The sequence below is a fragment of the Melitaea cinxia genome, chromosome 27 (genome assembly GCF_905220565.1).
Source record: "Melitaea cinxia chromosome 27, ilMelCinx1.1, whole genome shotgun sequence".
NCBI lineage: Eukaryota > Metazoa > Arthropoda > Insecta > Lepidoptera > Nymphalidae > Melitaea > Melitaea cinxia.
This window is the reverse complement of record NC_059420.1, coordinates 11102152-11246330: the sequence shown is the minus strand read 5'-3', so window position 1 is coordinate 11246330 and position 144179 is coordinate 11102152. Positions and strand designations below refer to the sequence as shown.

Here is a 144179-nt window from a genome sequence, read left to right as displayed (position 1 = left end):
TAACACCTACAAGCTTGAAATTTGGCAGGTAGGCTCCTTATAAGGCTTAAGCATCCCTAAGAACGGATTTTACAAAACTCAATCCCTAAGGGGGTAAAACAGGGGTTGGTAGTTTGTATGAAAGTCCTATGTTTTTGAAGTAAGAGACTTGAAATTTGAACAAAACTAAACAGAATAAAGAACAAAATAGAATAGAACACAACAGAACAGAATAGAATAGAACAGAATAGAACAGAATAGAACAGAACAGAATAGAACAGAACAGAATAGAACAGAATAGAACAGAATAGAACAGAATAGAACAGAATAGAATAGAACAGAACAGAATAGAACAGAATAAGAACAGAACAGAATAGAACATAACAGAACGGAATAGCACAGAACAGAAAAGAACAGAATAAGAACAGAACAGAATAGAACAGAATAGAACAGAATAGAAAAAAATAGAACAGAATAGAACAGAATAGAACAGAACAGAATAGAACAGAATAAGAACAGAACAGAATAGAACAGAACAGAACAGAATAGAATAAGAAAAGAACAGAATAGAACAGAACAGAATAGTACTGAACAGAATAGAACAGAATAGAACAGCATAGAACAGAATAGAACAAAACAGAATAGAACAGAATAGAATAGAATAGAACAGAATAAGGACAGAACAGAATAGAACAGAACAGAATAGAATAGAACAGAACAGAAATCTCCGAAACTATAACACCTACGAACTTGAAATTTAGCATGTAGGCTCCTTATAGATCGTAGACATTCGCTAAGAACGGATTTTACGAAATTCGACCCCTAAGGGGGTAAAACAGGGGTTGGTAGTTTGTATGAAAGTCCTATGTTTTTGAAGTAAGAGACTTGAAATTCTCTATAGATGGTGAAATGGTGTCCAAATAATTTATTTTTAGAAAACAAATCGAAATTAAAATAAACGGGGGTTGGAAGTTTGTATGAAAATCCTATGTTTTTGAAGTAAGAGACTTGAAATTTAAAATGTATGCTCTATAGATGGTGAGAAGGTGTCCAAATAATGTATCTTTAGAAAATAAATCCATTTTGGGGTTACAACGGGGGATGGTAGGTTGACTTAGTCATCACGAAATCTCCGAAACTATAACACCTACAAGCTTGAAATTTGGCAGGTAGGCTCCTTATAAGGCTTAAGCATCCCTAAGAATGGATTTTACAAAACTCAATCCCTAAGGGGGTAAAACAGGGGTTGGTAGTTTGTATGAAAGTCCTATGTTTTTGAAGTAAGAGACTTGAAATTTGAACAAAACTAAACAGAATAAAGAACAAAATAAAATAGAACAGAACAGAACAGAATAGAATAGAACAGAATGTTTGCCGTGATCTGGGCGTTTGTGCAGTCCTCGTGGGTTCCCCACCGTGCCCCGGAGAGTACGCTAAGCCGTCGGTCCCGGTTGCTATCATGTACACCTGTCAACGATCATTACTCATAGTAGCGAATATATCCGCCAACCCGCATTGGAGCAGCGTGGTGGATTAAGCTCTTATCCTTCATTCCTTCTTTATATGGGGAAAGAGGCGCGTGCCCAGCAGTGGGATATTACAGGCTGAAGCGATACCTAATAATGTGTATTTAATTGACTGTTTTACCGACTACCTACTACGTCGTATGACTTTTCGATGTTATGTTTGTTTTGTTTCATTTTTTAATGAGTTTGCGAGTAAATACAATTACTTTTCATTTAGTAACAATATTCTACAAAGCTTTAGAAAACTTAACTGATGGCCACGAAGTTTCAACGAAGTGCTGGCACAGCAGACGCTACACTTGTTGTTGAATTCGAGGTTCACGGTTCGATTCCCGCTCAAAGTAAACATTTGTATATTAGCTATTTATATATATGACTAGTCTTACGCGTATATGGTGTTATAAAAGACATTAGCCGAATAGGTCTTAACCTGCTCTCTATTTATTTTATATAGATTATTACTAAAAAAATAGTTCTGTTATAACACATTGTAAATTGTTTTAATTTCAGGCAAACTTCCAAAATAGGAAACGTTAGAATGATTCAAAAAAAAAAAAAAAAAAAAAAAAATCGGAAAAGGACAAAATCCAAACAAGCCGATTTACCGATGTCCTTGTACTAATTGAAGGTACGATAAGTCGACAAGTAAATGGAATGACGAAGGAATGGGTACAGGACAGGAGTTAAAGACGCAAGTTACCTGAAAGTAAGTAAGATTCAAAATTCGTTCGAAGTGTTATACTGCTGAGATGTGGCAGTGAGGTGACGAGGCAAGTGAGGTGACTAACTGAGTTTTTTGTGGACTTTAATATTGCCTAAGTACTAATAAAAGAAATTGTTTTGAACTGTTATATTATCAATACCTTGTAAAGGCTAAAAATTTTATTTTCTTAGAAAATTTCTTCTTTTCTTTCCTTTCGCTTTTTGGTAGATATTTGCTGTAAAGTCATAAGTTGTATTGTAAAATACCAATTTAACAGAGTCAAATTGAAAAATTTGTAATAAAATATATTTATTTCTATATAATGATTTAATGTAAAGAGTAACAGCACAAAGATGTTCATGGAATAAATAAAATAAAATAAAAAACAAATGTTAAGTCTTGTTACGCTTTTTTTCGATCTCGTTCCTATTCGAGCGGGATGGGAACGAGATAGTGCGTGTACGCACGATAAGGAACTTTAGGTCAAAGATATTTATTTTCATAAGAATTTATACAATTCCCTTATATGCGAAATACATTAGAAAGAATACATATTAATTAGTTACAAGTATTACACTACATCTAGCCGAGTGTATCGGTAATACACAATAGATCAACACATTATACGGTATCGTCACAAAAAGCAAAAAAGTGAGGGTAGAAAAGTAATACTAATATTGATGTTTAAGAGCAGTCACTATGCAGGAAAAAGGAACTAAACGATAAGTGACGAAATACAAATATCTTTAAATGTTTAAATAGGCTGCGGCCAGACGAAATTCAAAATAAAAAACAATATTATGTTTATGTAATTTTTACATTTATATACTCGTAAGTAAGGGTTTTTTAAATTGAGATTTTGAAAGCTATTTCCTAGTTATTTTTTAACGTTATTACTTTGATTTATTATTTAAAGTGAGGGTTTTTTTTAAATATACATGTATTTATAAATAGCTTTTGTTTTGCAGAGTAAGATTATTTTGATATTTTGTAGATAATTTTTTTAAATATCATTTTCATTAAATTCGTTTAATAAAAAAAACCGACCAAGTGCGAGTCAGTCTCGCGCACCGAGGGTTCCGTACAAACAAAATTATTAATATATTTTTATTATATGATGTAACCAAAAATTTACGTTTTTCGCAATTTATCTATGTTATAACTTTATAAGACGTTGCTTTGTACTAAATTTCAAGATTCTGAGTTCACGGGAAGTATCCTGTAGGTTTTGATTCCTTCCCGAGTGTCAAAAATTTGCAGCATAAACGGCTGTATCTTTTGATTGCGTTGGCTTAGAAGCTGGATTTTTTCACAACTCCAAGGAACAGTCTTTCTTCATGTCCTATGTTCCCTGAATGGGGCAGAGGGCATCTAAAGTGTGCTGCCATCTCGCTTGGTCTTGGACTATCAGCTTAATCTCGGGCCAGGAAAGCCCGACATTCTTCATCTCCGCGGTGACGGAGCGACTCCACGTTTGCTTGGGGCGGCCACGTTTCCCTTTCCCTTGAGGAGTCCACTCTAAGGCCTGTCTCGGGATGTGAGAGGAATTCCTTCGGAGGGTATGAACGATGTGAGTGTCTGTCAGCTTCCCTGACTTCCATATGGGTCGCGACTGAAAGAAGGCTGCCCTCGCTTTTTTGCAATTCATGAAGCGGCGTCCTCTTCCGTATCTCCAGAATCCGACACGACTCTACCGAGGTATGTAAAGCGTTGAACGCGTTCTAATGGCTCTGTATCCATCAGCAGCGTTTGTGGGTTGTTTCGCCTGGTACACGCATCTTTTTTTTTGATGTTAGCTTCGAGGCCGTCCCTAGCCACCTCCTGCTGTAAATCTCTGACAGCTTGGCATGTATGTCTGCGTGTCTGTGGCTGAGTAAACATATGTCATCAGCGTAGTCTAGGTCGTCAAGCTGGTTTGTCAGACCCACTCTATTCCTCGACGCTTGCTTCTTTCGCTCTATGCATGATGCCATCCAGTACAATGAGGAACAGTAAGGGCGAAAGGAGACTACCCTGTCTGACTCCTGCGTGCACTTCAATGTCAGCGGAGATAAGGCCGTCATGAGCTGCTCTACAAGAACAATCTATGTAGATGGCTTTAAGTACATCTCTGATCTTTGGAGGAACTCCCATCTTATCAAGGCGTAACCAAACGCAAGACCATTTCACCGTATAGAAGGCTGTTTCGAAGTGGACAAAGTTTAGATATATTTTCCTTTGCCATTTTGCTACCTCTTCTGACTTCCTCTGAGGCGTGACCGAACGCTTCGCATCGGTGGCACTGTGGTGGGGCTTTGTTTCCCCGCCAGGCCTCAATGGTTAGCCCCGGCATATACAGGAGTTTCTTGACCTTGTACAGCTCTTGTAACTCCGAGGCTTTTAGATGTGCCAGCTGCACGAAGTAAGTGTAGCCGTGGCGGCCCTTCGTAGGGGGTATCGCCTTGGCACGTTCCGCAGGGAAACTCAGCGATTTAAGTGCCGCAATCACCTCTTCCGATGGTGTGTCCAGTGGTCCTCCGGGCTGTAGTAGAACTAGGTTATAGATTTGTCCTGGTGCATGGCGTCCGTCAGGTATCTCTGCACTACCCGAAACTCCTCTACTGACTTGGGTAGGAAACGTACGCCCTTCCCCAATGGACGTGCGTGTCCTAATATATTCCGTATATTATTGTCAATCACGTGTCCATTGGGGCAAGTTTTCCGCTGTTATGAGCGTATAACTAGACCTGGGGGTGTTCTCGGCCCGTTGTGCCTCCGCTCTCTGTGCCCGGCTTCGTGGTGAGGTCGGGGCAGCCGCCATTGCCGCATACGACACGGACGGTCCTGGCTGCGATGTTGCCGGGCGTGAGCCACTTTCGCCCTCTGCTAGTGAGGGCAGTGCCGCGTAACTCGTTGAGTCACGCGGCCAGTTCCCTTCGGGATTGAAAACCGGGTTAGCTATGCTCCGGTCCTCCTGTGGTAGTGATTTAGGGGGCGAACAGTTGGCAATTTGCTGCGGCTCCACCGCACTGTCATCACAATCGGTTATCATTCCGCCGCTGGTTGAAGGGTTAATTTCTTGCAGAGGGTATACAGGTTCGTATCGTGCTCGGATGCTCGATCGATGGTGTTCTCCCAGTCACACTCATCGAGAGCCACGAGCGCCCGTGACACCTCCTCTGCAAGACGGTTTAGGTCGCGCTTCACCTTCTGGCACCTGGAACGTGCCCAGAGTTTACGCAACTGCCTTTTCCTGCGTATTTTCTCGCGAAGCGAGATAGGCAGTTGATCCCTACTGATCGTTGGCGTGGCTTGCGTCGTGATAGCCTCGTCGAGGGCCGTTTTGATGGCCCCGGTAATCTTTTGTACTGCCCCTTTGACTTCGGCATCAGTCGAAGCAGGGACCGTAAACTCCAGCCCCGTGAGTGGCCTGGTAAAGCGGTCCCAGTTAGTCCGCGACCGTGGTCTTCTGGGTTCCAGGACACTTTGCTGGAGGGTGAGCGCGACCAGTATGGGGTGATGTTGCGTGTCAAGATCGTAAATGACCTCGACATCCAGGTGGTGTTTAAGCCCCTTGTGCAGCACGATGTCCAGACGTCCGGCCGACAGCTACGGGCACGTGAGTAGGCGCTCCTGGGCCCACTACGCCGTAGCCGTGCCGTTCGCTGTCCTCTAGCAGGCACCTCCCTGCCGGGTTGATCAAGCGAGAGCCCCACGCCGGATACTTCGCGTTGAGGTCCCCCACGATTATAAAAGGCGCCTGCGAGGTAAACAGCGTCTGGACATCCACGCTGCAGAAGGGTAGTCCGGGTGGCTTGTAGGCGGCATACAGGATTAGCTCCTCATCCCCTCCGGCACACACTCGAACCCCTTGTGTGCGTATGCTGACAAAGGGTGAGTGTGCCAGGTCTTCGTGCAGGATGTCTCTCCGCACCAGGGCTGCCGTACCCCTATATGGGTATCCCCGGGGAGAGACTTCGTCGCGCCGGTACACATAGAACTTGGGGACTCGGAGCTCGACGTCGTTCGAGAGCTTGGTCTCGCCCAGGAGAATCACGTGTGCGTTCTGCGACTGGGCGAGCAACGTGAGCTCCCGAACGTGCCCCCTGATGCCGCCTGGGTTCCAATAGATGATTCTCAGCTGGAATTTAACCGTGTTAGTGCGGCGATTCCAGCTGAGATTGCAGGTATAATATCGAGTCCTTGCGTATAGGCTACGAGGATATTACCTAGTGCTTCAACGAATATTTTGACCAGTTCCTTGGTGTCTGGCACTGGTACCTGGTCATCTGACCCACGCCTCTCTTTTGGTGGTCTCGGGTTCCCTACTGGGGCATTCGTCTCTTCCCCTGGAGCCTTTATTCTCGGCTGCGGAGTGGATGCCGCCGCAGGCTCAGAACGGGCCGGCCTGGCCGCCCGCCTTCTGCGTTTGGTCTTCTTCTTTCTGGCTTTCTTTTTCTCTCCGGTTTTCGTTTGTGCTCCTCCTCCTGCTCCAGCCTGGTGCTGGGCTCTGTCAGTAGGAGGGTTGGCGGGCGGAATCAGTGTAGTAGGGGCCCTGGGTTCCGTCGAGGGGGTCTCCGCAGGTCCCTCTTCCTGTGGAGCCTCTCCCGACCCCTCGGTAAGGGTAATCGGCTGCTCCAGTTTTTGTCCAACACCTGAACGCCTTGTTTGCGGCGCTGGTGCCGGCGGCGGGTTCAGGTCGACCAGTACGCCTTCCTGTTTGCGCGCAACGGGGCGAGGCGGAGCCAGCGAGATGCCTCTCTTCCTCGCTTCTCTTTTAAAGACCGTGCACCTTCGGTCTTTCGCGGTGTGCGCCTTGCTGCAGTTGGCGCAAGTCGGAGGCTGTTCGAGTGGTCTGGGGCAGTCCCTGGCCAAGTGCTCGCCGGCGCAGCGAACACACTTGATCGGCCTATGACAGTTGGCCGACGCATGGCTAAAGGCCTGGCAGCGGTGACATTGAGGGGGCGCCTTGTTGCCCCGCCACGCCTCAATCGTTAACCCGGGCATGTAAAGGAGTTCATGTACTCCGTACTGGCTCCGGCTGAGCTCTTCCACGCTCATGTGCGCCAGCTGCACGAAGTAGGTGCATCCATGCCTGCCCCTAGTAGGTGGTATACACTTGGCCCGCTCTGCCGGGAATCCCAGCTCCTGCAGGGCCGTCAGCACCTCCTCGGGCGGCGTATCATACGGCAGTCCCCTGATGGCCACCTTCGACGGCAGTTCCGAAGCCGGGCTGTAGCAGAACCAAGATATTGACCGGTCCTGCTTCATGGCCTCCTCTAAGTAGCGCTGCACCACCCTAAACTCTTCTGGAGAGCTGGGCAGGAATCGCACTCCCTTCCCCATAGGTCGTGCATTTGGGGCACGTCCAAGCCTCTTTTTAATTTCCCCGAAGTGCCGAGTCCAATTTGGTAGGCACTCTGCCGTAATCGGGGGGCAACCCGACCGGGGGGGATTTGTGGTGGCAGTGGTGCTAGCTTGCGGTGGTTGCACCGATTGGGTCCTTGGCGATGCCCGTCTAGCGGCGGCCGCCGCGTACGAGACAGCCGGTGACCCGGCTTGGGGAGATGGTGATTGAGGTGGGTCCGTGTCAACCGCCATGGAGGGCAAGGCCGCATAGCTGGTTGAGTCGCGCGGCCATGGCGGTTCGCGCGAACCCCTCGGCTGAAGCGAGCCACGCTCCAGAGAGGGTGGGGATTGCGGCGGGTCTTCGTGCGCTATAGCAAGCGCTTCGCCGGCGGCATTACTTAAGAGGGGAGAGTCGCAGTCCGGCGAGTCGAGACGCGGACGCTTGTCGTCTTCCTCTTCGGTTCCCGGCGAGGATTCCTCTGACCGAGACCGCTTCGCCCCTTCTGCGCTCGCCGTAGACTCAGCTACGGCGGCTGCGAAGTTCGCGGCAGCGTCTCCAGTGGCTCCCTCAGCCGGTCGGTCCGCGTAGGTTATCCTGATCCGGGGGCGGGGTGCGGGGGGAGGTGCGACGGGTTCGATCGTATGGTCGAAGATGTCGCGGCGAACGACGGAACGCGGTATACCGGACCGTCCGCCTCTCCTGGTCCGCTGTTCGAGGGGAGGGGGTGGTTCCCCCCCCTCAGACATGATTTAAGGGGTTATCCGAATTGCACCGACGTCCCTGACGCTTCCGGTTATTCCGGTGACCCTCAGCGCGTGCCACCCAGCCAGGTGAGACCCCTAGGGGAGGCATAGCTTAGGCGCCCGCGAGCGGGTACCAGTTTAACCCTCCGCGCCTGGTAATCACGATCTTCGGATCTTCGATGTATTCCTGTGTCCTGCAGGAATCTTTGCTCATCAAAGATGTGCAAGATCACCCAGCACCCACTTCCCCGCGGGGACGGTGCACCGCGCAACAACACCGGCCGCTTCCTCAAGTGAAGTCGGGTGACTCCACGAGTACAACTGGCACCGGGGGGCTGCGGGGGGCGGTGTTAACACAAGGGGGGGGATACTACCTATTCTCTAGGAGAAAGAACAATGAGAACTTTTTTCCTACAGAGCAAAATCGGAAGAGGATAATGTAACTTGTGTGTGGGTCTTCCTGACAGGCCCGAGGGTCTGTCTGGGTACGGGCCTCGAGGTTGCCCTCTTTACCCGGGCTTTCTTCTCCGGAGGTTCACCTCAGGGATCACATTATTTTGGCCCTATTTGGGCCAGGGTCTCATTGCCCTTGGGGTGTTCGTCTTAATCTTGGGGTGTTCGCCTTGATCTTGGGGTGCTCGCCTTAAAAATTGGGGTGTTCGTCTTAGTTAGGTAAGCGACGGGATGTCCTCCCCCGCGTCATCCGGATCGTCGCCACCACTGTCCGCGCTGGGTCGGCTCGGCGGTGGTTGCGGGATCTCGCGTGGCAGAGGACGCCCTTCTGGCGGTCTCGCGTGTAAAGGGGCGATTCCGTGGAGGTGTACGCACGCGCCTTTGTCCACGCGAGCAAACATGGCGCGCGCCAGTCGGCGCACGTACTCCTCCACGGTGGGCGTCCTGGTGTTTCGATGGAGTACGTCATTCTTGACGTACCACGGAGCTCCTGCGATCAAGCACAGGCAGCGGTTCTGCTGGACTTGCAATCTTCTGGCCTGGTGCGCCGAGCAGAGGGCGTACCAGGCCGGGGCCGCATACGTCAGGCGCGAGCGGACGTAGGCCCCGTAGACCATCAGTTTGGTTCTGAGGGGTAGTCTCGATGTCCAGACGGAGTGGAGTTTCGACCGGGTTGCCGCTGCATGGCTCACCACACGATTGACGGTGGGAACCATGCGCAGCCTCCGGTCGATGTCGACCCCCAGATACCTAACTGAGGTCCTCCACTCTACGTCCTGGCCTCGGAGTTTCAGCTGACGCAGCGGCCTGGAGCCGCCGGTGAGTAGAGCGGCCGTCTTCCCAACGTTGACGGCCATCCTCCACTTGTCCAGCCACTCCGGTAGCAAGTCCAGCAGACGCTGCATTCTGTTGGTGGCGACGATCTGGTGATACGACGATGCCAAGAACGCGCTGTCGTCCGCATACAGGGCCAACAGCACGTCCTCCTCCCCCTCACGCAAATAATTGCGGAGGGTGGGGATGTCGTCCGTGTACGCCACGTGAGCCGCGGCGACAGACAGCTACCTTGGGGTACTCCAGCTCGGATTGGGCGTGGCTGAGAGCTGGGTAGGAAGCGCACTCCCTTCCCCAGTGGTCGTGCGTTCGGGGCGCGTCCGAGCCTCTTTCTTATTTCCCCGAAGTGACGGGTCCAATTGGGGAGACACTCGGCAGTGATCGGGGGGTAGGCCGATCTGGGCGTCTTGTTAGTCACGTTGGTCGCTGCGGCGGCAGTCCTCGGAGGCTGCACCACTTGGCTCCTGGGCGATGCCGGTGCGGCGGCGACCGTAGCGTACGAAACGGTCGACGGTCCGGCCTGAGGAGACGATGGCCTCGAAGGGTCCTTGTCAACCGCCATGGAGGGCAGGGCCGCATAACTGGTCGAGTCACGCGGCCACGACGGCTCGGACTCGGACTCCCCCAACCGGAGCGTTCCGCGCTCTAGTGAGGGTGGAGATGGGGGCGGGTCCTCGTGCGCTATGGCCAGCGCTTCTCCGGCCGCTTCTCTCACCAAGGAGGAATCGCACTCCAGCGAGACGAGTCGCGGGCGCTTGTCCTCCTCGTCCTCGGTTCTCGGCGAGGATCCCACCGAACGAGCCCGCTTCACCCCTTCCGCGCTCGCCGTAGATGCAGCTACGGCGGCTGCGAAGTTCGCGTCAGCGGCTCCGGTGGTCTCCTCGGCCGGGCGATCGGCCGGGCGATCAGCCGGGCGATCAGCCGGGCGATCGGCATTGGCTATCCGTATCCGGGGGCGGGGTGCGGGGGGAGGCGTGACGGTTTCAACCGTCTGGTTGAAAATGTCGCGGCGGACGACGGTACGCAGTATACTGGACCGCCCGCCTCTCCTACTCCGCTGCTCGCGAGGAGGGGGTGGTTCTCCCCCCTCCGACATCGTGGTCCGTCCTTCACCTCAGCACCCTAGCGTTCCAGGTCACCGGCAGCCCTCGGCGCGTGCAACCCAACCGGGTGAGACCCCGAAGGGAGGCCCAGCTAGGCGCCCGCGAGCAGGTACCGGTTTCCACAAAACGCAGGCAAAGTCAGGGTACGTGGGTAGTCACGACGGGTGATCCTGCGGGGGCTTTTCCTCAGGAAAAGCGCGCGGGATCAAGTGTAGAAGTCTTGGCGAGGCGCTGTGCACTACGTAAACGGCCCGGCCGCTTCCTCAAGCAAAGCCGGGTGACTTTGCGAGTACAACTGGCACCAGGGGTTAGCGGGGGGCAGGATGAGACTCACCAAAGCAACTACACTAGAGAAACTTTTTCCCCGCAGAGCAGCAGAAAATATATGATAATGTAACTTAAAATATAACCTATGTAGTTTTTATAGTACGCGCTAGGTGGCTCTAGCTATCAAAATCAACACAGTTTTTTTTTTATTTTCATTAAAAGAAATTCAAAATATCACGGTAGTTTCCATAAATAGTTCAAATTAGAGCTTTCTATTTATATTTAAATTTACCATATTATGTGAAATGTAAGAAATTAGAAAACAAAAAGGTTTATACACGTGTCGTATTGAAAATAGTATGTATATTTCTGTCTCATTCTTTGCCGGCTTCATCCTACAAATTTTTGTATTTGTGTCTCTTACCTGTCGTTTTTTCCGTTGCATCCGGTTTGAAATCACAACGATTCTAAAGAACTTTCATTAAAAAAAAATACAATTACACAAATTGCTAATATTCTGGTCTTTTATTTTCATTTTTTTAATAACACTTTTATTAGCTTCTGTATCAACTAAAAACCCTCGGAGTGATCTTTGATAACTGTGTGCGTCTATTCTGGTCACTTCAGTTGACTATATTAATTATACGCTACTAACGGATTTCATGGCTATAACATTTTTCTCTTTGCCAAATAAAGTTGTGTTGGCACTGTCATATACAATTGTCCTGTATCTGTTAAAACCGTTTAGCTCCAGAAGCCGCATATAAAACAAATTCATTCATCCCTTGTTTCAAAAAATTGCTTGACTCTTCTAGACTCCTGGTACACTATATGTAGTTTTACAGGACTAATCATGTCGATACCGTCTGGTACTATAGTGTTCTAGGAGATCGCAAAAAAATCTAACTTGTACGAGACAATTTCCCCTTTTCTTTTTCGGCTTCCTTTTGCCCTTTTTTGGGAGTTTCCCTCTTTCCGTCGGCGGGTTAGCTGGCGGGACCAGGGTGGTTATCCTAGTTTCTACCGCTGCTGCCGGCAACGACGCAGTCTTTCTCGGTGGTGGCTGTGGTTCCACTACCTCCTGCTCCAGACCCTTCGGTAGTTTAGGGTCTGTTAGCTGTGCCGTATCGGTTGGCTTTTCCGCTGCAAGCTGCTTTTCTTGCGCCTTCGAGGGAACATTAGGCCGTTGAGGTGCCAGCTGGATTCCCTTCCGTCTGGCCTCCTTTTTGAAGACCGGACATCTACGGTCTTTAGCAGTATGCGCCTTCCCGCAATTAGCGCATGTTGGTGGTTCCTCAATTGGACGCGGGCAATCTCTACCAAGGTGCTCGCCGGCGCAGCGTACACACCTTTGCGTGCGGTGGCAGTTCGCGGAGGCGTGACCGAATGCCTGGCATCGGTGGCACTGTGGTGGAGCTTTATTTCCCCGCCAGGCCTCAATGGTTAGCCCCGGCATATACAGGAGTTCCTTAACCTTGTATAACTCCGAGGCTTTTAAATGTGCCAGCTGCACAAAGTAAATGCAGCCGTGGCGGCCTCTCGTAGGGGGTATCGCCTTGGCACGTTCCGCAGGGAACCCCAGCGAATTAAGTGCAGCGATCACTTCGTCAGATGGTGTGTCCAGAGGGAGTCCGCGGATTGCCACCTTAGATGGCAGGTCGGCCTCCGGGCTGTAGCAGAACCAGGATATGGATTTGTCCTGGTTCATCGCTTCCGTCAGGTACCTCTGCACTACCCGGAACTCCTCTGATGATTTGGGTAAGAAACGCACGCCCTTCCCCAATGGACGTGCGTTAGGGGCGTGTTCCAATATATTCCGTATATTGTTGAAATGGCGTGTCCATTGGGGCAAGTTTTCCGCTGTTATTGGCGGATAACTGGACCTAGGGTTATTCTCAGGCCGTTGTGCTACGGTTCTCTGCATCTGACTTCGAGGTGAGGCCGGGGCGGCCGCCATCGCCGCATACGAGACAGACGGTCCTGGTTGCGGCGTTGCCGGGCGTGAGCCACTTTCGCCTTCTGGTAGCGAGGGCAGTGCCGCGTAACTTGTTGAGTCGCGCGGCCAGTTCCCTTCGGGGTTGAAGACCGGGTTAGGTATACCCTGGTCCTCCTGTGGTGGTGATTTGGGTGGCGAGCAGTGGGCAATGGCAGTATGCTGCGGCTCCACCACACTGTCGTCACGATCGGCTATCATTCCGCCGCTGGATGGTGAGGGCGAATCTTCTGCGATTTTTGGACGTTTGTCCTCTTCCGTATGGTCCGGCGAATCTGGCGAGGAGTCCACTGGCCGAGATCGCTTCGCAACTTCCGCGCTCACTGTAGTATCAGTTACAGCGGCTGCGAAGTCGGGATCAGCGTCTCCGTGGCCCTCCTCGACCGCCTCGGATGACCGGGCGTATGAAACTCTTAGTCGGGGGCGGGGGGCAGGGGGGGCAGCAACACGTTCGACAGTATTGTCGAAGTTATCGCGTTTAATGAAACAACTTTTTTCGGATTTTATCGCGGTTTATTATTATCTTTTGATTCCCGACGTTTCGGATACTTTACAGCAACCATGGTCACGGGGGAAGTTATCGCGCCTCACTATTGTACGGGGTATACCCGACCTTCCTCCGCGTACTCGTGGTCGTTGTTCTAAGGGAGGGGGTGGTTCTCCCCCCTCAGACATGGTTTAAGGTCTTGTCCAAGTCGCACGACGTCCCTGACGCTTCCGGTTATTCCGGTGACCCTCAGCGCGTGCCACCCAGCCAGGTGAGACCCCTAGGGGAGGCCCAGCTTAGGCGCCCGCGAGCGGGTACCAGTTTAACCCTCCGCGCCTGGTAATCTTGGTCTTCGGATCTCCAATGTGTTGATCCTGCAGGAATCTTTGATCATCAAAGATGTGCACGATCACTCAGCATCCACTTCCCCGCGGGGACGGTGCACCGCGCAACAACACCGGCCGCTTCCTCAAATGAAGTCGGGGGACTCCACGAGTACAACTGGCACCGGGGGGCTGCGAGGGGCGGTGTAAACGCGAGGGGGGATACTACCTTCTGCAGAAAAAGTCAGAAATACACGAGGTAATGACGACTTTTTTCCTTACAGAAAGGTCCACCTGCTCATGACCACCCTTGCTGTATGAGATGGTTCAACAACATCTACAATGTCATTGACACCACGATTAATATATTAAAGTACATCTTTGTTTTTTTTTACGTTTATATTTTTTGGTTCTTTCTTTCTGATCCATGGTTGTTTGTTTACGTACTCACTTGCACAACCACATATACCTAGTTAGTTGATTGCTTTTACAATAGATTGTCTGATAGAGATTGCCAATAGTAATAACGAGGACTTTGTGTACTTAAACTTAACTTATGTATATTTTTGGTTTTTCTTTTTTCTTTAGTCTTAGCTGATTACTTTACCAGAGAATGTGCGTTATACGCTCGGAAAATTGTATTTTTTTTCTTTGTTAGCGCATAAATTTTTTAGATTTTTGCTGTAAATATTTAACTACCCATTTGTAAAATACGTAAATTTTTTTATGTATTATTCGCTACCTAATCGTTGTCTAGAAACACATCTATATGGTAGGCCAGGCCGCCCCAGGCCGCCCCAAGCCGCCTTTGTACGTTTTTATGTTTAAGCTAATTCTCAAAAGTTGTGTACAATATCACTCTATGAGCGCTCTTGATGTATTGCATTATCAATAGTTAGCCCTAGCTATAGTTTTAGATAGTTTTGTTATTTTAAATATAATATCGTGAATATTTGTTAGAAGTGAACTTGTGGTGACTAAGCACGTACTAAGTGTGTTTTTGTATAAATGATGTTTACAAATGTCAATTATTATTTGTAATTGTAATGAAATAAATGATATGAAAAAAGTTTTGTATTTTTCTTTCAATCCTCGCGTAGAATATATAGCGCTATAGGTACCGTTTTTCTTAATATCATTTTTTTATGTCACTAGGTCGGCAAACAAGCGTACGGCTCACCTGATGGTAGGCGATTACCGTAGCTTATAGACACCTGCAACACCAGAAGCATCGCAAGCGCGTTGCCGATCCAATCCCCAATCCCCCCCAGGAGCTCTGGTCACCTTACTCACCAACAAGAACACAATACTGCTTGAAAACAGTATTATTTTGCTGTGATCTTCTGTAAGGTCGAGGTACTACCCCAGTCGGGCTGCTCCATATTTTGAGCAGAAAATTCCTGCTGTGCCCTACCTCAGTTAAATCATAAAATATACTAATAATATACAAGTTTGTGGAATGGACTATTCAATTGTGTGGTATAGTTTCAACTGTTTGACACAAAATTCTACATTAAGGCTACTATTTGACGAGCCTTTAGTAGAATTAAAATATTCATTAACGCTTCCTTAAGCTATTCCTAAAATACCTTTAATAACCGCACTGATGTAGTTTTATTTATTCTTTAAAAAATATATATTTGGTTTTGTCACAGTGACCACGTCACCTCCATCGTTCTTAAGACTAATTTATAAACATTTCTAACCTCTTCAAAAGTTGGTGAAGCCAAAATACTGTTGAATACCCCCACATTATTTAAATTATATTCCGGGTACTACAAAAAAAGATAAGCTTCTTTCAGTTTTGCACTCACGTAATTCTGTGTGTAGCCGTCTAAACACCAGTGTTCGAGGGTTTGATTCTTTCCAGTGCTGATATATTTATTGGTGAAAATATTTGAATCTTGTTTGGATGTATATAATAATACTAATAAATGCCTCAGACTCAACGGCCCCCAGTAGGATTATCTCCTGTGTCGTGGGTCCGGAAACACAAAATACACAAGCACAAACGCACAGACCACGGCAAACATCTGTATGACCAATACAAATGTGCGGGGATCGAACCTGCAACCGCCAGCGCAACAGCCATAACCAGTGTTGTGACCGTTGCGCCATCGCATCGTTCATATAATTGTAGGTATCTCTTTGGAAAGCATGTAAAGCTGTCAGTGAGATAGCTTGTGATAGAGTAATTATCAGTCAATCCGCACTGGAACAACGTGATGGAATAAGCTTCAATCCTACTTCTATACTCACAGAAAAGTAGTCAAATTGACCGGAGTTACTGTCGGTTACTGTTTACTAATGATGTTTAAAAATGATAAGTGCGTTTGTTTGTAAACGAAAAAAAAAACTGATTTCAATTACATGGACCAGTAATACAACGTAGATAAACAAAAAAAATTGTCAAGTCAAATTCTTCGAAGTCGAATTATTATAGAAAACTTAAAAAGCGCTAGTTAGATCTTAATCAAAGTGAAATGATACCACACAACAAGAATCAGCTATAGATTAAAACGCGAATTATCAAAATCGGTACATTCAATAAAATGTTATGAGGTATAATATATATAACGTAGGTTACCAAAAATATTAGCGAAAACTAAAAAGTACTTTTCAGATCAGGTGTGACAGTGGTACCAGGGGTAGCGTTCCCCACCCTCTCCCCCCCCCCTTCCCCCCACGGTCCCGAAATTCGGTTTTACCTAATCTAAAGCTTTACCTTAATTTGTTAGTTTACCATGGCGTTTCCGAAGCCTTGTGTTTCTGTGTCTGAAGAGTCGAGTGAAGAGTTGAAGAGAATATTTTCGTAACCATGGGGTTTACACGATAATAGTTGTCAGGGGGGGTAGAAACCCACCCTTCCTACCCCTCCCAACCCCCCTTTTCCCCCTTAACCCCATAAATTAGTGACCGATTTAAAAATTTAACCTTAAAACTTTAACCACGATATCTCTGTAACAACGGGGTTTACACGAAAATAGTTTGCCGGAGGGGTGAAAACCCACCCTCTTCCCCTCCCCCCAACCCCCTCTTTCCCCCCAACCCCATAAATTACACTCCGCGGTTGTACATGATATCCGAGGGTAGGCCACCGTTGCGCAATTAACACCTGCTTTCATGAGCTCCGATAATTTAAAGTACAAAATAATAGTTACAAGTGCTTAAAAGACCAAATAACATCCATAATTAAAATAACTTCTCGGAAAACAACTTTGATTACAAGTGAATTGGTGAATAACAGTGGAATAACCAAAATATAAAGGCAGAAAGAGGTGACTTATCGGTCAATCTATGCTAGTGTAAAAACCACGAAAAACAGTGAGAAACGAGAAATAGTCAACAAATAAGAGAAATAGTAATAAGAAAGTTACAAAGACGACAAAACAACCTATAATAGTCCGGTCAATTTAGAAATTCGAAGTTACCTAAATTCCCACAAAGCTGAAAATCGGTAAGATTGTTTAAAATATCATTAAAAACAAAATTTGAAAGTTCCCCATCTTTCCCCTGTAAGGAAATTTTTTTATTCAAGGTCAAAGGTAAAAAACAATGAGTTTTTCGCGATTTTCAGCAAAACGGTAAGTTTTATCATAAAAATATTTCAAACAAAAATTGTAGATCATAAAATTATCTACAAAAAATTAATTAATACTTTTTTTTCTACGAGCCACCGTTTTTGAGATATAACGATTCAAAAAGTTGTAAAAGTTGTAATCGTCATAATATGCACACGTTTCCTCGCCACCTATGTGGTAGTGTACTTAGCGCGTTTTTTTTTTTGTGGTTTCTCCAGTAGGCCTATGCCACGGGTCAGCTTTGATCCTGTTTAATTTAAATCTATTGAAAAATAATGGATATTAGCAGAGATTGAAAAGATAAAAGCAATTTAAGTAAAAAAAAGTAGTGAAATTTAATCGTCCGAGTCGTAACTTCCAAAATCTTCTTCTTGTTCTTCTTCTTGATCTTCTTGTTCTTGTTCGTCTTGTTCTTGTTCTTCTTGTTCTTGTTCCTCTTCATCTTCATCCTGAGTGCATGTAAACTGCGTTAATAGCGATGTATCGCATGTTGCCTCGTTGGAATCAAACGGATCCTCTACTGTTGGTGATTCAATATTAGAGCACAACCGGCCTTGACAATGTGTACATGCCGGAGAACAGAACAGTCCGACTTTTTTGCAACCACATTTAGCACTGCATCCCTTTTTGCAGTTGCGAAAAATCGAGTTCAGCAGTTTTTCCGGCGCAGGTGAAAGTAAAGTGTGCACTGGTTCTAATAAATTGTTAACCAACTTCCAACCCCAGTCTGTAGAGTCTAGCTGATAACCAAGCCACACTTGAACCTGGTAATATACCCTAAAAAGATGTTGATGAGCAGCAACTGAGGTTGTTTGAACAGGGGACAGATGTTTTCTCAAGGTTTCAATGGCGTATAAATTAAGGGACTGGGCTTCATTTTACCTGATATTCTTATAGTTATAACTTATGTATATTTTATATTAGTAGTGTAAGTTACAATAACCGATAGAAAAATATTTTAACATATATTACAACTATAGAGATGTATATATACGTAGAGTACACATGCATATTATGACGATTACAACTTTTACAACTTTTTGAATCGTTATATCTCAAAAACGGTGGCTTGTAGAAAAAAAAGTATTAATTAATTTTTTGTAGATAATTTTATGATCTACAATTTTTGTTTGAAATATTTTTATGATAAAACTTACCGTTTTGCTGAAAATCGCGAAAAACTCATTTTTTTTACCTTTGACCTTGAATAAAAAATTTTCCTTACAGGGGAAAGATGGGGAACTTTCAAATTTTGTTTTTAATGATATTTCAAACAATCTTACCGATTTTCAGCTTGGTGGGAATTTAGGTAACTTTACTCTTATTTTTTGGTCTAATTTGACCGGACTATAAATAGTAAGTACTGCAAAAATCATACCAACATAGCCTAATTTTGGATAAAAGTTACAAGTCGATAACCCAACTCCAACTTGCACCATCTGTGGATGAGTAGTAGTAAGCACTATATGAACTAAGTTTATCAATCTCATAACAACTGATTATACAAATAGCGACATCTATCGGCGACTAGCTAAAACATGGAAGACAACTAAAATTTTAAAGTTAATTCAAATTGATCTAGCGGAACAAAAGAAAGAAATGAAAGAAATGGAAACGGATATTAGCAAAAACGTAACGAAGACTATCAACGATAATTTTAAAACAACTGAATGAAATATAACCAGTTAAATAAGAAATTACAAACTCAAGAAAATATTTTAGATCGTTTATAGTGGCACAACAGAAAGAGAAATTTGGTTTTTTTCGGCATTGAAGAAGGAGAGAAAACTTATCAAGAGCTAGAAAGTAAAATCCTATATGTAATAAGCAACATGAATATACATTGTGAACGAAATGAAATTGAATCTGTGAAGCAACTTGGAAGGAACAGCGAATAACCAAGACGAATAACAGTGACGTTTACTACATATAATATAATCACGTCTCTTTCCCGTAGGGGTAGGCAGAGACCACTTCTATCGACCACTTGCTACGATCCTCGCATACTTCTTTCGCTTCGTCCACTTTCATTATTCCCTTTATACATGCTCTTCGGTTTAGGGTATTCTTGACCTGGCCTTTTTTCAAGACGTCCCTTATTTGGTCTCGGAACGTCCCTTCCATTCACACTCGTTTTATACACTTTTTCGTCAATCGTTCTTCACTCATTCTCTCGACATGGCCAAATCATCTGAGCATATCTTTGTCAATTTTTGTCACTACATCTTCTTTCAGACTTTTACTACTATGTGGAAAAAAATTACTATACTACAAAATAAGAAAAACACGGAAAATAGCGTCATATATTTTAAATAATTTAAATCCTAATTTTTTTATGGCATTGATTTTAATGTTGAATTTATTCATAATTTTATAATTGATTGTTTTATTATTAATCTTTAGTATTAATTATAATTTTGTAGTGTTAATTTAAATTCTAGCGTATGATTATTAATTTTGTTAATTAATTTAAATTGGATTATTTTATTCTTAGATTTATTGTTATAATTTAATTTTCATTGATTTAATTAGATATGTTTTTGTAATGAAAAACTCTCATGTAAGCTGTATGTGCCTATAATTGAGGTATCACTCAATTGTTTGTACCCTGTGCTGATGATTATAGTGAATTTATTAGTGTCTACCTTGTTGGCGCATTATAATAAATAAATAAATAAATAAAAAGAAGACAGTTACGATTGTTGCTGCCGCAGATGCCAAAAAAAAGCAATTTACTTATAATAATTTATTAAATTAAATTACAATTAAACTTATAACTAAAGAGAGGTGATTCCCTACTGATGTTAAGTAAAAGAATGATTTAATAAAACGAAGTTGAAGAAAGGTTTCCACGGTGTGGCCGTCGCTGCGGTGGTCTCTGCGGTGGTCGCTTTCCGTTGCTTGCCATCTTCGTCCGAAATGATGTTGAAATCTTGCACGTGTGCCGTACACAGAAAATAAGGCTGTGGGCACACCTGGGTTTCTTATATTCAAATATATTGTTTAATTATCTTCGTATGAAGTTAAGTCGGAGGCACACTGATACCGTGGGGTTAGGCTAATGTAACAAGACTGAACACACAGAGAGAAGTTCTGGAGAAAAGGAAACAATTACAAATGGAAATATTAAAATATAACGCAGTAAGTAAAAAAAGCTATAATTAAATATGATAAACTCATAGTATTACGAGTACACACCAATACAAATCAAATGATTATCAACAACCATCGAAAAAGAGGAACCAACATTTTATTTCTTCAAACCATAATGGCAAAAATAATATGAACCTAAGTTTCGAAAAAGAACAAAACGCAAATTACAATATTTATGCAACCAAAGATAAGTTTCGAAATAAACCAAAACTCTATGAACATTAACAATCAAACTTTTACATCAAGCATTTAGCAACCAACGGGGCCCCCTCTACTATTTCAACACCTAACACGGCTTGTCACTGCGGGGGAGAAAAGCGACACTAGTTTTTCTCTTGACTACAGCCCTCCTAGAAAATACGACATAAATACTCAAAAGAAGAAAACAACAAATAAAAGAAAAATGGACGAGGCCTTTACCCTACAGAGGATTCTCATTTATTTTAATTTAATTATTTTAATTTATTGATCAATTTTTTTCAATATTTTCTATTCATTGTATTGCGCAATTATCAATCAAATTAAGTACATAATATTATATCGTCATTCCAAAAATTTAATTTTAAAAGTTTTAAACATTTTATTGCAAATATGATTTTAATTTAATTTATAGAGATTATTTTAGTGAATTTGCTTAAATGAAATATAATGAAATAAATTATATGAAAGTAATTATATACTTTGTCAAAGATAGTGTATGCTAAATGAAATGATAAATAAAAGGCTTATTTATTTATTTATATTTAGGAAGGGAAGGATTGATTACTTTTAGTTAAGAAGATACAATTTAATTAAACACGTATTTTCTGAATTATTTTAATTTAGTTTTATTATTAGCCAATCCAACAGCATCATGATACAATATTTAATAATACATATTGTGTATTGTGTAGATAGACAAGTTTACGGGCGCGCGAAAGTTTTTTAAAAAATATTACATTAATTAAACTAAAACTATTTAATTAAAAATTATTTAAAAATTATGTTGTGTCACAGGGCATCAGGTAGGAACGAAGTTCCTTCGGATAGAGTAGAAGCAACACAATTTGAAAAAAAAATGTTGAATTTTATATATATTTTCTAGTTACTGATTTTTTTTTTAAATTTTGTTGGTTGGTTTTTAATTAAGTACATAAAAGTATTTAGGAAATTTAGTATTTTAGAAAATAACAAATACCGTAAAACAAAATAAATCAAACAAAATAATAATAATAATAATAATTCAAACTATTAAGTGAAATAAAAAAAACATATGTCTTTATTTATTTTTGTGGACAGTATAAAATTACATAAATAATTTTAAAAAAAGTTTACTATATTTTAGTTTTACAAATGTCATATTACACAATCGTGTGACTGTTATTACGTCACTTCTGTTAAATATTTTTTTTACGGTTTTAGTATCACATTTTTTTCAGTTCGGTCGCCCAGTCAAATGTCAAGCCTGCCGTAAGGAACTTCGTTCCAAAAATTACAATCGACTCGTCCAAACAGAATTACATGCTCTGGATTTATCTACGATTTAATTCTAATAAACTTTCCTAAGACATATCGACGCCCCCGGGGAATAAATTGGTAATAGAGAAAGTAAATTTTACAGGACGAGCAATAAACAGTTTTTCAGTTATATCGCTTGTCCTAAACGGCTTATAATATTGTATTATTCATAATTATTTTCAGCATTTTTTACGTAACATGTAGCTATCAAAACAAATCAAACATCGTGTGTGTACTTTTAAAGCCATTGCCAAAAATGTGTAATACTGATTTTTATATTATATGTATACTAAGTAACGGCATATAACCATTTTATTCCGGTGAAGTTGTAATGTAATGAAAACTATTTGTACGACACACAAAAAAGTATTACACGAATACATAACTTAAAATTCGTAATGAAGTTTGTAAATCATGTTTACGTTAAATAGTACAGTAATACCCCGGACTTACGCGATAGGTGGGACTGAGCGCTATCCGCGTAAGTCGAATTCGCGTAAGTCGGGGTACAGTTTTGCGGGGTACTTTTCGTAATTGATCTGACTATCGATTCCCAAAAAACACAAAATCGTAACTTATGTACCTACGCGCCGATTCCGCACTACACGTCTGTGCCTGTTGTAAACTAAACGAATAATAATGCGGGTGGGGGGAGTCAAACAAAAAACGAATAAACGAGAAAATTAAATCGCGTAACTAAGAATTCGCGTAAGTCGAGGTAGCGTAAGTCGGGGTATTACTGTATCAAAAATTAAGCTAATAATAAAGCCGTCATGCACGTTTACCGACTAACACTTACCGAACACCGCGGTAACGTGTGTTACGGAAATTAACTATCCATTTTTTTTACGTGAATAAAATGGTATAAAGGCTTACCAGCTTATTAAGACAGGTGTTTATTCCATATTATATGACTACGATATTATTATGGGTTATAGTTGTGATATAATTTTCGAAGAATAAAAATATAAATTGTTATAACTTCATGGATTTTTAGAACAAAAATATAAAAAAAATCAGAAGATGTATTACGACTTATAGATGCCGAAAATACAAAAACATTAAAACAGTGGTAATAGCACTTTACGACTTGATTCCCCGGGGGCGTCGATATGATCCCAAAGCATGAGACAACGTGAATTCTCCTATTCCGCTGATTAAGCATTTACTTCTATTGTTCTCATACTTTGATCTAACATAACTAGATATTTATTTATTTATTATTTATTAATATACCATAGCATACTCCAATTTTATTTATCTATATAATAATATATAATACAAATACAAATAAATAAAATCGGAGTGTCTGTTTGTAATATTAAAATAACCGCTTTTTACTAAATTTATATGTATGCATACATGGTACATATACCAAAATAGTATTTTTTACAATTTTTGTCTGTCTGTCTGTTTGTCTGTTTGTTCCGGCTAATCTCTGAAACGGCTGGACCGATTTTGACGGGACTTTTACCGGGATATGGCTGATGTAATAAGTATTAACTTAGGCTACTTTTATTTTAGAAATTTATTAATTTTTTAAATGCGAACTGAACAATAACTTTTTGTCACGACGAAGTCGCGGGCACAGCTAGTTTGTAAGATAAGAATAGATGTTCAATGCCTTTGTTAAGACTAATACGAATATTAAAAAAAAAACAATAGTTCCAAAAAACCTTTTTTTGATGTTTCTGAAAGTTTTTTCTGTATAATACCGACTCTCTTTGAAAAGTATTTTAATATTAATATTCTGTTGTACTTATCCATTATTTGACAATTCTGTCACAAATTTATGCTAATGCCATATTTTATATTTTTCTTACATATAAAAACTTTAAAACAATTAAATAGTAAATAACTTAAAAAGTTGTAAAAATTTCGAAAATGTATAAGGATATGAAATAAAACTTATTTAACTTATTAATCGGAAAATCATAAATTTATCTGTGTTACAAAATATGCTTACGAAAATGCTACCATTGTCACAATGAACCCGAACTACAGAAATCAGAAAAAAGTTAAAAAAGTGCCTTTACCACCATACTTAGCGACACCACGGCCATGTCTTGACAGTTTACGTTTACCGATTTCTAGGCCTTGTCAGTATCATCCAGTAACAAGGCCTGCAGTGATCACTTCCTCTTGTTACCAATCTTGTACTGAAAAACTTCCAGTCTGTCACTGCGTTAACGCCTGCAGCAACTCTAACAGCTGTAAGAGGTCAAATCCATATATATGTCCTCATGGATTTAATCATCAAAATGTAAATAGAGAAAATGTTGAAGAAAACGGAAATAGCGATGAAGAGTTTTGTGATAACAATGAATTCATCGGTAATGTAGATAAAATAAATTTCGAAAAGGATTTAGGGCCATATCAAGAGAATAGAAGCGACAAAATACCTTTAAGAGACTCATTTTTAAACACTTACTCAAAACTTAATAATACCGTACCAGATAATATAGCAAATGAACTAGATCAATCGTCACGAGTTGTCATAGACAGCAAATATGAAAATAAAGATGTAAATACATGTTGCTTTAAAAATCAAGATAATATTAATTCAAATACAAATAAAACAATCTTTGTTGATCCTGAATTTTCAGGAACAAACAAGAATATGAATGTGGATACTTCAAATTTTCATATCAACAATCAAAGTGTAGCTACTCCTGAAGTACACTCGTATAAAGATGGTGATCAGGTACGTAACGACATGAGTCTAACAGGATTTCATAGGCGTTATTTACAAAGTTCTCAAGATCTTAATAAATCATCACAGCCGACCATGTTCGGATCAGCCCCACAACTATCACAAGCTGATCTAAAAAATCTTACTAACGAATCTGTACTAACTCAAAAAAATGATGCATCAAATCAATGCTGTTTTCCTCCATACATTCATGCTGCACAACCCGATACATCAAAGGATTTTAATCATACTGAAGAAGATCAAAGTTTAAAGAAACAAGGCCAGTCATCTATATATTTTAATAATTCAAACGGTCAAAGAGAACAAAACTCAAATAAAAATATGTATGAATCTACGGCTACATCTCATCTTAGAATAAATGACAATATATCGCGCGGAAATATCAATGAAACAAAAACAATAGAGAAGAATAGGTTTTCGAAAATTTCGCAGTCCACAAACATGAGTGATAAAAGACACAAGTCCCTTCAAATTAGCTCTTCCCATGATCAAATGACAACAGATCTCGCTTATGATGATCACACTTCATTCCCTGAATCGTCATACAAAGGTTTTTTATCAAAGGCTAGATGTTGTAAGGGATCTGAAAACTCCAAGCAAAATATACAAGATAAAATGCATGACGACAATTTCAGCAATAACAATCATTATCCTGGATATCTTCATAATCAAACAAAATTAATACCTGATCGTAGGACCCAATTATCAGGAGATCCGAATTATGATAATAAATGTGATTTTACAGCTGAGCAGTCGTATCGACAAGGATCAGATCATTATAATCAAGGATTATATGAATTCGATCCAAAAAATACAAATCGGAAATCTGAATATAAAAGAAATAAGAGTATCCAGAAATCTTCAGGTATAGAATGCGCTTGTTCAAAATATTACAAAAGAAAAGGTTCAAATGAAAAAGATATTCAATGCAGGAAGAATGTCTGTACTCATGATATCAACTCCTCGGCTTGCGCTTCCATGTCATGCGTTGTGAACCAGGTTCCGGCTTGTCGGTGTCGCTATCCACCTGCGTTCAAACAGTTCAATTGTGTAGGCAATATTACTGGAGGCTGTAACTGCTCCGAATATAACTATTAACGTAATTTAGCCCTGCAAATACCTCTTTATACAAATATAATAATTTATAATAAAATTAAACTATTAAAGTAGCAGTTATATTTTTATTTTAAAATTGAAAGATATATATTACTGTCTTATGCCATAACAATGACAGTAAATAAAATATATGTGTAATGAAACCCGTTGCAAATTAATAATATTGTAATATACTCTTGGAAAGTAGTGGTTTGCAAATAGATATATATCTACGAGTATTCTATTTATTTGCTTACATATACTGTATATCACTGCCTTCTTATTCTACAGGAAATTAAGCGAATGGAAATATAGTAATTTTTCTAATGTGGGATTTCATTGCTTGATACTTTAATTTCAAGACTGTTCTCTTGTCTAGAATCACATCCGTTTACAACTATGTGCATACAGATCGCGGTCATCTGGCTTACTACGTAGTTGGATTCAAAAATTCACGGCTTGACATACAAATGTATATATTTTTTAAAACGTTAGCATAATTGGGTTTATAGATTCTTTGGGTGTCCTACTATAAAATGTTGTTTTATCAATGAAGCGTGCAGATTTTTCAAAAATGAATAAAATTGAACAACGAAGAACATCCACAAATAGTGTGAGATTGAATACATTTTATATCAGCGAACTCAAAACATCATCGTTCAGGGTAACTTCGTCGTTTATGAACCGATTTTGACAATTCATTTTGTTGGAAAGGAGATATCCTAAGTATGGTAGCATGATAAGGAAATCAGGATCTGATGATGGGATCCCAGAGAAATCGAGGGACTCCCTCGAAGATCCACATAACTTTTTACTGGCTATGCTGATTTTGGCGATTTTTAATTTAATCGAAAGCCAATGTCTATCATGTGGTCACACTTTTGGAGTAATCTTTGATAATGCGATGGTTGACTATTTTTTTGTCTACCTACGTTGTATTACTTGTCGATGTAATTGAAGTCAGTTTTGTTTCGTTTGCCAGCAAATACAATTATTTTATAAATAAATCGTGGTAAGCCCAGTAAGATATAAAGGTGTTCGAAACCTGTCCCCGGTGAGCAGCAAGCTGACGTCATACCTATCACACGTGCGCGCGTGGCACGCCGACGACCGCGAGTGCGGGGACAGCTTCACGTGCAGGCATGGCCTGCTCATGCACGTCGCCAAGACGCACCGGAGCCCGCCCGAAGTACGTACTATACCACACACTACATACTAAATAACTAAACACTATACGCAAACGCTAAACACTAAACACTAAATAATAAACACTAAACAATAAACACTAAACACCAAACACCAAACACCAAATACTAAACACCAAATACCAAACACCGGACACCAAACACCAAACACCAAATACCAAACACCAAACACTAAACACTAAATACCAAACACTAAACACTACACACTAAGCATTACAAACTACACAATAAACATTACACACTAAACACTAAACACAAAACACTAAATGCTACACACTACACACTAAACACTAAATGCTACACACTACACACTATACACTAGACACAACACTAAACACTACACACTAAACACTAGACACAACACTAAACAGTACACACTAAACATTACACACTACACACTAAGCACTAAACACTAAATACTATACACTAAACACTTCACACTAAACACTACACACAAAAGACTAAACACTACACACTACACACTACGCACTACACACTAAACCCTACACACTACACACATCCCCCAATTTCTACTTTATTAACCGACTTCAAAAAGGATGAGGTTACTTTGACTATCCCGTTGGCGCAGTTTAAGTGACCCTGCTTTCTGCTGCGAGGGTTGTGGGTTCGATTCCCGCCCCAAGTCGGGGCATAGATGTGTATATTTATATTTATACATGTATATATGTCGTCGCGGACGCTAATCGGACTTCAATATTACAAGCTTTGATTGAAATTATAAAAGTATGTTTGTAATTTATTAGGTTAAGTTCTGCAGAATAAAAAATACAATGATATCAGCCGCATTGCCCCAAAGCAAAATGCCATAGGACATGATACTATGGAAGTAGCTGAAGCAAACTAATCTAGCTGTATCGACATCTGTTAATAACCTTATCCTTTTAACCGCGTACGCTGCAGAACTCAGTCTATCCGTCAATTGACAGATATGGGTTCCCCACTGCAACTTTGAATCAATGGTGATTCCTAGAAAAACGGTTGAGTTAATTAAGTTCAATTTATCACCTTTGAGTTTTGGATCCATATTAATTTGTTTAACATTTGGAGCAGAAAATTTGATACAATTAGTTTTTTTACTATTGAGAAGTAAGTTATTCACACTAAATCAGTGCACCATTTCAGAGAGAGCATTGCTTACATCGTCATAGTTGGTTTCTTGTCTACGTAATTTAAATATTAATGAAGTATCACCAGCAAATAATACAATCTCATGCTTCTTCTCTACTAAATACGGTAGGTCGTTTATGTGTATTAAAAACAAGAATGGACCCAGACGACTTAGTACCATTTACTTCAACCCTCTGAGTTCTATCACTAAGATAAGAACTCAAAAGTTTTAGTGCGGTATTTTTGATGCCATATTGACTGAGTTTCCTGATTAATGTGTTATGATGAACACAGTCAAACCTCTTAGATAAATCACAAAATACACCTAAAGTATCTCGCGACTCCTCGCAAGCATTGACTGCTGAAATAAAAAGCTCGACACCAGCATCAGTTGTTGAGCGTCCTTTAGTGAAACCGAACTGCTTGTTATGTAATAGATTATTTCTTGTGAAATGGTTTAAAAGCTGACCGAGAATCTCTTTTTCATATATTTTACTAGAGGCAGGTAGAATAGAAATGGGCCTGTAATTTGTTGGATCTGTATGATAACCGGACTTAAACAAAGGTATTACTTTACTACTTTTACCTACTAGGCTTCATAAGATCAGGAAACTCACCACTTATAATACATTTATTAAATATAATCGCTAGGTGTCTGGGGTGCTATGATATCAACAATTGTACCAATAATTTTAACAGATAACCCCAGAGATCAGCGGAGTTTTTAATTTCTAAAATTTTAAATGTCAACAATTTTATTAGCATATATGGGTTTAAAAATAAAATCACCTTTGCATGAATTTTGTTTAAGCAACGATTCAGCGACTTCAGGCGATGATATAAGCGCCTTAGTTGTCGAAATTGGTATGTCAGCAAAGTGTTTTTCCAAAGCGGTTGCCACCTGATTAATCACCTTAATAGAGTGATTGTCAATGATTAGTTCACTGACACCATTACGTTCTTTAGATTTTCCAGTTTCGGCATTTATAATATTCCAAGTCATTTTAATTTTGTTTTTACTAGACTTAATTTTATTTCTAATGAATATTGACTTAGCTGCGGCACAAACAAGTTTAAAATTTTTTGAATATTTTCTGACATAACTACCTCATTATATAGTTATCATAGTCTATCTTATTATATAGTTTGGATCGGTAACGGTAAAGGATGCAGATTCCTTTTGGTACTAGCTAGCAAAAGATAGCCTTTGATTAGTAGTGGAAGCTCTGTCCATTTTTTGCCTTATATCTTGAAATTTTGAAATAATTTGTGAAACTCTTGTTAATAGTTAAAATTTAAGGAATTGCGTTTAATTTTCATACTAATTTAGTTACTTCTTTTTAAGTGACGGTAGTTTAAAAATAAATTTATAAATCTACTATTGAAACCTATTTTTTAAATTTTCGATTAAGTGTCATATAATTTATCGTGGAATAAGCTACGGTGTAAAACCAGTCTACCTTCGGATGTCATATCAATATTTAAATATTGGTATGACAACCAGAGGAATTGCGTTAAATGGGCTGGCTCGAGGTCGGGCGAGTACGGGTTAGAATGTGGAGTGAGGCACGGGGGGTTGACCTCTCCAAAGCTTTTCAACTTGTATATGAACAAACTGATCGAGGGGCTCAGCAGCACTTACGTAGGATTTTTTTGATATTTCGGTTCGCTTAAACCGAAAATAAAATCATCATATCAAAAATTTCGATCTAGCGGGTACATCGTTCCATAGCTTAATTGGCTAGAGCGCCGACACGATCAGTCGGAGATGCAGGTTCGATCCCCACTGGAACGGTCAATTTTTGATACGATATTCAAACATTTTAGAATTCACAAGTAACACAAAAATAAAATCGTACATATTAAAAATAGCATGGTGTCGTCTCCTGTAAAAGATTTTCATTGTATTATGAAACTTTGAATAGTTACGGGTTTATGTAAAGAACTCACTATAGACGGCGCCACGGTTCGCTTAAACTGAAAATAAAATCATCATATGAAAAATTTCGATCTAGCGGGTACATCGTTCCATAGCTTAATTGGCTAGAGCGCCGACACGGTCAGTCGGAGACGCAGGTTCGATCCCCGCTGGAACGGTCAATTTTTGATATGATATTCAAAAATGTCTAAAACTCCTAATGTGTAAGTAACACAAAAATAAAATCGTATATATTTACGAAGGATGTCACATAGGCGGGGCGTGCATCAATAACATAAGCTACGCAGATGATATGGTGTTGCTGAACCCTTCGATTGGTACCCTGACTAAGTTGCTTAAATTATGTGAAGAATACGAAGTGGCTCATGGGCTCAAATATAACGCGCTTAAAAGTGAGTTCATGGTTTTTCGGGCTAAGGATACGAGGAGTTGGGGAGTTACTTATGTTACACAAGGGGGCTCTCAGCTGAAAAGAGTTGACCGATTCAAATATCTGGGTCACTGGGTCACTGAGAACTTGTTAGACATGGTTGACATTGAAAGAGAGTGTAGGGCGCTGTCTGTTCGTTGTAACATGTTGATTCACAGATTTGCACGCTGTAGTAAACAAGCCAAACTGATGCTTCTCAAAGCTTACTCTCAATCTTTCTACAGTTGCAGACTGTGGGTCGACTTCACGCAGCGAGCACATAGCGCACTGCGCGTCCAATACAATATCGTTTTCAGGATGTTGTTCGGTTTCTGTAGCGCGTCATCTATGTTCGCCGGGGCGCATACTAATTGCTTCTACACGATCATTAAAAAGCGGTGTGCCTCACTGTGGGAGCAAGTGCGCGGAACATCGAACACCGTCCTGAGTGTGTTGGCTGACCGATGGGACTCCCCATTGATTTATCACTGGATACAGCTCCATGCTCCCGCTGCGAACTATTATTTTTAGCACGGGAGTCTTACCGGAAGCCACAAATTTTAATTTAATTTAAATTAATTTAATTTATATGATATAATTGTTACCGTGACGCCGCGTTGGCGCAACGGTTACAGCCATGGATTGTATCTGTTGCGCTGGCGGTTGTGGGTTCGATCCCCGCACATGACAAACATTTGTATTGGCCATACAGGTGTTTGCCGTGGTCTGGGTGTTTGTGCAGTCCTTGTGGGTCTCCCCACCGTGCCTCGGAGAGCACGTTAAGCCGTCGGTCACGGTTGTTATCATGTACACCTGATAGCGATCGTTACTCATAGTAGGGAATATATCCGCCAACCCGCATTGGAGCAGCGCGTTGGATTAAGCTCTGACCCTTCTCCTACATGTGGAAAGAGGCCTATGCCCAGTATTGGGATATTACAGTCTGAAACGTTAATTGTTACTAACCCTCTTTTTGTTTTATTTTATTTCATTTTTTTTAAATTTAAACACATATTCGGGGATAACTTTGTCGTTTGAGAACCGATTTCGATAATTCTTGTTTTCTCTTTCTTTTGTTGGAAAGGAGAAATCCCAAGTGTGGTACCGTGATAAGGAAACCAGGATCTGATGATGGAATTCCAGAGAAATCGAGGGTAATCCCTCGAAAGTCGTAGAGACGACTAGTGTGTTTGTTATTTTTTTTCCGTTAACTTACGTTGTATTACTTGTCGATGTAATTGAAGTCGGCTGTTTTTCGTTTGCGAGCAAACACAAATTATCGTTAATATTTTCTGGTTGGAATCAGAAAAAAGTCTCGAGGCAAATTTCTTACTCTGGAGGTATTAATTTTATTATTACCTGGAAACAATTGCTCTAGGAGAGTGGGATAAGGCCATTTTTTGTTCTCTGTTTTTTGTAATTTATTTATTTGCGTGGAAAAATAGCAGTAATAGTAATATTACCCTTAATTAACTAAAACAATGTATGTGTGTCAGTTCAGCTCCAACGTACGACTTGCATGTTAACTCCTTGAGAACAATTATCTTAATTTTAAAAAATAGTTAAGATAATACGCATTTTTTAGTGATAACTTAAAAAGAACTTGTCGGAACTCGATTAATTTTTAAATTTAAATGGAACCAAATGGTAGCAATAACACCACCTTTCGATTTAAAAAAGAACTATCGAAATTGATCCACCCGGTAAAACGGTATTAGGTGAGGTACTGTAGTATAGTAGTATACGTATAAGTAAGTTGTATACGTTCTAAGTATGTAGTATAGGTATGTTGTATACCTTATAAGCCTTATATTTAAATGTCAGTAATAAACATGCAGTTTTGCTATGAACACGTCTTTTTAAATTAACACTCCTCAGTCCCATCCGTACAGTACACTTGAAAAAATGTAACATATAGATAGATATATTACCTTTTTATTATTACCTAGATATATTACCTCCTTTTTTTGAAGTTATTAAAAAAATAAAAAAATCTATTAAATGTATCAAATCATAATTAATTAAACTAATAATGCTTTAAAATGAAAACATAAAATGACGGTGGTAAGTTAAGATGCAGCCTAAGATGGCGTGCGCTTGCCTAGAAGATGCCTATTCACTCTTAATTTGAAGATACCTAAGTTATAATTAGTTGGAAAAACGGAAGTCGGAAGGGAATTCCAAATTTTAGCGGTGCGTATTAAAAATGACGAAGCAAAGCGTTTAGTGCGAGATCGTGGGATTTCAACCACGTAGCGGTGCAGACTTATGCGATGCCTTGCGGATGCCTTTGGGTCCACCATCACCTTTCTACCACCGGGTAGAAAGGTGATGGTGGACCCAAATTGTATAGCTCTTGAGCACACTTTTCGAAATATATCCTGTAAAATACCGACACACAGGCAATCTTGCGCTGATGTTCTATATTTTGAAGTCTAGAGTTAACCAGCGATTCGTCACCGATGAGTCTTCTGGTGCGTCGATCCACAGAATCCAAAGCAGCAAGCTGGTACGTGGCAGAGCCATCCCATAGGTGGCTGCAGTACTCGATGCACGATCGAACTTGTGCTTGGTACAGAGTAAAAAGCTGTTCCGGTGTGAAGTACTGCCTGAATTTATTGAGAATATCAAGTTTCTTACCAGCGGTTTTTGCCTTGGATTTTATGCATTGTCCGAAGTTCATATTAGACGAGATATTTATGCCTAGAAGATCAATATTATCGGTGATCGGTACAGCGACACCTCGGAATGTCGGAGCTAATGAGAATGGACTCCGTTTAGTAGTAAACAGACACGCTTGCATTTTGGAAGCATTAAATTTGACTAGGTTTGGTATCACCCCAATTGTATACCTATTTCGAAGCCAAATTTATGCGTTCGACCAGAGCCTCCCTACGATCAAGAGTTTCAGCCTCACTAGCTCGGTACTTACTCGGTACGTACGTATGTATTAAAATACGTTAAAAAGAATAAAATAAACTTTTTTTTTTACTATCAACATATAATACCATTGCACAATAATACGATGACAACATTGAATGTGGCCGAAGCCTGAATTATTTAGTACATAGAAAATTGTATCACAGTAAACTTTGACCATGATAGAGATTTTCTATTTGAATCCTATGGCTACGACATGCTATATTAGCCAAAAAAAAATTTTACTTTCTCTAAAAATTTTGATCTCTTAAAAGCTAGTTCACCTGTTAATGTTAAATATTTAATAACAAAAGCAATAAACAGTTTGACAAAACTTATGTGGGAGACTAGTAGAAAACATAGTATGTTTGGAAAAGGATATATATATGAAATAGAAAATTTAATAATATAACAATGTGTTAAATACAATTCGAATCTAATAAATTTAAAAATAATTAAAAAAAAAACACAACAAACACGCGGTGATCTGGATAGCGCTCTAAATTTGGATATCTAGTCTAGCGGCGGCACTTGCATTGCATCTGCATCTCTCTCATCATTTTGTCGTAAAATCAAGGACCTACCAAGAGTTTGTGCGAATAAAAAACATTTGAACTGAGTAAAATGAGTTAGCGAAAATCGTGTTACTTGAGGTTTTTATTTTTTTAACCGACTTCCAAAAAAGGAGGAGGTTCTCAATACGACTGTATTTTTTTTTTATTTTTATATATGTTACATCAGAACTTTTGACCGGGTAGACCGATTCCGACAAATTTTGTTTTAATCGAAAGGTGGTGTGTGCCAATTGGTCCCATTTAAATTTATTTGAGATCTAACAAATACTTTTCGAGTTATATCTAATAATGCGTTTTTACTTGACGCTTTTTTCGTCGACCTACGTTGTATTATACCGCATAACTTTCTACTGAATGTACCGATTTTGATAATTCTTTTTTTTGTTAGAAAGGGGATATCCCTAGTTTAGTACCGTGATAAGAAAACCAGGATCTGATGATGAGATCCCAGAGAAATCGAGGGAAACTCTCGAAAATCTGTAATAACTTTTTACTCGGTGTATCGATTTTGATAATTTTTAATTTAATCGAAAGCTGGTGTTTATCGTGTGGTCACATATAAATTTTATCGAGATCTGATAACTACTTTTTGAGTAATCTTTGATAACGCGTAGTTACTTGACTATTTTTTCGTCGATCTACGTTGTATTACTTGTCGATGTAATTGAAGTCGGTTTTTTTTTTCGTTTGCGAGCAAACACAATTATGTATACATTAGTGATGCGACTAATGCAGGTGCGACGTTTTGCTCGCAAAATTCAAAATCGCAACTTTAACTAAGCGTACATAATTGCACTTTTTGACATATATTTAGTATTTACTATATGCTTATATGTAATATATTTTATCTCTAACATAATAATTAAACGTAATATAAAAATCATATGTGCTTACCTTATTAATATACATTATCGAAATATTTTATTTATCTATATTAAAACTATATTAAAATACATCAAAACAATATTTATATACATCCAAACTAGAACTTATTATTTTTATTTTATTATACACTGGGGCAGCAACGATCAGTCAACTACGGAGATCTTCGAATGAAACTACGTAGACTAATTTTAACTACGTTTAATGTCGCGGTTTACAATATTTTAATTTTATACGAAGAGAGATGTTCGGAGCGTTTACGTTTAATTTCGAATATATTTTTCTAGTCACCGTCTAAATGAATTTATATAAAAAATAATCGATCGCTTCAGCGCCACACAGTGGACAACGGTGGCAACCATTCAAAACTTCACGTGTGCCACCATCTGCACACTAGATGGGGTTGCTTGCTAAGCCGCGACATACCCCCCGCCTTGGAAAAACCGGCTTCCAACTTCAGGCTTCATCGTTGGATGGCTGCAGCGGCAAAGGGCAAATTTTCGAAAACGCCCTCCTCGTCGTTCCGGTTGCGGTACGGATGTCGGCCACACGTGTAACACAACACCATCAGTCCCCGGGTAAATGCGAGTTATGCGTCCCAGACGCCATTTAAGTGGTGGTAAATTTTCATCTTTGATGAGGACGAGACGATCAATGGTTATATCGTCATGATGAGTTTTCCACTTGGTTCTCTGCTGAAGTTCTCCGATGTATTCTCTGGACCACCTCCGCCAGAACTGCTGCCGCAACTGCTCTATACGGCGGTACCGGTTCATCGTCAGACCTGTAGCGTCAGAAATGGTCTCGCATGGCAGCGAAGTTAACGGTCGGCCCGTGAGGAAGTGACCAGGAGTGAGGGGAGTGAAATCGGTAGGATCGGTGGATAAGGGTGACAGTGGACGAGAGTTTAAAATGGCTTCGATTTGAATTAAAACCGTATTCATTTCCTCGTATGTTAATTTGGCGTTACCAACAATACGTTTAAGGTGATGTTTGCAAGACCTTACACCACTCTCCCACAGACCTCCAAAATGCGGCGCATACGGTGGAATAAAATGAAAGTCAATACCCTCACATGAGGCGTAATCGTTTATTTGTTGTGAATTATTATGAATTAAATTTCGAATTTCTTTTTCAGCACCAACAAAATTTCTACCATTGTCGGAATAAATAGCAACTGGTTTTCCGCGTCTACCACTGAAACGTTTTAAAGCTAAAATATAGTCGTCCGTCGAAAGGCTCGTGACTAGTTCGATATGTACAGCTTTAGTTATGAAACAGACAAATAAACAAATATACGATTTTATTTCCCTAGCACCTCTTCCTTTACGATTCATAATCATAATAGGTCCAGCATAATCAACACCGGTCCGCTCAAACGGAAATCCCGCATCCAGACGTTCAGATGGTAAATTTCCCATTATAGGCTTAGGCATCTTATTGTTAAATCGAGAACATGTAACACATTGACGCACGATTTTTCTCACTAGACCTCTTGCACTTAATATCCACCATGTCTCGCGCAGGGTGTATAAAATAAGTTGAGGTCCTGCATGAAGTAGCCTCTTGTGTTCATGATTGACTAACAAATTAGACATCCAGTGTCGACTGCACATTAAAAACGGATGTTTTTTATTAAAATCGAAATTAGATGCGTTTCGAAGTCGACCACCAACACGAATTAATTTTTTATCGTCTAAAAACACGTTTAATCCAGACACACGATTCAATTCTTTATTATTACCTGTGTAACTTCTTTCATTCAGCAAATTATCATAAATCGTCGGAAAGGATTGCATTTGTGCAAAACGAATCAACGTATACTGCGCTTCCTCTAGTTCGGACACTGATAACGAGCCGGTTTGTTTTGTTTTGTATCTATTAGCCTCGCCCCCTCGTACGTTGTTTATGAATCGAAGTACGTAGGCCCATACGCGCTTAAGTTTTGTAAAAGACGAGTATTTATTAAATTGAATAAAATCTAAGTTTTCGAAACTGCTAAAATTATGTACTACATTTGATTTTAAGTCAGGCAAATTTTCTAAATTAATTATATTATTATTTAAGACACTGCAAAAAAGACGGGCCGTTCCACCAAAGCACACAATTAATCAACGAATCAAAGGCTAATCCTCTAGACAATAAATCAGCTGGGTTGTTTTCGCTCGACACATGCAACCACTCGGAGTTACCTGTCAGCTCGTTTAACTTGGTTACGCGATTTTGTACGAACGGCTTTAAGAGATGTGGTGACATCTTAACCCAACCGATGACGATGGTCGAATCAGTCCAAAAGATGACCTTTGAAAATGTTAAACGAATAACGTCGATTATTTTTTTATAAAGTTTTGCGCCTAATAAAGCACCACAAAGTTCTAACCTCGGGATACTTATAGACTTTAAGGGAGCAACTTTAGTTTTTGCGCATAATAATTTTACGACGATTTCCGAATCATGGTTATACGTACGTACATAAGCACAAGCGCCGTATGCACTTTGTGACGCGTCGGTAAATATGTGCAGTTCTTTGTATTGCGTGTAGTCGCTCATTACGTAACGAGGAATTTTTAATTCATTTAATCGTTTCAAAACTAACATAAATTTATTCCAAATAAGTTCGATATCGCGAGGTACTGGCGTATCCCAATCGAGCTTACTCAGCCATAACCTTTGAAGTAAAATTTTAGAAATAATTACGGTAGGCGATAATAAACCCAACGGATCGTAGATTTGTGATATTATTGATAACATTACTCGTTTAGTCAACTTAGGTATATTGTTATACTCGTCTATTTGGGTAGTGTAATGTAGGTTGTCACTCTCGCTATACCAACCAATACCCAAAGTTCTACTTTGCGTGTGTTCACCGTTAAACTGCTGTGCTACCTGAGTATGAGGGAGTTCCGAGTTAAATATCCATTTACGTAGTACAAAAGATCCCGAACGTAAAACCGCTGAAACGTTTTCACAAATGGATATTAGTTCGTGAAGATCATCACTGCCAGTAACCAAATCGTTAACGAATAAATCTTCAGTTATTACCCGAGCTGTGATGACGTCATCACAATCGTATGCGAGCTGACGTATACAACGCATACTTAAATACGGCGCTGATGCCGTACCATAAGTTACGGTGTTAAGCTGATATATACCTAACGGATCTGTAGGATTGTCACGCCAAACGATATACTGCAGTGACCTTTGATCCTGCTGAACAAGGACCTGACGAAACATTTTCTCTACGTCCGCACAGGCTACGTATTTATAACGCCTAAATCGTAAAAGTATAGAAAAAATGTCATTTTGAAGAGCCGGTCCCGGGTACTGAATATCGTTAAGTGACTTAGAAGAAGTAGTTGTAGCACTCGCATCGAAGACCACACGCAGCTTAGTGGTTGAACTGTGCTCTTTAAAAACACCGTGATGCGGCAAGAAAAAGTTAGGATATTCAACCTTATTCACACGTCTCATATGGCCTAACGATTCATATTCGTTTATAAAGTCACGATACATACGTTTCTATTCTGGTGTGCGCTCAAGTTTACGTTCTAATGCGAAAAACCTATTTATTGCTAAATTATACGAATCACCTAAAACATCTGGTGATTGTTTCAAAGGAATGCGTACTGAAAACCTACCATCGATGTCTCGTTTAGTCGTATTTTTAAATAGATCCTCGCATATACGCTCATCAGCAGTAAGAATGTTACTGGACTGAGATACGTTTTCTATTTCCCAGAAACGTTTTAAATTGTCGTCTAAAGTTTGATTAAAATTACAATAAACTTGATCGGTTTCACTGTCTTTTAATTGCGACGTATAAAGCGGGCCACACAATAACCATCCTAATTTAGAATTTTGGAGGTAAGGTCCCTTTTCTAATCGAATTCTAGTATCGTTTAACAATAATTCCCAGAATAAATCAGCACCGATTAGTAAATCGATAGCAGAGGAAATATTAAATGATGGATCCGCAAGACGAATATTATTAGGGATACGTATAAATTTATTATCAATGTTTGTTGTAGGCAAACTAGACGTAATGTGTTGCAAAATGTAGCACCGAATTTTTGTACTATAATCGTTTATCTTAGAACGTATAATTATTTCACACAATTTATTCGATTGCGTTTTAGACATACCAACGCCCGATATACGTATAGTGGACTGTATAGGTTTCGTATTCAAACGTTTAAATAATTTTTCTGAAATAAAACTATGTTGACTGCCGTTATCCAAAAGCGCGCGAGCTGTAAACATTTCATTATTCCGATCTATTATATCTACCAACGCAGTGCATAGCAAAACCGGTTGTAATGTACTTCGCGGCCGCGCGTGGCAAGTAGCTAAGCTATGAAGCGCGGTCGACCGGCCGGCCGCTTCACGAGTCCCGTTTAAATCAGCTGATCGGCCGCTTTGCGTATATTCGACTTTATTCAAATTATTATTAATATGTAATAAAGTATTATGTTTGTTCCGACATTGCTTGCACGGTCCGAACATACATTCCGTTGCAGAATGACCTGAACAACGTAAACAATTACTGCATAGTTTGTTATCTTCAACGAATTTTAGCCTATCTTTAACCGACAAATTTAAAAATTTATAGCACGTATAGAGTAGATGATTACCATTGCACAAGAAACAACTATTATTGTCTGGAGAAATTCGTTTATTAGAACTAAATGACTTCTTAGAATTATTTTTATTATAATTAGTAGACGTGTAAGTATGCCCTATGACATGGCCTTTTGATTGGTAATGCTTATTTTCGCTTATAACGTGAGGCTTACATTGAGGCAACTTATTTTGACTAGAACTAATCATCTCGAGGGTATTCGATTTATTTCTTAAGAATATCAGTAAATCATCTAATTTTAGTCGTTTATTCGAATCAGTTAAAATTGATCCCTTATAATTCTCCCATTCCCGCTCAGTAGATGCGTCTAATTTAGATACAACTAAGTATATAATTATTGTATCCCAATGTTCAGTAGGTTCGTTTAATGATTTTAAAGCACGCAGGTTTCTCAGTGTAGTATCTATTAACCTACGAATCTGCAAGTGGGATTCCTGCTTGAGCGGAGTGATAGAAAATAATGATTTCAAGTGGTTCTGTATAAGAAGTCGCGTATTATGAAATCTACTATGAAGTAGATCCCAGGCATGCACGTAATTATCCGCTGTAAATTCCAAAGCGCTTATAACTTGTAACGCACAACCGCTCAGCGAAGCCTTTAAATAATGAAATTTCTGAATTTCGTCTAAGTCTGAACGGTTGTGTATCATAGTAATATACGAATTCCTATATTCTAGCCACTGATCAAACGAACCATCAAAGGAGGGTAATTTTATGTCCGGCAGCTTAACATTCGATTGCACTGACGATTTACTGCTACATTTTAGACTTTCAACGGAATTTTCGACTATACTTTCAGCTGTAGCTAGGACGTTAAAATATAATGATTCGAAAGATTCTACATACTCAAAGTTTGCTGTATATTCCGACTCTGGTAAAATTAGCTCAATTTGATTTTGAATGTTGTTAAAAGTATTAAAATGATCTTGAGCTGTTTGCATTCTTAATTTAACTTCTTTAACTTGAATTTGAGATATAGAATTACAAGGCAATGAATCTAAATATTTTTTAAATTGTGTTAACCGACCTTTCAAATTACCTCGCTGTTTTTTGAGTTCGGAAATATCTTTTAATTGTTTTCCCAAGGGGGAAGCTGCCGAAGGCACTGATAATTTATCTTCAGTGGACATTTTAGAGGCCTACGTGTAAGAATAATGTAAGGTACTCACGGTTATACGAAGACTTTGAATCAGCACAAATCGCAAAGAAACGTCACTAGCCTGAAATGTAAATGATACGATTTTTAATTCAAACGTTTACGGGAAAGGAGTAGAAAGGAAATAAGACCTGACCGTTGACTGAAGAAGTAGCTGCATCGAATTTTCCTTGACGAATAGCAGTCGGCGCGAAGTCCAATTTATTAGTAAATCCGGCTCGAAGGACCAAATTATGGGGCAGCAACGATCAGTCAACTACGGAGATCTTCGAATGAAACTACGTAGACTAATTTTAACTACGTTTAATGTCGCGGTTTACAATATTTTAATTTTATACGAAGAGAGATGTTCGGAGCGTTTACGTTTAATTTCGAATATATTTTTCTAGTCACCGTCTAAATGAATTTATATAAAAAATAATCGATCGCTTCAGCGCCACACAGTGGACAACGGTGGCAACCATTCAAAACTTCACGTGTGCCACCATCTGCACACTAGATGGGGTTGCTTGCTAAGCCGCGACATACACCTACATTACATTGATTACGGAATAATGAAATTACAACAACTTACTTATAACGCAACCTTTTTTGCTGAACGTATCATGATAGTCCGGCTTGTTATATGTTTTGCACACTACCCTTCAAATTTCTTTATCGTGTTTCTGGCTTTTGTTCACGGTCGTCGACGAATTACTTTGTTTTTACATATTTCTTATGTGTTTGAATGCCTCTGTGATAGCTACGATATCCGTCATTTCAAAGTGTTTGGTCAATGTAATCTATTCAATATATTTTTACTGTTTAATATAAAATTATGGAACAACGCTGTATTAATTGAATTAAGCAATTGTTTTGAGATATATATCGGGTGTGTAAACGATTCTGATTATTTTATATGTCTTGTACTTCTATATTTAGTTTTTCTGTTATAAATGGCTACTAAAAATTTGAATATCTATTACCAGAATGTTCGAGGTCTTAGAACTAAGTGTAATGAACTGCGACTAAGTGTTCTGAATAATAATTATGACGTAATAATACTGACGGAATCGTGGCTGCATGGCGGCATTTTTGACGCCGAATTATGTGATGATAGATATGATGTTTTTAGGGCGAGCCGAGACCTTAAGGCCAGTGGTAAATGTACCGGCGGAGGAGTAGTAATATTAATACGGCGTTCACTCTGTGCTATAGCTCACAACCTCGACGTGTCGCTTGCAAATGCAGAGATATTGTGGGTTACTGTGCCGTCCTGTAGTTGCGCCTCTAAATTTGACTTGCATTTTTGCGCTGTTTACGTTCCCCCTGATTTGCGCGAAATCTCATTAAATTTAAAAATATTTACAAATATATTTAGAACATCAATTGAGCGTTGTCCTAATGATAATTATATACTAGCAGGCGATTTTAATTTGCCTTGCCTGTCGTGGAATGCTAATAGTTATTCATTATTAAAAAAGGGTGCAACTGAAGTCCAGGAGGCGGGCTTAGAACTAGTACAAAACTTAAGCTATTATGGATTTAAACAATATAACTCTCTTAAAAATCACGCTGGGAATACATTAGATCTCGTTTTTTCAAATCTACCCGTAATTGTTAAACCAGAATCGATGCCACTCCTTAAAGAGGACTGTGCACACCCTTCATTTAGTTTTACCGTTTTAGACGTAAATATTATTTCTTAACGAGAAGCTCCTACGTTAATACGTAACTTTAAAAAAGCGTATTATGAAGATATCAATAAATACTTGCTACAACATGACTGGCACGCTCTCTTGAGTACAGGTACTATTGATGAAGCGACTGAAGTAATGTACAAAATTATTAATAGGTCTGTGGATTTGTATGTACCATATAGTCGTAAGTCTGGTAATCGCTGCTATTCCAAATGGTATTCCCCTGCATTAATACGTATAATTAAAGACAAGACAAAAGCTCATTCACGATGGAAAAAATATGGAAATAGGTTGGATTACGATGAATTTTCTTTATTAAGATCAAGAGAACGGCGCGTACAAAAAGATTGCTTTAAGAACTTTACGTCGAATTGCGAAAGTAACATTAAAAATAACCCTAAAACTTTTTGAACTTTTGTAAAAGCTACGAGAGGTGGTTCAGCTTATCCTAAGAAGTTTAATTTGGAAGGTGTAGAATATACGGCTGGTCAGGACATATGTAACGCATTTAGTAGGTTTTTTCAGAATGTATTTGGTAAGCCTTCTAAAAACTATCTACTCCCATCTGAGAACCCCTTATGTATTAATAATATTGTCTCTCGTGCTCAAACATCATTAATTACTACTAAAAAATTGCTAAAATCCTTAAACATAAATAAGGGAGCTGGTAGTGATGGCTTGCCTGCGGTATTTTGGTCACGATGTGCTAAATCACTAGCTCTCCCGTTAACTATACTTTTTAATCGTTCTCTTCGTGAGGGTATTGTCCCAAACGTATGGAAATGCGCTCATATAGTACCTGTACATAAAATAGGATCGCGTATGGATATTAAAAACTATAGAGGAATTTCGATTCTGAATACTGCAGCAAAATTACTCGAAAAAATCGTGTATAATTCTATCTATGGTACGCTGTCTCAATCGATTCCCTTACAGCAACATGATTTTATGATAGGACGTTCCACTATAACTAATTTAGCATGTTTTTTAAGCTTTGTTCTAGAAAAAATGGACAGGGGGGGGGGACAGGTTGACGTGATCTACACTGATTTTGAGAAGTCTTTTGATCGTGTGGATCACGTGATCCTGTTACATAAATTACAAATTCTGGATATCCACGGGGACTTACTTCGGTGGGTAAAGTCATATTTGGCTAATCGTTCTCAGGCGGTAGTCATGGCTGGATATCGCTCAAATTACGTCAAAATTCCAACAGGTGTTCCACAGGGCTCATATTTAGGACCACTATTCTACAATGCATATTTGTTTGATATTGGTTCAAGTTTGAAGCATTGTAACTATCTTATGTACGCTGATGACAAAAAGATTTTTTATGTAATTAATACCATACAGGATTGTTTATCGTTGCAATGCGACCTTAATAATTTATATAACTTTTATACAGATAATAATATAACAGTCAATGCTGGCAAGTGTGAATGCATCTCATTTACGCGGAAACCAAAGCCTATTCTATATAGCTATCATTTTAATGGCGAACAAATTAACAGAAAACAAAGTTTGAGAGATTTGGGGGTCTACTTTGATCAAAAAATGATACTATCAGATCATATAGAAAATATACTAATAAAAGCATATAAAAACCTGGGATTTGTTCTTCGCGTGTGTAAACCGTTTACAAATATATCAGCTATTAAGTGTGTTTATTTTGCTTATGTACGGAGCATTTTTGAGTATGCTAGCCCTATATGGTCACCTCAATACCGCATTTATCAGAACCGCCTAGAACATATACAAAAAAAAAAAAATCATAAAACATTTAAACTTTCGGTGTCGTAAATTTTGTGAGAGTTATGAAGATGGTTGCGCGGAACATGGAATGTTTTCGTTGGAGCAGAGACGTATTCTTTTGGAGACGTGCTTGATTGCCCACACCTAGTATCTAAAATAGGTTTCCGAGTTCCTAAATATTGTACCCGTAATACATCTATGTTAGAAGTTCCTCAACATTATTCGAATTATTAAAAAAAACTCGCTGTTACTGAGACTCCCTCATACGTATAACACATTATTTAAAAACGTCGACATCTTCACAAAGTCTAAAAGGATATTTAAAACCAATATAATAAAAATACTATCTGAGTCACCGTAACAATGTATAAACTATAAGTATATATTATGTATCTGTATATGTATGATGTGTAGCTTTTACTATTTATTTATTTATTTATTTACATAGGAAGCCAACGTAGTATACAGTGGTTTCTATCATAATTATATAGTTAAACAGAATATCTTACACTATACACCACACTTATAGGCTAACTCAGCATGCAATACACTTTAAATAGTTGCTTCGAAACTTATACTAACAATAAATATCTATCTTATGAAAAATTAACTCATCAATAAAAGTATAAAACCAACTACCAAAAAAAAAATTACAACAATTAAAACCCGTGCTAAAACAGTAAAAAATATTTAAAAGAAAAAAGTTAAAATATGTAGGTATATGTAAAAAAAAACAACGAAATACAATATACTCTGCATTTTTTGTGTATCAGAATGTACTGATTGTGACTGTTGTTTTCTTTGTTGTCAACGATATCTCCACAATTTGTTAACTTTAGGGAAACCTGTTATTGGCTTGATTTTTTGTAGGTATATAAGAATCTGTTGGTTTTCTGAATAAATAAATAAATAATTACTATGGGGCAAGAACATCTCGATATCTGGTTCCTAAAGTATTTGATAAAATAGATTTTTGAAGATTTGGGAATTAGTATTGGCTCACTTTAAAAAAAAACTTAAACAATATATTTTGGAAAGTTAAAAAATAATGTTAAAAATCCTGTCATGGTATAAAAAAAATTATTTCGTTTTTCAAAAATTATTTTTCATTTTTTATGTTTTAAGTATAGTTTGTAGTTGGATTAAGTTAAGAGAATGCCAAATTTTGCCTATTTACAATGTCGTTATGTGTTAAATAAGAGCGTGTCTCGCCATCAAACAGCAAAGTTTGGCGAGGACAATCAAGCTGTAAGACCATTGTAATTATTTTTGAAATAAAAAAAATTCATAGCCAAGATAGAAACAATCGTGACACAAGTAAGGCAAGCAAAAGGTGAGATTGCTGAAAACATGATTGTTACAAAAACTATAAGTTCGCTGTTAAGTTAATAAAATTATAAGGTGAAAACTTTCGACACTTCGTCGCTGCATGGGACTCCGTTCCAATAGAAAAGCGAACCCTGTCTGAGTTGACAGCCAGGCTCATTGTAGAAGAGCAAAGAAACAAAATGTACCAAGAGAATGGAAGCAGTAGTTCCACAGCATTCAAGACTGACACAAAAACAAGAAAGTGCTTTATCTGCGGTAAAGTGGGCCATTATAAAAAAGACTGTAAAGCTAAAAAGGGTGAAAACAGCTACAAGTCTGAAAACAGCTCGAAGTTTGAAAACAGTTAGGCACATAAGTACATTTTTTTTAAAGGAGGGCCTTTCAAAGTCGATGAATTTTGAAAATTTTAAATTCATAGTTTAACAAATAGTCTTAATTCTAGAAAATTTGGGGCAATTATGTCATTATTTTTGACTGTGGTTCTAGAAATGTTATCTAAGGTTATGGTTCCAAAGTTTAAATGAACAAAATAATAAAAATTAACCACAATAACCGAAAAATGGTTACAGTTTGGCCAAATTTCTAGGTTTCTCTTAAATGCCCATAATTTTCAAACTGCATGGGATAGATTTTTTTTTCTGTTTTTTCCCATGATGGTTACAATCAATTCTGTCACCTCGTTTCGACTTGACGTTGAGTTCTGGGACATCCTGTATATTACTAATGGGCAACGAAGAGTTTCGACCAACACCTTAACAAACTTTTGCTTGGATCAAGGGTCGGATTCAAAAGGCAGTGTTGCTTGAAACGGCCCGAATTTTGAGGAGATTCCTCAGCTTGGAATCTTAACTACCGGTGGCCTGGGCCTCAACCTGCCACCACACTACCAGGATACACTAGGACTACTATTTTTATATTTTCAATATATTTATTTGTCTTTTTTATAAATATATTTGAAAATGTAATCATAAGGAAATATATTTAATAAAAGAAATAATAATAATAATAATAATAGTAATAACAAATACTCTTTATTGTCCATCGTAAAGTAATGTTACAAAATAAGTGATACATACAAAGAAAGATGTACAAAGGCGGTATTATCTCGGAAATAAAAATATTTTGTTTTCTTTGTACGGATGTGAACTGTTTATTCAACCTTAATATAAAATAGTATAAATTATACGTCCTACGAAAGTGAAATGCATTTTCTTTACACTAGACATCTATACTTTTGCGTCTTATTTTCTAGAACGATGATAATCTTGCTTTTAAATTACTCTTAGTTAATATTAGTAATTAAATAAAATAGTATTATAATTGATTTTTGGCTACACTGAAATGTCATTTAATATTAAAGAATTGACAGATGTCTTTGACCGAGGATTCGAAGAATACCCAACCCAAATACAAAAACTGCAAAAACATAATTGGAAAAGTAGTTTCGCTATTAAGTTGTAAATTGTAAGGTATTAAGGATTCATCATTCACACTGAGGAAGTTTTAATATGGAATTTAGTTTAATTAATAGATACATTTTATGATACAAGAAAACTTACAATAAAATTAATTTTTTAGTTTACCGTTATATTCGTTCGCAATATATTTACTTCATTTCTTGCACAGGTAATAACTAATGTAACTATGTCTACTGAAGAGATTCACGAAGCTCTTGCTCCAATTGCTTGGCTCGCTGGGCGCTGGGTCACTGAAGAGGGGAAAGGACAATATACACATTTAAAAGATTTTCAATATCATGAAGTATTAGAATTTATTTGTGTAGGTGAGCATACATAACCGTCTTAATTGCTTCAACACGTAGCTATAAGTCAAAAATTACTTTATTCAAGTAGGCTTTACCATTAATTTTGAATTGTCATTTTACAAATTAAATTATTCATCAATTCATTAATTACATTTATAAGTGAAACAACCACCGATTTGAAATGTAAATTCTCCACAGAAGAACATGCAAGAAACTGCACAGATAACCTTTGAAAAAAAGTGTTTCTTTATAAAACATATTATATGGTATTTCTATGAATTATGAAACTTTTATGCCTACCTCTAATTACTTGAGAAGTGCAGTGATGAATCAGTAAACTATTTTAAGTACAAAGATTTTACCTCCAAAGTACTTTTATATATTTCGTTTATTTTTTTTTTTTAAATAAGACCAAAATTAATTTCAGGTCAACCAATGTTCAATTACACATCAACATCGAAACACCCAGAGAGTATGAAACCAATGCATCAAGAAAGAGGTTTTCTCCGTATAAAACCTGGTACAAACGACTTGGCCTTCATCGTCAGTCATAATTTTGGTCTCACTTCACTCGAAGAAGGTTCAGTAGATTCTGTGAAAAAAGAAATCACACTTGCTACTGCAAATTTAGCTGCAATGTCATTTTCTAAGCCTCCTCATGTTAAAAAGTTTTCTAGAATAATAAGATTACTACAACCTAATGTGTTGGAGGTTGAACTTTATATGGAAACTGATAGCACTCCTTTGAGTAAACATTTGCACGCAATATATAGAAAGGATTAAAAGAAATATTTAAATACCAGCGCCAGCCATGCTTTGCAGTTTCATCTGTGTAACTTGTGATCCCGTGGGAATGTCGGGATAAAAAGTAGCCATTGTGTTATTCTAAATCTCCAGCTATCTACATACCGTTTTTTTAGTAATCAGTTTTGCAAGAAAAATGAACACATCAAAAAGGGATCCATCCCTATGAATTTTCACATTTGTACTATTAGTTGCTTAGCATTGCTATATATCAGTTAGTTAGGTTATTAAATTTTAAGATAATAGATATAAGTTCTTATGGTGTTTATTGCATCAGTTTAACCTATTGTGAATCTGCTTATTTAAATATTTGTTAAGCTTTTCTAATAAATGTATAAAGAATACAGTATTGAAATATTTGTTTTTTTTTTTCTGATATTTCTATAATTACTTTATTACAGTAATTAAAATATATGATACAACATAAGTAAATTACAATTCATATCTTTTGTTAAGTAAAAAAAAAAAATCTTTACTACATAATTACATATTTATTGTGAAAAAAGCATGATTTTTGGGGTCTGTTTTATTATTCGGTATAAGATATCATAAGCATCTATACATATCGCACCTTCGGTGGTACAAGGGCTCATTTTTAACCGACTTCCAAAAAAGGAGGAGGTTCTCAATTTGACTATTTTTTTTTAATGTATGTTACTTCAGAACTTTTGACTGGGTGGAGCGATTTCGACAAATTTTCTTTTAATCGAAAGGTGGTGTGTGTCATTTGGTCCCATTTAAATTTATTTGAGATCTAACAATAAATTAACAATAACAATAACTTTTCGAGTTATATCTAATAATGCGTTTTTACTTGATGCTTTTTTCGTCGATCTACGTTGTATTATACCGCATAACTTTCTACTGGATGTACCGATTTTGATAATTCTTTTTTTGTTGGAAAGGGGATATCTCTAGTTTGGTAACATGATAATGATAAACATTAAGCTCTGATCCTTCTCCTACATGTGGAAAGAGGCCTATGCCCAGTATTGGGATATTACAGGCTGAAACGTTAATTGTTACTAACCCTCTTTTTGTTTTATTTTATTTAATTTTTTTTTAAATTTAAACATACATATATTCGGGGCTAACTTTGTCGTTTGAGAACCGATATCGATAATTCTTGTTTTCTCTTTCTTTTGTTGGAAAGGAGAAATCCCAAGTGTACCGTGATAAGGAAACTAGGATCTGATGATGGGATACCAGAGAAATCGAGGGAAACTCCAAAAATCCGCAATAACTTTCTACTGGATGTACCGATTTTGATAATTCTTTTTTTGGTTGGAAACGGGATATCCCTAGTTTGGTACCATGATAAGGAAACTAAGATCCGATGATGGGATCCCAGAGAAATCGAGGGAAACTCTCGAAAATCCGCAATAACTTTTTACTGGGTGTACCGATTTTGATAATTTTTAATTTAATCAAAAGCTGATGTTTATCATCGGCACCAACCCGCCTGCCCAGCGTGGTGACTATGGGCAAAACACATGAGTTCACGTTATTTTTGGCGTAAACTTGTGGAGGCCTATGTCCAGCAGTGGACTATATAGGCTGTAATGATGATGTTTATCATGTGGTCACATATAAATTTTACTAATAAACTTCTGTTGAAAAATCTTAAAAAACTCTAGCGAAACTCTTTGGAATTTGCCTCTAAAATTAGCGTCAATATTACCGTTATAAAATCTTTGTCCATAGCAATCAGTCCGTTTTTACTTTACTCTAACAAATCAAACTCACTTACTCACTAACTCTACTTGAACAAATCAAAACTTACAAACCTAAAACTACAAACAATCTTCATAGTTATTGTTTTACAGACCACGTTGGCATTTTACAGTAAATCTTTACCAAAAAAAAAAAACTATGTAAAAGAAAACGTATCTAAGAAACTAAAATAATAATAGCAACAATGCTTTCATAGAAAACAAATGAATCACATAGGACGAGATCTATCCGTTAAAGAGGTATCTGTAATCTCACGCATGTCTTCACAAAGTAGACTCAGATCTAAGGGTATAAGTACTTTAGTGGTAAAAGTAACTTGCCGATACCATATTACAAACACATGCCGATGAACCAGACATCACACCTGCGAGCATGTCAAGCCTTACTTCGTTTATTCTTCTTGACACCGATGAAGAGTAAGTACACAGGGTGCTTACCGACCTAAAAACAAACAGTGCCCTTGGATGGGATTGCAGATCCTGATCCTCGCTCGATCTCATGTTGTACCCATAATCTGTGCTTTGAGAATGGTATATTTCCCTTATCACTAAAGGAATCTATTATAATGCCAGTATAAAAGGGTGGGGATGAGCACGACATTAGCAATTAAAGGCCAATATCAGTGTTAACTTCATTATCAAAAATTGTCGAAAAGATTTTAAATACTCGTATTGTAAAATACTTATAAAACATTTGATATAATCGCAAAAAATCAATACAGCTTCCAGACTTCTGACTCTTTAGTTGTAAATTCAATGGATGCCAAACACAAGTGCCTTAGCGTATTTGTCTACCTAAAAAAAGCCTTTGACACCGTCTGCATCCCTATCCTTGTGAAGAAGCTAGGTTTTAGAGATGCTCCACTTAAACTTATAAAGGACTATTTCTGCAACAGAACTCTGAGGGTTAAAGTCGGGGATTTGCTGAGTAACTCATGGGACCTACTCTGTTCCTAGTCTACATTAACGACCCCTGCTATTTAAAATTAAGAAATGCCTCTATTTTTTTCTATGCAGATGACACCGCAGTGGTATTTTCAAATACAACATGGGATCTAGTCAGAGCTGACGCGGAGGTGGGGCTTGAGGTGGTTGCCGAGTAGCTAAAAATAATCTGCTCAAATTCAATACACAAAAACAAATTATTACGTTACTTTCTTACTCAACAATAGAACGCAACCAAGTAATTTTGACATTAAGGTGCATAATTGCTCTAACATCTTGCGAGCCTTAGGATGTAACTGTTCTTCTATAAAAAACGGTTGACAATATGAAGTATTTGGGTGTCATCTTGGACTATAGGCATTCTTGGCATGCTCATATTGAGTTAGTTGCTTCTAGATTACGAAAATTGATCTGGATATCAAAAATTCTTCGACATGTTTCAACAAAAAATATTAATAAATAAAATTTATACTGCCTTGGCTCGATCTATTTCGATTTATTTTATCACAGTTTGGGGAGGTGCAGCCAAGAGCACATTAATTAAGGGGCCTACTCAAAGCACTGCCTGCAGGGCCTGCTTGCAGTTACTGCCGCAGAGGATGTTGCTCCACAAAGCACTGCAAATCATTTACGCGGCATACGCAGGGTTCGCCAAACCGATTCATAAAGGTAACCGTTTGAAACGGTTACCGTATGAATCGGATACCGATTGAAAAGGTTACCGTTTTATTTCGGTTCCAAAACCGTAATAAAACGGTTACCGATTAAACTGTAATACCGAAATATAACGTTATGTATTTCGGTTTTAAATGATTCGGAGAAGTAACAGAGGGTGACAAAATCTGTGAGCCATCGTTTAAAATGAAGAATCTGTAATGTTCCTTTGCTTTTATTGATAATGCTTGGATTTTCATAAGACTGGCTTCTTTAACTATGAAAGTAATTAAGTTTTTTGTTTTAAATTATTCGTTATATGCAATGTAAACATTAACGCGAAAAAGAGATGAAAACTTGCTCGCGCCACGCCTGGGGCCTATCGTCTATCACAAATAAATAAGTTTTAAGTAAAATCACGCAACACACGGGAGCGAATGAGATAGAGATATGGTGTACGTTCGGACCGCAATCCGAGCTAGCGCAGCGCAGCTACAAGAACGGGACTTACGACGCGAACGTTATGCCTACTACCGGTTTATTTCGATACTGTATTACCGATATGATTCGGTTACCGAATGATTCTCTTACCGTTATTTTGATTCGATAAGTACCATTTTATAAAGGTAAATAACCCATACCGGAATATCCCTGGGCATACGTTGTCGTGTTCACTTGTGTTCTTTTTGTCCTTGCCTAAATTCGTCAGTTTTTATAAATGGCTCCTACATTATTCAAACACCAAAAAATAGCATTGGGTTTGACTGTACTGAGTACTTGTAGCGTTCGAAAGAAAAAAAGGAAGCACTGGTGTAAAAAAGTTTTATATTTTTCATGTAAAAGCGACATAGCCTGCGACCGCAAATCTTTGTTATGATAATGATCGTGGTTAGTTTTCCAAAGACATGGCAAATCCATATACAATTAGATTACGTCCCTCCACACGTCTTTTTCTCGCTGGCTCATTTTTCTTGAAAAAAACAGAGCCAAACAAATCTTAATATATATAAATCTCGTGTCACAATGTTTGTCCTCAATGGACTCCTAAACTACTAAACCGATTTTAGTCAAATTTGCACACCGTGTGCAGTTTGATCCAACTTAAAAGATAGGCTATATTTTATTTTGATATATTATGTTATTATTATATTTCAGAAAAAAATAAGGTGATACGAAGTTCGCCAGGTCAGCTAGTAATATAATAAAACCAAACCAACTAACCACCAACTAACTGATTAATTGCTAAATGACAACCACTGACAAGACAAACCCCAGGTCAAGTAGAGTAGACAAACGTCGCAATGTACCCACGTAAACAAAATGGTGGTCTAAATCGGCCCGACCGAGCTACACATGTCCCTGATTGCAGTTTACGGAGTGGGGAGATCGTGTGTCGGGCTGGCAGAACGACACTGCGGCCCTGCGACAGGGTGAACAATTAAAATATCGGCCCTGCATGCATACATACAATACGATCGGCAGTGGCACTGCAAGCAGGGCCCTGCAGGCAGTGCTTTGAGTAGGCCCCTTTAAGGTAGAGAGAGCGCAGAGGTCCCTACTAAAGGTATCTTATTTCAAAAAACGTAAATTTTCAACACAGAACCTTTAGATCGTAAGTGATGCACTCTCCATTTGAAGACTTTTTATATTACATATAATAATAAAAAAACACACTGAACCAGACTTCAACCCTAAAAATATAAATAATAAGCGAACAAACACTAGTGTTGTCAGGAAAATCCAGACACATACAGGATTTGCTTAATCACAATTTCAATATCTTGCATCCCATTTGAATAATAAATGTTACAATATCTTACAAATATACCCTTTGACTATGCGCGAATGAGAGCCAAAAGTGACTGCGTGGTCTAAAACTCTAAATTATGGAGATACAGAAGTTTTACTTAAGCATATTTTGTAAATAGGTTTGGATATCTAAATAGTCTTAATACACATACAAACACGCGCGCGCATGTACGCATGCACGCACGCACGAGTAATTGTAAAATAGGGTTTAGTTAAAAAAGAAAATTATAATACGATTAATAGAAAGCATACTATAATTTTCACAACTAAGGGAAGTATAATTTACTGATAACTGTCAGCACAGATCGCTACACCCAGAAAATAATATCATTGTAGTGGGCGATTCCATCTAATTATTTCAAGTGAATCGCTAGAACTTTTATATTAAAAAATACTGGTCAGTATAATATAAAACCCTGTAATGATGGAATGGAACAGGTAAAAAAAAATCAAAACTTACATTAAAAAGTCCAATTATTTTATTTTAATATTACATATTTACAACAATGTTACAAAATTTACATAAAGTTAATTAATATTTGAAAAAAAAAAAATTTAAGCCAGTCTCACTATGGAAATAAAATAACGCAGAAAAAATTAAATCATTTCAAAACTTTAAGTGCTGAAAACATCCTTGATAGGGTTATCTTTACTACACCTTTAAAATCTTATAATTAGCTATGTTAGTATTTTATGCAATTTAATTCAGTAAATTTAACATTGTTATATTTTAAGGGAGCACAAAGGTACTTAGATTTTCTTATATTATTACGATCGTGTATAATAAAACTGCTTTGTTTTCAGTCTTCTAATTATACAGGAATTATGTATGATGAAGTCTAAAACTTGATCATAGAGTCAACAAGATTAGTGAGCGAAACTGAAAGAAACTGATTTTAAATGTGATATTGTAACTAAATCAATACAATAATTTTACTAAATCACAAGTTAAAAAAAAAAAGAATAATTATATTCATCTAGCTAGTGATATCTTGAATAATTTAAAGATCTAAAAATGATATCTGACTTATCATGAGTTTATAAATACAATTATTAAAATAAGTTCAAAGGTTTAAAACATCAGTCTTTTTTGCTTACAAACTGTTAATTTTATAAAATGTTTTTAAGTTAACAGTTTGTAAACAAAACCAATCGTATTTAAATATAGGAACCACTTTTAAGGGGGTTTGTAAAATTGTAAAAAAATCAATAATTTAAATGAAAATAACACATTCAATGTTATTGATTGATGATAAGTTTAATGGAGCATTTAAAGTTTTAGGTTATTATTTTACCATTTATTAAATTATAAGTATAAAGCAAACATTAATAATTTAATTAAAAACCTATATTTAGAAGAAATTAGTTAAAATAGAAGTTATGTGCAAAATTAATTAGTAGTAGTAATCTATTATTATCTGTATCTACCTCAGCCTGTGTGTACTATCATTGTGTAAACGTTACTTCCATCAAGATCAAATATAACAATTGAAAATATCATTGCTAAACCTTTGACCTTAAGCATTACATAACTGTTATTGTAAACTCTAGTTTCATTTTCTATGATCAAAGCCGCAAAACAGAAGAAAAGAATCATCGATCATATTCCCGAACACCCCAAAGTTTTTAACTTAATTAAACAAAATAGTGCGGTTTCTTTGCTGAGATTCCATACTCCTGAAGAGCGGGCACCAAATCCTCCATTGTCATTACATATTTCTTTTCCTTTGGTCCTTTTTGGTTCTTAGAGTTCTGGTTTATTTGACTCGATGTTCGCATCTTACAGTGTTGGAGTGCATCATTGGCTATGTCTGACAAGAACTTCTGTGACGCTAATGCTATAAGTCTAATCAACCTGAAAATAATTAAATACATGTAAAATTATTTGTAACATTATTCATAATGTATCATTTTTTTTGTATTTTTTTTTTGAAATGGTGGTGCCACAAAAGAGATAAAGAAGTAAACTATTGCCGGGGGCTGCAATCGTTTCACCTTTTAAATATTAAAGCAGTTGAAACGCCGCTAGCCGAGTTATTGGTTGCCCTGCTAAATTTTGACACATTTTACATGACTGATATTGAAATAAGTCAGCCTGTTACATCCTAATGCTAGGTAAAGGCCTCTTTCTCCATGTAGGAGAAGGTCAGCCTGATGATCAATCTGTTCGACTGTAGTATGGTTGCTAATTTCTATACACAAGCAACAATGTTTATCAGATGTCTATGATAACAATCGGGATATTTCATGTGTTCTCTGAGGCATATTGGGAAGCATCAATGCCATTCACTATATCTGCCCCTTGTACCGTCAAAAACGGATCCTGTCTCCAGACTTTAATACACTTTCAGCATTTGTCATTGGCAAAATCATCGGTGAAAAATTGATGCAGCCATAGTCTTTAAAGAAGAAGAATATCTGCCCCGACCAATAATACAAACTTCAAATATCAGTGTTAAGGCTACTACAAGCACCATTACACACAAACTGTCATAAATGGTATTAACACTATTATCAAGACGGATGACAGTATCTAACAGTAATGTTTTTGATTAATTATTCTTTTTCACCATTAAATTCTACTACATTTATGAGATATTTCTATTCACATTTATCAATCTTAAATTTGTAGTTTACTAATTGAGTAGAAACAGGTCCTACTGGCCTACACTCCCACGGTCAGTCTATTTGTATTGTCGTCCATCAAATAGCATCCACAACTGGTGAAACAGGCCCTAAATGAGATATATAGCAAATAATAATGACAAAAATTTTTTCTTTGATTGATTGTTCTAAGGTTGTGACATTTTTTGATAGTCCAATCTTATCTCCCATGACTGTATCTAGTATATTAATAGCCAATATTCCATTTTGTTACTAAATAGTAGTATTTATGTATGTATTAATATGTGTATATGTATTTACGTTTATGTCTCACTTTAAATGGTATATCACAATTTGTACACCTACACCGACACAATACCATCTCCTCTGCCCCTAGGTTGCCTGGAAGAGATCGCTTTTCAGCAATAAGGCTGCCCTTTGTACCTTATGATACTTTGTTAAAATCAATCTGATATGTGATATTTCTGTTTTGTAGTTTGTCAATGTAAAAGTTTAAAAAGTATTACCAATGTAACATTTTTTTTTTACAATAAGAATATAATAATAAAAAACAAACCCCTTATTTGAAATTATTACTTTCTATTAGTTAAAAAAAAATGTATTGTCACAATATTTATTGAACTCGTGTTCAAGCTAGAAATGACTTATGGGTAATTTACTATAATTAGTTAATTCGTGTTTAAAATGTCGTGATATTAAAAAAAGTATTTGCACTGCTTACAGTCAATATAGTGTAGTTTCGAGTTTGTGATGTTTTTTGTTTAAGAAGTATTAATTTGAATGTTTACCTCGGGTCTTGTGATTCAAAGCCTGACATGTTCAAGTAATAGGCTACAACGGAGTCAGGTATTGATGGGCTGTAGTTTTCTAGCTGGAGCAGAAAATCGCTAAGTGCATGACCAGCGCCGCTGTCTTCGTCCATTCCGATGGAGGGCGAGCCCATACGACTCATCTGCATACTATACGATTAATATAAACATCAATAAAACAACATATTTATAAATTTGTAAATTAACACTTACCTATAAAGCTATGGATTTGTAAAATTTTATATATGACAGCTTGTCTTGATATGTTGATTGAAATAAAGCGTCAAGCTTACCAGATTACAATAAATTTTTAAAAACACTGCCTAAGTATAACCTATGCCAATGTAAAAGTAGTTGAGGGACTGAGTCATAGATAATATCACATTTAATACATAATTATAAAAAAGACAGCGTTGTTGCCAGTTGTTGCTGACTATTTAAAAAACTGGCAACACTGCTTTACGTTTTGTTTCTACATAAACTATTTTAAAATTAATTATTTGATGTGAAAAGTTAAACATTTTTACCTAGCTAAAGTTACGAATTAAGTAATGATAGACGTTATTTTAGGTATAAAATTACTTTCTTTTTAAAATAAGACCTATTTTCGATGAAATATTACATAACCACCTATTATATGAATATTGAAATATAGCTTATATAGAACAATAATTGCTTATCATTTGAGTGTTGCAGTTCTGATACGTTTTCCCTATAAAATAGCTGTGTTATAAATTAGTCATTTGAAACTTTAATATCATAATTTTTTATAAATCACGGTAATATAAAAAAAAACTATTAGCTGTATCTAAAGTGAATTTTGAAGAAACATTGAGAAAAATGTAGTAGTAAAATATTGCATTTTTATGCAACTATTACAATATCTAGCAATAGAATAAGTCTATATAGGAATTATAATCAAAACACCAAAAATTAAGTTCCGATAGTGGCTCTATAATTAGCTAATTTAAATAAAAATTGATTAAAATATTGCCACTTAAAATAAAATTTAAAGGAAAATTATTCAGAATAGGGCAACAAGACTGACCTCGTGGTACTTATCGTTAAGTTGGCAACATCTACCCCTTCCTTCCTTCTTTTGCGCCGCTCCTCTAGGCAGAACTGCGAGAGAACGTGATCGATCGAATTTCAAAAAAGGCTCACACCTACCCCTGTGCTCCCGACATCACGAAATTACTTTATATCTCCTGATTAAAAATCGGGAGTTCGTGTTTCGTGATTTTGTCATTCCGCGTGTGAACTCGCATAGATTCCAACCCGACGCCGCGAGGCTACCTAGTGAAGAGCACATTTAATAAAACAAAATGTCGAACCTCGCCGATCCCGTCGCGTTCGCGAAGGACTTCCTCGCCGGTGGTATCTCCGCCGCCGTCTCAAAGACAGCAGTAGCTCCAATCGAGCGTGTGAAGCTGCTTCTCCAAGTCCAGCACGTCAGCAAACAGATCGCAGAAGACCAGCGCTACAAAGGTATCATCGACGCCTTCGTCCGCATTCCCAAAGAGCAGGGTCTGCTCTCCTTCTGGCGTGGTAACTTCGCCAACGTCATCAGGTACTTCCCTACACAGGCGCTCAACTTCGCTTTCAAGGACAAGTACAAGCAGGTCTTCCTCGGAGGCGTAGACAAAAACACACAGTTCTGGCGCTACTTTGCCGGTAACCTCGCTTCGGGAGGTGCCGCCGGAGCTACCTCGCTATGTTTCGTGTACCCACTCGACTTCGCCCGTACCCGTCTCGCCGCCGACGTCGGCAAGGGCGACGGCCAGCGTGAATTCAAAGGTCTCGGAAACTGTATCACCAAGATCTTCAAATCCGACGGCCTGACTGGTCTCTACAGGGGTTTCGGTGTGTCCGTGCAGGGTATCATTATCTACCGCGCGGCGTACTTCGGTTTCTACGACACCGCGCGCGGCATGTTGCCCGACCCCAAGAACACACCTATCGTCATCAGCTGGGCCATCGCGCAGACAGTCACAACTGTCGCCGGTATCATCTCGTATCCCTTCGACACCGTCCGTAGGCGCATGATGATGCAGTCCGGACGTGCCAAGGGCGACATCCTGTATAAGAACACCATCCACTGCTGGGCGACCATCGCCAAGACCGAGGGAGCCTCCGCCTTCTTCAAGGGTGCCTTCTCCAACGTCCTCAGAGGCACTGGTGGTGCTTTCGTTCTCGTGTTATATGATGAGATCAAGAAGCTCATCTAAATTTAATGTAAGAATTGTTACCATAACTTCAATTGTGATTTGATATCACTGATAGGCACTCCCCTGAAATCATGTATTATTTAGACGCAAAATAACATCCTAGTAACTTATTTTTAGTTAAATAAAGTGTTATACAATGATTCCAGAAAAAAATTGTTTCATTATAATAATGCTGCTTGTTACATAATTGTTTCACTTTGTAGATCAAGAAGTGGAATCATTCCTAATAAATTTTAACTGTAAATGTTCTAATTAGAAGATAATTCAATTATTGTTCTAAATTCGAATGTAAAATTATATAAAATATTCTTCTTCTATAGTTGACAGTTATGTAATAACCTCCTTTAAGATGTCGTTCATGGCATATAGGCCAAGGTTTGTCACAAGTTCACTGTGAACATCAAAATCTAGTGTAGGAAAGTGATTTAAACTATTTTAGGACTATCATAATCTTTAAACACAAAAGGGAGTGATGTGTAGTGTCTGTTCCGGTTATGTAATGCTTTGATACATTTCTCTGTGAACATATGTTGATCATATTATGGTCAGCTTTTATGTAACCACAATGTTCTTGAATGTATATGCTGTGCAAGTGATTCAAGTAACTTTGGTTTTCATTGCTAGTGGTCGGGGATTTGAAATGTAACTCAGTAGGTAACATTTTGTGTGAGTGAGCATTGATATGTTTATCGATATGTTGAACTGTTTACTCGGTTTGACTTTTTTGTCATAAAAAATTCATGCAAACGAGTGATTATAATATAAAAAATTCATTAAAATTGTGTTTTCATTTGTTACCTACTGGTTATTTGCCGGCTAGCAAATTACTAATTTTTCTGTAAATAAGCAAGCAATACATAATAAATTATTGATTAATGGAATTTGAATTCATCTTCAAACTATCACAAACCCTTGGACAATTTATTTTCAATAAAATTGGTTAGTATAGCTAATTGTATCAGTAAATTAAAAAAAAATGAATAGCAATAATTAGGAAAGTAATTTATTAGTACATTACAACTAATAAATTCGGGAATTAAAAACTTGATTGAAAACAACACAGAAAATTAAAAATTACTCATAAACATTGCTTCAATTTACAAGTAATTTTAGTCAAGACTCAATAATACAAAGTGACAGAGATAGCTATTGATTGGCGGCGGGCAAATGGAACTTCATATTCATTACGTCACCAATTCGTAAATGCGGCTGCGTGGTGCTGACGTCACTGGTAGGTATGCGTAAGTTTGACCTTTGAACTTCAAACCTAGATACACGAATTTATGAGACAAGTCCAGATATAGCTGACATACATTACTATTTAAGTCTTAACAAAGCGTCTTCTTTCAAAGATTCCTAATGTTAGTACATTACCTTGTTCACCTTTCAATTCTTTTATATGTAGTTAAAACTTAATAATTCATCCATTCAACTGTAAATACATTTTATTAAACTTGTAGTGAATTACATTTGATGCTACACAATTCTGTTCAAATTTTAATTAATTAATTGAAATAAGTAATATTTTTGCATGGGATTGACCCATTTGATGTTTAATACAGTATTTTTTAAATTTAATTTATTAATTGAACAAATTAGGTAATTTAGTAGGAATTTACTTTTTTTAAATACTTTCTTGGTACCTATTTAGTAAGTAGGTTATTTTAGGTATGTTTAAAATACATTACATAAATAAAACAGAAATGAAATATGTATTTATTTATTTTAAAGAAAAGTAATTAACAAATTACATTGGTCATTAACCGCATTAAATATTCATTCATATATGATATATCGTAAGGTTGTTCATCAAGTTATTATTTAACTATTATACTATAACTTATGTTATTTAACTTCCGAGTTCATACTGACTTGTAGAATATAAAATTGCATATCAACCTATTTGAAAAGAAGGAGCAATGGCGTCGGCGATCTTTTTCTAACCAGAAGATCTTTTTCGGTCAACATTATAGACTTGAATTCAATGTCAATGTAACATATAAAACAAATTATATAATCTTAATACCTAAGTATGTATAAATTATGCGTCACGTTGTTTGTCCGCGATGGACTCCTAAACTACTTAATCGATTTAAAACAAATTTGCACACCGTGTGCACTTAGATCCAACTTGACAAAAAGGCTATGTTTTGTTTCGATATATATAATTATATATATAATTATTATATTCAAGAAAAAAAATAAGTGGTACGAAGTTCGCCAGGTCGGCTAGTATGTAATAAGACATAAAAGACTAGATGCATACTATTTTGTTATAATAGTTGCATAAGTTACACAGACATGGTAAGACAGACAGTATAATAAGACATATAAGTAAGTCAACAATTAAGTAATTTATTACAGTTTTAGAAAAACCACTGTTTATAGTTATAAATAAATATATTAGACATTTTTCATAGTTTTGACTGCACTAATTTTAAACATCAGATCAGTTGGTGGCAGTCTTGGTATCCCTGCTGAAAATTCAAATAAAAAAAACGATGATTTGTATGGGAAGTTATTGTAAACTATTTTGTATGTAAATAGGGATTCAAAAAATTTCATGCAATTTTTATCTGTTTCTATCTGGGCTATCTGGTTTCCAGAGAGATCTATCAGGAATTATGAGTGAAGTTGTTGAAGTAAAACTTTTTTTACACACGATTCATTGGGAATTAAGCTGGTGAATGCGTGACGAGAGACTTACGTATAGTGTGATCGGGCGAGGCGAACGGAATTTGAGAGGGAGATATAAGTTAGTGAAGATGGAAAGAGAGAGAGAGTTACATTTCGTATATTACTGTGGGGAGTGTAGGGGCAACTAAAGAAGTTTTACTTCAGTCGTGTGGTCTAAATCACACTCTTTTTTTATACACTTGTTGTTTTATTTTAATATCGACTGTTAATGTGATTAATACAAATAAATAGACCAAATCCGCAAATAAAAAATCTGTCGGTGGCAAATAAAAGCTTTTCACTCCTCACTCGTGTATGCGACAAGTCGCTTCTGTATGTTACCTTTACTTCTGAAGAGTGTTGTTTTATAGCCACTTATTAGACACTATTTTCTATAAAGCCCCCTTCAAAAAACAAATTATATGATACTGAATTAGACAAACTCTTAAAAGTAACATTCATACAAACTCATGGCAAACATAGTTTTAATAGCAATTAGGTACCTTACTATGTCTAAGCATAATATAAATGAAGCATTTTTAAATTTAATTCAATTAAAAGATTATCGCTAGTAAGTACTTTATTTATTATACACTAGCGATTATCTTATAATGAATGGGGGGAATCGAGGATAGGGTCGGCAACGCGCTTGCAATGATTCTGGTTCGGTAATCGCTTATCATCAGGTGAGCCGTACGCTTGTTTGCCGATTTAGTTATATATAAAAAAAATTATATAATTTACTATCACTTTTCCTATCATATTATCGAGGATAGGTGAACACAGAGTAAATAAACTCGTGGCTGATCTGTCACGGTCGCGTGCAGTTTATTTTTATGACGCGTCTCATACGTCATTGTAAGAATAGGTACTTTATCCTAAAGTTACTTTTAACGAATAAATAAAAAAATGCGTGCGTACAAAGTACACATGTCAGAAGTGAAACTTCTTTGGCAAACTAATATATTTTGTCTCGTTTATATTTATACAAATGTAAAGCTTTAGATTTCAGTTCCAGCGCCATCTACAAAAACGTTGCCGTTTCATCACAACGTTGCCGTTTCATTCGTATAATTGTGTTTGCTCGCAAACGCAATTATACGTACATGGTACTAAACTAGGGATATCTCCTTTCCAACAAAAAAAGAATTATCAAAATCGGTACATCCAGTAGAAAGTTATGCGGTATAATACAATGTAGATCGACGAAAAAGGCATCAAGTAAAAACGCATTATTAGATATAACTCGAAAAGTTATTGTTATTGTTAAGTTATTGTTAGATCTCAAATAAATTTAAATGGGACCAATTGACACACACCACCTTTCGATTAAAAAAAAAATTGTCGAAATCGGTCCACACGGTCAAAAGTTCTGATGTAACATACATAAAAAAAAATACAGTCGAATTCAGAACCTCCTCCTTTTTTGGATGTCGGTTAAAAATATATTATTGTGGGATATCCATAAGAGATAGACATATACCATAGCGGAGTTTTCTGTAGACCTTCTCAATGTGTACAATACTTAGTACATTATTTTGATAAATCTCGTAGGGTTCAGGCTGCGTTAGCAATGTAAGCGGAAAAAATGTAATTATTTACGACATCACATTAGAAACGTATTCTCGTAGTATTTCTCTACTATTTAATGGATGTTATTATACATATAAACCTTTCTCTACAATCACTCTATCTATTAAAAAAAACCGCATCAAAATCCGTTGGGTAGTTTTAAAGATTTAAGCATACCTAGGGACATAGGGACATAGGGACAGAGAAAGCGACTTTGTTTTATACTATGTAACTAATCGAAACTCGAAAAAGTATTTCTTACGAAATAACTTCCTTATGGTTTAAATACTGTTAGTATTAGGGTAATACTTACTTAAATTCTTTACCAATGTTGTATTGAGAAACCTACATCAGAGTTTATATATATTATTATAGATTATACTAACTACACTTAAACTAGAGCTATTATACTCTTATGTCACATCTCCTCAGTTAAAATTAAACCGCATGCAATTAAAGGTTTTGCGTTCTGTGATTATGTTAGATCAAAAGTAAACTCTGACGAAAATATTAAAAAAAAAATTGTATTTGATAATTTTATCATATGTACAGACTTCGGCCGATTATAATATTATAATATCATCATTTTTGTATCGATAAGTGTGACAATAATAGTACTAAAACGTCTTAAATATAACTAAATTCGTACATCGTTGCTAGTGTTGTGGCGAGGACTTTTGGAGATATATGATTCAATAATTGTCTACAAATTGAAGAATCCGGCTCTACTCCTCTAATCCGGTCAGTTCTTGTAACAGCCGGCCATGCCAGTGACGACGTCTCTAGTAACAGTTACTAGTAATGATCTGGATTTTTTTTTTTATGAATGGACATTGTTCACATCCACAGTCCAAAGATATTTCCTAATGGTATAAATGATCGTTTCGAATTGCTTTGGAATATTTGTTAGATAAAAAATAACACTCATTTTTAATTTTTAAGTATTGACGTCGTTACAATAATATAGGTTACCTACATGTAAAAAGAACTCTCGTTTTCTCCAGCACTCCTCATCAGAGTGAATTGATATTTCCACAGAACCGGTAATGCAGCAGACACTAAAATAATAAAGAAAGTACAAAACAAATAAAAAATAACTTTATTAAAATAATATTCAAACGCACTTTCAAATATTCATTTTGAGAAACTGGTAATATCTTGCATGAAGTAGGTACAGCGTCTAAATCCACACATCTTTATCATTACGTAATATAATCCTGCACCGAATTCGCTTCAGCCTGTATTATCTCACTGCTCGGCATAGGATACTTTCTCCATGTAGGAGAAGGAAAAGAGGTTATTTCACCACGTTGTTGTTCCAATGGTGGTTGGCGAATAAGTCCTGCACCGAATAATAAATAAGCTTTAACTATTAATTTTTTAAAAAAATATAACGTAGGGTCAGTCCGGGACACTTGCCCAGGGAGCAGAGATGCTTCAGTTCGAATAAATCATTTAAATATTTGCGCTATTTAGTTTGCTGTCAGGTCACTACAAGCTCGTTTAATGCTTGACTATGCCATATTGGCTGCCATTATGCTGGTTTGATATTAAGTGAAAGAAACACGTTTTTGATGATTTCTAGCAGGAAAAAAAGTTTTTATTTTATTTTATATTTTAACATTTCTCCGACAAATTTAAAGGTAAGCAATAACTTTCTTATCATTTGGATAACTAAATTAATGTAGTTTTAGGTTTGCAGTGTGATTAAATATTATGATTTCACATTTTTCTGTAATCAGGTGCTAAAGTGAAGAAGGTTAGGTTAGGGAGACTTCAACCATCTGGGCGGACGCCCTCGGTCGCGCCAACAAAATCCAGCTGCGACGGCCGCAGCGGGTCATCGCGACGAGGGCGATACGCGGTTACCGGACGGTGTCCTGGACGGCGGCGTGCGTGCTGGCCGGTGATCCCCCCGGGAACTGCAGGCGGAGATCCTCGCCGAAACATATCATTTTGAGGCGGCGAGGAGATCCCGGGGGGAGTCTCCTACGTGGGAGGAGCTCACACGCATGCAGAGGCTGGCGCAGGACACCCTGTTGCGGCGGTGGACGGAGGACTTGGCTTCGCCAGTCCCCGGGCAGTGGACGGTGGACGCAGTGAAGCCGGTCCTCCGGAAGTGGGTGAGGCGGCGGTTCGGGCCGCTGACCTTCCGTCTGGTGCAGGTGCTTTCCGGACATGGGTGCTTCGGTAAGTACCTGCACCAAATCGCGAGACGGGAGGCGACTCCAGCCTGCCACGAGTGTGGAGCGCCAGAAGATACGGCGCTCCACACGCTGGAGGCGTGCGCCACTTGGGAACCGCAGCGGCGCACGCTTTCAGCGGTTCTCGGACGGGATCTCTCGCTGTCGAGTGTCGTAAAGGCCATGCTTGACAGCGAGAGATCGTGGCAGGCGGTGGTCTCCTTCTGCGAAGAGGTAATGACGCAGAAGGAGACCGTGGAGCGGGCCAGAGAGGATGACGCCTCTGGGGGCAAGGAGAAGGCGGTTTGCCCACCTCCTCCCCCCCTCGTAATAGTGGGGTCGGCGGCCGATAGTCGGGGGACTTCGGCCGGCCGGACGACACGACCCCATACGTCTGAGGGGTGGCCTTGTTGTGAGCGAGGCCACCCTACCATCATGCCGGGGCCCGGAAGCTTTGTCCAGGTCTACCGCTGAGGCGAGGTGGCGAATGCTAGCGCGACCCCTCTCGCCCCACCCAGGCGGATGACTGCTAACACGTGGTGGTTTTTAGTCAGTAGGAGTCTGACATAACCCTCTGGCGCCCCCGCGCTGGAGGGTATCCATGATGGATTTTCCCCACGTAAAAAAAAAGGGAGACTTCAACCATGATTGGTGCGGGAGACATGATCAGTAATTCAACTGCTCCTCGGATAGGTTTTACAGAAAATTTATTATTACATCATCGTATATGTATATGTACATACATATACGACGAGACGGGATATACAAGACTGTCCTAAGCTTTTAGCAAGCGAGAAATCGAGGTAAGTTTGGCTAGTTACTTTTACTGAAAGGAAAACAGGTAACAAAAAAAAAAAACCTAAAGGAAATAAAAATAATTGTTAAGGATAGTAGGAATGAAACAGCATCTGATGGTGGTCGTAAAAATATGCAACACTCAAAAAGATATCAAAGAAGAAGAAACTAAAAAAGAGGAAACTACAAAATAATTTCACGGATGTTGATAGCAGTGAAGGTGATTTGAATGAAGGTCTGGAGTTTTATAAGCAGTGGTATTATTTTGTATCCAAAACAGACCGAGTGCTAGACATGGGACTCTGTATTTCGTGCAAGAGATATGTTCATGATGTATGCGTTGGGATGATAAAAAGATAGACAAAATAAACACGACAGTAAAGATAAACAAAATCTTAAACGTCATCAATGCGAAGACAGTTGATTTTTTATACGTCTTACAAATATTAAAAACTGATGATGATCTCTTTAGTGGACTGTTTATATGATACGTTTATGACATAATACCGTCCAAATTGCCCATTTACAATTGAATTTGTGATAAAAAAAGTTATTTTAAATGTTAAATATTAGACATATCAAGAATCAAGGAATGCTATAAATATAATCAAGAAATAACGAAAAAGTTTATGTTATATTATAGCGTTTTTATATTTTTGATTGTTTGTTAATGCAGCGACATTGATGACTACGTTCTTAATGGTTATAGGTGACTCCAGTATATTTTTCAATAAGTAACATGTTATTGTGTTTATTCTTATTAAATCTTCAAGATTTCCAACATATTTATCATTGTTTTCCCTTTACAAATACATATGGTCAAATCTCCCTTCCACAAAGGTCAACTCGGGTTGTGGACATTTGAACCACAAACCAAAAAAATATATACTTATTTAATTCTCAAATTAATGCGTATGAAGTAGCTTAGGTTATATAAATATGTACCCATTTGTACCTGGTATACATCAGTTTGCTTCCTAATTAAATGTCGTAGTGTCGTCGTTAGAGTAAAAGGGGACTCGACTCTCCCGGACTCCCCCTACATATATCGCACCTTCGGTGCAACAAAGTCACAACAGCTCATTTCTTAATTTTCAGGAGAGGACTTTTAATTTTTTTTTTCGCCTATCTTCCTCATTTCTGGATTACTATTTATGGTAGGCTTGAAATCTTTATAAAATTAATAGTTTACTTTCTTTGCTATAGTTTAAAAATCTTATATTGAAATATTAAAAAGTCCTATTAAAAGACATAACAAATAATTGTGTTTGCTCGCAAACGAAAAAAAAACCGACTTCAATTACATCGACGAGTAATACAACGTAGATCGACGAAAAAATAGTCAAGTAACTACGCGTTATCAAAGATTACTCAAAAAGTAGTTATCAGATCTCAATAAAATTTATATGTGACCACATGACAAACATCAGCTTTCGATTAAATTAAAAATTATTAAAATCGGTACACCCAGTAAAAAGTTAGTGCGGATTTTCAAGAGTTTCCCTCGATTTATCTGGGATCTCATCATCAGATCCTGGTTTCCTTATCATGGTACTAAACTAGGGATATCTTCTTTCCAAAAAAAAAAAAGAATTATTAAAATCGGTACATCCAGTAGAAAGTTATGCGGTATAATACAACGTAGGTCGACGAAAAAAGCGTCAAGTAAAATCGCATTTTTAGATATAGCTCGAAAAGTAGTTGTTAGATCTCAAATAAATTTAAATGGGACCAATCGACACACACCACCTTTCGATTAAAAAAAAAATTGTCGAAATCGGTCCACACGGTCAAAAGTTCTGATGTAATATACATAAAAAAATACAGTCGAATTGAGAACCTCCTCCTTTTTTAGAAGTCGGTTAAAAAGACTGCTAAAATGTGACTTTGCTGCACCGAAGGTGCGATATATCAATTCAGAAATCTCGAAGAAGTCGACGTACCTACTATTATTTTTTAGACACTATCTTCAGCTTGTTTCCAGACAGTAAATATACAGGATTTTAGTTTCGAGTGTATATACTTATGTATGTTTGTTGTTTGGAATTGTGTGATTCATTCATTTTTCCACAACTTAAAATTGCATGGTGAAGTACAAAAGTGGATTTATTTATTCACCATGGTTGTGCAACCATGCAACATAAAAAATATAATGACACAAAGGCGGACTTAAACCATACAGTCCTTTCTCTCTCTACGATACTAAGTGTGTTAAGGTTTAAGGTAAAAATATATTAAGGTCAAAAATATCTTTATTCAGACAGGTTTCAAAAGAATTTTCGAATCGTCATTTTATAAATTTAAATTTTTAAGTGATTATTATTTTTAAAGTAAAGCTACCACCGATTCGGAATGTAAATTCTACAGAGAAGCATCGGCGAGAAAATCCGCAGTTACTTTTATAAAATTAATATATGGATTGTGTGTATAATATTTTAATGTAATTGGTCACTAATAGATGGCGGTACTTGTATTTTTAATCGCGCTAATGTTTTGATTTTTTTAAAACTTAAGTTAAATGTGTTACACTCATGTCACTCACATTATACAAGGCCTGCATACGACCTATTATGACCTACGCGTGCCCCGTCTTCGCTCATGTGGAGCCAACCCTCATCCATAGGCTCCAAATCATTCAGAACAAGTTTCTGCGCACTGCCACGTACTCGCCGTGGTACGTGCGTAATGTCGACTTACATCGCGACCTTAAGATCGATTCAATCGCGAAGCACCTCAAAATACTCGCTACAGCGTATTTTGAGAGAGCGCGCAGTCACCCAAATCCTCTTGTAGCAGAGGCTTGCAAATACGTAGGTAGAGGGAACTTACAGACCGTACAAAGGCGTCCTATGCACGTCTTAACCGACCCTGACGATAGGATCAAGGCGCTTAACGCCATATACACCACCACACACAGGACACACACACACCGCCCCCGCCGGCGAGGGCGAGGTCCCCGCGTTCTGACGGTTCGGACGCGCCTAGGCGCGTAGCTGACCGTCCGTAAGCCGTCTCAGCGCTCCGCATAGCGCCTCCTCCACTCCGACGACGCTCTAAGCCGAGGTGCGATCTCGCTAGGAGACACCCTTAGGGCGGGCGTTTTTCCCCCCCGAGCCCTCCCAGAGGGCTCCCATTCTTCCTTCGCGGCCGGCTTGCCTAAGTGCCCGGCCCCTCTCACCGGTGACGCTGTAAAGGCCGCTAGGGCCAACAGCACTCCACAATTCGAAAAAAAAAAAAAAAATCATGTCACTCTCTAATGAGGGCCAAAAAAATCAATCAAATCAATCAATCAACTTGCAGGACTCTGACTCTCACCGCAGACTCGCGACTCTGCTTCGAGCCCAAAAAATCGGCTACATTCACGGGCTCCCGAAAGACATCGGCATTAAGTCGATCCACGGGGACCTCAAAGCCCAGGATCTCCTCGTCAAGGGAGTACAAGGATGTACAACCTCCGTACCAAGGAACCATACAACATGGTTCTTTGTATTCTTGAACTTTCCTCGCAAGGGAAACAAATCTACAACATAAAAATAGTGTGTCATCTCTCCGGGCTCACTGTAGAAGCCCCTCTCAAACGTGGCGTCCCCGGACAATGCCACAATTACCAAAAATACGGGCATTCCGCCTGCAACTGCTTCATGAAGCCTAGGTGCGTAAAGTGCCTAGGAGACCACAGTACGACGGACTGTCCTCGTAAGGTCCCAGACCCCTTGACTCCTCCCAGCTGCGTCCTCTGCAATTCGCAGGGGCACCCAGCGAATTACCGCGGCTGCCCAAAGGCCCCGCGCAGACGCCCACGGGCTATCAAAGCCCACAAGAACTCGAACACGAGTCCCAAGCCCAGCCCCGCTTCCGCCGAATCTCAGCCGGCGAAAACTATCACCCCTTCTGCTCCTCCTACGGAGCAAACAGTCCCGCAGGCGGAAAAGAACACCTCCGCATCCATTGAAAAGACCCCTCAGGTCAGTAACCCCCTAGGAGCCTGGGCTAGACCGTTGTCCAACGGCATCCCTATTTCTACCACTTCTCCGGCATTAAACCGGAAGCAGTCACCAAAAGCCAATTGCTAGGCATGAAGGCTTATCTAGATAGTGTTAGGGCTAATCTTGACAGCATGGCGGCTCTCATAGAGCAATCCCTTGGTAGTTTTTAATGGCTACAAATGCTAGGAATAAACCGCGATCGCCCAGCGATGTTACTTTCAACGCAAACGGCCTTATCCGGCAAATTGACTTAGTACTCCAATTCCTAGGGACCACCCTGTCGACGTCATGTTGGTGCAGGAAACCTTCCTTAAGCCGTCAGTTAGAAGTCCTAGGATAGCTAATTATCGGCTTGTTAGAAATGATTGATACTCCGCCCGTGGAGGCACTATCATTTACTATAAGTCTTCTTTGCACTGCATTCCGCTCGACCCACCCACGCTTTTCAACAGCGAGGTGTCAATGTGTCGAGTTAGTTTGACGGGCCATCAGCCTATAACAATAATCTCAGCGTACTCTTATCCGAGCATACCCCTACTAGAAAGTGACATAAGGTCACTACTCTCGTTGGACGGTCGTATGTATGCACTTGGAAATATACATAATAGTTCATTCCTAATGTCTGGTTATTTCATTGTGAAGAAGTGAGGTAGTGAAGTAGTTCAACGAAAACAAAGTGTTTTCTAAAGTAGAAGAGCGGATTGTACACTGTGTCAATAATTATAATAGTAAAAAAATACTATAAGCACATATCTAGTTTTATCACAATTATGGCACAGAAGGTAATAATATTTAAAAAAAATTAATTCACGAACTGTGATATTTGTAGACTTGTAGTGTTGAATATTAAACATATTTTGGTAGAATGTGTTCGAAACGGAGAAAAGGGAAAGAAAGTAATAATAACATTTATTATATTTAAATTCTGTAGGAATTTTTCAAAGTATATTCGCGACTCCAATGTCGGAGACGGCAAAGATTAATTTATAGTTTTAAATTAAAATATAAAATAAGAATAAAATCTATTACTGAATTTTCGATTATGATAAGGATATAATGGGACTGACATTTACAGCTTTTTTAAAAAAAATCCCTAAATAAAAAAAATAAAATAATGGACGCTACGACCTAGAACAAATGACCGTGTAAGAAAATTTAAATATAGATGGATGGCCTTACTCTAATAACTGTGATGAGCAGAAATCATTACGGTTCTAATTTAATCGCACCGTCAGCTGTCTTGTGTGAGGGCATTAACTCGATCGATCCAGAATGCCTTTTATGAAACTACATTATTAAGAGATTAAAATAGGCACAGGTATTAGTAGATAATTGAAACTACAAGAAATATTAATTTTTTTTTCATCATCATCATTACAGCCTATACAGTCCACTGCTGGAAATAGGCCTCCACAAGTTTACGCCAAAAATAACGTGAACTCATGTGTTTTACCCATAGTCACCACGCTGGGCAGGCGGGTTGGTGACCGCAGGGCTGGCTTTGTCGCACCGAAGACGCTGCTGCCCGTCTTCGGCCTGTGTATTTCAAAGCCAGCAGTTGGATGGTTATCCCGCCATCGGTCGGCTTTTTAAGTTCCAAGGTGGTAGCGGAACTGTGTTATCCCTTAGTCGCCTCTTACGACACCCACGGGAAGAGAGGGGGTGGCTATATTCTTAAGTACCGTAATTTCTTTTTAGTGTTAAAGAATTTTAGTTATTACTGGCCAGTTATTCACTTGAAAATTTATCCTAGAGGAATCGTATACTTTTCTTGGACGTAAAATTACCTTGTGCTATTTACTAAGACTGTAACCTATTTCTATGCCAACATTGATACATATCCATCCAGTAGTCCTGGTGTGATAGATAACAAACAACTTATACTCACTTAAAAAGTTGACTCTTTAATAGTAGTCAGTATATGTTGCAGACATAAGAAAGTGCCATAGCTAATCTAACGATTGCCTGCTCTTGTAAGATTGTCTTCCACATCTAAAGATTTAATTAAGTCAAAAAAACCCTAGTAATACGAACAAAGTCAATTGTCAGCCTTAGCAAGAAAAAAGTCTAAAGAACGTACTTGACTTTAAAAATCGAGAAAATTATATTAAGAAAATTTTCTTACCTCAAACAATTACATACCACGAGAAAGAACTTTGTGTAAAACAAGAATGGCTACCAGGAAAACGTAGAAGACTTATAATCTTTAATATTACCCCCAGGAAGAGATTCACTAAGAATACCTTATATAATTGTAGGAACGGTTCAATACAAGTAGTGTTGCGTAAGTTTCCGCGGGGCGCGTTGGCAGCGGTATCCAATCGATGGCTACTGGCGGGCAACGAGGTCGTGACCCGGCGTAGATCCTATTATAAATGAAGAACTTAGTCTACGATAACTCATAGTAATTCAGAATGATTCATGCGTGGGTATTTGTTATTAATTATTTTTGTTATGATTCTTAATGAGGTCATAGGGTAAATTCGATACGATAATTTTACCAAATTGATGTAAGAGCTCTTAATCCGACGGAATTTATAAAAACATTCGTTTTATTAGTCTAGAATTTTTAGTGCATACTATATTGGTTTATTCTATAAAAAATTACTCCTTTTTTCAATCTAAATTTTTTTAATAATATTCTGATACGCCATTGGCTGTTTGCTGTGGTTATGGCTTCTGATAGAAATAAGTAGCCCTTACCTACCTTATTTCAAAGATGATTGTTTATATACTGTAACACGGTTCACTAGTAAAAAAAACAGCTAAGTTCGTTTCGGACTCGCGCACCGAGGGTTCCGTACAAATACATTTATTAAAAAAAAATATTGCATGACTAGCCGTGCCCACGACTTCGTCCACGAGGAATTTAACAAAAAAGTTATTCTTCAGTTTGCAGAGTTATAAAATAAATACTCAGCTATCTGCCACTGAAAGTCCCTTCGTAATCGGTCCAGACGTTTTAGAGATTAGCCGGAACAAACAGACAGACAGACAGACAAAAATTGTAAAAAATGTTATTTTGGTATATGTACCGTGTATACACCCATATGCATTTAGTATATAGCGGTTATTTTAATATTACAAACAGACACTCCCATTTTATTCATTTGTATAGATTAAGCGTATTTAAATGCACCACCTAACAAAATATTAACTAGGGTTTCTATGCGGGTTAAACAATATTAAAATTGTCAGTTTAGTGAAGTGTATGGTAAGTAATTTACCCCTAGTCAGCCTTCACATAGTCTAGACAGTCACAGGACAGGTAGGGCAGAAGCCTGAATTACAGAAGGGCATTTTATAGCCATTATAGGCATACAAAGGTTTTATTAACCGACTTCGAAACAGGTGGAGGTTCTCCGATCGATTTTATTTATCGTTCGTCTCACTCTTACATTTATTTACAGTACGATTACATAGTTTCTAATGTTTAAGATACAATTTTCTTAAATCTATTAATTATTATATCTTACGTACTACATATACTTTATTTTATTAGCCTGATTATAACTAAAAAAAACATAATCATTTCTGACGTAAGCCGTCCTTAAGGCTTTGAGACAAAATTACTAATATCTTGCATGAAACACAGCGTCACTAAGTCCACACATCTTTATCATTCGTACCATACATTCGATACATCTATGTAATCCTGCATCGAATAATAAACTTTATCTGTTAATTTCTCTTTAATAAACACTTTAAGTTTATGATGAGACAATTGCAAAATCGTTTGTGGGATTTTATTATACATGCGAATACCATAACTGAAGTGGAGACCGCGTCTTGGCAAACGCAGTGTGGGACGTCCTCCGGCCCATTGGACCAACGATCTACGAAGATTGCCGGTGTAGGCTGGATGAGGATTGCGGAAAACGGGGATGTCTGGCGCGAACTTGGGGAGGCCTATGTCCAGCAGTGGACTGCAATAGGCTGAGCTGATTGACTGACTGAAGCAATGATATTAAGAGGTTTACCATTAACACCGTAATACCTGGAGTAGTTTACGTAAGTCACAAAATACACCAATAGCATTTTGTGTCCTCTCCCAAGCGTATTTTGACTAGTCCGTTGGCGCAGTTTGTAGTGACCCTGCTTTCTGCTCCGGGGGTTATGGGTTCGATTCTCACCCCAAGTCTAGGTGCAATATAAACATTTATTTATATATACATTATTTATAAGTATGTTTATCGAAAATGTAGCTATATACCAGTCGGCTGTTACCTATAACACAAGCATTAAGTTGCTTACTTTAGGAACAGCCGACCGTGTGTGTATTGTGTAGATATTTATTATTTATTATTATTATATGCGTATACGCTTGTAGTGAAATCAAATAATGTGTACTTACTGTACTATAGTTGTCGATATAAGCTTAAGTTATTTTTTGTTTTGTTTAAGAATAAACACAATTATTTAAATTCTTAGAAGTGTTTAGCTGACTAAAGAGTGTTGTATATCGCCTCGCATCAAATTGTAACAGGATGTCTTAAATTATAAACTTTGAGACAATAGGACAGTAATATTAACCAACTGTGACTGTTAAAGAGTAATGTGCTTATCATTTTAGAGTTTTGAATAAATTCGGAGATTAATAAAGGTGCAAAAATTTGGTTTTGCAATAGTCTTCTGAAATTGCTGTATCTACTTATACCTACTCGTAATTTGTATAAAAATATTAAAAAAAAATTGTGTACCAAAAGATAAAAATAAAGTCATATCGAAGTTGGTGATTGATTCGTAAAATTTAAAATATGCAATATAATAAGAGTACTTTTTGTTTGATAATCATTTCATTGTCAATGTTAATACAGTGTTATTTTTATTCTGTAAGAAAAAAAATTGATAGTGATTTTAAACAATTTTTTTCTACAAAATTATTGTTAATTAGTTATAGTCTTTGTGATTGAATATTTGAAAATGAAAATAATAAATAATATATTAAATAAAAGTTTAACTTTAAAACTGATATTGGCGAAATATTTTATATACTCAATTTGGCACAATTAATTGCCAAATGATTTTCATAATGTCATAAAAAGGCATGAACAACTAAGATTTGTGGATATCGTTTTATATAATAATAAAATTGCTATGTAACGTTGAATATAATGAATTACACACAGTTACTGATTATGGAAATAAAAATAATGTAAAACGTTAATTTTTGTCACGTGAGTTTCGGAATGTTATCTGCTTTACGTAAGAAATGGCCGATTGCCCGAAAAGTTGGAGATGACGCAACGGGGTGCCTTTTCGTATTGTTGCGTAAAAATTGTGTACTGCAGTAGTAAGCCGTTACTTGTCTAGAGGTTTTGACGTCGACTAGATTTATTTTTATATTTTTAGCTTTCTGTTAGTAATATTAGTGGCGGATTTGTTGATCGAAATCCCATACTTTATGTGCTTTTAGGTAGTAATTAGAGCATTTGTAAAGCTTCCCTTAAATATAAAGAAAGGGAAATTTATGATAGTATTTTATTTAGGATTAAAAAAGGCATGGTAGCGTTTTCTTTAGCAATGTTATCATTATCAGTGATAAAGATAAGTGACTCAAAAAGAATTCGCAATTTGATTGCAAGGTGTATTATTGCGATAACCTCGACTGTAGCTGACTCGACAGATGTCGTTTCGTCTTGCGATTTCTTAAAAGCGTGAACTTTACTCGTTGGGTTTTGTACATATCTTATTTATTATATTTTATACTTTTTTGCACTAAAAAAAATTATACCTCGACCTACAGAAGATCACAGCTAAATAATACTGTTTTCAAGCAGTATTGTGTTCATTTTGGTGAGTAAGGTGACCAGAGCTCCTGGGGGGATTGGGAATTGGGTCGGCAATGCGCTTGCGATGCTTCTGGTGTTGCAGGCGTCTATAAGCTACGGTAATCGCTTACCATCAGGTGAGCCGTACGCTTGTTTGCCGACCTAATGACATAAAAAAAAGGTCTTTTTTTAACTTACGTTATACAAAGTATTAGAACAGGAACTTCGAAGATAAAAATTAGACAAATAGGTTCAGGATTGGGTTTTGCGCTTACCAACGCGTTTAATTTTTATATACATAGATTGGTCAGAAATTTTCTAAAAAATCACTTCATCCGTACAAATGAAGTTTTCCGTTTTCAACTTAATATCCTACTGTAAAAGTTCTGATGTAGGATTCATTGAACTATATTCAACTTAACGTGACAGCGCCAGCGTAGGAGTTATGTTTATTTTTGTTTTCTTCGCCATCTAATAAATAAGTTTGTCCTGTAATTAATTAATAATTACAGGACTTGAAATATAACTATAGCGCCTAAATATGATCAAGAAAGTACACGTTGTAAAGCTTTCTCTTCATACGAAGCAGTAGGTAGGTATATTTCTAAAACCACAATTAAAATGATGGAACCTTTTTAAGAAATGAACACAATTAATAAAAATAATAATAATAATAATAAAGATAAGTTTTGTTAATATTCGTTTGTCGTTTGTTTTTCATTGTAACTAGGGGAATAACCTTTCATGTAATGTGAACCTACTTACGTATAGTAGTTATTGTTAATAGCAGATGAAAAGTGATGTGTAGAGATAAATTATAACGCAGTTCGTTTATTACCGGTTCGTTTATTACCGGTTCGTTTATTACCAGTTGGCAATGGCCTCGATTTTCGTTCCGACTTCCGAGGTCATGGGTTCGACTCCTACTTAGGGATTGGGTATTAAGCATCCATACAAATTTCGCATTTATAACAGTAGTAAGATTCAAGAAGTTCTAATAATTAGTCATGCCTTTAATTGGGGAAACACTTGAAACGTCTTTTTTATTATTTTTAATATAAGTGTAGTGTACTTTTCGATCAAGTTGTTAATAACTACACTACTACAAAGTCTTGAAAACTTAAATAATCGACCTGGTCCTGACCGTGGTTACTGTAAAGTATCCGAAACATCGGGAATGTAAAAAATCTAATAAACCTCGATAAAATCCGAAAAAGTTGTTTCATTATAATTAAATAACCAAGTTTATATTAAGAATTTCGTACTCGCCAGATAGAAAATATTCTACAAATTTGTTCTGAATGTCGCTGATATAGGTACGAGTATAGTCTGTTATTAATAGATTCGTAATTACACACAACGCTTCAGCCTGTAATATTCCACTACTGGGCATAGGCCTCTTTCCCCATGTAGGAGAAGGATCAAAGCTTTATACGCAAAATACAGAGTAATTATACACAAAAGAGGTCGTTCTTATATTATTTTTAACCGACTTCCAAAAAAGGAGGAGGTTCTCAATTCGACTGTATTTTTTTTTATGTATGTTACATCAGAACTTTTGACCGGGTGGAGCGATTTCGACAAATTTTCTTTTGATCGAAAGGTGGTGTGTGTCATTTGGTTCCATTTAAATTTATTTGAGATCTAACAACTACTTTTCGAGTTATATCTAATAATGCGTTTTTACTTGACGCTTTTTTTGTCGACCTACGTTGTATTATACCGCATAACTTTCTACTGGATGTACCGATTTTGATCATTCTTTTTTTGTTAGAAAGAGAATATCCCTACTTTGGTACCATGTTAAGGAAACCAGGATCTGATGATGGGATCTCAGAGAAATCGAGGGAAACTCTCGAAAATCCACATTAACTTTTTACTAGGTGTACCGATTTTGATAAATTTTAATTTTATTGAAAGCTGGTGTTTATCATGTGGTCTCATTGAAATTTTATTGAGATCTGATATCTAATTTTTGAGTAATCTTTGATAACGCGTATTTACTTGACTATTTTTTCGTCGATCTACGTTGTATTACTCGTCGATGTAAATGAAGTTGATTTTTTTTTTCGTTTGTGAGCAAACACAATTATTTACATTTTATTTTCATTTGTATTATTGTATTATCAATCTGTCTGTTTTTATATTTATGGATTGACGCAAATTGTGCTTCACGAAGTTGAATTCGGCTTTCACAGGATCTCGGAGCTATAACTTAAAATATGACATAACGACGTATCCGTAGAACAGAGTCCGATGTGATCATGAAGCAAAAACGAGTTAAATAGCTAGACGAGATAAGCAATTCGAGCTCTACAGACGTACGTTTTTAGAATTTTCGTATTTTATTTAGTTTCGGAAATATAGAATCGAATAACGTTCTATCTGACATTTGCTCCGCATAATAACGCACTAAGTGATCAAGTGACGGCGCCTGGGCAGCAGGAGCGGCGCGAGCGCCCCGTCCGTTCGTCACTCTGGCCGTTGTTCGTTGGAAAAACGGGTATTTTTGTGGCATGCGCTTAGCTTTATTTCCCTTTGATATAAAAGTGTAATTCATCGGTGCTTTGCATGAAAAGACATATTTTTAGAGATGTTACGATCTCGGAAAATGTTGGATATGCTCAAAAATGACGCAGAAGAGCTTGATCTTAATTCAACATTTACAAAATATGATGCTGTTTATACAAAGAACAGCGTAAATACTGGTAAGTTGACGATTTTTTGTTACATTATTTCGTGATATAACATTTAGGTCTTAAATTAATAAATATTATTTATATGTATTTTTTTTATGTCAATTACTAGTTGTGGGCGATCGATTTTTACATAAGACGTTTTTTGACGGAGGGGTAGTGAAATATCATTTTGAGTACGAAAATGCGTTTGTCGTAATACATATTCACTTGGTAGCCATTATTAATATAATAACAAATAGTAAAAAGTAGAAGTCCTATGTAATATAAGGACAATTTTATACGAACAAAATTGAACTTTGAAGCATTATATGTGACTATCAGACGTTTTTCTACGGAATCTGTGATTCGATTCAGCGGTTCGATATTAAGATGGGATGTTGTTACAGGGAAAATTAAATCAGTTAGGACGTTGTTCGTTTGAAATTATTGTTATTTATAAATATTTTTAATTCAACATTTGTTCAATTAATTGCTAACATATTATATTAATAGTATTTTATGAATACCTACAATAAATACAGTTTTTTCTTTTAATTTTAGTTGTGTATGATAACGAAATCACTATGACACATCAAACGTCATCATTGCCTCCTGGTGCAAAAGAAATTTGTCAGGAACTAGCTGACGTATACGAAGAAATCCTGCATGAAGATAATGGAACCAAAGAAATTACCTGCGACAGCTCAATACCGAATGCCACGTCTGATCTGTCTACCGAGAGAGTCTACAGCACTCAACCTAGTACACTTTCTTTGGAAGCACCTTCTAGTTTCGAAAATTCACCAATAGCCAGCTTAAAAACTTAGAAGTTTTTGACGATAGGTTTACTCCGATAAATTTGGGACTATCAGTGCTAATTCCCATTCCGTCTCCTACTAATTTCAATAAGTCCTGCGATAACATTTTCTGCGCTAATCATGTAGGCTCTTTGATTTCTTCGTCCTCATTTAGCACTACAAATACGCCTGCTCTTTCGTACTCAATCAATTACACTACACCTACTACAACGACTAGAAAGCGGCAGAGGCACCCATAAGAATGGACAGACCTTAAACGCAAATCCTTTAAGAACTTTAGTAAAAAATACGTAACAAAAAAGGGTAAAGCCGTACGTAGTACGTAGGCGTAAAAACAATGGGGCCATCGTGTAAATACTGTTACAAACGTTCTATCAAATATTCCGATCAAAATAAAGAAAAAAAAATGATGCCTAAACAATGACACTGTTAATAATAGAAAACATAGTTTTAAGTAATATCTCCCACTGATTACAGGTAATCCCATGCATCTCACTGCGAAAAAATTGAAGTATAACAAATTATGTTCATTTATAGTCTTGCAGTTTCAACTTGTATCTTTAAGACTGCGTGGAAGAAGTACAATGGAAGTGCTATATTAGAAGAGGACAGACGGGGTTGTCACGAAAAGCACAACATTGTTATAAATGATGCAATGAAACAAAGTGTCTGTGACCATGTTCGGGCATTTGTACCCAATGAATCGCATTATATCCGTAAGAACAGCCAAAAACTTTACCTGTAAGGGGACTTAAGTATTGCGAAAATGTTGAAATTATATCTTCAATGGTTCGGCTCAGAGGAATACGCATCTAAGGCTATAAAAGAACGCCAGTATCGTGAAATTGTCAACTCAAACTTCAATCTAGCTTTCCATATTCCCAAAAAGGATCAGTGCGATGAATGTCCAGGAAAAAAAATCTTTTGAAAAACACCACATTGATAAGCAGGCTGCAAGGCATTTAAAATGCCAAGGCATTTAAAAAGTAATTATAGAAGCACATAACAGATTAATTTATTGTTTGTCTACGTAATATTTCCTCTACACACATCTAGGCTACGAAGTAAGAGTGATTGATAAATTAATGAGGCTGATTATTAAGTGACTTATTTTGAGTTCAGTCACTAGTGAAATATTTAAAAATACGTTTTATCCGTATTATTTAATTTTGTGTATTACCCACACATTAGGGAATTCTAAACATTTTAAATATCTTATTCTATACTTTACAATTAAACTGTATGTATACTATAAACAGGTAACGTAACCGTTAAAACTTAAAATAATAATTAAATGGCATATCGTATCACATTATTTATTGTATGGTAACACGTTGACATAGTTAGTCGGAGATGCAGGTTCGATCCCCGCTGGAACGGTCGATTTTGGATATGATATTAAAAATGCGTTTTTTTTTTTTCGTTGTTATCTTCTTCTATATAAATAAAAATAAACGTTGCTAAGCGCATAACTCGAGAATGGCTCGACCGATTCGGCTAATTTATTTTTTGGATGTTCCTTAGGGCCCGGTAACGGAGGTTTTAATACAAAAAAAAAGAAACTAAAACATAATAATAAATTAATTTTTACTATTAACGAAGTCTGTCCGGGCAGCTAGTGATAAATATTCACGTACCTTTATAAGTTTAAGACTGCTATTTAAGTCCTTACTGTAATTCCTCTAGGCTACCTATTTACTAGTTACCTACCACACAATAAATAATGTGATACGATATGCCATTTAATTACTACCTATTTTAAGTTTTAACTGTTACGTCACCAGGTTTACATACAGTTTAATTGTAAAGTATAGAGCCTCGTCTAGGTGCTTCTAATTGTAAAATTATAAAGGCTCAATGTTATTTGAAAATCTATGTTATTGTTTATTTTATAATTAAAGCATTTATTTTGTTTTATCAGGAGCATAGATCTGAAACTTCTAACCTAATCTAGCTGTGATGTGATTGCTATTCAAAGCGATGCCATCTAATGGTTTTGTTACCTATTTTGTGATATTTTTTAAATTAAAAAACAATTAAAATTATATTTTCGTCTTTTATTTAGTTACATTAGAGTTTAGTTATAATTAGGCTAAAATTATGTTTTATATTTCAATGTTATTATTCACAAAGGACTCTTAAAGGTATGGGTAATTCCAACAAAAAACGAACCATTTTAATATGGGACGTCACTTATTTTAGACATTTCCGTAAAACAATGTATAATATACACTACGGACCTAAGTTATTCCACAGTAAAACGTCATATGGTAACATAGAACTCACTATCTCGTGTTATAAACGCTTAAAAAATATACGCTACAAAGCATTTTACAAGACAGAGGCAATGTAACAACATACCAAAAAATCAAAATGTCAAGTCTCACCGTTTAAGAGTTACAAAAGTCAACAACTTCTTCAGCCTCTACTGAAAACTATCAAATCTACAGATCGGACTTTATTCTACGGATGAGTCGATAAGTGCCATTTCAATATACCAAGTAGACGTGGAATTATTTACTCTTGTAATGAAATCGTAACAAAGTATCAGACACTAGCCGACCTGTGTCCACTTAGTTGGGCGTTAATTATTTTTCTGATGCAAATGTACCGTAAAATTTTCATCTCGCTCGCACATTACTTGATTGATTACTTTTCACTGAATTTCTTTTTCAATAACAATAAAATATAGCCTATATAGTGTAGCTTTTTGTTAGTGAAAGAAAATGAAAAAGTAAATTAAATTTTCACGATCGGATCAATATTTGCGAAGCGAACAAACACAGTTAAAAACTTTAACTCTTTATCATATTAGTATAGATATTCGAATCTATTAACACCACAACTTCTTTTTATACGCCAAAAAAGAAAAATAATTAATTTCAAAGTCCAAGCACGTAATAAAATATCCAAGTAACGTATGATTGTTGATATTAATTGTATTTGCTCGCAAACGCAGAAAAACCGACTTCAATCTCATCGACCAGGTAACGTATTAGAAATGGCTTAAAAAGGACTCATCATATCTTAAACAAATTTAAATAAGACGACATAGCAAGCACCGTCTTTTGATTAAAAAAAGAATAATCGAAATCGGTCTACCAAGTAAAAAGAGGTCACACATTAAAAAATACAGTTGAATTGAGAACCTCCTTGTTTTGAAGTCGGTTAAAAATGAGACAAATTACATTTACCTATACCCGTAGAAGTGGGCATGTAAATGAATAAATATCTACACAATACACACACGGTCGTCTGTTCCTAAAGTAAGCAACTTAATACTTGTGTTTATAGGTAAAAGCCGACTGGTATATAGCTACATTTTCGATAAACATACTTATAAATAATGCATATATAAATAAATATTTATATTGCACCTAGACTCGTGGTGGGAATCGAACCCACAACCCCCGGAACAGAAAGCAGGGTCACTACAAACTGCGCCAACGGACTAGTCAAAATACGCTTGGGAGAGGACACAAAATGCTATTGGTGTATTTTGTGACTTACGTAAACTACTCCAGCTATTACGGTGTTAATGGTATACCTCTTAATATCATTGCTTCAGTCAGTCAGTCAGCGGGTTCAGTCTATTGCATTCCACTGCTGGACATAATAGGCCTCCCCAAATACGCGCCAGACATCTTCGTTTTCCGCAATCCTCATCCTAATCTATGTCTCAATTCTAATTTCAACACGTGTTTTCTATACAAATCATTTACGGCGTAGCGTCAGTTACATTGTTGATACGATATATCAGAGTTGTGCATTTCACCTAATAATACCTATCTTGGCTCTAACATGTCAGCGTGACGTGTGAGCACGGGTTTATTATGTAAAAGCGTGTGTACAAGGCCGCGTCACTGCAGAATTATTGTTAAAATGAGTTTGCAATAATATCTAGTAATATATTTTAATTGATAATTTCATAAAGGTGTATGCGTACTATTTTTTATAGTAAATACTCCTACTACGTTGGAGTTATTTTATAATTTTCTGAGATAATAATCCCTAAAGCTAAGTCTGATGAATCATAATTCATAATGCCGAGACGATTTATTAACCATTTAAAAAAGTATGTAATCAATTTCATTATATCCTATACATTTATGCGATTCAAAAGAAGTTTCTCTTCAATAGAAAATAAGTAATATTGTAAAATTAAAGTTTTAAAATCGCTTCTGTCTCCAAGGCAATAATTTGTAAAGAGCGAGTGACGCAGTGCGTCACATTATGACATTACATAAATCTGTAACAGTAAGTAGCAACACCTCTATCTACGGCTCTACGCGCTATCACATACATTCCGGAAACAAGAAACGATTGGTCATTATAGTATAAACTAGCTATACCCGTGCCACTATTCGCTCTAAATAAGTATAATAATTATCACTTTACAAAATTACTAAAGATTATACGTGATTATACGTGAGTTGATTTGAAATTGAACAAAAAATTTACCGACCATCAATCATGTTGACTTTGTTTCAAAATTAAAGCCGTATATATGACGGCCGTATATATGAATTTTAATAATCAATTAATTTACAAAAACAAAAGCAATAATAGTTTTTTAGTTGTGGATGCCGGTAGAGTACTTGATTTATCTGGAGTAATTGTGAGGTTTTTTCTAAAAAGGGAGACATAAATCTTACCTTAGCATATCAATATATAATAATATATATGATCTTCGGTTTAGTCATTCAAAAGATAATACTGTATGATTTTTACGGAAAATATTTAACTTATAAACAAGTATTATGAATTGTATTTTTTTTTTTTATAGAGACAGTCTGTAGAGTAAATAATATTTAATAATATTTAAGTTTGTATATATTCAAACTAACAATCAAACTAAACAAACAATCGAAAAGGATTGTTAATTATAAATGTGAATGTACTGAATACTAATTGTTATTGAATATTAATTAATGAAATTAATCAAGAGATATGACCATAGTTACTTGAGTGTATCTCATGGTTAGTAAAATCAGTTTTTTTTAAAGAAAGTGAATACTCTAACAACGTCTTTCGTACAACTGTTCAATATCTAATACTTATAATGATGTTAAGTTTGTTAGTTCGTTTGTATACTATACGGAATAATTGGAATAAATCTAGGCACTGGTTACAAGGGATCTATTATTCTGAAGAAGAGATTCTTAAAAGAGAAGTAATGTTAGCTCTAAGTGTTGCAAGAAATTACTACTGGGATGATTTTTACATATGATTTGTCGTGAGTCTTACCGAGTGCCTGCTGAAAATCCCAAATAAAAAACGATGATAACTATTGAATCCAGGTTGGATCCAGATAGCCCAGATAAAAATTAGATGAAAATTGTGTGAAAATTTTGGAATCCCTGTTTCAAACACACAATAGTTTACAGATTTTGATAATACTTTTTTTGTTTGAAAGGAAATATCCCAAGTGTGGTACCATGATAAGGAAACCGGGATCTGATGATGGAATCCCAGAGAATACAAGGAAAACCCTCGAAAATCGTAGTAACGATTAGAGCGTTTGTTAATTTTTTTCATCTACTTACCTTGTATCACTTGTCGATGTAATTGAAGTCGGTTTTTTTCGTTAGCGAGTAAACACATTTATGTCTGTAAGCTACGGTAATCGCTTACCATCAGATGAACCGTACGCTTGTTTGCCGACCTAATTATAACTTAAAAAAAAGAACCAGGACTAAATGTGAATCTTTTTGACTGACCAAAGAATCAGGAAGTCCCAGCACGTCGTACGTGTACGTCAAAGACATTGTTTATTGTTTTATAATTCTTTAACTAGTATTTAGACTTTAGTATAGTATTTCAGATTGTAAAATTTACGAGTATATTATGTGATAAGCATTGAATTATATTTAAAAAGAAAATGTAATTTATCATAAATAACTTTTCGAAAATAACAAACATAAATTGAATTTGAGCATTTTATAGCTTGCTATTTATCCTTAACTAGCTGTGCCCGCGGCTTCGCCCGCGTTGAAATTAGTGTGTCACAAAGTTTTGCCAGCAAACTTCCAGTGAAACTCTCATCAAAATCGGCTTAGCCGTTCCGTAAACCTTCCTCTTGCCAATGGTGGAGTCCTCTCTACAATGTTGAAACCGCATGAAAATCCGTTCAGTAAATTTTGAGCGAATCGATCACATACACTTTTGGGGACTTATAATACACTAACTGTTGCCCGCGATTACGTCCTCGTGGTTATGAAGATATGTATTACTATTAAGATGTTTAACGCAAATTATTATTTTATTTCAGTCACTTGAAATGCTTATCAAACTGAGTAAATTTTTAAAAGGCACAGTTTAGTATAATTTAATAGGGGGTTAGGTTTAGCGATTAGACTTATTATTTACTTAGCGATGGAATATCGTAAAATCCGTTCTTAGCGGACTACGTCTGCTAACTATAATCTACATCCCTGCTAAACTTTATCTTTGTCCAACCTGGATGGATAGACCATCCAGTGGTTTTTGAGTTCTCGTGATGAGTGAGTCACTGACCTTTCTCTTTTATATATATAGATTACAATGCATTATTTGGACACCTCCTCACCATCTATAGAGCATATATTTTAAATTTCAAGTCTCTTACTTCAAAAACATAAGACTTTCATTCAAACTTCCGACCCCCGTTTTATCCCCTTAAGGGTCGATTTTCGTAAAATTAGTTCTTAGCGGATGTTAACACCCCATAAGGAACCTACCTGCCAAATTTCAAGTTTGTAGCTGTTATAGTTTCGGAGGTTTCGTGATGAGTGAGTCAACCTACCATCCACCGTTTTAACTCCAAAAGAGAGTTGATTTCTATAGATACATTATTTGGTCACCTTTCTACCATCTATAGAGCATACATTTTAAATTTAAAGTCTCTTACTTCAAAAACAAAGGACTTTCATACAAACTTCCAACCCCCGTTTTAGCCCTTTAAGGATCGAGTTTCATAAAATCAACTCTTAGCGAGTATTTACGCCCTATAAGGAACCTACTTGCCAAATTTCAAGTTTGTAGCTGTTATAGTTTCGAAGATTTTGTAATGAGGGAGTCAACCTACCATTCCCCGTTTTAACCCCAAAAAGGAGTTGATTTCTAAAGATACATTATTTGGACACCTTCTCACTATCTAAAGAAAGTACATTTTAAATTTCAAGTCTCTTACGTCAAAAACATAGGACTTTCATACAAACTTCCAACCCCCGTTTTACCCCCTTAGGGGTCGAATTTCGTAAAACTCATTCTTAGTGAATGTTTACGCCCTAAAAGGAGCCTATCTGCCAAATTTCAAGTTTGTAACTGTTATAGTTTCGGAGGTTTCGTGATGAGTGAGTCAACCTACCATCCACCGTTTTAACTCCAAAAGAGAGTTGATTTCTATAGATACATTATTTGGTCACCTTTCTACCATCTATAGAGCATACATTTTAAATTTAAAGTCTCTTACTTCAAAAACATAGGACTTTCATACAAACTTCCAACCCCCGTTTAGCCCTTTAAGGATCGAGTTTCATAAAATCAACTCTTAGCGAATATTTACGCCCTATAAGGAACCTACTTGCCAAATTTCAAGTTTGTAGCTGTTATAGTTTCGAAGATTTTGTAATGAGGGAGTCAACCTACCATTCCCCGTTTTTACCCCAAAAAGGAGTTGATTTCTAAAGATACATTATTTGGACACCTTCTCACTATCTAAAGAAAGTACATTTTAAATTTCAAGTCTCTTACTTCAAAAACATAGGACTTTCATACAAACTTCCAACCCCCGTTTTACCCCCTTAGGGGTCGAATTTCGTAAAACTCATTCTTAGCGAATGTTTACGCCCTAAAAGAAGCCTATCTGCCAAATTTCAAGTTTGTAGGTGTTATAGTTTCGGAGATTTCGTGATGAGCGAGTAAAGCTACCATCCCCCGTTTTAACCCCAAAAGGGAGTTGATTTCTAAAGACACATTATTTGGACATCTTCTCATCATCTATAAGGCATACATTTTAAATTTGAAGTCTCTTACTTCAAAAACATGGGACTTTCACACGAACTTCCCACCCCCGTTTTACCCCCTTAGGGGTCGAGTTTCGTAAAATCCGTTCTTATCGAATGCCTACAACCTATAAGGAGCCTACCTGCTAAATTTCAAGTTTTTAGCTATTATAGTTTCGTAGATTTCGCGATGAGTGAGTCAGCGTACCATCCCCCGTTTTAACCCTAAAAGTGGGTTGATTTCTAAAGATATGTTATTTGAACACCTTTTCACCATCTATAGAGCTTACATTTTAAACTTCAAGTCTCTAACTTCAAAAACATAGGACTTTCATACAAACTTCCACCCCCCGTTTTACCCCCTTAGGGGGCGAGTTTCGTAAAATCCGTTCTTAGCGGATGCTTACGTCTTATAAGGAACCTACTTGCCAAATTTCAAGTTTGTAGGTGTTATAGTTTCGGAGATTTCGTGATGAGTGAGTGACCTTTCGCTTTTATATATATTATATAGATAATAGTGTTTGCAGGCAAACGAAAAAAAAACCGACTTCAATTACACACACACAATTCCGCTACCACCTTGGAACTTTAAAAGCCGACCGGTGGCGGGATAACCATCCCACTACTGGCTTTGAAATACACAGGCCGAAGACGGGCAGCAGCGTTTTCGGTGCGACAAAGCCAGTACTGCGGTCACCAACCCGCCTACCCAGCGTGGTGACTATGGGCAAAACACATGAGTTCACGTTATTTTTGGCGTAAACTTGTGGAGGCCTATGTCCAGCAGTGGACTGTATAGGCTGTAATGATGATATATATATATATATATATATATACACACGGTCGAATTGAGTAACGTCCTCCTTTCTTGAAGTCGGTTAAAAATACAATTAACTCATACTAAGCTGATCGTTATCAGTCTACGAGTCAAGATACCCACGACACACATTGATAACAGCTGATAGTAATAACACCGAATAGATTGACCTTGACTGAATGATAGTGACGAGGCCTAACGACTATTAAAAAATTTTTGTTATTATGTAACGATTTTGAGGTAAATTATTTAAAAGTAACTTTAGGCCATGGCTTATTAAAATTTTGTTTCGATGTTTATTTAATATGTATTTAATTATAATCACACTTTTGTACTAAATTTCAATTTAATCTATGATTATAAAATATTTAAAAAAAATCTCAAATCAAGAAGTTTAAAAACGCCATCTTAAAAAATTAAAATGATATTAGTTTTTAGCCCTTGGAAAAGCGCGCTATGAGCATTTTCCTCACCAACAATTTTATATCGATAATTTTTTATGTTAACCAGCTTCTGTACCTTCTTAGATATTCTTCTCCTTTATACTGCACATGATATTGCGCTACTCAGTGCCATTTCAATTTATGCTGGGAAGTGTTTATGTGACAGTCGAAAAAGACGGCATTTTGCATTAATCGTTGTTACTCTTTTAATTATGTCCGTTGAATTAGTATAAATCGTACATATTCTACTAACTGTTAAATGCCTTAACAGTAGGTATGTCATATAGAAAATGACCTATTTATGTTCTCTTGGATCTGTGCCTGCTATTATAACTTTGATAGTTTACTATCCGATCATGATTCTGCGCTTACCTTACCTGCTGTTGTATTCAACTGTTTCTAGTTGGTAACTAAAAATAATAAAGATTCATAATTATTTTCTAAACAAAGTTACCGTTCAATGTCCTTAATTCTCAGAAACCTGCAGTGTCCCTCAATCAAATATTAGTTGAAAGTTCGTCGTGATTTATTTACGTTTCATCATAATCATCATCATCATCATTGCTTCAGCCTATCGCAGTCCAAAGCTGGACATAGGCCTCCACAAGTTCACGCCAAAAACGGCATGCACTCATGTGTGTTGCCCATAGTCACCATGCACGGCAGGCGGGTTGGTGACTGCAGGGCTGGCTTTGTCGCATCGAAGACACTGCTACCCGTGTACGTCTACATGGAGGTAATAAATGAAACTTAAATTGATAATATACTACAACTGTTATTTTGTTCTTGCTAGGTTGAACAATTATTATTTTATTTCCACAAAAAATATTTAAAAATCTTGTTTTTTTTTGTCTCCGCGATTATGTATCTGGATTATGTTCAATATACGCTTCAGCCTGTAATATCCCACTGCTATGAATAGGCCTCTTTCCGCACGTAGGAGAAGGATCTAAGCTTAATCCATCGCGCTACTCCAATGCGGATTGGCGGATATACTCCCTACTGTGAGTAAATCGCTATCGGGTATACATGACAACCGGGATCGACGGCCTAACGTGTTCTTCGAGGCACGGTTGCGAGACCCACAGGACTGCAAAAACACCCAGACCACGGCAAACATCTGTATGGCCAATATAAATACTTGTCATGTGCGAGGCTCGAACCAACAACCGCCAGCGCAACAGCTACAAGCCAGTGCTGTGACCGTTGAGCCAGCGCGTCGTCACTTTCGTATACTTTTATAATAGTAATGATCTAATCGTTATGAGGGTAGTTCTACTAACTAAGGAAGAAAATGGGTCTGATATGGGCCTGCCATTTTTTATACATTCTGGTTGCAGAATTTATTCTAATAACAAGATTTATAATATCTTTTAGCTTCTCTTAAGCGGAACAGTCAAAATATTTAATTGGTTTTGATTTATGGACATTAAAAAAAAAATCAAGCCCAGACAACACACACAACAGAGAGCGTAACCAGGAAACAAAGGAAAAAACAAAATGTAATCGAGATCATTTGTGTATCATTTTTTAACAACTTTTTAAATTTGCTTTTAAACATTAATTTTTAATAGTCGAAGTATCCTTTATTATAATAACGAAAATTAGCTTAATGCTTTACTTGGATACTAATACTATACTTCAATCATAGATGAAGTAAAAAAAAGTAGATTATGCGCGGCCTTTGTTGTTAGTGAAGCCACAAAACTCGGCTCCTTCAAGTAAACACACGCGCTCACGCACACATATGCATCAAACTACGCTCATTTTCGTTAGTATCTCACGAGGCCTCGTACAGTAAAACTTTGCCTATAAAATGCCGTTCTTTTGTAATTAAATGGTGCAAAAACAATACCAAAGTGAACAAAAAGTCTGAAGAAATATCGTTTCACACGTAAATACATACAAAACTTTATATTTTTTGTTATTCCAAAATAATATTGAGGTTATTCGGAACTTATAATTTCTATGCCCCGAAATGACGTACCGACGGTGTGTTACCAGTTATTTTTATTTCCATTAGCCCAAAATGCGGGTAAGTAAATTGTAGGCAATCATAGAAAAATAATTAAGTAGAAAGTGGGCATCATTATTGTGTTTTTTTTTTATCGTGTGATTTTATGTTTTACCTAAATTGAAGTCAATATGAATTTTTAACTCGTTTTGTCTATTTAAATTTGTGAATTAACTACTCATATTTTACTACTAAATATCATGATTTTAGGTTTCTAACGAATATTTTAATAGGAGATAGATAGAATAGGTAGCTGCTGTGCGACTGAGCTGAAATGAACTACAACGACATCCATCCTCATCTAGTGTGGTTTGTTCAAACCATTTTGATAAAGCTGACATGTACGGTACAAAACGTGGACTTCGCAGAGTACCATCACGTATATACTACTACTTACTACTAGGTATTTTAATGTTGAATTTTTTGTTCTAGGACCTACCGGATGAGTCTTAAATTAGTCGTTAACCAAGATTCAATCTTTGATATACCTAGAAAACATAAACTAAGAGAAAAGTTAAAAAAGCAGGAACTTTATTTTAAAAAAAATGTAAAAAAAATTAAATCATTACAGCAAAGAGTTAGACGCCTTTAAAACAGGAACTTGCCCTTCAGAGGAATCATCAATTACTTAAAAACGCAATTTTCATTGACACAGATTTATATAATTCATTAAATCAAAACATGGCTGCAATAGATTTATTTAACAATTTGAAGCAAAAAAGGAGTAAATATATTTAAAACTATAAACAGATTTTTATTTTCGCATACCCATTTTACCTATATTAAATTAATTGTGTTTAATCCCATGTAATAAAACTTTCAAGGACTTTTTTTAAAAAGTGTCAACACTTCACTCACTCACACATATTTAAAAAAGTGGCTTCACTTTTTTGTTCTAAGTGCGTTATCTATTCTTTTTACTTGATCTATGACTTCAATAGAGTATTTGCGTGTGATTTTGTATAAGATTGAGGTACCCAAGTCGGGCTGCTTTGCAAGATGTTAAAATAAGATTCGTTCTGTTGACACATAATTGAAATTAAAAAACCCGGAAGTATGTCGTTCCAAGTTTAAGAATAGCTCGTTTTTTTCTCTTCAAAGTAGTAAGCCGTGGCATCTAACCAAAAATTTGTCGTTATTATTTTTCTAATCTATATCTACAAATAAATAAAATTGTAGTGTCTGTTTGTAATAATAAATAACCGCTTTTTACTAAATGCATATGGATGTATACACGGTACATATACCAAAATAATATTTTTTAAAATTTTGTCTGTCTGTCTGCCTGTTTGTTCCGGCTAATCTCTGAAACGGTTGGATTTTTACGTGACTTTCACTGGCAGATAGCTGATATAATAAGGAGTAACTAAGGCTACTTTTATTTTAGAAATGTATTTATTTTATTACTCTGCGAACTGAAAAATACCTTTTTTGTTAAATCCCACGTGGACGAAGTTGCAGTAAATAAATAATTAAATAACTTAGTAAGTAAATAAATAATTTAGTATTGATTGATATTTAATACTTACAAATTACAATATTTTTATAAGTATTAAAATTGATGAAAATATTATTTTTTAAATATCTTTCAGTTAGGTTTGTTTCAGTGAGTAGAGTTTCTTGAAAGAGCTTTCAAACAATAAGTATTAGGTACAGGTACTTAATTTTTCGTAATTTTTTGGCAATTTTTTTTTTAAATTTGACGAAAGAGAGATTCGATCTTTAGGATAGCTTTGTCTGTGAGCTTTTTACAAGGCTATACCTATAAGCATTTAAATCTTTAAATTTGTACAAACTACGTATAGTGAATGAGAGTCTGGTACAAACGGTAGAAAGGAAAAAAATATGATACGGTAACTTGAGCAATACCTAATTATCCAGTTTTTTTGTCAGATAGCAAAATTTTCGTTAAAAACAAAAATAGATAAAATTACGAAGAATACGTATTTAATTATATCCGTCGATAATCGTAAAAAAATGTTCATTGAAATCGTAATTAAAATTCTACGTGCAGTACAACGGACATTGCCCTTTCTGAAACGTAATAGGTAGGTGTTACTTTGAGATAGTGACAAGCAAGTACTAAATGTAATTTTATTTACAGTCAACTAGTTTTATGATTCACAAAGATTATCTACTAGAGTAAAAAATTATAAATTACGCAAGCTAAATCCATAAATAGCTCATGTTATTGAAACAGTTTCTGAAGTTCATTATATAACTGAATATAGAGCGTTTGAGTTTGACCTGTGCATGTGACCTTCGAGTGCGTAGCATTGGATCAGAGCCAGACGGCCGCGCGCGCAGCGGCTCACACATTTGGGCCAACGTTATAGTATTTAGTACATTCAGTGCCTTTATCTGCCAATGTTAGCTAAATATATACTATTGTGATATCTGTTCTTTATGAACATGGAGAATGAGGTCTTTGGGATTCAAAAGTCATTTGAAGTCTACTACATTTTTTTTAAATAAAATTTTAAGTGAAAAATTTATACCGTCGTATTTTTTCTTATAGAAAATTAAATCTTTAAAAAACATTTCAAGTCAATAAAACATTTCCTTGATTAAATGTTTTCATTAAAATAAATATGATTATACATTTATTACATTCAGTCAAGTAATTACCTCGATAAGTGTGTCATCGGCACAATATACTTACTGTTCTGTGTTACATAATCACTCCACGTGTCCCACGTGACAACTTGAAACGTGTTCGGTGTACTTGACACTTTTCAACGATTCTAAAAAGGCATTGTAATAAATTTTTAAACCACACGATAATATATATTCGGAAATTTATTTATTAATGCTTTATTGCACAATACATTAAAGAATTGTACAAAAGGCGGGCTTAATGCTAAAAGCATTCTCTCCCAGCCAACCTTAGGACGTACAAGAGCAGAGGTTTGTGGGTGTGCAAAATCGAGTATTAGTAAAATTCAGAAAAAGAAGAAAAAAGGGAGGAAATATACATACATACATACATGCCTACATACATAAATACATACATACATACGTACGTACATATATACATACACACATGCATACATATATACATCAAACATACCTACATACATAATGTACTGTCAATGTTCCAGTAAAATATTGAGTGCAAGGTTTAGATTACTATTTATTGAGGTAGGGCACAGCAGGCCGAAGTGCCTCCACCTTACAGAAAATTACAGCTAAATGCTCTTATGTAAGTAGTATTGTATTCCTGTGGTGAGTAAGGTAGCCATAGCTCCGGGGAAAGAGATGGATTAGGGTCGATAACGTGCTCGCAATGCAATGCTATGGTATCCGCTTACCATCCGTTACCGTGATAAGATAAATTTCTAAAATAAAAGCTGTCTAAGTTACTCTTTACTACATCAACTATCTGCCGTTGAAACCCCGTCAAAATCGGTCCAGCCGTTTCAGAGATTAGCCGGAACAAACAGATAGACAGATATTTTAATATTACAAACAGACACTCCAATTTTATTTATTTGTATATAGATGTATAGATAAGGTAAAGCAGGCGTACGTAAATAGAATAAGGTAATTATAGTCTCTAGGGTGGTCTTGTGCTTGCTCAAGGCAGAAGATGAACCGTATCGATGGACGTGCCAAATTTACCGACATGGAAAAAGCAGGATTGGGGAGATGTGGCGTTTAATCTTGAACGATAGCAAGTAGAACTAAAAAATATTCGAAAGCGTTCCCATAATCCCGCTAATTGCGCTGTGACGGTATTCCGTGGGGTTCTAATCAGTAAAAGTCTGACATAACCCTGACATAAGACGTCTGACATAAGTCCTCTACCCCAGGCGGAGAGTATCCATAAGGATTTACATAAATAAATAAAAAAAAATGGAAAAAATAGATGCTAAACCAACACGACGTTTGCACAAACACGATTAAATAAAATAAAGATACAAAGTATTCCTTAACACTAATCTGAAAGTTTGTACTCATTGAGGTGACAGACAAAAATGTCATGCACTGTTTGCTCTTTGCAAAACTAAAACACGACCCAAGGGCCTACAACGATTCTTCATAATTAGTCTATTACAGCCCACTGCCGATCTCTTTCTCTGGAATGCTCTTAAGATGTCCTTAACCCAGAAAAATTTAATCCTTTCCTTTTGTGAAAGAAAGAAAAAAATACATACATGCCTTGGTACCTATCAAAAAAATTATAACCACAGTACATGCAATATAAATTGCATTAGTATAATTAAATGATACAGAAAATAAGATATATCTAATTTGGTATCGATTTGCTTCATTCTCGACCTGAATACACTAAATAGCCCGTCTTTGACAATGTTTGTATCCCTGGCGCACTATATTTAAACCACTCTAAACTTAGATCATCCTTCTACTTACAAACACAAAAGGAGTAACAACGAAATAAAAATAAATCCTATCACTATTAAACGTAAGTCTTCTGTACGTGTGTTTGTCATCTAATTTTGGTAAAAGGCTGGACCGATTTAATTGAAATTTCGTTTGTATATTTCAATGACTTTAAGGATGGTTCAAAAACACAATTCGACTCAATAGGTGACGCTGCTGTCAGTATGTCAGCAATCAAAGGTTTGCTACCCCGAGCTAGACAACATCACAAACCCAAGACGCCCTTGGTTTTTTCTTCATAGACATGCTAGTCGCTGGGTCACATCCAGCATATGTCGCTTGCGTCTTGGTCATGCGTGTACACCTGTTCATCTTGCCAAAATCAGAGTTCATGACCACTCATTGTGTGAATGTGGCCTTGACGAAGGCACGGTTTCCCACATCCTTTTTTCCTGTCCCAAACTCCTCCGTCCTATATATGACATCCTTCCCTATGATATTCCCCGCCCTATAAATGTTCAATGTTTGTTGATGTTAGTGTTTAGTCCCTACTGTACATTTTTGTGTAAATATTTTGAAATAAATAAAATTAAGTTGTAAATAAACCATGTGTCTGTCCTAGTGTAATTAGTTTGTAATAGTTTAGTTACTAACAGTGGTTGTCTTACAATTAGTCTAACATTAAATGTTTGTGTTGTTTTAGGTTAAGGTGTAACAATGAAAGTCTTACTATTTTGCCTGTTTTCAAAATTAAATTGAGACTGTTATCTCAACTGCACCGATCAATCAATCTCCTACGTGTGTTCTCCACTCTACGTGACATTGGCGGAATCAACCGTGCTTCTCTGGCACAACTGAAAGCCATTAAACCAATCAACATCACAAAGCGTGAAAGTTCTTTGTAAAAAAATATTTTACCTACCATATGTTTTTATTTTTATTGCATATTTTATGTTACATGTAATGTTTCTGGTTATAGAGTATATTTGTATTGAATTGTATTGTATGTATTATTTTTTTATTTTTTTAACATTGCTTTATTTTAACAAGGCTAGCAAAAGAATGAGGATTACAAAAACTAGTACAGAACCTTTACTTTATGGAGGGTAGAACTACTTTTCTTATTACAAAGGACAAAAATACAATTTTAAAATTGAGAGATAAGCATGCGAAAGAATAATATTGTTATATCGTTTTAAATATAATAAAACAAAGAACTTACATAAACACTCAATATAAACGGATAGTTCTTTTACATAAGATAACATTACAGTTAAAATGTCAGGCAATGCCAATGGCGTGCTAAATATACGATGGCGACAAAATAGATGAAGTTTTGACACGTGTGAGTTACGTGACGGCTCGATAGCTATTGGATCTTTCTTTTTTATATAGTGTTACTAGCTGACCCCGCAAACGTTGTTTTGCCATATATGTTATTTACCCCCTTAATCCCACCCCCCCTCCCTTATAACTTGAAGTATGAAAAATAGATATGCAATATGAAAAATAGGTTGCGGGTTCTATCCCTGCAAATGACAAATATTTGTATTGGCCATGTGGCTACCTACCACATAGAACTATTATTACTTAAGCAGTAATAGTAATTCAATGAGGCTACTACAACGTAACTTACCTGATACCATTACCTTTTAACCATTTAACCTTACCGATACCTTTACCTTAAAAATACCTTTACCGTTTATAATTCATTACTATTACTACTTTATTCATTACAATTACTTTTAGCTAGATGTTTGCTCTCGAGGGAATGATAAATGACCTGGATAGAGAAAGTCGGAAAGTAGGATTGAATATGAACACTCAGAAAACTAAAGTCATGACAAATGGGACAGAAGAACCTATCTACGTCTTGGGCGATGCAATTGAATATGTAGACGAATATGTATATCTGGGCCAAATTATTTCCTTAAAAGACCCGAGATCGAAAGAAGTGGAAAAACGCATAGAGAACGTTTGGAAGAGATTCTGGAGCCTAAGGGAAATATTTAAAAACGAAGAAATGAGCATGGTCATAAAGAGAAAACTATTTAACACCTGCCCTTGTACCAATACTTACACACGGTTGCCAAACTTGGTCTCCGATTAAAACTCAAACTAAAAAGCTGGAAACTTGCCAGAATGCCATGAATAGAAGCATGATGGGGAAAAAGATGTCAGACAAAATAAGAACCACAACAATAAAGAATTACACAAAAATCGATAATGTTATTGTCATCATCAAGAAACTCAAATGGAAGTGGGCTGGGCACACGGTCAGAGGCCATGAAAAATGGAGCAAAGCACTAATGAACTGGTATACAGGTAACATGAAAAGAAAGAGATGTGGAGGCAATTGGAGGAGGCCTTTGCTTAAAAAATAGGCAAACAGACAAGATTGTTGAGGCAAAAATTAATGAAAATTAAAACTTTTAAAGAAATCACTATATTATAATATTACGAGTGTTAAAGTTATCTGTATATGTTTAGTAGAAGTATTGTTTATGTTTATTATGTTATAGTATATTATTTAAGAGTTATTGTGTAGGCCCAGTCTGAATAAAGGCTCTTTTTATTTTTATTTTTTTATTATTTATATAGATATTTGCCGTGGTCTGTGCAGTGTGGTGTTTGTGCAGTCCTTGTGACTCCCCCACCGTGCCTCGGAGAGCACGTTAAGCCGTCGGTCCCGGTTCTTATCATGTACACCTGATAGCGATCGTCGCACATAGTAGGGAATATACCCGCCAACCCGCATTGGAGAAGCATGGTGGATTAGGCAATGATCCTTCTTCTATATGGGGAAAGAGGCCTATGCCCAGCAGTGGGATTTTACAGGCTGAAGCTTTCATTTATTTTCATACAAAGCTTGTTCTAACTATAACGAACACAAAATAGGCTTATGTATCATATAAATTTTATAAATAATTTATACGTTAATAGTAAAAGTTTTAAAGGAAATGTTTATTTTATTCTTTTTAGCGCATTTAAAATAAAACATTGCTTTTTGAAAAGAACCTTCTTTTAATTTATTTTTCACTTTTTAACTGCTGGACAAACTTCTTAGTCTGATATTTTTTGCAAATCCTTTTATTTCATACCTGCAAAGTAGGAAAGCATAAAAACATAATCTGCCATCTTTACAAGTCCGCCATATTGGATTTAGAGTAGCGTCATCGCCGCTCTGGTGTAGTGGTGCGACTAGTCACCTTAATCACCGACGGTTTGCGGGTGCGATTCCCGCTTGAGATGGATATGGGTATTTGTGTAAATATTTATTTCCGCTTTGGATATCTGTCCTTATAGGTCTCTCCACCGTGCCTTATTATTTTTGTCTGTCTAAATGTGTGTTTGATCCCACCGTGTCCGAATCTTCTGCATGAAATTTGATGGACTTTTTACTTATAATTCTGGACGTCTAACTAAAAACTCGTGTTGGTTTCTTTTATGTTGATTGATTGGTTTAATACACATAGAATTCAAACGAAATCTCTGTTTTAAAATGTAAGTGACTGTCTCAACACTTCGTGGTTATTATGATATAATACCAACCCTTCATTAACATTCATCAAATATATATATAGAATGGTACACACACACAGATACATATGCTTATTACACACTACATCACTATTTTGTATTTTTTTATATTAAAAAATACCCTAATATTTTAACTGCCAAGGAGTTCTGTGGTTTTTATCATATGCTCCGCAATATTGACAAATTCTGAAATTAAAACATCTGACTAAGTTATGAAAAAGTTTCAAACATTTTTGGACAACCTAAATTTTATCAGGATTTTTTTTCGTTTCCCTGAGATCTTGTTATCAGATCCTTATATGCACTCGTGGGACCAACTCCAGAACATGCCCATTACAACGAGCAAAAATTTTATCAAAAGTGGTTCACAATTGATGAAGATATTGGCGAACATAATAGGTAGGCTACAGCAGGAAATATATTGAACTGATCCAACAACAATAAACAACCTAGAGATGTTTAACCATCCGGAGGATTTGGCATGCGCGATTCGTCAGGAGGTAACACGTGCTATGCCCATTTCTTTTTGTGTTGTCTTAGCTAAGTTTATTGAATTAATGATATAAAACTACAATTGGCCACAGAGTGGAATATTATAAGTTATATAACAATTTATAAACTAAATGTTTACAGATAGTTATGGTACAAATCATGTCCGTGTGGCATGGTGCCAATAATGCTGGTAGCATTAACCTTTTGACCGCCACACCTCAAATCCATTCCCGTGCCCTGTACGCCAAGGCATAAAATAAACAAAAATACCTACGAAAAAAATAGTGCTGCCAAGAGTCGTTATCGAGTACCACACAGTGGCTTGTTTTTGTTGGTTTTTATGCAATAAATGACTACTTATATAATCTAGGAAGGTTTATTTTTCGATATTTTTATTGTGTTATCTTGCACTCGTTATATATACTTACAATAACATAAATAAAAAACAAACATTACAAAAATAATCGTAGTAAAGCACAACACTCTTTTCTATCGCCATGACGTCATTGTCACGACTGGACGACTACGGCGCAGCTGACCTACGGTTTTAAAACTCTCTAAGAGATGTGCTGTGTCGCACGCAAGGAAGCCGCACGCTTTATATCGATTTCGAATCGAATCGATATATACATGAAAAGTAATTTTTAAAAAATTAACCAAATTCAAATTTGTAATTTTTTAACCGAGTTCAAAAAAGGAGGAGGTTACTCAATTCGACCGTATATATATTATATTTTTTTTATGTATGTTCGGCGATAACTTTGTCGTTTATGAACGGCTTTTGATAATTATTTTTTAACCGACTTTCAAAAAAGGAGGAGGTTCTCAATTCGACTGTATTTTTTTTTCTTCTTTTATGTATGTTATATCAGAACTTTTGACCGGGTGGACCGATTTCGACAAAAATTTTTTTAATCGAAAGGTGGTATGTGCCAATTGGTCCCATTTAAATTTATTTGAGATCTAACAACGACTTTTCGAGTTATATCTAATAATGCGTTTTTACTTGACGCTTTTTTCGTCGACCTATGTTTTATTATACCGCATAACTTTCTACTGGATATACCAATTTTAATAATTCTTTTTTTGTTGGAAAGGAGATATCCCTAGTTTGGTACTATGATAAGAAAACCAGGATCTGATGATGGGATCCCAGAGAAATCGAGGGAAACTTGAAAATCCGCATAACTTTTTACTGGGTGCACCGGGTTTGATGATTTTTAATTCAATCAAAAGCCGATGTTTATCATGTAGTTACATTTAAATTTCATCGAGATCTGATTACAACTTTGTGAGTAATCTTTGATAATCCGTATTTATTTGACTATATTTTCGTCTACCTACGTTGTATTACTTGCCATTATAATTGAAGTTGGTCTTTTTCGTTTGCCTGCAAACACAATTATTATCTTATTAGATAATTAATAACTAAAAAGGGAGTAATAAAAGTTTAATATTTAAAAAAATCTACCTACACACTACTAAAAGAAAATTAATATAATCGGTTCGGTCTGTGCCAGTTAGTTAAAAGAAATATTTACGTTAAATTTTTTTTTTTTTCGCTTAGGTAGCAAATAGTACTAAAACAGTACTGAGTAATACGCCTGCCATTTGATTTCACGACACCAAAGCCATGGGTCTCAGAAGAAAAGCTTTTATGAGAGTGGTGGTTAAAGATGATATTGATGCTGCCAGATGATTTTGAGAATGAGAAAGAAAATCGTAATTTTGATCTTAACCTTAGATAAAAAAATGAAAAATAAAATAAAATAAAACAATTTTATTTATAATTGTAAATTAAAAAAAAAAAAAAATCATCGACGCCTTCCAAAATGCGACGATGTTCTAAGGTATCGCTCATGTTGCACTGCACTAGTTTTCTTTCTATTCGCTTATGACGTCACCAGGCTGTCGTCTATACTTGACAACGGCGTGTAGAGAACGGATTAATGACTAAACGCTAGGGATGCGCCCAATTTGAGATATCAGATTTATTATGACGATTTGATTGATTTTAGATGATTTGATTTTTTAATTTATTTGCAATTTATATGTTAGCTGATAGTTTTACGTTTTTTACATTTTGTTTTATTCTAATATCAAATTATTTATAGAAAATATAACACGTTTGAGTTCAATTTTGAAAAGCTTAAAAAACATCTATACCATTATGACTAGCCCGTTGGTGCAGTTTGTAGTGACCCTGCTTTCTGCTCCGGGTATTGTGGGTTCGATTCCCACCCCGAGTCTGGGTGTAATATATATTTATTTATATATGTATTATTTATATGTAAGTTTATCAAAAATAAAATATGTAGTTTTACCAGTCGGCTGTTATCTATAACAAAAGCATTAAGTTGCTTACTTTAGGAACAGATGACGGTGTGTGTATATTATAAATATTTATTTATTTCTTATTTATTTATACCTCTTGCGTCACATCCCTAGCAGTCAACTATAGACGACTTCGGCGTTCTGGACATAGCATTTACGTGGAATAAGAATGCATGTTTTCATTTCAATGTTTCTCAGTACGTGTAGCTCTAAAAGACTTGTTTTTTATACTCGAATGTTGCAGGGATATTCTATTTTCAGAAATGTTGAATTAAAATACTAGAAATATTTTTTTAATAATTTTATTTAATATTTTTGTGGTCCGTGTTTTTTGTCACCTATAGACGTCGCTGGCGCACAGGACTCGCGAGCCCTTGTCAAGTATAGGTGACTATGGCGGTCAAAAGGTTAATGCTGGTAGCATTTCCCTGTTGAATCGCTATGCCGATTCTCTGACTGATAAATGCACCAGCCCTCTTGTCACCAGGGGAGGCAATAAGGCGTTTGGAATTAATGACGAATATTTGTGCCGTTTAGTCGTTTCAGCTTTTTCCGCTGCGGCTCCCGCTACGACTATTTTCCTGACATGAGACGGAATAAGTGTATCAACGCAGGTTGCGTATCATAAAAGCGCCCGCCCCCTTTCCCAGCGAAGCAACATCTATCCATCAGGTCTCTTGTCATCATCGTGAATAATAATAACTACTTCAATGAGTCGCGGCTTAACCCACTGTTGTACTGTCAAAGCCGGATTCTGTCTCCAGACTTTTATAATTCACTTTTAGTACGTGTCATTGGCAAAATTATCGGCGAAAAGCCATTGGCCTCACTTTACAAATTAGCCTTACTTTACAAAATTATCCGAAATTTTTATTACGGTTTCGAATACAGATAGATTTTATGTCGGATATCCAATAGTTTAGGATACAGAGTTTCTTAACATCCTTACTTTACGATAATGAATTGAAATAAAATAAGATAAGACAAAAAGTGATTCGTTAACTAGATTTATTGAAACAAAATATATATATTATAATTTAATAAACATACTTTACAGATAAGTCAAACTTATAGAAATACATTTTTTTACTTCTCAGACATGGAATGATAATTAATTATATTATTCGCAAGACATTCCAATTAAACAAGAAACTCGGAGACCACAAAACATTTTACAATATGATGACTTTAAATAAAAATTAAAGCTAAATTTTTTGATAATTTTTGTTTTAAAGTGGGTATAGATTAAATGTTTTGTGTTGTATTCTTCGTAAGATGGTCTTCTGCTACGCAAATGCTGACTGAGTGGAACTGCTTACTGTTTGTAGGGGTTGCCCTGAAATTGTAAAAGTTAAATATATAAATATACATAGGTACTTATATTTTTCCTTCCTCCTTCCCAAAACAAAAAAAAAAAATTAGAAATTTGAGTTTATTTAGCTTTTATCCCCGATGGAAAAAGAGGGTTATAAGTTTGATGTCAATATCTGCCTATGTCATTGTAGCTCTTGAACAATTTCAGTTTGTTTTTTACGTTAACGTTTCCTTGCGGGTTGTTGCAGTGATGGTAGCAGTATGAAGATTGTTAGCACGTATACGTAAGTCACAGAATGGATAAAGTTAAAGGTATTATGTGGCATTGGTTTTAGAATAAGTTTAGTATAACATATTGAAGTCAATAGTTTTTATTTAGTACTAGCTGCTCGGACAGACTTTGTTCTGTCAAAAGTTAATACTAATTTTTTTTTGTATTAAAACCTTCCATAGGCCTTAAGAACATACAAAAAATAAATTAGCGGAATCAGTCAAGCCATCTCGAGTTATGCGCTTAGCAACATTCATTTTTATTTATATAGATTATTATTTATTAAACCACACATTAACCGATTGATTTAATATGTAGTAACATTCCACTGCAGGGTATAAAACTTTAACCATGAAAAAGGGTCTGAGTTTAATACACAACGCTGCTTCACTGCAGTTTGGCGTAAATATTCCCTCCAATGAGCAACAATTGTTATCAGATCCATGTACAGCTTTAAACAAGCTCTCTGAAGTATAGTTGAAACACCCACATAGACGGACATCTAAACTAGAAACAAGACTTTGCATACAAAATTCGATCCCAAGCCAAATCAAACCTGTGACCACACCGGTGGTCAGGTGCCTTAATGGCTATATAATTTATTATATATTTATGTAACTAGATTGGCAAACAAGCATATGGCTCGCCTGATGGTAAGCAGTAGCTTATAGACATCTGCAACACCAGAAGCATCACAAGCGCATTGCCGACCCCATCCCCAGTTCCCCCCAGGAGCTCTGGTCACTTTACTCACCAACAGGAACACTACACTGCTTAAGAACTGCTTTAAAACAGTGTTATTTAGCTGTGATCTTCTGTAAGGTCGAGGTTCTACCCAGTCGGCCTAAAATTTCCTACTGTGCTCTATCTTAATAATAGCAATACGTTTATCTGTTCGTAATACACAAATACAACAATACCATTTTTAAGCTTTAGATAAAAATTAGTAAATTAGAAGAAATAGTTTAAGTTCAGTTTTTCTTATATATTTCATATCTTACCCAAGCATGAGCCATCCAGATAAGCGTATCGTTGTCTAATCTGGGCCCGATGAGTGGGTTCATTTGTGCCATGTATGCACACAGCCAGCTGGAAATTATATAAAAGTTCAAATTATAATCATGTCTGCTCGCAAATGAAAGAACCAACTTCTATTTGAATTGACAACTAATACAACGTAGGTAGAGGAATTAATTATCAAATAAATACGCAATATTAGGGATAACTCATAAAGTACTTGTTAGAGCTCAATGAAATTTAAATGGAACTCTACGACAAGCACCAGCCTTCAATTTAAAAAATAGATCAAAATTGTTACACCCAGTTAAAAATTAGTATATAAAAAAAGATACAAAAATACAAGAAACATTGGAATTGGTTGGTGGATACATTCCCTACAGGTATTGATCATCAGGTGTTTATAATAACAACCGGTTCTGACAACTTTACGGTGTTTTCTGAGGTAAGATGAGAAGTTCCACAGAGATTGAAAAAGATGACCCCAATGGCCACTAGTGTTTATGCCCCTACACTCATTACTAGACTAGAATGGTTGTCAATAGAGCATTTAAGTTAAGTATACTTTAAAAATTTGTCGTAGGCTATAATATGTAATGGCCTGACAAATTGGCACAGCGGTCGCAGCACTGGCTCTTGTGCTAGCTGTTATGGGTTCAACTTCTGATCAAGGCAAGACACTGAATAACTTCAAAAAATGACATGTCAGGGAAAATATTGCCTTATTGTTATCCTAGGAATTTAGAACGTCTAATTTTAAGCTTCATTTTATTTGGTTGGTCAATACAGGTGAATTATTTCAAGACTGCTCAATCACAAGGTTATATTGATGTACTTCTTTGACAGTACCTACTGATTAAACTTCTTTACAAATTCTGCATCTGATTAAAATTTAAGGTTTTGCAAATAGCTAATTGTATATTATGCATACTAATATGTTCATAGTATTCTTAGTAGAACTGCCTATTCGTTTTCCTTATAGAAACCAATTATTAACAACAATTTCAACTTTAGATATTGTGAAATATAAATGTATTTGTCAATAAATAGATGTAAGATCGTTTTAATAAAGAAATAATACTTACAATAACCAGCAGGTAGCTGCTGTTAGCATCAAAACTACTTGGATAATACTGAAATAGTAAAATATTACTTTTCATAGAATGTTACAAAATTTTACGACAGACCTTTGAAGTGCAGATAAAACTTACCCCCTGTTTGGTCCTTTAGGAGCGAAAATTGGGCACACGATCCCAATAACACCCCAGAAAACGGTGAAAACCGCGATAGGAACAACTGAGGCACCCATTTTAGGACAATAAAATAGGTTTGCCCACAAAAATCTTTTCTCAAACAATTGTCAGCTGCCCTAAGATGGTGTTTAGATTGGTTAGGTTGGTAGACCTAGACGTCGTAGTCATATGACAACAATCGGATACTAAATATCTTGTAAATATAATTTTTGTTTGTTCGTGAGTTCAGCAAAATTAGATATCGTTGCATTAATAATTATAAAAATAAAAATGATTATCTTTTTTAAATTATTAATTGAAATAGATTTTTTTTACTTTTTATATTGTTTTTTTACTATAAATTATTTGATTAACTGTTAATATTAAAAAACAGTAAAACGATGAAGTCATCAATGTTGTATTTTTGAAGTTCGTTAAATTAAAATAATAATATTGATTTTTAATCAACAGAATACATTGAAGACTTAAATTCAAAAACAATTAATTATTTATATTTGATTATTTTAATGCGTCCGCTTTACATACGCAATAAAATGAAAAAGAAAATCCACAAAAAGAAATTTTCACACAGAAGATTTAAGTTTTGTGGATGTCCAGGAATACCTCGATCAGATTTAGATGATATAAATGAAATATTACACAACAGCGTATGTATGACTAATCTAAAACTATATGTAATTCTGTACGTATTTAAAAATTTATAGGATGGCTGATAACTGACACTGAGGTAAAAATATAATAGTTTTCGTTTTCGTTTGTTTGTTTGTCTGTATGTATTTTGATGGATTCACGAGAACAACCGTAGAAAATGTGGAACGTTAGTTAATCATAGAAAAAAAAGTCGGTTAGATAACACTGTGAATAAAAATAACTGACACGGCGGATATATACATATATATAACATAAAAGTATGCTGCAAACTTTTTACTGTAAGTACAAATGTTAATTAAAAGCAATGACACTTATGAAATAATGTAATAAAAAAGAAGAAAAAAATTATTAAGGTTTTTAAGCTACCACGTTTATTGGAACTTGTTTGATTTGTAACTATTTCATAGTTTGTGTTACACGAGCTCAGATTAATAAACAAAAGGTACACGAGATTATCAACGATATTTATAAACAATTTCGACAAATTAAAATTGGGTGGGCGTTTTTTTATAGAAATTAAAATTGTCAAAAGGGCAAGGTTCGTGGAAAGTTATGCCAAAAGATTCGTGTGAAGTTTATAAAGAGCGACGTCGGCGTCAGGTAGAGAGGAATGAGAGATCGAATGACGTTGAAAATAAATCTCAAATACAAAGAAAATCTGAAAAGAAGACCGCTAAAAAGAACAGAAGCAGGAAAACAAAAGACAAAAGTAGACCGAGACAAAGAAGGTATTTCATCCTAAATATAGACTAGCAATCAGCCCCGTCTTCACACGAGTAAATAATGATCTGCACAATAGTGATCCATGATAGTTTTCCACGGCGCGACAAAAGGCAATAGCAGTGTTTTTGATGAAAGTCCTTCGATGACTGAAGTTTATTCCTATACGATAAAACGTTCTAGGGTAGTTACTCTCGTATTTAAATTAACTAAAGACTTAAAACTTTACAAATTCTATTTTTAAAAGTTCATTGTGAAACATTGTCTTTACGATTATCACTTGAAATTTTTTCGGTAGTATAACACTACTCTCAAGTAGTACTGTGATTCTGTGGTGAGCAGTCAGTTCCTGGGGAGTGACGATCTTAGGGTTGACAACACGTTGGAAATGCTCCGATGGCATCTATAGACTACGGTACCCGCTTACCATCAGGCGAACCATACACTTGTTTGTCACATTTATATTATTAAAAAATAGACAAACAAATGTGGAGTGCTTATTTTTTTTAAATATTTTGTGATGAGCTGAAGGTACCTATGTAGTGGTAAAATGAAAATTCGTTGTTTATTAAGATTAATATTGAGATTGTGACTGTATTTGACATGCATACTGTGATTGAGATTGAGCTGAGACTGAGACTGGGTTGAGGCTGAGACTATAATTTTGGTGAACACACCGCTTTGTAGTGAATAGGAAAAATTTACAAATAATATCAGGATCTTATAAACAGGGCTTTCACCGACACAATATTATAATAGTTCGATAAAACATTGTTAAGTTATCACTCAATCCTCTATGAGGTTAAAATAAATATTATACCAAATATATATAACAAATTAAATAAAGGATAGTGTGGTGCATATAATACGTAGATATTTAATTAAAGTTGCAAATATAAAAATTATTTATTTTGTTCTAGGTTAATACTAATTTAACATTTACAGGCGTCATCGGAAGCAATCCTCGCCTTGTTCTTGTTACAGTTCCCGGACATCGTGCACGTGCTCGACAGGGACTGAAACATGACGTTCACTTACAAAAAAGAAAAAATATTAAAATTTGTCGTCAATTTTGTTTAACTACCTACATATTTATCGTAAAATAAAACGTAAATGATTTAGTATTTTTTTTTAAATGCTCGCTAAATACGAAAATAACAAATATTTATTATTTTATAATTTATTTTATTACTGACTAAAAGACTACTAGACCAGTGCTTTTAGCTTTTGAAATTAATAAAAATAAATTTTAAAACCAAAAAATAATACTTTTCACTTTTTACCATTTTCAAAGGCTAAAAGCACTGGTCTATACAAATAACTGTATTTTTTATTTCATTTTATTTTAATTATTATTAGTTCATGTTCCAGTATAAAGGTTAAATATCTTTATTATGATGAGGATCCTTGATACGAAAAAAAAAAAAATATGTAAATGAAACCAATAAATAAAACTAAATAATTGGATAAATTATTAAATTCAAAGTTTATTAAAAATTATCATCAACATAATAAAATGAACGATGGATGCGCATATCAAATCTGATAATGAATATTTGGAACATTGACGTAGTTTAAATGGTTGGAGTATCAGCAATAGTTGTTTACAAGATAATGTTGGATATTTTCATTGAGGTGGAGCACACCAAGAAATATAGTGCCTCAAATAGGAGGCAGCCCGTCTGTGGAAGTACTTCAAGCTTACAAAATCGTTGTTAAATATTAGTTTTCATAAGTAGTGCTGTGTTCCTGTGGCGAGTAAGGTGACATGACTTCTGGAGAGTGTCACGGGTAGGATCAGCAACGCACTTGCGATGCTTCTAGTGTCGATGGCGTCTATATGTTACGGTAACCGCTTACCATCAGTAGGGCCGGATTTAAAGGTCTGGAGGCCTTGGGGCAAAAAAGGAGTGGAGGCCCCTTGGTAAAACGCGAAAAAAATATGAAAGGAAAAGTTGTTTACTAATTTGAATTTGATTTTTTTTCCGAAGTCTCTATTGTTAAAGACTCTCCTAAATACAGCCTTGACCATCAGGTGAATCATTATCATTGTATGCTTGCTTGCCACCCTAATCATTTAAAAAAAACTGCTACACTACATTTTTTTTATTGATTTTGATTTTGTTGAGGTAAGGTATAGTAGGAAATATCCTGCCCAATATCTTGAACAGAAGACTGGGAATGTACCGAAGTCTTACAGAAGATCACAGCAAAATAATATTGCTCTCAAGTAGTATTGTGAGTAAGGTAGCCAGAGTTCCAGGGGAGGGTCGGGGTAGAATTGGCACCGCATTAGCGATGCTTCTGTTGTTTCAGTCGTCTACCTAGCTAGTATCTACTAAGCTATGGTAATCGCATACCATCAAGTAAGCCGCACGCTTGTTTACCGACCTAGATGTATCAAAAAAAAAAAAAAACACGAGTGTGCTTTAGACCACAAGACTGAAGTAAAATTTCTTTAGCACCATCTAACTTATATCTCCTTCTCAACTTCCGTAACTTCACCTCGCCCGATTTCACTTTTCGTGACGCTCTCATCACGCATTCACTGCCTAGCTTACTTCCCAAATCAAGCGTGCTTAAAGAAGCTATAACAATATATAAAATAATTTTTAATTTTGCTCACCAGGTCACCCGTTAATTTTATTGTAGAATCCTTAATATTATAAATGCGAAAATAACTCTTTCTGTCTGTCTATCGCGTTTTGACGCCCAAATTACTGACCGATAAATGAAATTTGGTACACAGTCTCGAGTCTGAGAAAGGACATAAGCTAATTTTTAATGCGCAAAAAGGGGTGTTAGGGGTTGAAAGGTGGAGATGAAAAGTTGTATGGAAGTATCGTCATTTTTAGAGCTAGAAACTTGAAATTTATTTTTTAGGCTGTTGATTCGATATAAATATTATAGGTATATGACATTCAAAGTTTGTAAAGAATTTACCTTCAAGGGTATAAAATAACAATAGAGAATTGAAGATGAATGTTGTATGGAAATATGTAAGGTTTATGTGAATGTTTTATAAGTTTGTGACAAGAGACAAAATATTAGAGCTATTGTGATGTCCAAAATAAACCAAAAGACATATCCAACAAGTGCTGTCCAAAGTCACTATTCCACAAGGACAAAGTCGCGGTAACAGCTAGTTGCAAAATAAAAGCCATAACTGCGTAAAAATTTATCAAAATAAATTAGTTTCATATAAATTGTGTTTAGAGGTTTGTTTTCTTTGATATATTATAATATCAAGTTATTTACTGGTAGCAAAGAGAAAGTAGTAAAATCAGACGCTTAAGTACACTGTCACAGAATGTCACTATTGTACAACAAAATTATAGTGAAATTGTTTCGAGTAAAATTTTAAGAAATGTAGGTATAATTTGTATTAATTCTAATGTCTGGGCCGTTAAATTTTGGGAGCGATGTAATTACTATTTGGTTAGGTATATTTTCTGCGTATGTAACTCTTCTAACAGCCACAGCTTTTGCAGTTATATTTCTTCTGTAAGTTTATTAGTTTATTAAAATGTTTAGAATAAATATAATTTATAACATAAGTAGCAAAGTCAAAGGAATGAATAAAAGAAACTAAAATAGTGATAAAAATAATTTATTTATGTATTTTCTCTTGCATTTGAGTTTTCCAAATGAAAACTAAAACTTGTTAATAGCTAAAACCAAACAATAACAAAGGTTTTTTTTGGCATTTTGTTCAATTTATCTTTCATATTGTTAGAATTATTACGATGTCGAATATTAGTAAGTACAGAAATAATTTGAAATATATATATATATATATTTACTAGCTGGCCCCGCAAACGTTGTTTGTCCATGTTATTAACCCCTTTAATTCCCCTTCCCTTATAATTTAGAGGTATGAAAAATAGATGTTGGCTGATTTTCAGACCTGCCCGATATGCGCACGAAATTTTATAAAAATCGGTCCAGACGTTTCGAAGGAGTATCGTAACTAACATTGTGATACGAGAATTTTATATATAAGATATTAAATGTTTATCTACTTGCAATTGAAGTAGTAAATGTTTCCATACAATTTTAATTTTAATTTTTAATTAATTAGATTGCTAAATAAATATTATGCGGTGTGGTTCGCCACCCATCACGTCTCGTTTCTCGCGGGGGCGAAAAGCGGCCCATGGAGAGCCGCTTTGCTACGTTGAATGTAAGAGGAGGAATGGATGGTAAGGTAGATGAAGTATGTCAGATGATGGATGAAAGATTCATAGATATTTTGTGCGTGAATGAAACCAAGAGGAAAGGGTGTGACACCACGGTACATGGACCCTACACGGCATACTGGTCGGGAGTCCCCCAAACCAGCCGAGCCTGTCAGGGAGTTGGTGTGATCCTTTCCTCTCGAATGGTTGAATGTGTGATGGAGCATGAATGTGTAAGCCCAAGACTCCTCTGGATTAGGTTGAAAGTCGGACTCACTCGCTTGTTTATCCTTGGGGTCTATGCACCGACGGATCTGCGCGGAGGTGGGTCATTAAAAGACCAACAAGAGAGAGAGGAATTTTGGGATAGCATGAGAGAGGTCTTGAATAAATGCGGAGAAAATGAACGGATCGTAATGTTAGGGGACTTTAATGGGTGGGTTGGAGTAAAGCGTGATGGGTATGAAAGAGTTCTGGGTACGTTTGGGGACGAAAGAGTGAATGACAATGGGAGAAGTCTGCTTGAAGTATGCTTGGAATGGAATCTTTGCGTGGTCAACACAATGTTTGAACACAAAAAGATCCATTTGTATACAAGAGATGAGGGTGAGTCTAGAAGTATGATTGATTTTGTAATTGTGGATGAAAGACTGAGAAAGAAAGTGCTTGACACTCGGGCATACCGCGGTGTTGGTCTCGACACAGACCACTTCCTGGTCATAGCCCGAATACGTGGCCTCTTTAAACGATGGCGCCACCGAGGGGCCGAGCCTACGAGTGTTTTAGCCAGAATAAAAGTGGAAAATCTACAAGGAAAAGAAAAGAAAGATGAGTATGTAGAGAAACTGAAAGAAAGTTTTAAAGGCATAGAAGAGATAGGTGTGATTGAGAATTTGTGGGAGACTTTTAAGAAAGGGGTCGTGAATAGTGCTATTGAGGTGTGCGGGGTAGCTAAAAGAAGGAAAGGAAGAAAGAACTATAATGTGTGGATGGATAAAGATGTGCAAAAGGCTGTGCAAGAAAAGAAGAAAGCGTGGTTGGATTGGTTAGCAACAAAAGCTAACCAAAAGGTTCAAAAGGCAACGGATGACGAGGTAAAGGAAGCAAGAACGAAGTATAAAAGATTGAAATCAGTAGCGAAAGAAGTTGTGTCTAGAAAGAAAGAAGAACGAAAGGATGATTTTGATAGGAGGCTCACTGAAGATTCCCAGTCAAACATTAAGTTTTTCTGGAAATCCATCAAAACAGCCAGAAGAAAAATTTCTCCCTCGGAGCTGAGCACAATCAGGAGTCAAGATGGGAGCGTTATAAATGGAGAAGAATGTGTGTTAAAGAGATGGAAAGAGTATTTTGAAAGTGTGTTTGAAAGAGAGGAAGTGCAGGTACAACATCCGGCACCTTCCATTGAGAGTAGTATAAATGTCGATGAAAGTGAGATAAGCATGGATGAAATAGTGAAAGCGCTGAAAAGTATGAGATTAGGTAAGGCTGCAGGGTATGACAGGATCACCGTCGAGATGCTGAGGGCTGGACAGGGTATAGTGGCTAGCCAGCTGTACTGCCTTTTCAATTTGTGCTGGCGAAATGGGCAAATACCGGAAGACTGGTGCAAAGCCGTAATCGTGCCGTTGTATAAGGGAAAAGGGTCACGGCAGGACTGCACAAATTACCGCGGTATAAGCCTTCTCAGCGTCGTCGGTAAATTGTATGCGAAAGTGTTGATTGAAAGGGTTGTGAATGAAACAGATGAAAAAGTATGGGATGCACAAGCGGGATTTAGAAAGGGAATGGGATGTACAGATCAGGTCTTTTCCTTGCGGTGCATAGCCGAAAAGTTTTTAGCAAAAAACAAAAAGGTCTATTGCGCGTTCGTGGATCTGGAAAAGGCCTATGATAGAGTGGTGAGGAATGAATTGTGGTCAGCATTGTCCGTGTACGGTGTGAGCGGCGCACTCATGCGAGCACTACAATCTCTTTATAGGGATTCTAGTGCTTGTGTGAGGATAAACGGGGCATACACTGAATGGTTTAATATCGAAAAAGGTGTTAGACAGGGATGTGTAGCGTCACCGTGGCTGTTTAACTTGTTCATGGACAATTGCTTGACAGAGTTAAAAGAGAATGAAAGTGGGTTGAGAATGGGTGAGTTACTCGTCAAATGTCTTCTCTAGGCTGATGACCAAGTACTACTTGCGTCCTCGGCCGAGGAGTTGCAGGAGATGGTAACTGCTATGAGTGGAGCTTTTGTTAGAAAGGGAATGAAGATGAATGTAAAGAAGACGAAAGTGATGGTGTTTGAAAGAGATGAGGTAGTGACAGACTGTAATATCGTGATTGGAGATGAACAAATTGAACAGGTGAATGAGTTTGTGTATCTGGGTTCGAAGTTTACAAGAGATGGAAAGTGTGAGAGTGATATTGAAAGAAGAGTGAATGCAGGAAACATGGTGAACGGAGCTTTGAACTCCTTTATGAGCAGTCGGAAGGTGTCTAAAAAGGCTCGTTTGGCTGTGCATGAGGGGGTGTTGCTTCCGACACTCATGTACGGAAGTGAAAGTTGGGTATGGCAGAAGAGACATGAAAGCAGAATAAATGCAGTTGAGATGAGAGCGTTAAGAAGTATGATAGGAGTTAAACTGAGTGACAGGATGAGAAATAGTGAGATAAAAAAACGGTGTGGTCTGAAAGAAGATGTAGTGACAAAAATTGAGAAAGGTATGCTGAGATGGTTTGGTCATGTCGAGAGAATGAATGAAGAACGACTGACGAAAAAAGTGTATAAGGCGAGTGTGAGTGGAAGTGTTGGAAGGGGTAGACCTAGGCGGACATTTCAAGACCAAATCGGGGACGTCTTGAAAAAAGGCCAGGTCAAGAGTACCCTAAACCGACGAGCATGTATGAAGGGAATAATGAAAGTGGATGAAGCGAAACAAGTATGTAAGGATCGTAGCAAGTGGAAAGAAGTGGTCTCTGCCTACCCCTACGGGAAAGAGTCGTGATTATATGTATGTATGTATGTAATAAATATTATATCTATAATATAAAAATGAGTCGCTGAATGTGTTGCTAAGCGCAAAACTCGAGAACGGTTGGACCGATTTCGCTAATTCTTTTTTTTTAATATTCCTTGAAGTACGAGGATGGTTCTTACGGAGAGAAAAATTCTAAAAAAAAATTTAAATTTCCTGAAAAAGTCTAAAAACAACACTTTTCTATACTCCCATACAAAAGATTTGTGATAATACTTAAAAGTCACTGTTAGGCGATACGAAGTTCGCCGGGTCAGCTAGTTACTTTATAAATATAGTGTCTGACAATTTATTTATATACTATTTTGTTTTAATACTATTTCAGCTTTATATTTCTAATCTTTGAACTATTATAATATTTTTTTATAAACATATATTTATATTTATAGATTTGTTTATAAATAGCCTGTGATAAAATTTTTGTTTAAAATTTTATTTTAATTTTTGTTTAAAAAGGTTTGTTTTAAATATTTAAATTACTGCACAGTACATATATTTCCATTAACTTGTTTGAACTTATGAACGATACACAAAGCCGAGCTTAACGCTATTGACAATTTTGTCAATGTCAAATTTGAATGGTAACCGTTTGTGTTTTGATTTCAAACTCGCTTTGGTTTGAATTTGTTTATACTTATCCGAATTAGAAATTAATTGATAATTTAATGGAAAATATAATATTGTAAAGTGAAAAGTATATTTTAACACAATGGACGATACTCAAGCGTCCTTGAAGGCGTCGGAGGCGGCGGCTGCGACGTAAGTCTATCAACAATGTTTTAAGGGTAAAATGAATGTTAATTTAAATAGTCTTCATAAATTTGAAACCCAACATAATATTGAAGGTTATAGTAAAGGAATTATAATATAATTAAACTAGTGTTATTTTGCAATTTTGAAATTTTACATTGAATTTTATTCATACAACTCTGAAGATTATTTTAGTGGTTTGAAATGTATGAATATAAGTATTATGTGCTTTCTTTTATTACTTAAAACAAAAGCACGTAATTATAAGCGCAAAGTTATTTAAAAGTACAGAATTTCATTTGTCAGTTGTGTAATATTTTTTATGTTTTTATATTTTTTGTTTTTATATATAGGCTACGGGCAGCTAAATAAACATATCAGTGATTGTTTAATACTATCACTATATTATATGTCATGATAATGCTGTTATTAAAAAAAAATAAGTCAGTTTTCTTTTATATTTTACTAGCCGACTTCTTCTTTTGCCATATATGTTAAAATCCCCCCCTTAATCCCCTTCCCCCCCTATAACTTAGAGGTATGAAAAATAGGTGTTAGCCGATTCTCAGACCTACCCAATATGCACACAAAATTTCACAAAAATCCAGCCGTTTCGGAGGAGTATTGTAACTGACATTGTGACACAAGAATTTTATATATAAGACTAGATTTCTGTATTAAAATACAGTCATAAAAAATTCTAAAAGTTGTTGTGTTGACCATGGTACATTGTTAACACAGTAATATTTTTTGAAAAGAATATTCTCAGTACAAAATTATCCTTGAATATTCAGGTTCATAATATTAGTATGTAGAGTATTTGTGTGTAAGATTTACAATATAACTACACAATCTCAATCAGTTTCTACATTAAATTTTATTCTTAACTCGATTGTATTTTTTTTATGTATCATCAGAATTTTGACTGGGTGAACCAATTTTGATGAATTTTATTTTAATTGAAAGGTGTTGCATGTAATTTGGTCCCATTTAAATTTAATTGAGATCTGACTTTACGAGTTATACCTAATAATCTGTATTTACCGTATATTATATATAAATAGATAAATAAATAAATAAATATTATATTTTTGTATTAAACCACATAAATTTTTACTGGGCTTATCAATTGTGATGATCCTTACTTTAATTGAAAGGGAATGCTTGTCTTGTGGTCATATTTAAATTTGATCGAGATCTGATGACTACTTTTTGGGTAATCTTTGATAGCACATATTTACTTGACTATGTTTTCCTCTACTTACATTGTATTACTTGTCGATGTAATTGAAGTTGTTTTTTTTTTTCATTTGCGAGCAAACATAATTATTTTACTTGGGTTGTTTAAAAAAAATTGCCAATTAGCCCTGAGTCCGTTTATTGTAACTATCTTAAAACTATGTTTATAATGTATTTGGTGTGTACAGTAAAGTAATAAATAGTAATTATAGTCAGTTGTTAATTGTTACTTCTAATTATTGTTTTATACGAGATAATAATTATTTTTGGTGGCAGTATTGCATATAGAAAGTTGAATTGACAAAATTGTTTAGCAGTATTGATATCAGGGCTTGTGCATTTAAAAAGTGCTTAGAATTCCTGAGCCTAGTAAAAAAATAATAATATAGGATATTAAAAATATCAATTTATTTTCCTCACAAGCACAAAGTTAATAAAAAGAGAAAAAAATAGTTTTTCATATGTATGAACAAATCTAGATCTTTGTTTTTATAATCTCATATTCCCTGCTCATCTATCATGGAATAGCTACCGCTTCGGTAGTGGTGCGTGTACCGTGTAGATGCATAACTGCAGGTCTTTGTGGGGTTATTTTATCGATCAGAATTGATTTTTGCAGATACAATTATTTCTGTAAATATTTGTCTCTTGCCGGGAGTCGTGAGTCTCCCAAATGTGGAGCTGTTAAACTCTCGGTGCTGGTTATTATCATAGAAACCTAATTGCAAGCAATTGTTAGTCATAGTGGAAATATATCCACCAATTTGAAGTGGAGCAGTGTAGTTGTGATGTATTATGGAGAATCTTTGAATCTTCTCTAACATGGAGAAAGAATGCCTATGTCCAGCCTTGGGATGTTATAGGCTGTATCATCATTATTAACCATCTATCATAACTACATTACATTTATATTTATTTTAATTTATACTTATTTATATGTCTTATAGAAGAAAACGCAGATCGTCAATATTGAAAAGCCAGAGACCTCCTCGGACACCATTCTCAGAACTGGAGTTCAACGTGGCCACCCCCACGGACACTGTAAAAAGCCGGCGCGTCAGCTTCTCACGGCGAACTGGTGTAGCGTAAGACTCTTTATCATATAACTAACTCTGCCTTGCGGTTTCACCTGGGTAAATTTCGATCCCATCCAAATGACTCCAGTCAAAAAGTCACCTATATGTCATTGTGGAGATCCAGCTATCATTACAACCAGTTTAACAGTTTTTGCGTGAAGAGTAACAACATCCATCCCCACAAACTTTACAGTTAGAATAATAATAGAAAGTAGAATAAATTTATTTTATTGCTTAAATAAATACATTTTATATCACTTCAAAAAAGTATCTTCTCATTTGTTTTGTTATCTTGGTAACAAAGCCTTTTTTTAACACTGATTTTAATAGTTAACATTGAAATAAATAAAGTTTAAATAGATGTAAATTTTTACAACAATTTCTATTCATCATTACATCATTACAGCCTATACAGTCCACTGCTGGACACAGGCCTCCACAAGTTTACGCCAAAAATAACGTGAACTCATGTGTTTTGCCCATAGTCACCACGCTGGGCAGGCGGGTTGGTGACCGCAGTACTGGCTTTGTCGCACCAAAGATGCTGCTGCCTGTCTTCGACCTGAGTATTTCAAAGTCAGCAGTTGGATGGCTATCCCGCCATCGGTCGGCTTCTTAAGTTCCAAGATGGTTATGGAACCTTGTTATCCCTTAGTCACCTCTTACGACACCCACGGGAAGAGAGGGGGTGGCTAAATTCTTTAGTGCCGTAGCCGTGTGGCACTTTTTCAATTTCTATTCAACTACTTTAATGTATTATTTACTAGTTGTGCCCACGACTTCGTCTTCGTGGAATAGTGACTTTGGACAGCTTTTTTGGATATATCTTTTGGTTTGTTTTGGACATCAGAATAGCTCTGATATAATTTTGTCTCTTGTCGCAAACTTATAAAACATTCACACAAATCTTATATATTTCCATACAAACTTTTATCCTCTGTTCTTTATTTTTACTGTACGTTTGTTAAGGGTAAAACTTTTGCAAACTTTTGCAAACTTTTGCAATTTTTATTTATATCGAATTAGCAGCCTAAAAATAAGTTTCAAGTTTCTAGCCCTAAAAATGACGATACTTGCATACAACTTTTCATCCCTACCTTTCAACCCCTTACACCTCTTTTTCCGCATTAAAAAGTAGCCTATGTCTATTCTCAAGTTCTAGACTATATGTATTCTATTTCATTTAAATTGGTTCAATAGTTTGGGCGTGAAAGCACGACAGACAGACAGACAGAGTTACTTTCGCATTTACAATATTAGTAAGGATGTCAATTCAATTATTGTTTAGAAGCTATATACTCTTTACAATAACTCAATTTACAGTCTTACAATGAGTGAGTCAGTTTGATCAGTCTTACAATGAGTGAGTCGTGTGTTATGTTAAATAGTTCTTACTTGATATAATGACCGATTTGAACTTTATATGTAATACATTACAAACCAACCATATTTAGAAGGTAATTTTAGGCAGTAGTTTTATATTTAAAAAAAAAAACTACCCAATTAACAGATTCAGATAAAAACTAATCCAACTTATCTGGTGCCTACTGCCTAAATAGTAAAGTTAAGTTAAAAGTAAGTCTAAGGATGAAAAAAAGACGAGAGAGGTCTAAATGTTATATGTTATAATTTTTATTTTCAGTGAGTTTATAACGAATGAAGCAACGACAACGTGGAAGAATTTTTATGAAGAGCAAAATAAATCTTTAGAATCGTCAGGTAATGAATCAGCAGCGAATGCACGACCAGCCAGCATAGGACATATAGGAAAAAGCATATTCGATCAACAGTTTGAAGAAGTAGAGTATGTAGACATCGGAGGCGCGTTGCAAACTAACTCAGCGGTTCAAGAATTTCAGACCTCACTAAATAATATTAATTTAACCCAACAATTTGCAGCACTGGAAACCACAGGTGACGATAGAAAACTTCGTCCCCCTACTCAAAATTTTGATTTGAGTCCCCTAACTGATCATAATAGCAAAGTGTTCGGAGATGAACTTAGTATTCCAGTAATGACAGAAACGTCGAATCCCATTAGCATCAATTTTTCAAACCTCCAACCATTGAGTTCTAATAGTAAGTGTGATGATTTAGATGAGATTCAAAGAGATTTGGAACGATCGAATCAATCAAACGTCGTTTGTCCAGGTCCGTTTACTGAAAGAGATTTGTCTGAATACATTGAGATAGATCTTAATATGACCAACGTTGGCGTGAGGAGTGATGACTGTGACATGTCTATAACAGATACGATTCAAAGTCCTAAAGTTCAAGAAGTTGTTAAAAGCAATATGTCTATGGTTAGAGATAAAAAATTAACTGTAAATGATGATTGGGTGGTAGATAAGGAGAATATAGCAATTAATCCTTACGCAACCCCGAAAGAATCTTTAAATTTTGCAGTTAACGAAGCTTCAGATGAGGTGCTCGTGTTTGATGGAAAGAAATTAACTGTACAGTTGGAGAATAAAGCTTTTAATGATGATTTAGATAATCTAAATGTTTCAAATAAAATTCCATCAGCTTCTAAAATTCCAGACGCGACTCCAAAGAGGAAAACAATTGTACTAAATACTGATGATGATTTACCAAATTTTATTCCGGTTAGGTCTTTGATAGGAAATCAAAGTAACAATGTTCTCAAAGATGTAGCTGAAGCTAAAAATTCTGTTATATATAACGATTTTGATTTATCTTTGACACAGGCTGTTGATAATGAAGTAGTTGGTGTTTCTATACCTAAAAGGCAAACAATTGTCTTCAATGATGACGCAGGGGACATTTCTTTAACTCAAGCAATACCATCTAAAGTTATAATCGAGAAAGAAGAAATGAGAAAAACTATACTGTATGATAATGAATTACCGAACATATCAATGACCCAAGCCTTGCCTTCGAATATAATAAGTGCCAATAAAAGTGTGCTCGAAAAACGAAAAACTATTGTATTCGAGGATGGTGATATATCTATTACACGAGCTTTACCTACAAACTTAATACTCGAAGAAAATAAAAAACCCTCGCAAAATAATACAGTTTATTTTCAAGATGGTTTGGATATATCAGTCACGCAAGCGATTCCGCAAAATATAATTGCTGCAAACTTAGAAAATATAGAATCTGTTAAAAATGATATAACTAATCTTTCAATGACTCAGGCTCTTCCTTCTAATATTCTATTGAACGAAACTAAAAATAATGTTCAAAAGACGGTAATTTATGATCAAGATGAGGAAATAGACATGACGCAAGCAGTACCTGATAATGCTATTATATCGAATAAAAATAATTCTGAGAAAAGAAAAACAATTGTCTATGAACAAGATGCAGGAAATATATCTATAACGCAAGTTATTCCTACAAATATTTTATTTGACATTAAAAAAAAAGTTTCAAATACCAGTGCGTCCATTATTACCGGAAATTCCATGAATAAATCTCTATTTAATTGTGAAAATAATTTTGAATCTGATAAAGTACAAAAAAACGAGGAAGGCTTAAGAGAAAATAAAACAATAAATGATGTTGATGCTGACGTTTCTTTTACCAAAGTTATATCTACTAATATTTTACAATCTCCAGAAGGAGAAAGCAAAATAGAGATTACGTCTTGCGATACTGACATATCTATGACTCGTGCTCTACCTACAAATATACTATTATCGGCTGAAGAACAAAATAAGAATGAAATATTTGAACCAATCAATAAAACCAATACAACTATACTTGTTGAGGATGCAAATAAAACTGAAATCAAAGATGTTTCAAACACAATTGGTAATATAACGAAATTCTACCAAGAATCCAAATTATATGCCAATGATGTGAGCAATTTATCTCTTACTAAGCCAATACCAGCAGAAATATTAATCGTTCAAAATGAAATGTCTAAGCGTAAAATGGATGTGAGCGAAAGTTTGTTCAAGGCTACTTCTAATATATCTACTGTTAATCAAGATATTATTGTTTATCAAACCGCAGAATTGAATGTAACGAAATCAAATGATATCAATAAAAGTTATACTAAAGTAGAAGATGTAAAATGTTCTAACATTTCTTTAGAACAAAATAATGGGTCAGTAAAACACGATCTTAGTGATAATTTGAATGGAAATGTCTCAATAAAAGAATCAAATGATTTTAATAACAGTAATAAAAACCAAAATGGACACGAAGACGATTTACAAAGAGAATGCGTTAGTGAAATGGAATTATTGTCAGTGTCTACTCATAAGTCGGCAGATGCTCATACTAAACAAAGTAATAAACCGAAAAAGTCTATACTCAACGAACTTTTAGATATGTCTTGCTCTTCTTTAGATGACGTGAATGAAAGATCTCCTTCAGATAATATTGAAGTTAATAACAGTGAATTGAAAATAATAAAAGACAACATTACTACTACTGTTGAAAAAGAATCTAATGATAGTATTTTTGTAATAAAAGATAGTGAAAGTGATTTTAAAATAGAAGAAATTAAAAAAAATTGTACAAAAGATAATACAATCAACAAAAAGTTACCTAAAATATCATACGAACTTGAAAAAGAAGAATCAGAACATGAATTGTTACAGCTGAAGGTCGATGAACTTAAACTAGCTGACGAAAACAATAGAAAATCTTTGAATAGACATTACGAGAAAGTATTGAGTTCAGATTTAAGGAAAAGCGGTAGTGTATTAGACAAATCTAACGCTAATAATGATCAAAATATATCGAGAGGCAAAAAATCCTTTCACAACGCAGATGACACGAAAGAACTGTTACAGATGCTTTCAGATATCACTGAAAGTCATAACGAGAAACAAGAAAAGAATAACACATTACCTCCGTCAGATATAAAAGCTTCGACATCTTACGAAAAAAAGAGCGAAGCAACGCGTTTCAGCATGATTCCAAAGAGGCAATCTATAGCTCTTAGTCGTGAGGAATTATTGACTAATATTTCAATGGCCCAAGCTGCATTGCAACAGTCTCGTTTCGAAATAGACGAGAGTGGAAGTATAGAAGATACTCGTGATTCTTCGGAAGATGAAGAAGATTTTGAAACTACAGAAGCTCCAAGAAAATCGGTTCGAATGAGTACCGATGTTGTTAAGACGTTACAGTTTGAGGAAGAGGACTCAACTCTTGATGTCAGTATGACAGCCGATATAAAAAGATCGCCGTTGAAGAAAACTGTTTTTGGTGATGTTTCATACATGACAGAAGATAAATCAAGAGTTATACCGGCCTATTTAAAGGATGTCTCAGATGGTGTTAAAGCTCTCATGCATGATTTGGTTAAACCTATGCCTGATATGATGCCACATGAAAATGTTGAACTTAATAACACAAAGAAATCCCCATCAACGTGCAGTACTCAGGTACAAGCGGACTTAATAACGTCAAGTCAAATAGATATTGACGTAGAATTGCGATCTACTCCAGAATCAGTCGGTGATATTGAATCTAATCAATCTATAGTCACAGAGGTAGCAGCTATAGGTAATAAAGCTGTAACGCATGCACTAAGACAATCTATCAAGTCTGTATCACCTCATACCGCTTTAGAAATCGAGCAAAAGCCGACAATGGAAACGAAAATTAACACTCGACAGTCCATACCCGGTCCTGTTATAGTATTTGATCATACTAACCCATTAAATAATATTCTTTTGACTCAAACTGCATGCACTAAAGTTCATAAATATGATCCGCTATCGTCTAATGCAGAAGAAAATGAGAAATCGATTACTGAAAAAAGTGATGTAACAAAAGTTGAAGTGGAAAATGTATCCGTGCACTATAATGTTGAAAGTCAAAGTCTTAATAGATCTAGGATTAGTGAAAATAAAACATTTGATTCTAAAAGTATTGAGTCTAATATCAGTAAGGCACTGTCTGTTGATCGGTCCACTGAAGGAATAGTAAGAGACGTCAAAGATACAGAAGTTAATACACTAATCGCCATGAAAGGTAATCAAGACCTTTTAGAATCAAATTCTTCCTTAACTCTGGTTGATGATGCCCTAACTCACCCAGCGTTTGACGTGAAAGTCGAATCCGAAGTTGAAATTCAGAAATCTCCACTACAAGTTATTTATAAGATGGATACCGATGATGAACAATTGCATAAAATGGATTCCGATTTTACGTCAAACGATGACTTCGAGAAGGAAGATTTCAGCGACAATCACACAAAGACAAGGAAACGTAGTTACAGTCCTACAAAACAAGACAAGAATAGACTGAGCAAGCCTGTTGAAGTGACTCCGAAACCACTTAATAAGATGCAAAAAATATCAAACAGTCCTCAAGTAATGAACAGTAAAGATCGGGAACAGTCAAAATCCTCCAAAATCGAATCCAAGATTGACCAAAAGTCTCCTAATATATCGAAGTTTAGTCCAGAAAAAAGATCGCCTAAAAAACGAAATAGTACTAAACGAGTAGAAGTAATAACAGTTCAACAACTAATTACTGAATGTTATAAAGATTCAGCGATTGATAAAAAAATAGATAAGCATATATTACAAACTCTGAGAGATGTTCCTTCTGAGAGTTTAGTCACAGAAACATTGTCGCGAACGATAGGTGCAAAAAGTGTAGACACAGTTAGTGAGAGTAGTGCGAAAGAGACAGAAGATACGGGTAGTGAGGAGTCCCGAACTATATCAGCTGTAGGTAGCCAGATATCGCAAGAAAACTGGCAACCTCAAGTTATCGACGAATTGAGTTCGAAGAATCTGTTAGCTGAAAGTAGTTCCAGTGCCAATGTGGTCGCCAAAATCAACAAATTGTCTTTTATGGGGTAAGTTATCTAAGGTTCTTTAAATATTATTACGCAATTTATTAATGTGCTTTTAAACATTTAAAAGGACGATGTGGGAAATTGACTTTGGAAAGAGACTTCATGTAGATGTAGTATTCTTAGTAGGCTAATCTTTCTAAAGAAAAAACCTCAAATATTTGAAACACACAATCGGATTCTATATAACAGAAAGATTGACTCCCCGCTGGCAAAATATCTTAATATTATCATTCCTGTTTGGCCATACTCTAACACCATAATGCACTTATATCTACCTATATTGACGATGAATCTCATGAAGAGTCTCCAAAAAGACTTTCTCACGTCGCCTCTTATCCTTAGTAGCACAAGCATAAAAAAAAAACAATTAGCTGTTCATAGTAGTAGTAGTAGTAGTATAGTCTGTATTAGTTTGTTGATTTCCAATCAAGTAGCTTCTTAATAACTTTTGAATATTTTTAAATAAATAATATTCCAAATTAGTAGGTTACCATTATCGACATCTGCTTAGTAGTACTCTAGTATTTAGAGTTTCTTGCATCCCATCAGGAGTCGCGACTGTGAATGGGAGTCGTCAGGTGGTGACGTGTGGGTGTTCCGTCTCTTGCGCACGCACTTGCGCCTCACCGTGCGTCTCGTGCACTCGCACCACAACTCGTCCAGAACGCGAGTGCGCGCAGACACCGCGTTGTCGGCGGTCTCCGTCGAGCCTGTACAGGGTAATAATATCAGAAATTATTATTGTTTTAGTTATTAGTTACTTAGTGAAATATTCATAAGCAAAAGAAGAAAATGTTTGTTTATGGATATTGGGAGTCGACCAGATGTTATATTTCAAATAACATCTGTCTAAAGGTGAAAAATCGAATATAATTAAAATCTAAAATTCGTTCTTATATTCGACCACTGGTTTTTAAAGAAGATCGTTTAAATTTTTCAGAGGAGAAGGACCCCCTGGCGGAGCTGTGCGTGCGGCTGGCGGGCGAGGCGATGCGCTACGAGTGTTCGCAGTGCGAGCGCGCGGGAGACGTGCCCGGCCTGCTGCGGCGCTGCGCGGCGGTCGGCCGCACGGCGCTGCTGTGGGCGCGCGCCATGCGGGACGCGCGGCTGCGGCTGGCTTGTGCAGTGACGCCCGGCGGGGACGTCACGCTCAAGGTGAGGCTGTAATGTAATGTTGGCGCTGGATACGAGACGGAGTTGTTTAGTTATAATTGTAAAACTTTCAGAACGTCGATTTAGTGAGGCTAGTTTCACCAGACGAGCTGTATTTTTTTTTTCAAAACTTTTGGATCAGAATATTTAGGTCTTTAGTGGTAGATCTCGGTATAATAATTCTCTATCAATAATTAAACGACAAAAACTTTTTTTTAAATTATGTTAACAACATCCATAGGCTCTCAGTTGCCCATGTCGTTTGTCCTACATAAAATTGTTGTACTATCGGCGTACTTTTTTTTTACAATATTTTAACGTGACACCAGCAGTTCTAAAACTGTCTAAAATTGCTAGGATGACCAAAAAAAATTATGTTTGTAAAGTAAAAAATCAAGACATGGACATAAGTCATATGGTGTCACTACCACTGTATATATTATGATTACAATTCAGAAGGGGTGTGTAGTAATTTTCGGTGTAGGTACCTTTATGCAAGTCGGGTCGTCGTTATAGAAAGTCGTACACAGAAAAGAAAGTCCAATTACAGCACTAAGAGATAGTTTAATGCACAACACAATAGATTAGAGTACATTGAATGACACATTAACGTGTGCTAGTGTGTGTATGACATCAGTCCCAACGCTGTGTGCACTAACCGCGCCGCCGCTTGTGCGCAGGTGGCGAACGTGCCGCTGCGCGCGGTGTGGGAGGTGCGGCTGCACGTGTCGCTGGCGGCGGGCGCGCGCGGCGCGTTCCCGCGCGCGCGGCTGCTGGACGTGCGCGCGCTGCTGGCCGGCGCGCCGCCCGCCGCGCCGCTGCGCCGCCTGGCCGAGCGCGCGCGCGCCGACTGGGGCCACGCGCCCGACGCCATCTGGTGACTATACCCGCCCGCCCTACCCTAGCTGAAGGATCCGAATCTCTCGTTTAATTCTCTATTTATACTATTTTTAACCGACTTCAAAAAAACGGAGGAGGTTACTCAATTCGACCGTATATATGTTTTTTTTTATGTATGTTCGGGAATAACTCCGTCGTTTATGGACCGATTTCGACAATTCTTCTTTTGTTGGAAAGGAGATATCCCTAGTTTGGTACCATCATAAGGAAACCAGGATCTGATGATGGGATCCCAGAGAAATCGAGGGAAACTCTCGAAAATCCGCATAACTTTTTACTGGGTGTACCAATTATGATGATTTTTAATTTAATTAAAACCCGATGTTTATCATGTGGTCATATTTAAATTTCATCGAGATCTGATTACAACCTTTGGAGTAATCTTTGATAATGTGTATTTACTTGACATTTTTTTGTCTACCTACGTTGTATTACTTGTCGATATAATTGAAGTCGGTTTTTCTTCGTTTGCCTGCAAACACAATTGTTCTCATTCAAATATAGTTTGTGTTGGGTTTTTCTACGTAGTCTCGGGGAACGCGAGAAGTTGCCGATTTTGGTTGTTATTATAGTCCAGACGACATGGTATATAGATAGAGTGGAGAGCTTAAAATCTAATAATAATATGGTGTAAAAAAAAAACTGACCAGTATTAAAACTTTTAAATACATAAATTTAACAGAGGTAAGGCACAGCTGGAAATTTCCTACTCAAAATACGGAGCATCCTGTGTACTGTTTTCAAGCAGTGCTGTGTTCCTATTGATGAGTAAGATGACCGGAGCTCCTGGGGGGCATTGAGGATTGGGTCGACAACGCGAGAGAATATTAGAAAAGATTTTTTTAGAATTTGGTGTTTTTGTATAAAAGTTACGTAATATAATGTGATAAAAATGAACCTTTATTTCTCTTGCAGGAAAATATTCAGATACTTGAAGAACAAGACGAGAGAAGACGATCTGCTTGGACTATGAAAATGAAGATACCTCCCAGTTACTACTGGAATCAAATTTAGACTGATGTGTTTATAAACTACTCACTACAAATCCACCACAATGCATCGCAACTTGATCTCTTTCAAATAAAAACGATATTTTTAAGTCGAAAATATAAAATCGGAATTATAATCCCTTTTATACAAAATAATAAGCTTTAACAAACATTTCATTTTAGACATATTTCCGCAGATTTTCTATTCGTTATATCTTCCAGTATTCTTCTTTTCAACACTAAGTATGAATTGATTTAAAAAAACACCAAAATACTCTTTACAATACTTTGTCATAAGCGTATTAAAACATTCCTAAAATAATTTCATAATAAAACTTTTATTACTAACTTCGACACCAACGTTTCATAGACTGAGTTGTACGTGCTTTAGATGCTCAAACTAATCTAACATTTTTAACATCGTTGTTTTATAATTATTGTACAAATTTATTGTTAATACAATTGGCATAAGCTTGCTATAAGTAAAAATAATGTATATTTGTTTGAATTCATTAATAACAATAAAATGACTTATAATATGATAATTATTATTCAGTAGAACAACAGGAAATTATTAGTTGTAATTGAAATTTAATGGAAATCAAGGCAACCGCTTGACTGCGCAAATTACTGCATATTGAAGTGCAATATTTGCGCATATCTTTATATCCCATAATGCAATTTGATGTAAAATAAAAATGTTTTTAATGTCTTTAAGTACAATATAAGATTTTGATGTTACTGTTTATGTTTAAGTTTTTGACAAAATTAAAACATATTGTGTGATTTTCTTTTAATTTTATTGAATTATAACCAATAACCATTACATTTAACTTACGTTTTTTAATGAATATGTACGTGTTCGAAATTAATCCGTTGCTAAGGTTTAAAAATTACATTAAATTTTTAAACCTTTGCAATATTCCGATCTCTTAACACTCCATATAGGAACCCCTCTGAAGAGATCTGCATAGACTTAATGTAATAAAGGTATTATTACTAAACGAATTAAACAGAAACAGCTACATAACTTAGGTTGGGCTCAGTAGGAATATCCTGATCAAACTCTGGAGCAGCCCTACTGCGGAAGTGCCGCTACCTCACAGAAGATCACAGCTAAATAATACTGTTTTCAAGGAACGATTGTGTTCTTGTGGTGAGTGAGGTGACTAGAGCTCCCGGGGATGATTTAGGGATAGATAGGCAACATGCTTGCAATGCTTCTGGTGTTGCTGACATCTATAAGCTACCGTAATCGCTTACCATCAGGTTACATCAGGTCATCCATACGCTTGTTTCCGACCTACTTCTATAAAAAAAGCTTATAAAATTACAATGATCTCTTATTCCATACTAGCGACCTCTGTCCGTCTATATTTTTGACGTTACAACGTCTTAATAAATCGATGAACTCGGCGGTATTCACGAAAAAGGATGACTCATTGTGTTACACTCATCAGTTTCCCGTTTCAATAATCATTATCTCGTTGCAATTAAGCCGCTTCCCGCCGTCTGTATGCTCAGATCTTTAAAGCTACGGAACGAATTTTGATGCGGTTATCTTTAGTGAATAGAGTAATTCCAGAGGAAGGTTTATATGTATAATACACTCGCGTGCAACTGAATCGACTCAAGCCGTATATTGGTATAAAAGTTCGATTTTTAGAAAAATGGCTTATCCGATTTTCTTGTTCTTTTTTTTGTTTGAAAGCCTAATCTTTTCTCTTAAAAAATGTTATCCTAATGAGAAAAATCGGTTGAGTATTTATTGATAAAATTTAATTTGACAGAAATGCATAAAAAATGAAGAAAAATGAAAACACCAACATAATGAATAAAAAAATTATTTTTGATAGAAGTAAAGTAAATTAAAATTTTCAATACTTTGTATTGCCTCCCCTAGCTTTTATAATGGCTTGCATGCGATTTTTCATTGATTTTATCACTTTTTTCATAAAATCTTGAGGTATCGTATTACATTCTTCCTCTAGCGTAGTTTTGAGCTCGACGATGCTTGATGGAGCCGTATCTCTAGCTCGCACCCTCCGTTTGAGCTCATCCCATAAATGCTCAATGTAATTCAGATCAGGACTGAGGGCTGGCCACATCATCGTCCCAATTTGCACCTCTTGAAGAAACTGGCGAGTAACACTTGCTGTATGGCACCGAGCATTATCATGCATCAATAGAAAATCTTTTCCTATGTACCCTGCATAAGGTACAACATGATCGAGGAGAATGTTTTCCACGTACTTTTGAGCTGTTAGACCACCACTCCGACCACCACCAGGCACGAAAACAAGCTCGGTCTTCCCTTCATATGATATTCCAGCCCACATCGTGACTGAACCACCGCCATATGATACTGTTTCAGCGAAATAGCATTGCGAGAACTGTTCCCCTGGACGCCTGTATACTCGGTCTCTTCTGTCATTGCCATGGAGACACATTCCGCTCTCATCAGTGAACAGGATGGAGCTCCATTAGTCAATAGTCCAATTGAGGTGTTCACGAGCAAATTAAAGTCGGGCTTGACGGTGACCTGCGGTCAGTTTTGGGCCTCTGGCTGGCCGTTTAGGAGTTAAATTGGATTTCTTCAGCCGTCTTCTAATTGGCCACTGACTGACAGCCACTCCTCGAACCCTTCTGAGCTCCTGTTGCACATCAACGCCTGCGAGATAACGATTTCTCAACGAAGTTGAGACAATGAAGCGATCGTCCGTCTCAGATGTGCTCCGGTGTCTATTGGTTTGTGGTCTCCGAACGAAGCTACCGTACTCTTGAAACCTTCTGTATACTCATGAAACAGCTGATTGGCTCATGTTAAGTTTACGAGCGACTTGCCTTTGATTATGGCCCGTTTGCAACAAACCTACAACTTGGACCGCTGCATCTGAGATATTGTCTATTAGATCGCAATTAAAATACTGGGAGCTTAAGGATATGTATACCTGTCAACGTTTGACGAGTGATTGATAAGAAATATGGGTCACGTGAGCTCTTATACATGATTTAGTCTCGCAACTCATGGGTACCGCAACGGGTAATTTCTGTAACGCTCATGTTTGATCGTATTTATTTAAAAAGTTTTTTCATTGTTTATTTGAAAATGGCTATATTTATGAAAAAAAATATATGTCTTTGGAATAAAAAAAACTTTTACGAAAATCGGATAAGCCATTTTCCGAAAAATCAAACTTATATATCAATATACGGCTTGAGTCGATTCAGTTGCACGCGAGTGTATATGCATAATAGTAGAGGAACACTGATAGTTTTTGCAACCATGCGAAGCCGGGCCGGGTCGCTAGTTTAGTATAAATCAGTATGGCTCTTGACAGCATATAATTAAAATGAATATTTTCGAACATATTACAGATTTAAAATGCTGGGTCATAACGGCTGCGGAGGTACCGGCCGGGGACCACTTTTTGGGCACGAATTTTTTTTCGAAATTGTATGTTCGTACTTAAGTTGGTATTTTTAATCAGAATTTATACTTTTGGGAGTAATCTTGATAATGCGTATTTACTTTGATAATTTTTCGTCCACCTACGTTGTATTTATTACTTGTCGATATAATTGAAGTCGGTTTTTTTTTTCGTTTGCCTGCAAACACAATTATCATACTTACACTAGCTGACTCGGCAAACGTTGTCTTGCCGCTAAACGCTATTTTAAAATAGGGGTTGGTGGTAGAAGGGTGAAAATTTAGGGTTGAATGTATTTTTCAACGCTAAATCATAATAAAATAAAAAATAAATAATTTATCTAAAAATTAAAAAAGAAATTGGGTTGAATACCCTTAATATTTAGGGGGATAAAAATAGATGTTGTTCGATTCTCAGACCTACCAAATATCTACACAAAATTTCATGAGAATCGGCCAAGCCGTTTCGGAGGAGTTTCACTACAAACACCGCGACACGAGTATTTTATATATTAGACTAGTTGTGCGTTTGTTATTTTTTTTGTCTACTTACGTTGCATTACTTGGTGATGTAATTGAAATGGTTTTTTTTTGTTTGCAAGCAAACTCAATTATACTTGTTATGTGTGATGTAAGTTGTTTGAAAATTTAAAAAAATAAGCAATGATTATCACAATTTAAACACTACAGATGTGATGATTTTTTACCATCTAAACAGAAAAACCTAAACCTAAATCCCTACCTAACGATCCGAGTATAGAAGAGAATAAAAAAAGCATGATAGGTTGAGGACCAAGATTTTTTATAAATCATATAATTAATAAATTGTATATTAGATTTAAATACAAGTGATAAAATAAATTCAAATTTTGACTTTGATTTAATAAAATATACAAATAGTAACAATGTTAAAATATTAAATAAAAACGGTAAAGTTGATATTTACTTCTTTTGCTTCGAAGTTGAAGGTTTAGATGAGTCTTGTATTTTGGAAAATTGGTTGACAGCGAGACAATATTTCTCTGAATGATAAGTTCTTGATATTTGTGAGAGCAGTGGACTACCGTGAGGCGAGTTTAGCCACAACGCTGCGTTACCAGTTTGACTGACCATTGCGATGAAAGCAATTAGCATTCTCGTATTCAACAACCCACGCTGAATTTGAGGCTGTTTCAGTAAAGTCTGAAGGATGGCGCCATCGGGCAAGCCGTTGATTAGTTCAAAGACACTTGAACCTCTTTCTCCGATCAACCAAGATGCGGCTGCTGGAACATTACATCCGGTTGATCGAAGAGCTAAATCAGCATCTTCATACGAAAATCCAAGTTCTTTTAGCGCAGCAATAGATTCAGGGTTTGGTGGGTCCATTATCCTAGCTCTCCATACGCGAAACTTCTCTAAGAATCGTCTTAAATATTCAGCTCGCTTGTAAGGTTCGTCACCAGTTAATGGCGCCGATGATGTACCTTCAGAATCAGGAACATTTAGTCTAGCTGCGATTTCTTCTGGGGTTATAACTTGAACTGCAATTTGTTGAGTTCGCCGGGGCTCATCCAATGCCGCTGATAGTTGAGTTAATGTCAATTCGTAGTTTCTTCCAGCTGCAGCTAACCTTGCTCCGGCTTCTATGAGTGATATTAAAATTTTCCTTAATTCATACGACAATTCGTTAGTTGAAAGTAATGACTGTAAATTTGGTTGTCTAATGGTATTATTCGGAGTAGGAAGAGAAGCAGTCGCGGCTGCAATAGCACCTTGTTGCGGAGCCCTGACTGCTCCCAAGTCCCAAAGGGCCCCAGCCTCAGGAACGCGTCTTTCTATCAAAAGTAACTCTTCATACATAGCTATTTGTTCCTGCCCAAGTGTCAAAAAATCATGTAAAGTTGTCGTGTCGAAAACTCGCACGATTTTATACCGAGCTGGTCCATTTTCACCGGTGGGATAAAAATGATCTATGGCACGATTTTTAACTTCTTCAATAAGTGTATCTTCTGAGAAGTAAGTGGTGAACATTTGGCCTTCTGGGCTGATAACTTTTACGAATACATTGTTACCAGCTATAACTGAGTCCGAGACTAACATTTTGAAAATCGATATTATTTATGTTGATTATGTTAGTTGTGATTAGAATGAGGAAAAGAAATATGCTTGTAAAAAAGAATATGAGCCACAAAATTAGTTTTAACATTATTTCACGCCATTGTCGATCTTATTTGACATTGCTTTATTTTTATAAATAATATAATGTTGTCATTATGACAAAAAGTTTAAGTAAATTTCGGAAATGTTCAGAAATAAATTATTCATTTAATAAAATACAATTTTACCAGGTAAGCAGATAAGTGAAGGTCGACTTACCAACTTGGGAACTTAGACAAGTAGCAGCAGAACTCTAAATTAGTTCTTTAGTTTGTTTTTAAAGAGCTAAAAGAATTTTCAAAAAGTAAAGTTTAATATGTGTAACTTCTTTTATTTATTTATTTTTACTTTTTCTATGACTATTTGTTTTAATATGTTAATTTATTGATTCAACAAGTTGTATAATATGTTAATGTAATTGGTCACTAATAGATGGCGGTACTTGTATTTTTAATCGCGCTAATGTTTGGATTTTTCTAAAACTTAAGTTAAATGTGTTACATTCATGTATGTCCCGTGGGCGGAAAAGAACGCCACCGCACCCATAGAAAAGACCCCTTAGGTCAGTAACCCCTTAGGAGCCTGGGCTAGATCGTTGTCCAACGGCATCCCTATCCCTACCACTTCTCTGGCATTAAAGCCGGAAGCAGTCACCAAAAGCCAATTGCTTAACATAAAGGCTTATCTAGACAGCGTTAGGGCAAATCTTGACAGCATGGCGGCTCTCATAGAGCAATCCCTTGGTAGTTTTTAATGGCTACAAACGCTAGGAACAAACCGCGATCGCTCAGCGTTGTTACTTTCAACGCAAACGGCCTTATCCGGCAAATTGACTTAGTATGTCAATTTTTGAGGGACCACCCCGTCGACGTCATGTTAGTTAATAAAACCTTCCTCAAGCCGTCAATTAGAAGTCCTAGGATAGCTAATTATCGGCTTGTTAGAAATGATAGGGACTCCGCCCGCGGAGGCACTATCATTTACTATAAGTCTTCCTTGCATTGCATTCCGCTCGACCCACCCACGCTTCTCAACATCGAGGTATCAATGTGTCGAGTCAGTTTGACGGGCCATCAGCCCATAACAACAATCTCAGCGTACTCCTCTCCGAGCAAATCCCTACTAGAAAGTGACATAAGATCACTACTCTCGTTGGACGTTGCGGTCATTCTGGCCGGCGACTTAAACTGTAAACACCCCCGCTGGAATTCTCGTAGAACAAATACCAAAGGTAGGGAACTAGACAGACTGACGTCACTACCGACCTTCGACTTCGAAGTGATCGCCCCTATGACGGGTGGGTACCCGCTACCCCGATAGGAACGGTGACGCACCTGACATACTTGATATAGCGATCTTGAGGGGAGTGATCTTACAGTTACGAACCATAGAGACGTTATCCGAGTTAGACTTTGACCATCGCCCTATACTAATCCAGCTAGGACCAGACCCGAATCTCCTCCAACCCACTAAAATCATAATAGATTTTAAAAAACTCGACATCGAAGTAAATAATACTGATTCTAACGAGAATTTAAATAAAATACCCGACACAATTGACTCCGTAGATGTCGCGAAAGCAGCCGCGTTAAATCTCACCTCTTTTATTAAAGAAAAGATCGATCACTGCTCAAGGGAAATTCCCAATCGCCCTGGAGAGCGATGGAAACTCTCGGAGGAGTTGAAAGACCTGATCAGGCGCAAGAACGCGCAGACTAGAGCCCATGACACTTACCCGACTGACGACAATCGGAGGAAACTCCGTGCCCTACAGAGGGAGGTGAAAGCACGCTTCGCCGAACTCAGGGACGACCACCACAGTAGACGTCTCGGAGAGCTCACGCCTTACTGGTCGCTACCACCACTTACTGGTCGCTAGCGCGAAATCTCCGAAGCGACACTGTCACCACGATACCCCCATTGCTACGCCCGAATCTCCCTCCAGCCCTCGACGATCTGGATAAGGCCGATTGTCTTGCTAGTAGCCTGGAGAGCCAATGCTCGCCAAGCACTGAGCCGGTCGATCAAAGTCACCTCTTAAAGGTGGACTTTGAAGTAGAACCCAAGGCGGCTTCACCGCCTACTGACGAACCACTCCCTCCGACTACCGTCGTGGAGGTTGAATCGATCCTCAAAGGTCTTTACGCGAAAAAGTCTCCGGGACCCGATACAATTTCGAACAAGAACATTAAGCGTCTTCCAAGGCAGTTACTCGCCCTCTTAGTCATGATTTTTAACTCCCTCCTGTCTGGCTGCTCCTTTCCCGACCAGTGGAAAGAAGCAATAGTAATAGGTATTCACAAACCTGGTAAACCCAGAAACCTCCCTACTAGCTACCGCCCTATAAGTCTTCTCAATACACTCGGCAAAGTGTACGAGAAAATTATCCTAATTAGATTAAAGAAAGCCATGGAGATCATGGAACCTCCGCTCATTGACGAGCAGTTCGGATTCCGAGCCGGACACTCACCAGTCTACCAAGTGCACCGCATCACCGAACATATCCTGTCCGGTTTCGCTAAATCGAAAGCCCACTCAACGGGCGCTCTCTTCTTCGACATAGCGAAAGCTTTCGACAAAGTCTGGCATAACGGCTTAATCTACAAGCTGTACAAACTAAAAATACCAGACAGACTCGTGCTCATCATACGGGACTACTTGTCGAATCGCACTTTCCGCTATCGAGTCGAAGGCACGTTATCGTCGCCTCGGCCGATACGCGCTGGCGTCCCACAGGGATCCCTACTTTCTTCGTTCCTGTATTCTCTATACACGAACGATATCCCCATACCCATCCAAAGCTCAGCAACCAAGCAGGCTCTCTTCGCAGATGACACTGCAATATTTACGACCTCCGTCTCCGTAGTCACGATGTCCAGACGCGTCCAAACTGCGACCACCGCACTAGGCGAGTGGTTCAGGAAGTGGAGAATCGAGGTCAACGTCGAGAAAAGCTCAGCGATGCACTTCACCCGAAACCCAAAATACATATTTTGGAGACAAGGGCAACTGGAGACAGTTAAACTCTTCGGGACACCGATCCCATGGCAAAAAGAAGCCAAATACCTCGAAGTCACTCTGGACAGGAAGCTCAATTTCAAGTCCCATGTCAATCGCGTCCGTAACCGAGCCGCCTTCGTACTCGGTAGGTTGTATATGATGCTATGCGGAAAGAGTAAAATGTCTCTTAGAAATAAGACGACATTGTACAAACTCTGCGTTCGTCCTATCGTGACCTACGCGAGTCCAGCCTTCGCCCACTGTCACCCCACCTACATCCAACGGCTGCAAGCATTGCAGAACCGCTTCTTACGCACGGCCACGGCCTCACCGTGGTACGTACGTAACACTTACCTCCATTAGGACTTTGGGATCGATTCAATCGCCAAGCATCTCAAAAAACTTTCTTCAAGGTATTTTGAGAGAGCAATCCGACACCCTAACCCTCTTGTAGCAGAGGCTAGCTCCTACGCAGGTAGAGGAAACGTACAGACAAGACTTAGACGTCCTAAACACGTCTTGAAAGATCCCGATGATAGGATAACCGCAGCCAACGCCCCTCTCTTAGGTTACACACCCACTCACAGGACACACACGCAGAAGACGAGATCCCCCGCGTTAGAACGGCTCGGATACGCTTAGGCGCATCGACTGTCCACAACTCGCCGCAGCGCTCCGCATAGCGCCTCTTCTATTCCGACGACGTTCTAAGCCGAGGTGCGATCTCGCTAGGAGACACCCTTAGGGAGAACGTCACCCCCGTGCCCTCCACATCTTCCTTCGCGGCCGGTGTCTACAGTACCCGGCCCCTCTCACCGGTGACGCTGTAAAGGCCAGTAAGGCCAACAGCAACAGTCATTTCGAAAAAAAAAAAACGTATTTATGCACTTGGAAATATACATAATAGTTCATTCAATGTCTGGTTATTTAATTGTGAATAATTGTTTGCTCGCAAACGAAAAAAAAACCGACTTCAATTACATCGACGAGTAATACAACGTAGATCGACGAAAAAATAGTCAAGTAACTACGCGTTGTTAAAGATTACTCAAAAAGTAGTTATCAGATCTCGATAAAATTTATATGTGACCACATGATAAACATCAGCTTTCGATTAAATTAAAAATTATCAAAATCCGTACACCCAGTAAAAAGTTATTACGGATTTTCGAGAGTTTCCCTTGATTTCTCTAGGATCCCATCATCAGATCCTGGTTTCCTTATCACGGTACTAAACTAGGGATATCCCCTTTCCAACAAAAAAAGAATTATCAAAATCGGTATATCCAGTAGAAAGTTGTGCGGTATAATACAACATAGGTCGACGAAAAAAGCGTCAAGTAAAAACGCATTATTAGATATAACTCGAAAAGTAGTTGTTAGATCTCAAATAAATTTAAATGGCACCAATTGGCATACATCACCTTTCGATTAAAACAAAATTTGTCGAAATCGATCTACCCGGTCAAAAGTTCTGATTTAACATACATAAAAAAAAAAATACAGTCGAATTGAGAACCTCCTCCTTTTTTGGAAGTCGGTTAAAAAGTGAAGTAGTAAAGTAGTTCAACGAAAACAAAGTGTTTTCTAAAGTAAAAGAGCGGATTGTACACAAGTACATGTTGGTACATAGTAAGGTAAGGTACATGTTGTACCAAGTCTTAATTTATCTCTGTGACACGATGTGGAGATCCACAGCTAAGCTAGAAAGAAATGTTTGTGTAAATTTAATTAATTGAATCTGACCTGAGTGGTAACCGGACCCGTGACCGTCGGTGTTTCAGCGCTACTTTACACATTACTAAATAGTTATTACACGCACTACTGCTACTCACACTACTACTACTATACGAACATGTACAAACATCAGAACGGATGTAACTACTGCTTTTTCATAACATAAATAAAAATTATGTGGTGTCATGGGACACCAGGTAGGAACGAAGTTCCTTTGGATAGTATATAAGCAACACAAAAAAAAAAATTGAATTTTATATACATTTTCTAGTTTTTGATTTTTTTTTAAATTTTGTCGATTGGTTTTTAGCTAAATACATAAAAGTATTTAGGAAATTTAGTATTTTAGAAAATAACAAATACCGTAAAATAAAATAAATCAAACAAAATAATAATAATAATAATAATTCAAACTATTAAGTAAAATAAATAAACGTGTCTTTATTTATTTTTGTCGACAGTATAAAATTACATAATTAATTTAAAAAAAGTTTACGTTTCGTGTGACTGATATTACGTCACTTTCGTTATACACTTTTCTTACGGTTTTAGTATCACATTTTTTTTAGTTCGGTCGTCCAGCCAAATGTCAAGCCTGCCGTAAGGAACTTCGTTCCAATAAATATCTACACAATACACACACGGTCGTCTGTTCCTAAAGAAACTTAATGCTTGGTATATAGCAACATATTTTTTTTTTCGATAAACATACTTATAAATAATATATATATTTATATTACACCCAGACTCGGGGTGGGAATCGAACCCACAACCCTCGGAGCAGTAAGCAGGGTCACTACAAACTGCGCCAACGGGCTGGTCAGATAATGTCACAAGCCATCTAGATTTTATACATTCATATAAAAACACCAAATTTACAGTTCGAAATATTAATTAATAAAATTTTTGTCAATTTATATTTATTTTTGTATTTGTAATGACGTTATTGGGCGCTATATTAAGGAAAGTCCGTTCAAAGGATCATATGGCAAAGAAATACACGTCCCCGCCGCCGGAGACAGAACACACTTTATTACGAAAAAAGAAACTAAAGAAAAAAGTAAACAAGGTAAAACATTCACGCAAATATCTTAAAAGGTTCTTTTTTGAGCCTCTAATACTATTTATATATGTAGGTCGGCATACAAGCGTACGGCTTACTTGATGGTAAGTAATTACCGTAGCTTATAGACATCTGCAACACCAGAAGCATTGCAAGCGCGTTGCCGACCTTATTCCCGATTCCTCCAGGAGCTCTGGTCACCTTACTCACCAACAAGAACACAACACTGCTTTTAAGCAGTGTTATTTAGTTGTGATCTAAGATCGACCCCAGTCGAGCTGCCCCATATTTTGAGCAGGAATAATAATATGCAAGAGCTGCACGTAAAAGATTGCTCGGAAGTCAGCTTAAAAACTAATTTTCGATCATAGCTTTCTCCGGATTTTTCGCTTAATTTTTTAGGAGTAATTTAGTAACAAATTTGTACTTAATTTTGGACACCATAAAAGTTAAATTCGAAATTTTTTGTTAGCTTATCGTAAAGATAAAATTAGAAACATTTTCCTCTGAGAATATCAATTTAGAATTTAAAGTTACTTTGGTTCTTTAATTTAGTGCCCGCGTGTACGTGCCATCGTCGATTCTTCATCCCCTTACTTCAATGAGCGGCAAATGTACCGATCACTGCCGAAATGGAAACGTCGAGTAAATGACATTTATACAGATAACATGAGGATATTATTCGCTATCACCAAAGCCTATTTAAGTGGAGTAAGTAATATCAGAAAAATTCTGTAGTTTTATGTCATAGCTGAAAATACGAAGTTTGGGTGACAAAGACTGTATCGACCATCTACGCAAGATTTCCGGTGTAGGCTGGGTGAGGATTGCGGAAGACCAGGATGTCTGGTGTGAACTTGAAGAGACCTATGTCCAGCAGTGGAATGCGATAGGCTGTAGAGACTTGGTTGTAATGTAGCACACAAACAAGTTGTCCTACTCTATAGAAGTGTTGTGTTGCTGTGGTAAGATATCTAGAGCTCCCGAGGAAGGTCGAGGGTAACTAACGCTTGCTATGCTTCTGGTTTTGAAGGCTTCTATAGACTATGATAACCAATTCAACAGACTTACGGTGCGCTTCTTAGTCACCCTAAATATATGTAAAAAAAAAATACACGTTTAACGCGTAACTGGAATAGATATTACTACGTATAGTAGAGTGGTTTTTCAGGGAAAAGTAGACACCCGTTGGACAGTAATGGCGTCTCAAAGGAAACAGTACTACAATAACAGAGTGCACAAATATGAAAAAAATAACAGAGAAAACAAGGAGATTTATAAACTTATCACGAAAACTGTTAGTATTAAGTATTACTTAGACGATATTAATCAATAATTATGCAAGCTCCGAGAAACAAGTAACTAAGTCAATCAAAAAAAAAGTAAAAACACAGGTATGACAAATGAAGAAAATAATGATTAATGTAGAATTAGAAATATAACAATCTTGTCAAAATACAATTATTATAATTTACAATGTGATAACGTGACCGTCAGTATTATCAGAATTTTCGTAACAACGAAATCAGAACTGTTTTGATTATACCATTAAAACTGAAATCCTCAGCGTCCTCGCGTGGTTCCAACGTCAGTTCTGCGAAAAGAATGGTCGCGAAACAAGCACGCTATTATACACACCGCAAAGAATCCTTTCATCCTCTTTCCGGTTCATCCCCGTGAGACGTTTGAAGACTCAGCATTTGAACCACCCGATGGAGTGCAACGACCTCGGTTACCTTAATTTTGTACTGAAAAACTGATTCAATATTGAGTATTGTAATACTAGGAATATTCCGCTGTTGATTAAAGGTTTTGACTTTTTAAGGATTTAAAAACATTAGACTCTAATCCACTGTCACATGGACTAATAATCCACTGCAGAACTACAAACGTATCTTGGAATATCTTCCAAGATATTCAGGTTTTCTCCAAATGTTTTTCTTCATCAATTTTTTGTAACATGATACTTAAAACTAATCAGGAAGTTACAACTTTCTGATAAAAATTTCCCGGGTATATTTGGGTAAATATTTCTTATTGTGTTGTTTTGACCAAATTTAATGATCTTTTAATTTTTAGCTGTGTTAACAACACAGCTAAATGGCACCAGTAGTTTTGGTATTAATATTTAACAGATCTACACATTAATTGCACAGATCAATCCTAGATCTAAAACACTAAAAAGAGAGTTCTTCCTCAAAATGTTACATTTCTTAGAACCAATATTCGAGTACTTTATTTATACGCTAAGTTATTTGCCTAATTCGTGAGAATTTTGAATTTAATTTAAAGGCATGGGCCTTGAAATTATTCGTTACATTAATTCCAACTATCTACATGATTCACGTTATCCTTTTATGAGTGTGTTCAATAAAGTATATACTTGTGAAAATCAAAATTAAAATTGAAAAATATTATTTAAAGTAACCCACTTGAAGGTTACTTTTAAGTCACTCTTTTGTATCGTCATTTATACGTCCAAAAAATAGCTTTTATTAAAAATTAATTTGTGAATTATTTTTATTAACATGAATCATTAAGGTGTTAAATATTAAATTCGTAATCCTCATAGCGCATATATAACGTTACGAATGAAGAACGCAGCAATTATCGGGATGGTCGCGGTGGAACTGTTCACGGACGTGTGTCCTGCCACCTGTCGGCTGTTCCTGGAACTGCTAGACGGAGACGGCTTGGGACATGGATACGTTGGCACACAGTTCTTCAGGTATTTGTTATAGAATAGAACCTCGGTAATTCAAATCTCGATAATACAAATAAAACCTCGACAATTTCAAAACAAAGCTGTTCCCATCACCTCAAAGCCATCTTTATTACTTAAAATAGAAAATTTAGAAAAATAGAAAATAGTATTCGTTTTATTAGTAAAGCGTATATAACATTAAAAAAAAAAAACGCGTCAAAAAAAAAAATTGAACATTGTACATTATTTTGTTTTGTCACAAAACTAGCGAGGGTCGTTTGGGATCGAAAATTTGACTTAGACTTTGAGGTAAAGATCTAAAAATCTCACTGGGTCCATGGTGTCCGTTCCGAGATTTCATAATCAGAGGTGGCTCTAGCCCTTTTAGCGCCGGTGTACCCTGCACTATAGGTAAATTCACCTCTGATCATAATGGCGATGAATTATTGAAGCATTTTTAATAAGGCTATACCCACTTTTATTTTCATAATCTTGACATAATACTTTGTAGATTACGTTTTATTTTGTGTATGTTTTCTGTAGGAAGGTACCGAACCTTTACTGGAGCGGCGGCGACGTGATATACGACAACGGCTTCGGGTGCTACGCGCAGCGTGGTCGAATTCGGCCCATTCCCGCTGAAAATTATCATTTTTCCCATTCCATGCCAGGCGCGTACAAATAATGTTATAGTTTAATTAGGGTTAAATTGTTGACCACTGCCTCTCCCTTACACGACCTAACATTTGCAGCATCATTACTTAGTATACAACAAAGTCGCTTCCCGCTGTCTGTATGCTTAGATCTGTAAACTACGCAACTGATTTTGATGCGGTTTTCTTTAGTAAATAGAGTGATTCCAGAAGAAGGTTTATATGTATAATACATTCATAATATAGTAGAGGAACACAATAGTTTTAGAGGTTTCTAATGTGATGTCGTAAATAAACATTTTTTTGCGCTTGCATTGCAAATATTTATTTTATATTTTATATTTAGTATTAGCATTGCACCCGTGCGAAGCCGGGGCGGATCGCTTGTTTTACTATAAATACCGCGATAAAGCGGTAATAATTTTTTTCAGTCGAAGCTTTTGAAAAGCCCTTTCTAGTATTGAGATTGCCATAATCTATTTATTTGTGAATTTTGATTGTATTTGTTGGTTTATTTGTAAAACACATCGCAACTTTACGACCAATAATTCAATCAGTGCGAATTAACACAACAAATTAAAACGTACCTAAACACGAGTATGTAAAATGACTACTTTATATTTTCGAGTTGCTTCGTTGCATTTTTTGTTGTTTCAGGAAAATTAGAATAATTAGCCCTAATTCCGAATAATGATGGTGAAAACATGACCTTTTAAGTAATGATGATTATTACTACTTATTGTAAACTATTGTGTAAGTAAACAGGGATCCCAAAATTTTCATGCAATTTTTATCTGTTTTTATCTGGATTCCAGATAGATCTATCGGGAACCTCAGCAGGGTAGGTAATTATTATAGGTAGGGAAATTATTCTTTTACAAACAGTAGGGCAGCGTAACAGATTATGCTCTATCCCTTCTATCTATATAAGAAAAAAGGCTTTTGTACAGCAATGGCATTTTAATAGGTACTTTCTATTGGATTTATTTCGTAATATTTTTTTTAACTTTTAGGTCTGCTGTCAATGCAAGTCTCTTCAGAGGGATGCGTGTGTGGGGTGTTCAATATAACCTTTAAGCCCTTGCCTCAATTTGATTTAAAGAACGTTGTATTCGGCAGGGTAAGCAAAACAAAAAAAAACCGTAAACAAAACCGTACTATTTTTCAATAAGTTCTGTGTACAAACGCTTTTTTACCACTGTTTCTCTTTAATTTGAATAGAAACAGAAATGGAGGATTTTCATTGGACTCATCGCTCATCGCTCACTCATTCATGTTAACCCCAATCTCAAATATCTGGTACTTTGAAGCAAATATCATGCATAATTTTACATATTACAAACATAAAATTGTAATTATAATCATTATAGGCTGCCAAATACAAATAAAAAGTGAAAAAAAAAAATGCTAATTTATTTCGATTCATGAAATCGAACCACAGGTATCCTACCTAAATTTCATTTGAATCAACTTAGAACCATTGGAGGGCCAAAATCTCTAAGGGTTCACATAACCCAACCTATCCATAAGCAGGTGAACAGCGTGCACGTTAATATATAATTGTGTTTGCTCGCAAACAAAAAAAAACCGTCTTCAATTACATCGACGAGAGTAATACAATGTAAGTAGAGGAAAAAAATTTACAAACACACTAGTCGTCATTACGGTTTTCGAGGGTTTTCCTCGATGTCTCTGGGATTCCATCATCAAAGCCTGGTTTCCTTATCATGGTACCACACATGAGATATCTCCTTTTCAACAAAAAAAGAATTATCAAAATCGGTTCATAAACGACGAAGTTATCCCCGAACATACATAAAAAATATATATAGATATATACGGTTGAATTGAGTAACCTCCTCCTTTTTTGAAGTCGGTTAAACATTAGTAACTCTTTAAATGAAATATTTATTACAGATCATACGCCCCTCTTCTACATATGAAGTAATCAGAAAACTCGGCTCACCGCTCAGTTCTTATCCTATCATCGAAATTGTCGCCACGAGAAGGAAGGTGGGCAGCAAATGTATTCGAGGCTCTCGTAATACTGTACTAAACACTACATCAATGAGAAAAGTCATGTATTAATATTGTAATGAAATTGCCTTTTTGTATATTAATCTTGTTTTTGATTTTAATTATGTTCGTTTTGTTACTGTTGTAAAATAATGTAAGGTTATAGTTATTGGTTATATTTAAATAAAATAAACAAAAAATAATTAAAATTACGTTTCATTTCCGACCGATTTTCATTCGATCCGGCCCCACATGGAATACTGCTCTCTCCTATGGGCTGGGGCGCCCCAGTACCAGCTCCTTCCATTTGACCGTGTTCAACGCCGAGCGGCTCGAATCGTTGGCGACAAGATTCTCTCCGATCGGCTCGATTCTTTGGCGCTGCGTAGAGATGTCGGGTCACTCTGCATCTTCTACCGTATTTACCACGGGGAGTGTTCTGAGGAATTGTTCGGACTAATACCTACAGCAGAATTCCACCACCGGACATCGCGTCAAAATTCAAAATTTCATCCACATCACCTCGATGTCTGGAAGTCGACGACAGCTCGATTTTTGCGCCATTTTCTGCCACGCACGACCTCTCTTTGGAACTAGCTACCACTTACGGTATTTCCGAACAAATACGATCTAGGGACCTTCAAAAGAAGAGCATATTCCTTTTTGAAAGGCCGGCAACGCGCCTGCTAATCCTTTGATGTAGCGGGTGTCTGTGGATGTTGTTTTCACTTACCATCAGGTGAGCCAACTGTCCGTTGGCCCCTCTTCTATATAAAAAAAAAAAAAAAAAACATCATCATCACTTCAGCCTATGGCAGTCCACTGCTGGGCATAGGCCTCGCCAAGTTCGTGCCAGACATCCCGGTTTTCCGCAATCCTCATCCAGCCTAT

At 36.7% G+C, this 144179-nt stretch overlaps 9 protein-coding genes, 3 long non-coding RNA genes and 1 pseudogene across 15 annotated transcripts; 6 read left to right on the top strand and 7 right to left on the bottom strand.

Moving 5' to 3' along the window:
* Positions 1-23958: 23958 nt before the first annotated feature.
* On the top strand, positions 23959-27968 carry LOC123667025 (probable serine/threonine-protein kinase clkA). The gene is made up of 3 exons (XM_045601034.1): positions 23959-25549; positions 26802-26968; positions 27906-27968. The coding sequence occupies exons 1-3, from the start codon at positions 23959-23961 to the stop codon at positions 27966-27968; spliced, it is 1821 nt and encodes a 606-aa protein (XP_045456990.1).
* A 7054-nt stretch (positions 27969-35022) lies between these two features.
* On the bottom strand, positions 35023-38349 carry LOC123667086 (annotated as a pseudogene).
* Positions 38350-38355: 6 nt separating this feature from the next.
* On the bottom strand, positions 38356-40605 carry LOC123667024. The gene is made up of 2 exons (XM_045601033.1): positions 39630-40605; positions 38356-38594 (listed from the first exon to the last, which is right to left on the bottom strand). Exons 1-2 carry the CDS (start codon positions 40603-40605, stop codon positions 38356-38358), a joined length of 1215 nt encoding a protein of 404 aa, XP_045456989.1.
* A 5795-nt stretch (positions 40606-46400) lies between these two features.
* LOC123666675 lies at positions 46401-47588 on the bottom strand. Its single transcript, XR_006745305.1, has 2 exons — positions 47457-47588; positions 46401-47099 (listed from the first exon to the last, which is right to left on the bottom strand). It is a non-coding gene; the product is annotated as an uncharacterized LOC123666675 (long non-coding RNA).
* LOC123666674 (peroxynitrite isomerase THAP4-like) lies at positions 46766-48315 on the top strand. The gene is made up of 3 exons (XM_045600742.1): positions 46766-46860; positions 47018-47174; positions 47584-48315. The coding sequence occupies exons 2-3, from the start codon at positions 47036-47038 to the stop codon at positions 47937-47939; spliced, it is 495 nt and encodes a 164-aa protein (XP_045456698.1). The 5' UTR covers positions 46766-46860; positions 47018-47035; the 3' UTR covers positions 47940-48315.
* A 5999-nt stretch (positions 48316-54314) lies between these two features.
* LOC123667061 (transcription initiation factor TFIID subunit 10-like) lies at positions 54315-57663 on the bottom strand. 3 transcript variants are annotated; one of them, XM_045601059.1, is made up of 3 exons: positions 57584-57663; positions 56515-56685; positions 54315-54956 (listed from the first exon to the last, which is right to left on the bottom strand). In XM_045601059.1, exons 2-3 carry the CDS (start codon positions 56682-56684, stop codon positions 54737-54739), a joined length of 390 nt encoding a protein of 129 aa, XP_045457015.1. In that variant the 5' UTR covers position 56685; positions 57584-57663; the 3' UTR covers positions 54315-54736. The 3 variants fall into 3 exon arrangements, with proteins under 3 accessions (XP_045457015.1, XP_045457014.1, XP_045457016.1); XM_045601058.1 differs by lacking the exon at positions 57584-57663 and adding an exon at positions 56749-56932; XM_045601060.1 differs by lacking the exon at positions 57584-57663 and adding an exon at positions 56749-56932 and having other exon boundaries at positions 56515-56678.
* A 106-nt stretch (positions 57664-57769) lies between these two features.
* Positions 57770-59542, top strand: LOC123667060 (ADP,ATP carrier protein). The gene has a single exon (XM_045601057.1). The coding sequence runs from the start codon at positions 57861-57863 to the stop codon at positions 58761-58763; it is 903 nt and encodes a 300-aa protein (XP_045457013.1). The 5' UTR covers positions 57770-57860; the 3' UTR covers positions 58764-59542.
* A 3973-nt stretch (positions 59543-63515) lies between these two features.
* LOC123667062 lies at positions 63516-96169 on the bottom strand. Of its 2 annotated transcripts, none has more exons than XR_006745373.1 (2): positions 96068-96169; positions 63516-64069 (listed from the first exon to the last, which is right to left on the bottom strand). It is a non-coding gene; the product is annotated as an uncharacterized LOC123667062 (long non-coding RNA). The 2 variants fall into 2 exon arrangements; XR_006745372.1 differs by lacking the exon at positions 96068-96169 and adding an exon at positions 72219-72412.
* Positions 96170-102202: 6033 nt separating this feature from the next.
* Positions 102203-105225, bottom strand: LOC123667195 (V-type proton ATPase subunit e 2-like). The gene is made up of 4 exons (XM_045601158.1): positions 105025-105225; positions 104899-104946; positions 103798-103885; positions 102203-102547 (listed from the first exon to the last, which is right to left on the bottom strand). The coding sequence occupies exons 1-4, from the start codon at positions 105120-105122 to the stop codon at positions 102527-102529; spliced, it is 255 nt and encodes an 84-aa protein (XP_045457114.1). The 5' UTR covers positions 105123-105225; the 3' UTR covers positions 102203-102526.
* Positions 105226-114353: 9128 nt separating this feature from the next.
* Positions 114354-125412, top strand: LOC123667023 (the record flags this gene model as incomplete). The annotated part of the gene is made up of 8 exons (XM_045601032.1): positions 114354-114403; positions 116581-116718; positions 118352-121140; positions 121210-122744; positions 122871-123505; positions 124055-124224; positions 124446-124660; positions 125338-125412. Coding segments are annotated over exons 1-8 (5607 nt in total), but the record flags the coding sequence as incomplete, so codon positions are not given.
* A 61-nt stretch (positions 125413-125473) lies between these two features.
* Positions 125474-127336, top strand: LOC123667092. The gene is made up of 2 exons (XR_006745385.1): positions 125474-125534; positions 126473-127336. It is a non-coding gene; the product is annotated as an uncharacterized LOC123667092 (long non-coding RNA).
* A 3507-nt stretch (positions 127337-130843) lies between these two features.
* Positions 130844-132058, bottom strand: LOC123667196 (ubiquitin-associated domain-containing protein 1). Its single transcript, XM_045601159.1, has one exon. It carries the CDS (start codon positions 132056-132058, stop codon positions 130919-130921), a length of 1140 nt encoding a protein of 379 aa, XP_045457115.1. The 3' UTR covers positions 130844-130918.
* Positions 132059-140506: 8448 nt separating this feature from the next.
* LOC123667022 (peptidyl-prolyl cis-trans isomerase-like) lies at positions 140507-143360 on the top strand. The gene is made up of 4 exons (XM_045601030.1): positions 140507-140643; positions 141163-141290; positions 142286-142392; positions 143190-143360. The coding sequence occupies exons 1-4, from the start codon at positions 140507-140509 to the stop codon at positions 143358-143360; spliced, it is 543 nt and encodes a 180-aa protein (XP_045456986.1).
* The last annotated feature ends 819 nt before the right edge of the window (positions 143361-144179 follow it).

What these genes read in the sequence shown, in the direction of transcription:
- LOC123667061 (XM_045601059.1), bottom strand. Translation starts at nt 56,684, where the DNA reads ATGCAGATGAGTCGTATGGGCTCGCCCTCCATCGGAATGGACGAAGAC. An exon ending in TTTGAATCACAAGACCCGAG is followed by an intron (nt 54,957 to 56,514) that starts GTAAACATTCAA and finishes AATTATTTTCAG; the next exon opens with GTTGATTAGACTTATAGCAT.
- LOC123667060 (XM_045601057.1), top strand. Translation starts at nt 57,861, where the DNA reads ATGTCGAACCTCGCCGATCCCGTCGCGTTCGCGAAGGACTTCCTCGCC.
- LOC123666674 (XM_045600742.1), top strand. Translation starts at nt 47,036, where the DNA reads ATGTCTACTGAAGAGATTCACGAAGCTCTTGCTCCAATTGCTTGGCTC. An exon ending in ATTAGAATTTATTTGTGTAG is followed by an intron (nt 47,175 to 47,583) that starts GTGAGCATACAT and finishes AATTAATTTCAG; the next exon opens with GTCAACCAATGTTCAATTAC.
- LOC123667195 (XM_045601158.1), bottom strand. Translation starts at nt 105,122, where the DNA reads ATGGGTGCCTCAGTTGTTCCTATCGCGGTTTTCACCGTTTTCTGGGGT. An exon ending in GCAGCTACCTGCTGGTTATT is followed by an intron (nt 103,886 to 104,898) that starts GTAAGTATTATT and finishes TATAATTTCCAG; the next exon opens with CTGGCTGTGTGCATACATGG. An exon ending in TCTGGATGGCTCATGCTTGG is followed by an intron (nt 102,548 to 103,797) that starts GTAAGATATGAA and finishes TTACAATTTCAG; the next exon opens with GGCAACCCCTACAAACAGTA.
- LOC123667196 (XM_045601159.1), bottom strand. Translation starts at nt 132,058, where the DNA reads ATGTTAGTCTCGGACTCAGTTATAGCTGGTAACAATGTATTCGTAAAA.
- LOC123667024 (XM_045601033.1), bottom strand. Translation starts at nt 40,605, where the DNA reads ATGTCCACTGAAGATAAATTATCAGTGCCTTCGGCAGCTTCCCCCTTG. An exon ending in TCAAAATAAGTTGCCTCAAT is followed by an intron (nt 38,595 to 39,629) that starts GTAAGCCTCACG and finishes ATCAAACTTTAG; the next exon opens with ACGACAATTTAAAACGTTTC.
- LOC123667022 (XM_045601030.1), top strand. Translation starts at nt 140,507, where the DNA reads ATGAAGAACGCAGCAATTATCGGGATGGTCGCGGTGGAACTGTTCACG. An exon ending in GTTGGCACACAGTTCTTCAG is followed by an intron (nt 140,644 to 141,162) that starts GTATTTGTTATA and finishes TGTTTTCTGTAG; the next exon opens with GAAGGTACCGAACCTTTACT. An exon ending in AGAACGTTGTATTCGGCAGG is followed by an intron (nt 142,393 to 143,189) that starts GTAAGCAAAACA and finishes TATTTATTACAG; the next exon opens with ATCATACGCCCCTCTTCTAC.
- LOC123667025 (XM_045601034.1), top strand. Translation starts at nt 23,959, where the DNA reads ATGAACCCGAACTACAGAAATCAGAAAAAAGTTAAAAAAGTGCCTTTA. An exon ending in GAGTATCCAGAAATCTTCAG is followed by an intron (nt 25,550 to 26,801) that starts GTATAGAATGCG and finishes TGGTAAGCCCAG; the next exon opens with TAAGATATAAAGGTGTTCGA. An exon ending in CGCACCGGAGCCCGCCCGAA is followed by an intron (nt 26,969 to 27,905) that starts GTACGTACTATA and finishes CGTACGCTGCAG; the next exon opens with AACTCAGTCTATCCGTCAAT.